Source organism: Camarhynchus parvulus, chromosome 10, assembly GCF_901933205.1.
Source record: "Camarhynchus parvulus chromosome 10, STF_HiC, whole genome shotgun sequence".
Taxonomy (NCBI): Eukaryota; Metazoa; Chordata; class Aves; order Passeriformes; family Thraupidae; genus Camarhynchus; species Camarhynchus parvulus.
This window is the reverse complement of record NC_044580.1, coordinates 18,069,414-18,186,194: the sequence shown is the minus strand read 5'-3', so window position 1 is coordinate 18,186,194 and position 116,781 is coordinate 18,069,414. Positions and strand designations below refer to the sequence as shown.

Below are 116,781 nucleotides of genomic sequence, written 5' to 3'. Positions count from 1 at the left end.
AGTAGAGATCCTTGCTTAGAGATCCCAAAAATCCCTGGGAAGGGAAAGGCTTTGTGTGACTGACACATAGACACATCTCTGTGCACTGAGCCTGGCAGGAGCTGGGCACACAGTAAATCTGTCTCTGCCTGTACAGTAGCACTATTCACTGATGCTGCTCTTTATTCACAAATAAATACAGAACTACAGTCACAATTTTTCATAGCCCCTTTTGCACGTGGCTTTAGAAGAGCCTTAAAGTGGAAAATTGATGATGAGCTATGCAGGAAAGCTTCGCAGTGAGATTTGTTAGGAAAGGTGACTTGATAAAGGTGGTGACAAGCTAATAATGAAATGGAACATTGCAATTAAATGTGCTGGTGGGGAAGAAAGTGTGCCACAGCCAAGAGCATGAGCAGCAGGTAGGTCAGGGAGAGAATGCAGTAGAGGTTTGAAGGATGAGGGTGGGAAGGAGGGGGAGATGTAAGAACAAGAAAGACAGGACAGAGATAAGCACTGTTAGCTGTGACAGCAGTATGGGGCAGAAACTCCTTTGGTGTTTGTATCAGGCCTTGCAAAAAGAGAACCCTGTCCCTGACCACAATTTGTTGACATTGACACAATGTGTAATTAAATGCAGATAGTCCTAGAAGGACAGTAATGGGGGAGGGAAACAAATTAACAGCAAAACAAAGACATCTACACAATGTTTTACTTATGTAAGAGCTGAAAAGTATGTAAACTGACAGAGAATATTTAAGAATTCTATTTCTCCAAAATGAGTTTCCATTAGAAACAGTCCAGTATATTTTAATGGTTATGAACTTAAACCCTGCAAAGTGAGCTATTCATATATCAGTGCAGGAATTTTGCTCAGTATACAGGCAGCTGTAACAATACTCTTAGAAGTAGGAACAGACCCATTAATCTTGCATGTTAATGCTGAAGCCTAAAATTTATGTCTACCTGAAAAATGAGCAAGAGCAGAGAGCACAGAACAGTTTGCATATCAAAAATTACTAACACTAGCCAGAAGATGGAGTTCAGTATTGCTATTTATTCGAAAAGCATTTCCTGGATTAAAATATATCGGAAATTGATTTAGAAAAGTCTCTACCAGCAGACCAGATAATTTAAGGACACACCACTGAACACAGAGCATCTTGCTGTAGTGAATAGTGACATTCTAGGTTCTTGGTGTCTCACCCGACTTTGTACTGTCTGGAGAGACAAGTTCTTTATGGGTGTGGCTAGAAATGCATTTCACGTAGAAACACAAGGAATGGGAACGTTCTCGTAGTCCCTGACACATTCCTTACTCGGTTTACTGCCTGTTGAGAAAAAAACAAGACAGACTTAGCTCCCAAGTATCAACCCTGGCAGCGAAGAGCTGTGCCTGCATGTGCAGGCTTGCACATGGGCGCTCCTGCCCAGGTAGACACCAACTTGTGTCAGCCACCACATTTCCTACATGGGGGGTACGAGGAGCAGCATTTCTACTATAAACAATTTAATTAATAAAAGCATGTGGGGAAAACCAATGTTATTTCATACTTTTTGGCTTTTGTATTCTCCTATTTGGTCAGATTTTCAGAGGGACGAGGTATACCAAGAGAGTAAGTCTGAATATATCTGAGTATTTACAGTTCAGTTTTGGTAAATTGACAATATTTACAAATTCAGAACTTCATATGAATTTTATGTCTTTTATCACGAGCCACATCCAAACCCTTAAGCCAAACATCCAGAACTGAGGTAAGACTGAATTCAAACTCAAAATTGTATGGTTGGAACTTAACGCTAATAGGCACGTCGGTATAAAATTTGGAAACTCAGGGTTGCAACGGACAAGGTGCCAGAAAAGTAGTATTTATTTCTGTGTGGGTACAGGCAGGACTCGTTCTGTTGCGCTCAGCAACATCTTGACACGCTGCACTAATCTTAGCTGCACGCTCTTAAAAGATTATTTTTGTCTCGGGTTCTTTTTCTAGTCTTTGATGCAACAGCCTGCTGCGGGTTACATCAAGCCTGCAGAAAATCCCTCGGTTTTCTCGTCCCTTGTTTTCCAGACAGCCGGCACCTCCTCCGGGTCCAGGCGACGGGCGCCGCAGGTGAGCCAAATCCCGGCCTATCTGGGCCAGAGATTAATTTCGGTTTAAATTAAAGATGCTGTCTAGATTAAAAGGCTGAGGTGGAGGGAGGCACAGTCGAGCCCGTGGTCTGCGCGCTGTGTTCTAGGTGCTTTCGCTTAGGGAGCCCCGCTCCCCCTTTCATGGCTCGGAGCCGCCGGCGCCGCGTTCCGTGAGGGGGAAGGCGGGAGCGGAGGGGCCGCGTTCCGTGAGGGGGAAGGTGGGAGCGGCGGGCCCGTGGTCCGAGGGGGAGCGCTCAGAAGAGGCCCGGTGGGCGGCGGGGCACGGCCGCTCCCCCCTCAGGAGCCGCGGGACCCGGCGGGTGTCGTCCCGCGCCCGCCCCGCCGCGATCACGGGTCGCCGCCCGCCTCCCCCGCCCCGTGACAGCCAAGATGGCGGCGGAGGGGAGGGGGGATCCCGCCTGAGCCGCCCACACGGCGGGAGGCGGCGGGGGCGAGCCGGGCTCCGCTGGGATGAGATAAGGGCGCGGGCACCGAGCGCGCTGCCCCCCGAACCCCTTCGCCACCCGCTCCTCGCCCTGGGGAGCGCGGCACCCGCCTGAGGTGAGCGCTGCGGGGCTGTCACCGCCGCGGGGCGCGGGCCGGGGGATTCTCCGAGGCGATGCCGCGGGTCAGGCGCTGCCGCGTTCCAGGGCTGGCGGGGAAGGGGCGCGGGGCTGTCAGCGGGGGCGGGGAGGCCGGTGCTGGCGGGCCGGGGGCTGAGGCGCGCGGGGGCGGTGGTAACTTTCCGCTGGGCCGCGGTGGGCGGGGGAAAACTTTCTCCTTTCTCCTTGTGCCCGTCGGCTCGAGGCTCCCGCCAACCCCCGCCGGGCCCGAGGGGCTCTCCGGGCAGCGGGGCCGCGGGGCCGGCCGAGCGCTCGCCGCCGACCTGCCATGTTGTACGGGCTGCACGCCGGCGGGCCGGGATGTGTGCGTGTCCCCAAATCCGCGGGTGTGTGCGCTTTCCCCAAACCCCCGTGTGTGCGTGTCCCCGAATCCGCGGGTGTGTGCGCTTTCCCCAAACCCCCGTGTGTGCGTGTCCCCGAATCTGCGGGTGTCTGTGCAGTCCCCTAGTCCCCGTGTGTGCGTGTCCCCAAATCCGCGGCTGTGTGCGCCTTCCCCAAACCCCCGTGTGTGCGTGTCCCCGAATCCGCGGGTGTCTGTGCGCTCCCCACAGCCCGGGTCTGTGCGGTCCCAAAGCCCCTGTGTGCGCGTTCCCCCGATCCGCGTGTGTGTGCGTGTCCCCAGAGCCATGTGCGGGTTTTCCGCGCAGCCCCGCTGCGTCAGCCGGAATTGCCCGGCGGTGCTCAGCCCCACGGTGCGTGTTTCTGTCCCGGCTTTCCCTTCGGCAGCCTGGGTTACCCTATACCTGGGTTGATGCAACGCGCTGGAAGCGGCTGTAGAAATCAGCCCTGGCATTTTTCTCGTCGTTCTGTCATGAGGTCTGCGTGTGGCACAAGTTGCTGGCCAGGGGATGATGGTATTCAATAACTTGCCAGTGATGGTTGCTATTCCGAAGTTATTCCAAACAGGCTGCGTTTAAATATGTGCCGCTTCTACTTTGCTAAAAATGAGGTCTTGACTTTCTGCCTAGTACTGAAACTTAATTTTTTGAATTAACTTGAGTGGAAGTATGGTGTTCTGGGCAGCTTTTTACTTCATTTCACAATTTTTTCTGGAACTGTTGCTCAACTGGAGGTTTCCGTAAAAAGTGTTACATTACAGTACATAATATTTCACTTTTTGAATGATTAAACACAAATATGTTATCTTGGCAAGTGTCTGGTCGTTTAGGGGTACTAATTGAGTTAGTCTAGCCAAGAAAGGTCAAGGGGGAATAAATGGATTATTTCTGGTTTGTGTGTCTAGCATGCAAGTCTTTGTAAGAGTCTCTTGCTTTTCTCATTGTCTTTTAAAAAGTCTTATATTTAGAGTAGTGGAGAAACTTCATCTAGCTTTTTAGAGTATTGAGGAGTCTATAAGTTTATTTAAAGTGAGCATTAAAGTGGAACTCTGGTAAAGGGAGCTATTTTTTAGGGGCTATCATGACTTGGCATTGAAGTAGTTTAATTATCAAAAATAGAGCATTAGAGTTTCTGTGGTTAGCTTGAGGAAGGGGAAAATTGCATGGAACCTTAAAGACAGAACAAAAAAGATTAAGCTTCTCTACAGCCTTAAGAGCTTCTGTGATGTACGTGTTTTACTTCTGGAAATGTTGGGCTCCAGCTGGATGAGTACTTTCCTCAAGTTTGAGTGGTCTCTGCTCCTTTGGAACAGGCTTTACCCAATGGCCTCTTCTAAAAAGTGAATTTATTAGAAAGCAGCACAAAATAGAAGATCTACTCCTGCAAGCAGTAATACAAAAAGCATCAGGACTATTTTCTTTAAACAGGGACTTATTTAAAAATACTTTCCCAGTATTTGAGATTTTCATACCTCTGAGTATTGATATTTTTTGTAGCCATATGGTTGCAGGTTTGTGTTTCAGCTCATTCTGTATGACATGACCCCACTATGGTGCTTAATGGAATTACTATACGTGTTAATGGCAATATTAGCAGTTATCTAGTTAATATAGCCAGAGTTAATTATTAGTTAGAAAAAGCACAAATATTGACATAGCCTGGCACACACTGTAGGGCTCAGGTGCACGCAGCTGATGCAGGTCAAGCTTAAAAACAATGTCAATAATCTGCTTCTATTTCAAATATATGCTTGAAAGGGAGAGAGTAAAGCCAACTGGTCCCTAAGGGGCGTGAGGTTGTAACTAATACAGCTGTTCTGTGTGACTCTGAAAAAAGGGCTGTGGGCACCACCACTGCCAGAAGCCAGTCTGTCAGTTTTTAATCTGCAGGATTTTGCATTGAGGGTTTACTAATTTCTAGGTTAATTCCTGCTGTAGTGTGTGATAGCTGGAGAAAACTGTCTTGTGACTCTTCAGAGAGGAAGACAATTCCTAGACCAAGCTGAATGATAATGGGGTTTGGTAACCTTGAGGTCTTAATACAAGAAGAAGAAATTTGCAGCGTCACTTAAATATTCAACATCCTTTTTTATTTCCATCATGCTCCCTAGCAGCTGAGTTGCTGTTAGTTTTGCAAGTCATAGTAGGTTGTATGCTTTTTATAACTCTGGCTGCAGAAACATTTGTGCTTCCTGGCCAAACACAGGCAGGTTGGAATGGGAATAGCACAATAGGTACTTAGTCAAAAGCTTTCTTGGGCTGAAATTTATCTCCTGAAATGAAGACTTGCAGGAAGCCTTTGTTCCGTTTTTTGTCCTTTCCTCAACTTTGACTTGAGTCTTTAAATATGGTGTTGGTATGACCAGAAATTTGGAGGCCAAATGTTGCCCAGTTTGTTGTACATTGTTGTAATGTTGTTCAGATTTATGTTTGGTGATTTCCAACTATGTCGCTGTGTGACAGGGTTCCAGTGGTAAAGGTTTTGATACACGTGTTGCTGTAAAACTGAGGTATTTTTTCAGAAGTTTCCTGGAAAGAACTGTAATATTGAATAATATTAATAATGAAAGAACAAAAAAAGAAAAATACACTAATAATTTCTATATGACTGCCTTAACAAAGCATGATAAAATTTGTGATGATTGGTGTATTTCCAGTATGTTTGTCTTGCTTGTTGCAGTGTTTTAATCAGGTTTCTCTGGGATGTATTTAAACTTCAAACTTTTGTTAAGCTGACTCATAACAAATCCAAACAAAAAAAGCCTAAAATCTAAGTCAGGCTGTTCCCTCCCTGCTTTGCAATCCCCCTCCAGAACCAAACCTGTAAAAATGTAGGATCTTTGGAGAAAGTTGAGGTTGAGCTTGCCCTCATGCAAGGGTGCAGGTGTGGTGTGGTGGGCTCAGGTTACCTGTCCCTTGTCCTTCTGCTGTAGCTTCCCTGGGTGGTGACAAGAGCACAGAAAATGCCCTTGGTCTCCTCACTTCTATATCAATTCTGTATGGGAATAATATCTGCTACTGCAGACACAATTTGTGGTAGAGTTTTTTGCCATACTAAGAGCAGCAAATCCTGTGGAAGCTAAAGCCAGCTATGCCGTATTGTAATTGATGGCAGCCAACAGGTAGGGGATGAGTATGTGTAAGCTGTGAAAGCATCACTACTGTTCAACTGTTGTTAACAATCAGCTGTTTCTAGCACTGCTACTGACCAATTAATTACTTGGAGGTAATTAAAAAAGAAGAAGAAAGAACCTTGAATGAGGTTCTTTGCTGTATGGCATAATAATCCTTGGATTATTATTATTAATCCTTTTCTGCTGTCCTTCAGTTCAGGTTTAGTCTGTGCCTGCTCTGAAAGTTTGGTCTGTGGCTGCTCTGGAAATAGGCTGCTGATGCTTAAGTGCTCCCACAGACTCCAGAGTCAAAATTAAACCATGCAGGCCAGTGATGCCCAGAGGTTTGATCTATAACACTCATTTCAGTAGCAGTGTGTGGTGCAGAACTAGTCACTGGTAGTTCCCTAAAGAGCTCAGAAACAGTACCAGGAGGAAATTGAGAAGTGGAAATGAAAGACTTCAGAAAGTGTTGGCTGGCCCGACTATTTTAAATGGCATATTTTAACTCGTCACTATACTAGATGTAAAATATATTGCATTATCTAATGTATATATGAAAAATGTGCATGTGTCTAATGGGTATATTAGATAATGGTTACTGTGGAGGCTGATACAGAGTGAACTAAGTAATAATGGGAGGAGAGTGAAAGAAGGAGGAACTGTGGTCTAAAAATGGGATGAGAAGAATGAGTGTGTTAGAAGTTAGCCAGTTATATCCTCCCTGTTTAATATTTACCATAAATCTTGACTTTAAAAAATCTGGGTCAGGAAAATCATTAATACTAATTAATAAAGTTATTTCAGTTTGTCCATCTGAAATGAAAGTGAACAGGCAATAAGTGTGATGTATAAATACATGTTTGTAAATAAAGTCCCAAGAGATAGCCTCCACCTTGTGTGCAAGCTTTATGCAAACACAGAGAAGGGTTTTGTGGGCTGGACTCTTGAATTTTGCTTTTGACTTGAGCTTCAGGAGAAACCTGTGGGCCTAAGGAATTATTCTCAAAATTCCCAACTTCAAGATCAGGATCAGCAGTAGTTACCTTGGCATGTCATTGCTCTTCAGCTAATTTATGGTGATTTTCTGGAGGAGACCCTAGTGTTGTTTTTTATTGCTTAGCTGGCTGGGAAGCTGTCCCAGCAATACGTGGTAATTGATGTATTTGCAGCTGAGCTGGTGGTGGTACTTCCACACTCATTTTTCTGTGGAATAGATGCTGAACATTTTGGTAAGTGGATGTAGAGATTTGCTGTATGAGAGAGGTATTAGTGAGTGTTATCCCTCCATTAAACCTTTCCAGTGGGCTGTAGATGATCTGCAGGCAGCAGTTGCAGCCCTGCAGATGCAGTCTGTGCATGGCTGTCCCTGCCTGTAATTTGCAGTGTGGTTGGCTCCCATTTTCTCATGTTACAGAACGTTTCTGCTGGCCAAAGGAAAAAAAAATCATAAAAAACATTCTAAGTCTCTAAGTTGTTTTTAAATGTTGCAAAAAGTGTTAGAAACAATCCCCACCTGTCTTTTCTTCTATCACATCATGAATTCAAAATTTAATTTGGATAGAGAATGGTTTCAAAACAAAACTGAGGTCAGCATGTATGTCCAAATGTGGCAGGGTGAAAGCAGTTCACTTCTGTCACTCTTGGTTGATGGACTTTGACCTTTTCAGTGACAGGTTTTGGGTTTGAAGCTCAATATTGGAAGACTTTCTATTTTCATTTGCCTTTATCTACTGTGTCAAGAAAAATAGAACATTTTGTTTGGGGAACTTCTCCTTTTAAAAAGTTGTTGTATAGTAAATAGTTATACAAAACCATGAACAAGCTGCTCTGCTGAACTGTGCTTTGGATGAAGTAATATTTACATTTTATAGTGCTTATTTTGGCTGTCTTCCCCCTGATTTTCTACAATTTGTTTTCTGCATCCCTCCCTACAAACACAGTTGTATTTCAGAAATCCTTTTCAGTCTTTGGTGGTGCCTTTTGGCCATAAATACTGTAATCTAGAAAGAAAAGTGGGAGTTCTCAAACTGGCCCTACTGAGATTTGTCTCTGTCATGTGGGATACTGGAACATCCCTTTCCTGAATTTTTGTAGGCAGGATTGAATTTCACAGGATTTTTCGGTGGCACAGCTGGAATGATCACCAGAGCAGCCTTGTTAGACCCTCTTAGTAAATGCTTTGATTTGATTGAGGCTACAAACAGCACTGAAAAACAAACAAATAGAGTGTTTGGTGAGTGAGCGAGAAATGTGTAGATGTGGGATATTCCAGATCTTGCCCTCAGGGTGAAGTCTATTCCTTCCGGCCTTCTCCCTGCCATTTACTCTGCTTCCTCCTCTGAGCTTTGGTGCTGTAGATGTCCAGTTCCTGCTCACTTAGATTCATCCTGCTGAATCTAGATTAGCCTCTGAATTTAGGCCTAATCTTTCTTTCTTCCTCAGCACTGATGAGTAAGTCTGCTTGTCCCTCAGTTCTTGGCCACATTCCTGTTTTCTTCTCCCAAATTCATGGTCTTTTGTCCCTGTGCTTTTATCCAGCACTTTTCTGTTTCCCAGTACCTCTTAGAGATCCTTTGTTGCCAAGTTTTCTGAGCTCTCTTGATTATCTCCTCAGCTGTTTGGATCAGAGATGTAAACCATCACTTGGTACAGATGGTTGTGAATGGGCCTGCAAAACACTTGGTAGCATTTCCAGTCCAGTGATGCAGAGCAGAAAAATCTTAGGTTTTCTCTTGGGTTATTGTCAATTTCCTTCTTTTCTAATAAAAATAGATGCAGTGTCAAAGGGAGTTTAGTGGAGGCTGGTGGCTTCCTGAGAATTATTGTATTGTCTAACATCACTGAGTGCAGATGTGTGCAGTAGGGTCTAAAAAGTAATGCCATTTATCACTTTAGCCCTGTTTTCTCTGTTGCTGTTTTTTGTGTAACTGTAGTAGGAAATGGGAAGAAGAAGTACAGACATTGTCCTAGTAAAAATGAAAATGCTGTGAGAAGTTCTGTTTGTATTTGGGTAATGATGTAAGTCCTTTGCATTCTTGTTTCTTGAAGAAGTAGATCCTTTACTTGACATGTAGAGGGCAAGAAACTAGTTGTAAATAAGTTCTGCAAGTAATACAAAATAGACCTGCAAGTACACTGGCAGCAGTTCTGGCTGTGTTCCTTGTGATGCCTAAATCTATATTTTTTGCTTTCATTTAAGTCTCTGCACTGGTTTTCCAGAGAGCTGACTAGAAAAGAAGTTTTTTGAAGTGTCCATGGGGAAATTTATCATGTGTTAATGCTGCCTACTTCTTGGACTTTTTTCAGCTGTGCTTGAGGTCTGCAGGTGATCCCAAAATTTGTAATTTCTGGCACTCCTGGAAGCTTGATATTGACGATTGTATAGTTGGAGAAAATTATGTTGCACTACTCCTGCATTCTCTCTCTGTAGTCTTGAGTGAAAATGTTCAAAGTCAGATACTGGAAAGTGCCTGGCTGTGACTGGGGCAGGTCCATGGTGCTGTGTGGGTTTGAGATCACTGGGGCTGGATTCACTCTGGGCTGTCAGAGCAATGAACGAACTGTGCTGATTGCTCCTGTGAGATCTCGAAGAACTGGCCTTGTAGATTGGTGTTACAAACACAACCTTGAACTTTGTGATCCCAAAAATACAATTCTGATACAAATACAAATCTAATTCCCCAGATTCTTCCACTTCAGGAATGGAAGCAAATCTTTCATGGTTTGTGTCAACCCTCCTGAGATGTGTTTGTTCCCAGCCTCTCTTACGTTACACTTTGTTTGCTGCAGTCTTCTCACCATACTCTTCTGAGAGTGTTCTGCGAGTCTTGGGGGAATAGAAGCTTCCTTGAAAGAAAGTTCACTTTTGACTACAGCCTTGCTGATGTTAATGACTTGTTGTGGGAGCCCAGAGTCTGAGTGCCTCCAGTGAGGTGCTATCCTCAGTCCTGTGGATTTTGAAGCAGCAAAACTGCTGCTTCAAAATGCTCAAGGTAGCACTGGGCTTGCAAGTTCCTCAGTGCAAAACACAAGTTCAAGCTGTCTGTGGTGATACCAATGTTGAAGAGTGGCCATGCTGGTGTTCACCACATTTGAAGAAAAAATCTGAATTGTGGCAGTAAAGGGCAAGAAGACTGTATCACCCACCGCAAGAGGAATTGGGGTAAGGTGACTAGATGACAGATGCTGATTGTGGAGTAAATATCCAAATCTTGCAAAGAGAAATGGTTTGAAATAGATTTATAAAGGTTCTTGGGCTGAGAGAGCACTTTGATAGCTGGCTAACACCTAGGAATGGACACAGAAGGCATTGATTGTCAGAAAATAATGGAAGAGGTGAAGTAATTCGCAGTGGCTGGCTCATCTCTTCTTTGATTTATTTTGATTTAAAGCATTAAGTGTTGTTTGCATTCTTAAAATATCAACCCAGCATAAAACTTGATCTTTTGTTTCTTGGCTTTAAAGTCTGGTTTAATTTACTTTTTTAGTGAAGTGATATGTAACCTTATCTTAGCAAGGAGTCCTACAGCAACCCACAGTGTTCATTTCATGTGACTGGTGCAGTGAAGTGTGCAGAAAGTAAGTTTCAACAAATGTGTTCATTGTTTGATTCTTATTTTTACTGTTTCTATAGGGAATGAAACTTTAACAAGAAGTCTATGTTAAAGCCTGGCTGACAGGAAGAGAGGAAAAGTGTAGAAGCAATGCCCTGATGAAAAGGTAGGGAACACATTGGTAGAGTGGGCAAAAGGCTTGTGTTCTGCCTTGGGAATTCCTGTGAAATTAGAGGGCTTCTGCTTTGCACCCAGGATTGTTTGCTTGCTGTGAAGAAAATATTGAGGGGGGAAAAAAGGCTTGTCTGACAATTTTGCCAGGCAATTTTGGCAGTACAGAGCTGGGGTGAAGTTTTTTCATTGTGTAACTGCAGTTACTCCCGTGTCTTGAGACATTGAACTCCCATGTAATTTGTGTGGTGTTATGTCTGAGAAGTGGTTCTGAGTAGCCAGAGCAGGACTGACTGATGCAGTTAACTTCACTTTGCTCCTGCCTGCCCAGCTGACACATCTCTCTGGGTTGGTTACTTCAACAGCCTAATGCAGCAATGCACAGATGAGATGCTGGGAGCTGTTGGGACTTTACTGGCAATTTTTAATAATTAGCTTCTGATTTGTGTCTCTCTTCATCTGCTATTCATGTTCCTTCAAAGGAAGTAAGTTCTTGGAGTGTTATTGTATGATGAATATTTAAAATAAATAAATCACCAGCTTTGAACCATTTTAAAAAAGGTTGCCCTGCACTGGATTCCAGCACACTCTAGGAGACATTCATTGCTTGCCTACACATGGAACATCTTTGGAGTCAGGATTACAAAGTGAAATATCACCTGGTTTAGACAGCAAATGGATCTAATAAGGAACTCAAATTAATAAGCAATTTAATACTCTCAAAGAAAAATGCAGGAAGGAATGAGAATGACAACAAGGCAGATCAAAAGATTACAAGGCAGTTGTTGTATTTGTCTGCCAGTGGTGGACTGGCAGACACTCTTTTAATGGAGTCAGAGGGTCCTTACTGCTGCTTGGGGATGTTGGCTCCTGGAAAGAAACTGGTGTGGCTGGAGCAATTCTTCTGGTTTGCAGCCAGTTCTAAGTTATCTCTGCAAAATTCTGTGGGGAGGAGCAGGTTGTAGGGATTAGATCAGTATATTTTTTCCTTGCAAATGTTGTAGTGCATGTGTAGTAAACTGTACTTGGTGAGGCATTGTGCCTGTTTCTGCTGCACAGATGGAATATATGGCTCATCCACATCAGTTCTGGTCATGTGATGGGAAAAAGCTGATGTGTGCTTTCCTCTTATAGTATTTGAATGAGGAATGTGATCTGTTCAAAAAGCTTGGACACTGAATGAATTACAACAGTGGTGACAAGCAGCAAAAATCCTCAATTAGTATTTCCTGAATGTTTATGAAAAAATAGGATGTTAGAAAATTACATTGAATAAACAGTAAAGATGTGTTTACCCTTTGTCTTTCAGCAAAGTAATCAAGCTAATAGTTTGTGGATCTGAGAGATTATCTGATTGTTTCTCCTGTTCTTACATTTTTAGAAGTTACAAAAAGCTCTCTCATCTATATAGTCATGATCTAGAGTGTGTGTGTTTAATAATTTTTTTACACGACTTTGTTGTTTGCAAGGATATTTTGATTCTTTCTGATCTTTGTGGTGTTTAATTTACAGTCGTATTAATTACATGATGTCCATTAAAAATCATTATCATGAGGTGCATTTATTTCCAGGGACTTTTGTAAGAGATTATGGTTATGATCCCATGGCATTGCCTTCAAAGTGCAGCCTTTTGTCCCCCCAAAGATGAGCTGCAATATGGTGAGATGTTGTAGGGAGATGAGTGAGGGTAAAAAGATTACAGTATGGAAGTTGTAGGGGAAAATCCGTTCCTCCCTGGATGGAACATGAGCAGCATTCCTGACCTCTCACACAACACAATCCAAGAGGTGGAGTGAAGACCCCATGGCCAGGCTGTGTTGAAATCTTGCAGAGGAGGGAACTCTGGGGCTTTCTAGCTGATAGAGCCACACAGCAGCTGAAAACTAGGGGAGATAAGGAAAGAAATCTGTCTCCTTGGACTGATGCCTGTCCCCATCCCAGGGTTATCTCAGGTGCTGTCCTGAGATTCACACCAGCAAGGCACAACCACAAATCACCAAGTAAGATATACGAGTAAAATCACTGTGGAATGGCTTCATGGTAGGAGTTTCTGCAGAAATTCTCCATCAGTTTAGGTGCAATTATTTGTCACTGAGTTAGCTCACAGTTTATACCTTCTTTCTGGGGTCTATTAACAGAGTTTGCATAGATCTGCTCTGCCAGTAACCTGATATTGAAAATTTGAGTATCCCAGTTGCTCTAGTAAAGTCTAAGTCAGCCTTAGACTAAAATACCACTGAAGTTTGTCTTTTTAATTCCATTTTTAGCTGTAAGCCTTTGTATTAAAAGACAAAAATCATAAAACCATTGCAGAATCCCTGAACAGTTTAGGTTGGAAGGGACCTTAAAGGTTATCTCATTCCCCCCCTGCCATAGGCAGGGACACCTTCCACTATCCCAGGGTGCTGCAAGCCCTGTCCAACCTGGCCTTGGACACTTGCAGGGATGGGGTAAATATGAAGGGATAATTCATCATCAGCCAGGCCTTTTTTTTTTCCCCTTACTTCAGTAAAATCTGCATTAAATTATGAAAGTCTTGCTGACTTGTGTATTATGTGCTATAACCTAAGGAAGCAAATTTATGTGATAGCAGGTGTTTGTATGTAGGGGATTCTAATTTTAACTATCTAAATGAGGAGAGCTTGTCCCAGTTTTTCTTGAAAGGGCTTTTGGGAATAAAGGAATGTTTGAATTTAGGACTTTTGGTATAAACTTTATATGGAATAATGGTGATGTTTAAATAGTGTAAAGGTATGATTCTTCAATATTATATATATATATATATATACACACATACACATAATTCTGTTTATTTGTAATGCTAAACTGGATTTTAATAATTTGTAATGATTAAACTGGAGTAGTGCTGTTAATACCCTGGAGTTATAGGTCCTGCTTGCAGTTTTAACAGCCATCATTTGTATAATTTTTGATTACTAAAGTGTTTAGTAATCAAAAAATTACACATAATTTCATTCTAAAAGGCATCATGAATCACTCTAGAAATTAGTGTAGTTCTGTGAAATGGTGCTGGTAAGAAAAGGAAAAAAACCTCAGTGTTACAATAGCTATGATGTAGTTTCACAGACCTATGCTAATGTCAAAAAATACCTAGAACTTCTGTCATGTTAGCTGAAAGATGTCAGTGTTTGGTCTTATTCCAGAGCTTAAGGATTCTTTGTTAAACATCTCCTTCTCTGCATGCATTTGTTCCCAGCCTGCTGGGTTTGCTGGAGCCAGATGGACAGAGAGATAATAGGCAGCATATGCAGAGGCTGAGTTTGTGTGTCTTTGAATATATCACTCAGGGAGGAGTTTGAATTTGTAGTTATTACTTTCATATATATGCTAAGTAACATATTCCAGATGTGTTGAAATAACTGGATGTAGGTTAAACTAAGCTCAGTTTTGTAACTGCCTTCTCTCTTCAAACACAAGCTGAAGTTATTATCAGACTGTTACTTTCTCATATATTGGTGATTACTTGCCAGTAATCCTGTTTGCTATAGTGTCCCATAGTGCTTATTAGCCATGTAGAAAAATAAAAGATAATTTGGGGGTTCTGCTTGGCATTTTCTAGAACAATGTAAATAAGCATAAAATAAAAAACCTGTGCTCATTTCCTTGCAACATTAGAAGCTTCTCAAGCCAGTCCAGCAAAACACAACCAACCTACAAAATGGGAGCAGGAAGAGGGAATTGCCTCTCTTGTCCTGGTGGATGAGGTTGGTAGGGGTGACCAGGCACAGCCTGACATTCCTCCTGCTTGAGCAGGGGCTGGTGCTGGAAATCTGAGGCCAGCTTGGAACAATTTGATTAAATGCACATTATCAAATTGGGACATAATTTTCCAAATTACCAGTAAGAAATGTCTGAATTTATAATGTTTTAACAAAAATCTTGGTCAAATCCAAGAATCATGATGGCATGAAGTTTGATAAGTCTTAATACTTGCTATCTAGAGCAAGAAATAAAGGGACATAAAGCAATGGGAATAAAAGTTACATAAAAACTGAAGTCCTCTGTCAACCATTCAGACTGTTTTAAATTCTGATTGTTCAGTTTCAGAATGTCAGTAAGCTCTTGAAACTCCTGTGTGGTAACAGTTTCTCTTGCAATAAAATTTTGCACCCAAACAAAATTAATTCAACAAAAGGGAGTCTTAAATAGCTTGTCTGGTTTTAAAAGTCTGGAACTTGATGACAGTAAACTTCCTGAAGCTACTCTAGCAAAATTCCAGTGCACATGGGTGTCTTGGAAAAACATTTTTAGCCTATTTCTCAATGTTCATGTGAGAGCAGAAAGCATTTTCTTTATTTGCAAGCTTTGCAATTTTCTGGTTTTAAAAATAACCATAACTTTATCATTTCTGACCTGTATTTCTTTCTTAGAAGCTGTAACACCTTGTGATGGAAGATGGAAGACAAAGGGGCCCGAGTTGCTGATTACTTTGTTGTCGCAGGACTAACGGATATCTCAAAGCCACTGGAGGAGGAGATCCACTTCAATGATGCCTGCCATAAAATCGCCAAGCCAAAAGAGCCCATCACAGACGTGACAGTCCTCAATAAATCCCTGGGGGAGGAGGTTCCTCAGGGCTATAAATGCATAGAGGTCACTCCCTCAGGCCTGTCTGCAGATCTCAATAACGGCAGCCTCGTAGGACCACAGATATACCTTTGCTATCGCCGAGGCAGGGATAAGCCTCCACTCACTGATTTGGGGTGGGTGCTTTCCCTGTTCCAGTGGGTGATTTTCACTGTTTTATTTAACTAAGGAGGAGATAAGGCAGCTTTACGGAAATGCCATACTTTTTAAATACAAGGCAGAACTCTAAACAGGAAGATATTTGTTGACTTGAGAATACTGTAACCCAGTATGGAAGGGAAAATGCATGCTGAGTGGATTTTAATGACAAGTTTAATCCTTCCCATTTTGGAAATTTCAAAGCCATTTATAATTTTTAATGTATATGTTTGGATTGGGATAAGGTGCTTAACCTATTTAACACAGAAAGAGATAAGTTATATGACATTCTTAGGATCAGGCAATGAATCTTTAGTAGAACTGGAAATAACACTATTTTGCAGTAAACAAAACGCTTAAAAGCAATTATACATGAGGAAAAACAGTAGAGTTTCATCATGAAGCTTTTCTGTTAGAGTACAGTTGGAGATAATGTGACCTTGTCAGTAAAAATGTTTTGCTCAGCAATGAGACAAGAGCTGTGATTAAAACTCAAAGTGTTTTTAAAATGTGACTTTTCCCTTCCCCTTTAACTAGGGTTTTATATGATGGCAAAGAAAGAGTCAAGCAAGGCTGTGAAATCATTCAGAGCACCCCGTATGGGCGGCCTGCCAACATCAGCGGCAGCGCCTCATCCCAGCGGGTGTACATCACCTACCGCAGGGCTGCTGAGAACATGACCCAGAACACCCTGGCTGTCACAGACATCTGCATCATCATCCCCAGCAAAGGAGAGACTCCTCCACACACCTTCTGCAAGGTGGACAAGAATCTGAACAACAGCATGGTAAGGTTCAAAAGCTGGGCTTTGAACGCTTGGTACTCACCGATGTGACGTTTGTGGAGTACTTGTGGCAGCTCTTGGAGTACCTGGTGAAAAATCTTCGTAAGAGGTCTCCAAAGATAAATCAAATATTGGAAGAGTTGGAGGATTGCATTCCTTTGTTCCTGCTTGGAACAAAGGCTTTCTGAAAGCCTTACAGCAAATGTTTGGGTTTTTTTAATGCTGACTCCAGCATCTTTGGATTGGTCCTTTAGAACCTGTTGTGTAGCTGTGTATAACTAGAGGTTTTACAGATGTGGCTGTTTCTGACACTGCTTTTACTGTTGTGGTGAGAATTCCATATCTAGCAACCAGCTTCTGTTTTGTCTTCCAACTCCTCCCTTTACCTACAATGCTATTTTATAAAAATGTTTTTCTCCTCAGTAGTTTCACAAACTTCTTACTTAAAGAAAGTTGTATGTGAGTGATGTTGGAAGCTGTTGACTGTAAGCACATTTAAATGTTTAATATGGTTCCAAAGCCTGACCTGCTAAAATACACAGGTTTCATACAACTTTGATTTGCAGAATGAATATTTAGGTGTTTCCTGGTTAAATCTGCTGCCCAATGTGCTGGCTCTTACAGGGTCCTCAGAAATTGGTGTGCTGAGAAGAATGCTGACTGCTCTGCAAGTGGGATCATGTAAAAAAGATCAAGATCATGGGAATTGATTTGTGCTTGCTTTTAAATAAATGGCTTGTAGGCATTAACCAGTGGATTATTCAGTTCTGATAGTTCCCATATTGACTGGGTTATGGGAGTGCTGTCTTATGGAACTTGTTACACCTGTCTCCCTTCTATAAAAGCTCTGTGTTCCCCCTATGGGTGCTGCTCTTTTTTGTTCCATGACTTTCCTTGTTCTTTATTCTCATGTCCAGAAATTGAGAATTTAAATACTTAGAATTATCAACATTATTATTAGTTATATTCTGTTATGTCCATTTGTTATACTCCATCACTTAATCCAGTAACTTCTTTTATTTTGCAGTGGGGCTCAGCCGTCTATTTATGTTATAAAAAATCTGTGGCAAAAACCAACACCATATCATATAAAGCTGGTATGTAACTACTGTGTAGCCTTTTTAATCTTCAATTCAGAATGTCCAGGCTCATTTGTAATGTAATACACTTTGTACTAAAGAATTGACACAATCTAGCCATTATTCAAAAAAGGAATCTTTCCCTAAAGAATTCTTAAAATCATGTCAGAAAAGAGGCCTTAGAACTGGGTATCATGACCATGCTGTTTTAAAATGTGTGTTTAATTGGGAAGCTCAGCTGTGTTTTGATAGGTTTCTACAAACCTGGGTGTCTCCCATCTCTGTTTGTGTTACTGGTAACTGTCTCTTAAGGATGTGTGTGTATATGCAGAAGAAAATACCACAGAAATTATTTGATGCATTTTCATGATCACTTTAAGAAACATTTTGAAGAATCCTGCAGACTTCCACACTGCCTCGAGCATCATTGGCACTGAGCTCTTTAAGTATTTTTGGATCGTGTGTCATCTTTATTTTATTGTTTTATTTATAAGACAGAATTAGATTTGCTATGACTGATGAAATGTGTTGGCTTTGCATTTGTTGTTGGTTTTTTTTAAACCCTGATTTTGTTTGGCACACAAGTCATGAGCATGATTCACACTTAAGCTTTAATCCACTTACATCCCTTCTAGAGGCTGCTCTCTGTAAACAGCAGTTCAGGACGTACTAAAGGGTGGACAGTACATTTGTAAACAAATAAAAATTTTAAAAGGCCTCACATCTAGTGATAGCTTGCACAAGATTTTGATTCTTGGCATGAAGAGATCCACTGCCTTTTTTGGTTACAAGTTTTTATTACTTATTAATGTTCCCATTTCTGTTAGAAAAGTGTGTAGAGACTGTGCTGTCTAACAGAGAAATCCTAAATCCTTTCATGCAGTATCCATTCTCAGTGTGGAGTCCCCTGGGCTGGCAGTCAGAGAGGATGGATTGCTACAGCCTCCCTTGTAACTGAGGACCTGTGTGCTAAAAGCCTCTGCTTCAGATCTTCATGTTTTACAGCCGTGTTTAAATAAGGCTAAACACACTGGCCTGGCAGCACAAGAGCTGAGTCCTCAGCTGAGGTGGATCAGCATAATTGACTTCATTCTTTTGGTATTAAAAAACTATCTAAGAGCAAACATATATTTTTCAGGGAGCGTTTGTTGGCCAGAATTAATTGGTGTTATAGTTGAAAACATCAGTCTTTTTTCTCAAGTATTCACATTACTTTTATTTAAACTAGATTTTAAATCTTTGCTCATACTAGTGATGAATGTGAACTATTATATAATAACAGGTGAGATACACACAGTCTGAAAATAGGAGAAGATAAATCAGTTATGAATAGTTTCCAGAATGGAAAGTAGGATTGCAGTGTAATTCTTTAGTCAGGTGATTTTCCTTAGGTTATGGGAGCATCTGCCCCTTCCAGCTATTCCCTTTGCCTAATTATTTACACCTTCACTCATCTTCTGAAGTTACTGTGTGCTCATATATGAATTTTCTGGCAATTATTTTATGGAATGAGCTATTCCAAACCTGTTTCTGCTGGCTTTCCTATAACTCCCTCTTTGCTCATTCTATTTATAGGTTTAATATGCAGATATCCTGAAGAAGATTATGAATCATTCCCATTACCAGAATCTGTGCCTCTTTTTTGTCTCCCTATGGGTGCAACGATTGAATGTTGGCCATCTAACAGTAAATACCCTCTCCCAGTTTTTTCTACATTTGTACTAACTGGAGCTTCTGCAGAAAAGGTATTTTGAAACCTTGAAAAAAAAACTTATTAATTTAATTGAAAAAACTCAGTTGTTTATCTGTTCAGGATGATGATAGCGAATGTTTACATAGAGGAGCTTGAATCTCTTCTCTTGGGCTTGATTCCAAGACTGCTTTGAAGAGTGACTTGCAGTAGTTCAGTTGATCATAAACCTGAGTTCCTCTGTTTTCCTGTTAGTCTGTGAAACTGGAGAGCTGTAAAATTGCACTGCATATATGTGCAAGTAATGCTGTTTTTATTGCAAGCATGGAAACGACCTTGCATGTACATACTTGTTCTAAAAAGTAAATTGGATGTCAGGGGATATGGCTTTTAGTTGTGTATAAAGGATTCCTAAAATAGCTTTAAAGGCAATTGGAGGAGCAGTTGACTGCAGTTGTACTCTTTATAATCATTGTTTCTCTCAAATAAATTGTTTTGTAAATTACTCTTTTCTCATATGATATTAAGTGTTTTAATTAAATAACACACAGTCTGGATTTTCACAGCCATTCCAGAATGGGTTGCTTCAAAAGATCACCATCTTTTGCATTGATGTATCTTTTCAAACAGTAATACAATTGATTTTCTGTGTGTTTGGGGTTTCTTAGATCGCTTTGAGGATTGAGGCAGAATTACTGACTTCACATCCACAATGTGTTTGCAGGTATATGGTGCTGCTATTCAGTTTTATGAGCTGTATCCTGAAGAGAACCTCACAGAGAAACAAAAATCTCAGCTGGGATTAGCAGCTGCTGTCGAGGGCAAAGACACGTGCAGAACAGTGCAGACAAATAAATGCATCTGTCTGCTCTCTCACTGGCCTTTCTTTGATGCTTTCAAGAAGTTTCTTACCTTTCTGTATCGTTACTCCATTTCTGGGCCACATGTCCTCCCCATTGAGAAGTAAGTCATTTCCAAAATTCATAACAGTAATTTCAGTTGATAGGAGGGTGGGGGTTTTGTTCTGAATTTCCTGTAATATCCTTTTTACTGTACTCAAACATTAAATATAATGGCTGCACTTTTCTCCTTTTGATTAACATATCTTTACCTATATTCTGGAAAATCTAGATTTTTATTTGTGATTTAAGTGCCTGCAGAGGTCTCTGAAAGCTGTTTTAATTAGCTTTGCACCCTTTAGCCATAGTGGTTAGAAAGAGCAAGATTATAAATCCTTTCTTAATCTTGCACACATCAAGTTAGGAGAATTAAATGAGTAGATTTGCATTTTTTCAAATGCCTATTTGTATATATAGTGTAATGAGAGGTGATAAAGCAGATTGACTATCTTGTATTTGTGATATATAAACCTAATTTCTTTCTCACATGAAGGATTTCACATTATAAAATGCAGAGGAAATCCTTACACCAAGAAATGGTCAATACTTGTAATTGATATGTAATGCCATGTAGCATTTCTAGGATAATGTAATCTTTTAATGCAGCAGATTTCAAATACACTATTTACTTTTCTGTTTTATTACACATCAGTTTTTTTCTGCTTCAACTTAAATATTAACTTTCAGAAGACTTTGACTATGTGGATTAAGTATTTCTTGTGATTGCTTATCCCCTTCATTATTACAGTTCACATCATTGAACTTGTTTGAAAGTTCTGATAGAGTAAACTTCCAATTGTTTTGTTTTTAAGCTCAGGGGTTTGGTGTTTTAACTTTAGAGAATGAATAAAATAAGTAGGTATTAGAAGTGCTTTATAAATTTGGATTTTATGGATTTATTCAAATTTCTCTGATTTGTAAACTGGTCAGTTTACTGTGGATAATTTAAATATAGGATGCTAATGTAGTATCCAGCCTACTTCCTTTGGCTGTTTTAATGATGATGGTTTGTCTGTGACTGAACATTTTCAGTCTGCCCAGCTGCTGCAAAGAGCAGCTTTCCCTTGTTGTGTTCCATACTTTGGCCACCATCTTCATACACTGGTAATAAAATAAAACCCAAATCAATGCTTATTTCTGAGTTTGTCCGAATTTCTTCCAGTTGTAGTTGCCTGTGTCATAATACTGGCAACATTTGTAGAAATCCTGGTAAAGTATGTGCTGTAAGGTGAAGTTTAGGGTGGAATACCTGTTTCTCATGGGTTTTTACCCCATGTAGCTTCTTTTAATGTGAAAGTGTCTATTGTATAGAATTACACTTCTGGAACTTGTGGAAGTTTAATCAATTCATGAAACTGAGAACTTTGTCAAATTCTAAAAACATTTTTCTGTATTTGTAGTATGTAAAAGAACTTTAAAGCTTTTTCACCAGCAATTTTATATAACATTTTGTATTTAGAACTGAAGAAAATGGATGAGCTTAATGATTCTCCTTGATATTCAGCCAGGAATATTTTTTGCAAGTAACCAGTTCTAGTCTCTGAGATTTAGTGCTATTTCAAACTCTGTCAGAAGCAGGATTTTAAAATGGGACTGTGATGTTCAAATATCAATATTTCTACTTTACAAGTGAAAAAAACTTCCTTGTAGTATTTCACAAACAGAGTTTGTATTCTGAAAGAGAATCTGCCCTCCCATTTTCTTGTGACCAGTAGAAAAATAGGTTTTCAAGGTCAGAATATCCCAAAAGGGTTTAGGTGCTGGGATTTTTTGCTCTGGTTTCTGAGTAAGTATGTACCATTTTCATATAATAATTTCTCTTACTGTCAAAAATTTTGTCTTGAGGTGAAGTAGTTTAAGCTTAATTTCTACTAACTAAGTATTTTTCTTTTCCTGTAGACACATTTCCCATTTCATGCATAAAGTACCTTTTCCATCCCCTCAGAGGCCAAGAATTCTAGTTCAGGTAAGTGTAATTTTCTTTAATAACTGTGTCTAAGGTGAAGATAAAGCAGGTTAATAAATGGAAAATGTAATTTTTGTGCCCAAATTATTTTTGTTCAGGATTTCTTTTTTCCTAAATTCACAGACATAATGGGAGAATTCTGTTTCCAGTTTAGTTAATGACTTCAGTGAGTTATTATAAGAAGCTGTTTAGTGAGCTTAGAACTTTAATTTTTTTTCAGAGTATATGGAAATTAGTGAAAAATTATTCCAAGTCAGCATCTGGTCTGACTTTTGCAATAGCTTTAGAACTGTTTTCTTCTCGCTATTGCATGAAGGCTGAATGTAAAATAAATAAATAGAACTAAACCAGATGTGAAATGTACATCCCTGATTGCCCCTCTTCCCGAGGGCTTTGTGCTCTCGGTGAGAGCTGCCAGAGCCACACCCAGTAACAGCCCCTTTATCAAACCTGGCCCTTGCTCTGTCCTCCCTGCAGGGCTCTGTGGGAGTGAAATAATCACAGGAATTGCTACCTGCTCTTTGAAATCTCACCCCTGTCACTGTTGGTAGGAGAGAAAAAATCCTGGTCTCAAGGACTTCTGAAGTGTTATTAAATCTCTTTATTTCCTCCTAAAGAGGCAAAATAGAGAGGTGTTAAAAATTTTATTGCAGAGAAAAGAGAGCTCTCTTGCAGTCATAGTATTCTACCATTTGTGGTTTTGATTAAATAGTTACAAAATGATGCTCTTCTCTGTTATTACTTGTATAACATAAAATATGGAGAGCTCTGTGCAGTTCTGAGCCTTAATTGTGTAGCCCATATGGTATTGAAGTCTTTCAGAGCAAATACAATCCTGGGTTATGTCTTTATAGCATGTACTGAATATTGAAGATCCTCTTTAGTGTATTCTGAAGGGGTGATATTTATTACTCTTACTGGAAAGGGATTAGAGAACAGTTATACTGAAACTGTATCAGGCACTTCTGGCCCTTTTCTTATGATTTTAAAGTTCAATTTAAAACCCAGCATTTTTACTTCTTGTTTTAGATTTGGGTTTTTTTTAAATTCATATTCAATAAAATGTTTGTGCTAGGAAACACTAAACACCTATTTACAGAGATTATAATTGAGTTTAGAGAAAAGCTTTTAATTTTTTTGTCTGAAGTTTAAGGGAATTTTGTCAAAGTATATATGGGTTTATATCCTGGAACAAAGTCTGAAGATCTAGTTATAAGTGATGTGAAAATCATGTCTGTTATACCTTATTTTCAAAATGTTATGTGCATTAAATTAGTACAGCTTTAGGAGCCAATAGTACAGATGGAGAAAACACTGCTTTTACAGTAGGCAGTGGTAATTGAGATCTGTGAATAAATTCTTCCTTCCAGCTGCTTCCAGGGACTTAAGTTGTGGTAGGAACTGCACTGAATAAAATCACAGGTGATTGTACCTTAGACGTTTCCTCAGAATTAGTGTGGGAAATGCCTGCATTGAAAATGGCAAGCTTTCAGGATTGCATTTCTCTCTGAGGCCTGTTAATGGAAAATGTGGTAGTCTTTTGCTAAGCAATTAAACTTTTAAGTCTCAAAGAAATGATAGCCATTAGTAAAACACTCTGGAATGTTCCTATTTGCCAGCTTCCAGCTGCCAGCCTTGGGTTCCTTCTGACCTAAGATCTTTCCTTCTGACCCAAGATCTGCTGGACTCTGCGCTGCATCCCCTCATTGCGCAGAGGTTGCTGTGCTAATGTATCACAACCTGCAGACTTCAAGAGCATGTGGAGTAATGTTTCTCTCTCTGGGGAAGGGGGGTAATAAGTGCCCCTCCTGCCTGAGGGAAATGTGCCCCTTAAATAGGTGCTTCATTGTGTTTGTGTGCTTTTGCTGAAGCATAGAAGTCAGAGACTGTCAGGCTGATGCTTCCTTTCAGAGGGTGGTTTATGAAGGTTTGCCTCAGGCTGGAAAAATGAGTCCTCTGAATTCTTCCACTGCACAAGCTAATGGTGCTGGTGCTCCCAAGGTGACTTACTTGACAAATCCAGCCTGTGGTGTGGCCATCCACATTTGTCAGGGAAGTGGGATGTGAGAGGTGCAGGGAAACAGCATTGCAGACTCTCCTTATTAATTCCCTGTGTTTGGTGGCTCTCCAGGCACAGCATTAGGTGACTTTGAGCTTCTAAGTCATCAGTCTTGTCTTCTGCCTTCTATTACCTGGTCACCTGCAGTGGGTCTAAGGTGAAACACACTCAAACCTGAAATATTACTAAAAATGGTCTGCACTTGCAGCTCAGTTGTACAAGTTGCTGAGGCTGAGTTATTACTGCTTTTAAACAACAGAAAATGCAGGAGGATTAATCCAGCTGGTGTCTTGTTACCCTGGGTTTACCATGGCTGGAAACATCAGCTGGGCTTTGATAAATTGATTGTCTATTGCTCTTCTTGTACTTACCTGAGTTTTCCTATTCATGCTGAATATGTGAATGATTTGCTTGATGCCATGTCACTGTAAGAAAGAAATGTGATTTAGTAGGATCTTCTGCATCTTCAAGTAATGCACATTTTAAAGATTCTATCAGAGCTGAGCAGTTTCTACCAGCCAAGAGCCTAATTCTCATATGCCTTCTGAAGAAAATATAGCTTACATTAGGAGCTGCCATCTCTCCTCTTTATGAATTTTTATCCCTCTCTTTACCCCTAAATCCAGAAAGAATTCCCCCCAGCTCCTGAAAGCTGTGTATGAAATATGAGTTCTCACAGCCCTTAAAGTACAGAAGGCTTCATTTTTCAGCAGTTAATATATTCAAATTTTTGCAGCATTAGCTAGTTTAAAGTCTTCTTTATGAATATGCAATGTATTCAGTTCTGGCCAAGAAAGGAAGAACATGCTTTGCCCAGTTTTTACTAAAAGATCCTGATGCATATCATTGCACAGCGCTTCCTAGAGTGATAGACAACTGGGGTATACAAGATTCAGCTTAATTTGGATTATTTTAAAGTGTTCTTTGTTATAGTTGTGTTATTTCTGATAAATACTTCCAAAGTTCAGAATAGAAATAATGTATTTTAAAATCTTTTCCCAGCTATCTCCACATGATAACTTGATTCTTAGCCAGCCTGTGTCATCACCACTCCCACTAAGGCAAGTAGCAGTATCTTGTTAATTGTGAGAGGTATTCTGATTTGTGTTACAGAAAAGATTTGCTATTTTGAGTTGCAGTTGTGTAAATTAACTCACCTTGTCTGGTGCCTTTGGAAGCTGGTGGATCTGAAGTTTATTCGTGTGATTAGACCTGCACCCTGACAAGGATACACAATTATTAATGTGTTTGGGGGGTTTAAAGTAATTTTAGTGGTTCTTGAGGAAGAATATATATTATTAGATCCCCTTTCTAGGAGTTCATCCCTGGGCTCCCAAGATAGTTCAGTTTTGTTTTGGAAGGGAGTTGAAGGAGTTCTATTACTGTCTTGACTTCCACATCTCAGTGCAGGAGACTGATTAAAGAAACACGTGTTGTCTCCCTGTAAATTGCTTCTCAGAAAGAAAAATTGTCATGCCTGTGTTCTGAAAATAGTCTAGACTGAGTCAAGTCTCAAGGAATCATGGTTACTGTTGGGAAATAACCATTCCTCACTGGTCAGTGAAGTGTGCCAAGTATTCTACCAAGTAATCTTCTCTAAAAGAAAAATTTGCAGATTTCTATTTATTTTATTATCAAACGTTTCTTTTTTTTACTGTCCCTTGTAACTCACCAGTGTGTTTATGTCCTGTAACAGTGGTGGCAAGTTTTCTACACTACTTCAGAATTTAGGACCTGAAAATGCAGTAACTCTGTTGGTGTTTGCTGTGACAGAACATAAAATCCTCATCCACTCATTGCGACCTTCTGTCCTCACGAGTGTGACAGAGGCATTGGTCTCTGTAAGTACCAGCTTTTAGTCATACACCTGTAAAAGGACAGAAAGAATGCTTCTGAGATAAAATCTAGATTTTGTGTTAGTGCTATTAAACTTAAAGGTTGCTTAAAAATAAGAATTAAAAAAAAGATCACTAGAGAGAAAAATTATTGTTGTAACGATATCCTATGAAGGTAGAAGATAAATTGTTGTTGATTTTTGTGTAAATATTGTAAATAAGAGTTTGATCATCACAGTGCATTAGAGTTCCTGATTTTCCCAACTAGCACTGTATCTATTCCTATGAAATTTTAAATGCACTATTTTCCCTGCCTGTCATCAGTAAGCGTTGTTTGCTGCTTCTGTGTGCAGTCTGTGATTCTGAAGAGTTTTTTCCTACAAACTGAATTTTAGAGAAATTAGTGCAGTTTCAAACTAATAATCTACATCTAGATTCTCAGTAATAGCAATCTGTCATGGTAAATAATTTTGAAGTCAGTGAAGTGTGGTTTATTCCTGCATAGGCTGTATTGTACATGTTTAACCTGTGGTTTTGTCTCTGCATGTTTTCCAAGATGATATTTCCCTTCCACTGGCCTTGCCCGTATATTCCTCTGTGTCCCTTGGCCCTGGCAGATGTGCTGAGTGCGCCGTGCCCATTCATAGTGGGGATTGATTCCAGATACTTTGATCTCTATGACCCCCCACCCGATGTCAGCTGTGTTGACCTGGATACCAACACAATTTCTCAGTAAGGTTTCATCAACAGTTTTTCTTCTCTGTTAATTTTTTTCTGCTTCCTCTTTTCAAAAGCAAAAACTGGTTTTTTTGGCGAAACTTGAAGGGGTGTTTTAGTTTTTCTTTCTTTTCCTTCTGTCCATGCCAGTTTAAGTAATTAGAGCTCAGAACATGGCATGAGTGGTGTTTGCTAGTGCAATAACAGGTGCTTAATACCATTAATCCATCTCTGGTGAGTTGTAACTGGATTGATTTCAGTGCTGAAGAGTGTGGCAGGGTAATCATCACCCTGAAATATGGGACACTGGTTGGATGGCTCTGATCAGATCTCCACACAGTAAATCAAATTTGACTTTGTTAGTTGGTTTGCAATCATTCTTAGTCCAGTTTTAATGGAGTGAAACCTCCTCTGGTGTGATGGAACAACCTCTGAACACATTCCAGTGAATGGTTTGTTTTTTTTTTTCCAGAACTGGAGACAAGAAAACTATTGCATGGAAGATCCTACCAAAGAAACCTTGTAAAAATCTCATGAACACTTTGAACACTTTATATCAGCAACTGGCAGAATGTGAGTAGGAAAGTACATAGTAAGCTTTACACTGGGCACAGTGTGCCACAAAAACAGATAAATGTAGCTAATTAAATATGTTCCAAAGTTATCAGTTCCACTAAACATTTATTTTTACAGAATGGGAAAATCTAAATCTAGAGATTAGAAACTATATGGGGAATTCTGGGATAGAAGAGACTTCACATATGTAACTGTACTGAGGACAGTACTTAATAGATATCCCTTCCTATTAATGTTAGTTTCATAAAAAAAAAAAAAAAAGAGCTGGATAGGGGTGGTGTTATTGAAATTCATTAAAAGAAAGCACTTTTTTGTAAAGGCTGTTTACACAGTCCTGGCTGTTGAGCTCACAAGAATTTGTGTCCTGATTAGAGCATACAGAAACAGAAGTTTATTGGGATATGCTGCACAAAGAAGTGTATAGCTTATGGGTGGTGAAAATTATCTGATGCTTCAGAATTTTGATACATTTTTCTGCAAGGGCTTTTTAGAAAAAATTCTAAACCTTATATTCTGTATGTAAAAATAGAGTGGTAGTGAATTTAAATCTTATTACAGAGTAGGTTGCTTAAAAATGATATTGAGGTAAGGTTGGCTATAATTATATGATGTGAAAAGACAGTGACAAAACCATCCTTTCACTTTCCTGAGGCATTATTAGAATGTTGCCAAACTCTGTGTGTGTAGCAGTGAAGTCTCAGCTAAAGTTCTGAAGGCTTTAAAATGTTGATGGCTGTACTTAATTAAAGAATACAGGTTTTGCTAGAGCCACATTTTGTCTGTAGCAGCATTTTGCAGCACTGTGTTTCAATGGCTCCACTTTGCCTCTAAGTGGTGATTTTCTGTGTATATCAGTATTTAACATGCATTATCTGCTTTTTGAAATGAAGGGCACAATCAAAAAAAATACATTTCATCCATGTGTTTGTACTGAAAATAGGCTTCTTTAATTTTATGCTCCTGTCTAAATTTTCTCATGGTTTTACAAACAGTTTTCTTTGAGGGCTTTTTAAAGCTCTGTCCACACTGGTTCTCTAGTACTGTAGTAACCCCTGTGCTGACCAGGCCAGTGCATCCTGCTTTTGGTGTTATCCACAGATACATGAGGTACAGAAGGTCAAGCTGAATCCACTGTCTCATGTCCTGAGTGAATTTGGGTGTATTTTAACCTATTTCAAATGTAATGGAGTTCAGTAATCACTAAACCTAGTAAGTTAGAGAGAATATTTTTGGCCAATATTGAAGGGGGGAAAAAAAAGTAAAACACGTAATGTTGTTCTGTTCACAGTGCAACAGCGACCAAGAGAAGATGCATTAATGGAATTGGCAATGAATGATTATGATTTTAATTCTGGGAAGAAATTGCATCTGTTAGATTTGGAGATCCAGGAAGCATTTCTCTGTTTCATGGCTTCAATCCTAAAAGGTTACAGGTCTTACCTCAGGCCAATAACGGAGGCACCCTCTGAAACAGCCACAGATGCAAGTTCTCTCTTTGAACTACAAGGTGAAAAGTTATAAACTCGTTTTGTGTATATTAGTTTATTATTTTTTATTCTCTTTTATCTACAGAATAAAACATTGGCATGTTAGTGTTGTAAGTGGTGGGGGAAATGTAAGTGCAGACAAAATTGCACAGTAGTGGCAAAGATTGCAGGAAGCTTTTTGCACATAAGTAGAACCAATGGAGAGTTCTGATGAGGGCTTTCCCCTCTGGGCATTCTGACAACGCTGCTGATTGCACTTTGCAGGGTTCCTGAAGAGCAGAGACCGTTCCCATCAGAAGTTCTACACCTTGATGACCAAAACCCAGATGTTCATTCGCTTCATTGAGGAATGTTCTTTTGTCAGTGACAAGGATGCCAGCCTTGCCTTCTTTGATGACTGTGTGGATAAAGTAAGCAGGTCTTGGTGTGCATACAGTGTTTAACTTCTGCTGTTGTCTACCTATCTACCAGAATGCATTTGAACTGCAAGTTTGTTTTTGCTTTTATTTTCCTATTTTCTCATTATTGTAGCCTCCCATTTTCCTTTTTTGTTGGGCTTCATTTCCTTTTTTTGCTTCAAATTCTTGAATGTAAATAAAACACCATCATAACAAATTAGAGGTGCTAATAATAACAATTTAGAGGTGCATTTTCTCTGTTATGTAAACTTCTGAAATACTGGCTTGTTGTAAGAAGTGAAGAAGGAGGACTGAACTGAACTGAAACCCAGAATCTTACATCCCTATTTTGGTGGATGTTACAAGAAATTCCCCACCTTGTTGGCTACCTGTACCACTCTGTTCTGGGACACTGCTGCTTAAGCAGGGTGCAGTTGTCTGGGATTTCCTGCAAAGTAGGTCACCTACTGTTTGTTCCATGGGAATTAATACTGAAGACTGATAAATGCTGTTTACAGTTCCTGTTTATGACTGGTTTTCCATGGAAGTGCAGAAGAGCTAAAAGAAGCTGTTTTGAAAATAAGCCTGAAAACAGTGAACTTTAAGAGAAATGTAAAAGCATGGAAAAATGATATTTAAGGCTCTTTCTGGCTTTTGCTAGTCTCAATATTTTAGTAGTAACAGTTTTCAAAACTCTGCTTCCCAGTTCTATAGTGTGACTTGCAGGTATTTATGGCTTGTAAATGGAATTAATTACAAACATTTCTGTAATGTTGAGTCAATCCCATAACTCTGTTAGAAACCCTTCAACACATAGTGCTTGCTTTGCCATGTGCCAATTTGTGCATGAAACAGGAGCTCTCCTGGACAGAAATAGACCCCAGTGACTGAACTGCTGAGCAGCACTTGGTTTCCTCTGTGCTGCAGTTCAGTTCTCTGGCTGATGTTAAGGATGTTTATTCAGAATGCAACGACTGTGTAAGTGTAAAATTCTATCTGATGCATTTCATCTTATAGAACAGTTTGTGAGGCTGCTGGAGTTGATGCCCTAAACTAAAGTTATCTTGTCTGGGAACTCAGACATCTCTTTCCAAAAAGTCATACTTAGGTTGCTGATGTCACTGTGAGACTGCACGTAATCTGTGGAGCTGTTGGAGCATTCACCTTTTAGAAAAGGTTAAGGAGCCATTTGTACAGCTGAAACAGAGACTTGTCTGTCCTAGTGCCAGGTATTTTGCTACTTGATGCCCTGGACAGCTTCTTTCCACTCCACTATAAAAATGCTCATGACAGTTCAGTGAGAGCAAATTTTCCAGAATGCACGTACACTTCTCCAACTTCCATTACTGGCAGTGAGGATTTTATTCAGGTTTATTAATGGGATGGCTGCTTCTGTGCCAGGGATAAGGGTGGGGAAACTGAGGCACTGGCATTGCAATGATTTTAGGATTTGCTATTGCTTTAGAATTGCTTGTGAAACTGGATATTCACTGACTGAGGGAGCAGGTTCCCACGTAGGATCTCTTTGAACAGTGATATATTTGCCTCATCTCTTTCCTGCTTCTCCTCCCTGATTCCCCCAAATTTCTGACATTGTTCTTACCAGTAGCATACAGAGTCAAAATGTGGAAGTATAGCAAGGACTGCTGTACCAACTCGAGCTGTAGGCAAGACCATATATCAAAATTGAATTGTTCCAGTAAAGCCAATATTTATATTTAGTCTTTTATTAGGTGAACCAGTAGCTGACGGGGTTTTGGATGAGAGAGTGATGTCATGAGTTGAAAGGTGATACAGTGCTTTCTTCTGGGTAGTTACAGACTAGTGCCTTGAGACAAATTTTATGTACTGTGAAATTAGTTATCTATAAAATATCAACTAAGCCCTGTCTTAAATAATTTGTGAGAATAGTTTAAGATGAAGAGTAATTTCTTCTATGTTATTTGGTCCTAGACAGCAGCAGCAGATTGTAATTGATTACCCATTTTGTCAACTGAAAGATACAGTGTAATTGTCTCACAAGTTTTCATTTTTCCAGGAATTCAAAAATTACCTCAATTCGACACACATTTAAGCTACTGGCTTTATTGTATTTCACTGGTAAAACTTGTAGCTGTGGGATTTTTACATCCTTAGAAGTATTTAAATTGCAAGTAAGGTTTCGTTTACTGCTGCTTCTCAGGAGCCATATGTTCTTGCTACTTGGCTGGTTCAATTTGCTAATGCTTTCCATCTGTCTCATGCAGCAAAATGTGTAATTAAGGACACCTCTTTGTATGTTTATCAAACTTTAAATATTCAAGAATTTTACTGAAACTACTTGATATATTTGCACCTCACTGGAGGGAGAGAACTGTGGAATATGCTTCTTTCTATACATTAACTCTCTGTTGCCAAATTCTTAAGGCATAAAAAACATGCATTCTTGGGTTCCACAGGTTGCTTATTCATTTCTTTGAAGTATTCTACCATTTGGCTGTCATTTGGTTGCCATTTAAACCATTTAAGTAATTTAAATTAGAAAAACAAAGCTGTGCCTGTCTCCCTTAAACTTCAGTAAGGTCACATGTTTATATTCCATTATCTTGCAGTGCATGTGTATTTCTGCAGTCTCTGCAAACTGTCAAGACATTAAGTGCTGTGTAGGTGACTGCACCTACAGTTGTGCATGGTGCTAATAGTGCCTTCTGTATGCATCAGACAATTTGTTAAAACTTGGTATTGTTTTCAGTGGTTAAAAGAGGGGAAAATATTTTTATATTTAAAAATAAATTTCAAGTTACTGCTGTTGTTGGAAGCATAGTTCTAGAAATGGTTGTGTTCAGAAGGATTAATCTTTATATCCTCCTTAAAATATTTACCTGAAAACAGGCGATTCAGACTGTACCATTAAACACTCATTACTGGGTTGGGGTGAAGTTCACAAAACCAATGCAACACTTATTATTGTCATTATAAGTTTGCAAGATGTCCTTTCATATGAAGTGCTGTTCTTTGAAGCTAATGCAGACTCTGTCCTGTTGATCATACAGCTGTTAACAGCAGAAAATACAATGCCCCTGGTAACTACTTTTTCTTTTACCTTCCTCCTCCAGGTAGATATGGACAAAACTGGGGAGACACGACTTATAGAGCTGGATGAGTCCTACAAGAGTGAGCACACAGTTTTCATAACACCCCCTGAGATCCCTCATCTGCCAAATGGGGAAGAGCACCCTCTGCAATACAGGTAGCCTAAGGACACAGCAGGATGCCAGCCAATCCTAGCAGCTGCCCTTGTAGAGTTTAATTTCTAGGGCCTTGTGAGAGTCAGGAAGTGCAGACTTTTCCTGTCCCTTTGTGTTGCTCAAGTGAAAGGTGTGTGTGAAATGGCTGTTGTTGCAGTTCTTTAGAAGTTTTAATTTTGTGTGTGTACACACAGAAACAATAATAATTAATAAAGCTGGTAGTGATCACATTACATTGTGCTGGCTGTTGACACCTTTTAAGCTTAAAGTTAAGATTAGTGGACCCAGTCTTCCTTATTTGTCCTTCTGCTATTAATGATAATGATACAAACTGCAGATACTCTTTGGAAGGAAAGGGTACATGTCAAAGAATTGCTGAAAACCAGTGTTACTAATTTAGTAATTATGTCAGATGAGTTTGTTGGTTTCTTCATTAATTCTGAGAAATATTTCCATATCTAATCTGATTTAATCTTTTAGATAGTTTGATATTGTTCCCATTGATTTTCATAAGCCTCAGTCATGTGATCCTCACTGGGGACTAAGCCACACAGATTATTTTATTTTATTAACTAGAATCAATACTAATGCATTTGCCACATTAATTAAAGAAAATGTTATGACAGTAAATACATTTGTCAGTTTAAGTTGCTAACCTGAATAACAGGTTGAGTCTGTTTGTGCAAGCATATGAACCTGTGCTGAGGGATTAGTGAACCACTTTTGTCAGTGATGTCATTGAAGGTTTACTTTTGTGTTTATTTCCTGGGAAGTCTCTGGTGCAAGTGTGTAGTTGATTTCCTTTGCTATTATGTGATATTGACACATTTCTCTTACAGCTATAATGGATTTCCAGTATTAAAGCTAGAATTGTTTGAACGACCTGAAGGATTTCTCAGAGCACCAAATAACAAACTGTCCTCAAAAGCCAGTAGCCCCAACAGCCCATCACCAATGTTCAGAAGAACTAAACAGGTACTTGCTGGTGTTCTTGGCGTGTGAGGTGCTCTGGAAGGGGACAGCTTGAGTTTGGCTGTAAAGCCTGACTGGCTGTGCCTGCAGCCTGATGGTTCTTCAGTTCTTCACTGATCTGGTGACTCTAAGGTCACTGTGTAAATTGTTCTTTGGATGCGCTTCTTGCCTACACCATACAAGGGCCTCTGTACAGGTTGCTGCTTGCTGTGCTGTCCCTGTCCCTTCCCCTTTCTTCACACTGTTCTGTGAATTTTCCACATCCACTTCTTGATTGCTTTTCACTGCCCAGGACCTTGAGGGACTCTAACTTTCAAAGTAATAGAGATTTAAAGAAATGCAAGGGTTTAGCACTGGAATATTGCACAGTGACTGTTTTTGGTATCACTCTCACTGCTTTCATATTCCTTCCCACTTTATTCTATTGTTAATATTACTGTTAGAGTTCCATAGATATAATGGTGCATGTTCAGGTTTTAACGTGTAGCTTCGTGTGATGTAGATATAAACACACACAAATAATCTGTTTTTCTTTCCAGGAAATTAAATCTGCCCACAAAATTGCAAAGAAGTACTCCTCCATCCCCCAGATGTGGTCCAGGTGTTTGCTCCGACACTGCTACGGCCTTTGGTTCATCTGCCTCCCTGCCTATGTGAAAGTCTGCCACTCCAAAGTCAGGGCTCTGAGAACTGCCTATGACGTGCTACAGAAAATGCACACCAAGAAAATAGATCCACCTGACGAGGTAAAGCAGCCCCCAGCTCCAGAAGGAGCTCCTGGGGTTGAGGGTGAGCAGTGTGGGGGCCCAGGGCTCACAGGTGTGTGTTTGCAGGTGTGCTACCGGGTGCTGATGCAGCTGTGCGGGCAGTACGGGCAGCCCGTGCTGGCGGTGCGCGTGCTCTTCGAGATGCAGAAGGCTGGCATCGACCCCAATGCCATCACCTATGGCTACTACAACAAGGTGTGCTTGAAAGGATGGGGGGGACAAAAATGCATTTTGATCCAGGCAAATAGAAGGGAGAAAAATTACAGAGCAGTTCAGGTGTGATTCTGTCATTTCTTGTAAGTTGAAGAAACACAAGACAGAATCATTTTGTGGGTTTTGGTTTTGTAGGTTTAGAAATCTGCTGTATTGCTGCCAATTTAACTCAGTCTGAAATTTAAGCTACTGTTTTCATACCTCACTGTTCCTGAAGATGACTGCTTGATTTTGATATTTCCAAAATAGGCTGTTTTGGAAAGCACCTGGCCTTCAAGCAATCGAGGTGGCTATTTCCTCTGGATGAAAATACGAAATGTTGTCTTAGGAATAGCACAGTTTAAAAAAGCATTGAAAAAGCTACCAGCAAGCACTGCACATACATCTGTTCCTGGTAAAGTATTCACATCCTTCTGTTTTTTTATTTTCATGCTGATTAGGAAGTTTATTTCACAAATCTTTCTTTTGTGAGCTTGATAAAACTGTTTCAGAAGAAAAAAAAAAGCAATAGTTCCTGCAGAATTTTTAAAAAGCAGTCTCCTTTGCCTTTGAATCTGAAATAGCCTGCTATTCACTTACTATATCAGCTGTTTACGAGACAAATAGAGACAAAATACGAAACTGAAATTTGTTATAATTATCCTAGTCCATCTAATAACTAGTCTTATAATTGGCAGAAAATTTTGTCCAGCCTTGCTTTTTTTATTTTCCCCTTTCTTTATGTTGGCTGAGAGGCAACTAGAACTAGTCCTTGAGTTTGCAGTACTGGTTGCAGGATCTGCATACCACCTGCAATGATCATGTTTGTTTTTATCTAGAATATAAGTAAAATATGTGAGGCTGTAAATTTTGGGGGTTCTTTCCTTTTCTTTCCAGTGAAAACTTAAATAATGTGAGCATCAAATGGTCATATGGCAATGCCTGTAATTGATATTTTTTAAAGGTACTACTTTCCATGGTATTTATAACTTCCTGGTAGTAAAGCACAATAATAGTACATTGTAAAGTAGCAGCAATGCAGTTTAGTTTAGGGCAGGCTGACCTTGGAAGACCTTTACAACATACTTTTATAAATGTATGTGGGTCATCTGACTCAGCTTTCAAAGTCCTTCCATCCAGGGCTGTTCTGTAATTCCAAATGTGTACAAATAAATCTTTGCCCTGACAAACATATATGATGGCCTTATGGCTAGATTATTTCTCTGGACCCCAGAGACTCCGCTCCTATTTCTGGCTCTATCGTTAACCTCATGAATGGCCTTGAACAATTTTGCTTTATTTTTGCCTATTCTTCATGGAGCTGAGCTTCCTGATAAACCACTTCATTGAAATCCAGCCATGCAAAGCACTGTACAAGAGCTTAGCAATGTTGGTTGCAACTCAGACTGTGTAAACCGAGGAAGTGTAAATAATCCTTAATGAAATAACTGTCACTTATATAATTAATAGTATTTGCTTTTGACATCACCTGACTTTTCAAGATTACTTTGCATGAAACCTCACAGCTGGAATGTGTGCTGACTCTTCAAGAAATCCAAAATCTCTCCCATGAATTCCAGAATATTTTCTTATCTTTACCATAGCAACAAGGTTTTTACCCTGTCTGTAGCCATTCAGTGCAGCCTCTTTAGGGAAAGGAGGGAAAGAAACTTTTAATTATGTTGGACCCTCTTGATCCTGGAGAGAGACCATATTAATTACACCTGGGCAGTGTTTTGGCTTGAGAATGGGTTTTCATTTTAATCTATTTTTGCAGGCAAACTTATGTGTGCCCCTGCATTGTTTAAATCTTTTTACTTTCTAGAGTAAGATCATGTATTTCTAGAGTAAGATCATGCATTAACTTTCTAGAGTAAGATCATGTATTTCTAGAGTAAGATCATGCATTAACATCTCTGTTAACATTAATGTTTCTGAGAAACCTTGTACACTAAAATGAAACCATGTTTAGATGCCTCTTGGAGTCTTGAAAAGACATGACCTTTTGATCAAATAAACCAGGCAACAGAATTAAACAGTGCTTTAGTTCAGTATTTAAAAAGAAATGTTGCCCATTACCCCTTGAATTTCATCCTCTAAAGCATCACTTCAATGTTTATACTATAATAAGCCAATCCTTTTTCTCTCTTCTTTTTTTTTAATTTAGTGGTAAAATGTTCACTGTTAATTGGAATGTTCTTGATAAGAGGCCTTTGAATTACTGCTGGTATTCAATTTATTCCCCTGAGCAATGTCACACTATTAAATGCCATAACTGTCTTTATTCTGATGTTGCCCTGCACTGATAGGGGGACTTGCAGACACTGCCAATAACACATCACTCAAGGAAGAAGCCAAGCAAGGGAAAACTTGTCTTCAAGACATCCAAGAACAAAAGGAGGACAAGAGGGAGAGTGACTCCAGTTCTTGTACGTATCTTGTGAATACAGATATCTGGTTCATTGGGGATAAATAAGAATTCCAGCAAAAGCTAAGTGGGACAGCTGATTCCTCACAGTGAGTGAGTGTGATAATGCCAGTTTATGCTACTGCCTGAAGTTCTTTCTCTAAGTGTAATTTTCTGGATGTCTAATGGTTTCACTTGGAAAATTGCAGTTCTTTTTTCTCTCCTGTTTCAAATAAGTGATAATGGGAGCATAAAGGCTTAATGATAATTATAGCCTAATGTTTTTGTCTTTTAAAAAATGAAATTGCCTCATAGGCATAATCTACAGAAAAGCATTTTCTACCAGTCTGGTTTCTTTATAAATCCTGTAATAGGAGAGCAGCTGAAATTTTGCAAGTCTGAGAAGTCTAAATTACCCAGCTTCTTGGAATTCTCAAAGTTTGGGAGATGTATCAGAATTTCTTCAGGTTTTGCATCTGCTGCTCTTGTTTCCTTCAACTGCAGTTGAGCAGCATCAACTTCATGCAAGTACATAGAAGATCAGATTGTGTAGTGAAATGGTATGAGCACTGCAGATTCCCATGTATATTCATGGACAATACCCTTGTTAGTAAATGTTCCCCTAATAATATAATTGTTTAAATTTTTCAGTGGGCTTTCTTCTACTCTTTGGGTTAACTATCCCATTATCAAGTGATATAAAAGTCTGAGGAAATACAGAATTAGATAAGTTCAATGTTTTTTTACCAAAATCTTCCTTCCAGCACTAGTATTTTTTCTTCAATTTTCTTGAAAAGTTGTCTTGCCCATGATCATGAGAACATATATGTAAGATTACAGAAGTTATTTAGGTTTAATAAAGCTTTTGAGGATGCAGAAAATGAGTTCTCTCCAATTTATTACTTTTGGCCATAATTAAGACAAATGTCACCCTCTATAATGATACAATGTGCTAAAACATTTAGCAGGTTTGAAAACAGCTTGATAATATTAAAGTTGTCAGAAATCCTTTAGAGAAGTAATTCTTTATTTTGGGTAGCCACCTGCAATAAAATTTTTGTTTCTTATGTAAAAGAGTTGAATATAAATAATTCACATTTACTTCATTTCTCCTGTGTAGTCCTGGGGGAAATGAGATCTGTGTGAAGCTGAGCTCTTGCAAAGGCAGGAGAAAAATACTCTTACACCTCTTCTATGCAAGGGTGGTCTTAATCTTTACAACCACAAGATATTTTGGAATGATTTCTGGGCTCTGTGTAGCAAAGCTTATGGAACTTCTAGCTTTTGGAGCATTCCAGAAGTAATGGTGGGAGTTAAATTTCCATGGTGAAAACCTCTGCCCAGGCAGAGATCAGCCTGTGCCTCCTGGGATGGATGCAACAGTGTCACTCAGTCCTCTGTGAGGTGTCCAGTAGGTAATGGGGACTTGAGGTTTGAGGGATGTTCATTGGATTCTACAAAACTGTCCTTTTCTGTCTGCAGCGTCTGAAGTGGAGAGCACAAAAGGGAGTGGGGACTGCCTGCCCAAACTGAATTACCAGAACTCTGGGAATGACAAAGCCACTTCCAGCATCGTGCGGCTCAACGGCACCATTGACAGCACCGTGGCAGAGGGGAGCCGGGGTGAGTGCAGGGAAAACACACATCTATCCAATCTGTTACTCACGAGTTCTGAGGAGTGCTCCTAAGTTCTGTTGTCCACTAAACTTGCAGTATTTTATTGCTGTAATAGCAGTGGCTGATGAAAAGTGGGGGAGGGAGTTTAGGTTGGAGTCAGCATATGCTGTGTCAGGAGAATGCATGGCAATATTCTGCACTTCCAGATTTTCTTCTTGTTTGTTCTGTTCTTTGCTGTAGTTAACATCTGCTTACAAAACACCAAAATCTTGGGATTTTTTTCTTAGAATCTCCAGCAAGTAATTAATTCCTTCAGGATGGACAAGGGGTTTCTGTGCAGTAAAATTAAAAAGACACTTTCAGACGCTTTCATGAGTCTTTAGTAATGTCAGTTCTGGTTGTTATAATACTGTCAGCTATGGTTGAAATATTGTAATGTACTTTAAAGTCAGCATCTTTGTGCTCTGGCAAAACAATGGAGATTTCTCTGACAATAATTCCTTTTGTTGGCTCTGTTTCTAAATCATTAAATTAGAAATTGATGCTTTTTTTTACAATTTCCTTGATACTTGTGCTATCCTTAGCTTTCAAACCTTGTAGCAATGTCCCTGAAAGAGAGAAATAAATACAGTTGAGACCTGATGATGTCTCTCAAAATGCTCTTTAGGTTGTATGATTTTATTCCCTTTTAAGTGTTTTATTGTCTGTCCCTTCCTAAAAGTTATGACCATGGTCAGCTCAATATTTCAACCTCTAGCACAGCATAGTGAATTCCATCTCTGTGTTGTGCTGGAAAGATGAGACAAATTTGCATTCTTCTGTACTTCATTCAGTTTTCTTGTACAGCAACAAATAAAGCACCTCGTTCCATTTGTTTTTCAGAGAGTTCTGTAGGATTGCTGTTTACATCATCTTTTGAGGATGCCAATGAAGCAGAAGTTATAAAAAGCAAATCCTTAAGAAAGAGACATAAAAGTGCAGTGGAAGCTGACTTAAGGGAGATGCCGTGGGAAAGCAGGAACCGGAACCTGAGTGGAGATGGCTTAGTGGGACTCATGATGAACAGGATCAACCAGGAAGCAAACCCTGGAGAAATCGTTGAAAAACTGGGAGCTGATGCCAAAATTCTATCTAGTGCATTACAGAAAAGCATAAGGCCAAAAACTCTTAATATCAGATCTTCTTCTTTAGAGTCTAAGAGAGAAAGCCTGGAGAAAGAATCCAGTGATGAAGATGCAGCCTTTGATTGCAGTTTTACAGATAAAACAGAGTCTCCTGTTATCTTTGATCTGGAAGACCTGGATGGAGAACCTGAAACACCTACAGCAGTGAAAACTGCCAGTGAAAAATCTAAAAAATTGCAAAGAAAGAGCAGCTTTCCAGTAAAGCCAGTTGAAAAAACAGATGTTGAAACTGGATTCGATCCATTGTCTCTGCTGGTTGCTGAGACAGAGCAGCAGAAAGAGGAGGAGGAAGACGATGATGACAGAAGTGTCTCTACTCCATCTGCAAGAAGAGATTTAGCTGAAGAAATAGTCATGTACATGAACAACATGAGCAGCCCTTTGTCCAGTCGTGCCCCAAGCATTGAGCTGCAAAAACCCTTTGATGACAGAAATGCCAATAAAAGGAGCCCAACCATTATCCAGCCTTGTAGGAGGTCCAGCCTGCCCCCAAACTCCCCAAGGCCACCCAGCCTTACCAAATCCAAGAGCTACCATGCAAAACATGAAGAAAGGCCAAGGGACAGGCTTTGGTCTTCCCCAGCTTACTCCCCAAACAGCCCAGCCAAAGAGCAGGACACAGCCAGTGCACTGACACTTGTGTCATCACCGTCGTTCAACCTGGACACGCTGCTGACTCCCAAGTTTGATGTTCTGAAAAGCAGCATGTTCTCTGCTGGGAAAGGGGTTGCAGAGAAAGCAAGCAAGTGGTACTCCAAATTTGCAATGTATGCTGCATCTGCAAAGGTAAATGTTTATTAATAACTTCAGGAAAAAACTCTGTAAAGGTTTAATTACTGACTCACATGTGATGAATCCCTTGCATGACGTGTCATTGTAGACTGTGTACATTAAGTTGTTTTAATCATGTTTGGTATACCAGAATCCTGATTTGAATATCCTGAATAAAATTTTAGTTTAGCTTGGGTTCTGAATATATTTAATGGGAGAACATAAGTGTGTTGACAGAACAAAGACTGCTCTGGCTTCCCTTTTAACCTAAAGAAGAAACAATTAAATAAATGCTGGTTTGAAGTCTTTATTGCTGTTATGAGTAAGGGGAAATCTGGTTGTATTGGTTGCCAAAATAATTTAAAGCTAGTTTTGTTCTTGAGTCATTTGTTAGAATGTTGTTTGCTGCTACCAATTCAAACCAAAACTACTTTTGTTCCCAGTCTTTGGGAATGGAGAGAGACACTTGCCTTGTACATCCTAATGTATTCCTACAGATGCTGATAATTCTTATAGCAATGGGGTGAAAAAATTATAAGATTAAAATGGTTATGATTTCACTTAATTATTTTTGCTAGGAGAATCTTTAAAAAAGAATCCTGGTGTAGCTGTTTAACCTAGAGTGGGACTTGCCTTGTTTTGCATCAGTTCTGAATACAGTTCTGTGATCCTCCAAGGAGGGAAGGTCATGCCTGGAATTTACTGGGACAAAGAAGTCTGCCACTTTTTTTGGGAAAAATTTTTTGCTTTCCTTTCATTTTCTCACTGGAACTTCTTTTCTCAGGATCAAAATTCAGACCGAGCAAGTGTTTCATCACTTGGAGCTCTGGACTCAGAATCTACTTCTCTCACTGATGAAGATGTCTGCAATGATTTTGAAAGTGCTTCTCCTCAGGAGAACACCACATCAGAAATTAAGGGAATTAGCATCAGCAAGACAAGCCTGGAAAGCTCAGCTTCCCATGATAGCTCAGCTAAGCAGTTTGACCAGTGTGGTAAGAGACAGCTTTTCCATGGCATTCATCAATCTGAGCAAAAGCATTCCAGTTTTAAAAGTTGTTCTTTCATAATTCTCAGTTTAGGATCACCCTAGTCATTAGTCCTTTTTGTGGAAGAAGTAAATTTCTCTTTTACTACCTGAAAACTCTTCCTCAAATGGGAAATCCTTTGAGTCCTTGAGTATTCATGTAAACACCTTAACTGTGTAAGTTGTACAGCTCTAGAAAACATCCATAAAAACATTGTAATGGTAACTTCATTGGTCTGGTTCTATTTTCTAAAAGTAGTAAAAATACTTTTTAAAAATCTGTTACAATTTTCTAGAAACCACTTTTTAAGCTGATTATCAGAGAGACTAGATTTTTTTTCTAATCTGTGCCGGGTAATTGATCATGACTGTTGTATCACTTTCTGATGTAATTTGGGGTACAAACAGCACCTCTTGCCCTTCCCTAGTTTTTGTCCACACAGAAGGTGTGGCTACAAATTACTTAAATTTTGTTTCCAAGCTACCAACTGTTGTTAACAAAGAAAAGTGAACATATGGAAATAGTTTGTTGGTAGCTTTTATTTTTGCCTTGGTTGGTGCTGGGCAGATGGCAGCCTCACACTCCCCAGTTCTGTACCAGTGTATCTCATTTGTTGCATCTTCCATCACACATTTTATTATAACTGTAGTATTGTTTGAGCAGAAAAACAAGGTGCTAAAAAAGCATTTTCTGAATAACTGGTACTTTGGGTTTCTTCTGTTAACAGGTTCTCTTTCCAAGTTCCCTTTACCAGACAAGTCAGAGCTGGTGTCTTCCTGCAGCACCAGCAGTACCAGCGTGTTCCAGAACTATGCCATGGAGGTACAGGATGATTTACTGTTTTAATTGATGGACTTGGAGCATGTGTCTTTAAATATGAATGTTATCTGTATCTCTGGTGAAGTTCAAAGCTCCAAACTAAAGCACTGAAAGACAGATGGATATTTCTGTCACAAAGTAGATTTAATTTCAAATCCTGCTCTAGAAAGGGCTTTATTTCAGTCACATCTTTTGGTCCTTTAAGCTTGAGTCCTCAAGAGTTTGCTATTGGATGCAATTGAATTCAGGTATCTAAATCCCCTGTGGAGATAAATTTGTTCAAAGTGAAAATAGCAAGTCTGAAGTAGCACTGGATGTTTAAAAATACAGAAGAGAGAAGTGGCTATTTCTTGGTGTAACTTCTAGTAAGATCACTTTTCTTTTCACTGTTAGGCTGTTTTGGGTGGCTCTTCCTTACCTTCTTTGGTCACCCTCTCCTCCACTAGATTTAGGTTAATGCCTGTTCATTTGCATTTTTTCCCCGTTTTTATAATACTGACAGTCACTACAAAAGCATATTCAAATTATAATCATAATTTATATAGCTGCATAAATATTCCTTTACTTTTATGCTTGCAGATTACAGATAGCATGTTATTGTTAATATTATTAAACAGCTGGTTGATTTTAATCTTGGAAACAATTAAAGCATGAACTTGTATGCAGGTGGGAGGAATATTCATCAAAGGGCAAAGATTTTGGCTGTAGTTTTAAGTGCCTTGTGACACAAAAGTAGCTTTGGGAACATGTTCTAGTGGGTTCTGTTGCTGCCCTGTGCAGGTCCTCATCTCGAGCTGTTCTCGGTGTCGGACTTGTGACTGTTTGGTTCACGATGAAGAAATCATGGCAGGCTGGACAGCAGATGATTCAAATCTCAATACCACGTGTCCCTTCTGTGGCAATTTATTTCTGCCTTTTTTAAGCATAGAAATCCGAGATCTCCGGCGGCCTGGACGGTAATAACAATATTGGAATTTTCCTCAATTTTAATTGCTCATGTTGGGAAGTGCTTTTTGTTTGGGATTTAGGTTTCTTGGGGGCCTTTTTTGGATGATTTTAAGCTTTTGCTTTCCCTGCAGGTATTTTCTGAAATCCAGCCCTTCTACAGAAAATATGCAGTTCCCATCCCTTTTCTCCAATCAGAGTGGGAAGTCCTGTAACACCACAGCCACTGTTGGCCTCACTACATCCCTGATGTCTGTCCAAGAGGATATCAATTCAAATAGGTATACATGCAATTCCTGCCTAGGAATCCCTCAGCTTCTCTGTGCCACATGCGTGTATTTTAATCAACTGAAATAAATTTGTTATATTCTTTGAAGAGGAGAGATTTATTTGAGAGAGGATCTCTCTGCTGCCTGTCCCTTATCTCTCATCTGCCCACATCATGCTTTTCTGCCTGATATGCACCATTTCATCCCTAATAGAAAAATTCATGTTGGTATTTGTAATTCTGCAAGTTTTATGAACTCTTTAGAGGATGTTTGTGTTCTTCATCAGTGCAAGGGGGAATAAAACTTGCACTGTAACACAAATGAGTGTGGTGACTGACAAGGCAGATTTCAAACTGTCACATCCATTATTTCCAGTTTATTTTTGTCTGTCTGTGTACATGTTGGAGCACTCAGAATAAAACAAAAAACTGAGATTCTTTTTTCTTCTTTTTTTTCTCTTTTCTAGCAAATCTAAGCAACATGACAATGTTTATGCCAGAAGTATCCAGATCCCCTCAGGAAGAAGACAAAATGCCTCTGGGTCAGAATGTACAAGTCACCCTGTGGCAAGGAGCATCAGTACTTTTGGTCCTTTGGAAGAAGATGAGAAGGAAAACCAGAAGATCAGCCATATCATTCCTACTGGTAGCCTGCCTGCTTCTTTGCAAGGACCAACAGTGTGTAGTTTTTCTACCTTAAAAGTCATTTTTTCACGTTTGCCGTAGATTAGAGATATGTGTAACAGCATTAACCTTCCTCAATTGCAGTAAATGCTAGGTTGTATTATTTAAACTAATGCTAGTTGTAGCTTTTAGATGTTGGTGTGTGTTATAGAGAGCACAAGCATTTAGAAGACCTTGTAAGACAGCTGCATTCATTACATTAGTTACAATTAATGGCATTTTTTCTCTGTTCCTGCAGGATCCCTTGGGCCTGGAATGGCGCTTGCCTAGTCCTGATCCTATAACGGTTCCTTACCTCAGTCCTCTCGTGGTATGGAAAGAGCTTGAAAGCTTACTTGAAAATGAAGGGGATCATGCAATAACAGTGGCAGACTTTGTAGATCATCACCCCATCGTGTTCTGGAATTTGGTGTGGTATTTCAGGCGCTTGGACTTGCCCAGCAACTTACCAGGATTAATACTTTCTTCTGAGCACTGCAATAAGAACTCCAAGGTATGGGATCTGATAGGAAACACTGACACGTGAGAAATGGCTGCTTTCCCATGTAGGAAATCATTACACGATTCAGTAACTCTTGGAAATGTGTCATGCACTATGCTGAACCCAGTCCTGAATTGGTAAAGAATGTGTCAGCTGAGGGAAGATACTCAGAACTCTGGAACATGTGCTCAGCAGTCCTTGTGGGGGGCCAGTGTTCAGCTCTTACTCATCCTGCTGCAGTTTGTGATCCTCGGTTTCAAGGAGGATAAGTTGCTAGTCAGTTTTGTTGCTATTTGAGTAGCTAAGCAGTAGAAGGAGGAAGTTTAGAAACTGTAGAAAATAGGCAAAACACTCATTTGCCATGTCATTGATGATCTCATTCAGATTTAGCTTTCTGTGTGTAGTTTTAATAGCAAAGCTTTTTATCATGAGACCTAGAGACATGAAGATACATGTTAAATACAGAGCTCCTCTGTCATGACTTTGTAATAAAATGTTTTTGTGCATTCTCCTGTTCAGATTCCACGGAACTGTATGTCAGAGGACAGTAAATATGTTCTTATTCAGATGCTATGGGACAATATGAAATTGCATCAGGATCCAAGGCAGCCTCTGTATATTCTGTGGAATGCTCAGAGTAAGTTGTGTTCTGTGTGGATTTTGGTGCTATTTTTTAAGAACAGTTTGTCATTTTGAGCAACTGAAGCCATGTGTGTTGAGAAAAGATGTCTTTGTGGATAGTTCACGCAAGCTACAATACTGATTTTTTGATCATACTGCTTTTTGTCTTGCAGGTCAAAATCGCACTCTTTTGTTTGAGAGTGAGTGTTAAGCTTGGTGTTGCTATTCTCAGTTTGGGTGACTTGTTTTGGGAGGGAGGCTGGTTCTGTGCTTAGCAGTAAACTGCTTGAACTAGTTTTAGTTTTCCAGCATTTTTGTTTCAGATCATTGACTGGTATTGCCAGTGGCTTTTTCTTCACTGGGATGGGAGGAATGAGAGGGAATACATTTCATTGATGCAGATCATCCATTTAGCTCATGTTCTTATTTTTAGAATTTGCTTACTCAGTTTTGTTGCTGATATTGGATCACACACCTGAAAATAGCTCATGGCCCATTGCATCCATTGAGTTTTTTTATGTGCTTTTTGTGTTTTACATTGATAATTTTTGACTTGATGTTTTATTCACTGCATACATGTCAATATTTTCACAGATTTTTTAGCCTTTTTTTAACAGCTCTGTACTTGCTACACAAAGAATCTGTTTATTCTTACAGCCTTTCTCATGTTTTTCAGCCCAGAAGTACCCAATGGTCCAGTTATTGCAAAAAGATGATGACTCCTTTAACCAGGAGCTCTTGAGGAGTATGGTGAAAAGCATTAAGATGAATGATGTGTATGGACCAATGAGTCAGATACTGGAGAGGCTCAACAAGTGGCCACATGTTAAAAGACAGAGGTAAGACAAACCAATGTGCCTAGCTGGAGCAGCGTTGGGCAATAATCAGCTTATTAATGTGAATTATATTTTCCTAGTGTGTTTTTTAAAGAAAAAAGCCCAGTGTTTTTCCACCAGTGTTTTCAAAATTTATCACCCTGGTAAATTTTTTTATGGTAACTTCCACAAACTTAGTTTTTCCATTTTTTACTTTTTCTTCTTCCCTCCCCTTTACAGCCACCTCTTTTACTTACCTCTGAAAAATAGGAACTAGGGATCGTGTATATATCTGTACATTTTGTTATTGAATGTTATTTATAAATTAGTAGGTGTCTTAAAATAAAAACTCTACACTTGTTTCTAGGGTGTACAGAAAAGGAGCTAAGAGAAGTTTTGTTTCATATTTAGGCAGGGATATTTTTCTATTGGCAGTGGAATTGGTGAACATGAATTTCTGTGAATTTTCATTTCTTGCCTGGATTTACTGATTTATTCTAGGATATACAACAGGCTTGTCAACAGCTGGAGCATTGACAAGGTGTTTGCTTGTCCGCCTGCTTTTTCGAGCTAATGTGAAAATGCAGAAAAGCAAATTCCTTGCTGGGTTAAATTTTGTGGAATTTGGTTGGGTGTTTAAGTGCATGTGTCTCTCTGCATGCACTTGGTGCACCTTCCAGGGGACCTACCATGGTTGATGTCCATGTGTGAGGCATCCAGGGCATTCCCCAGAGCTCAGAAATAACAATATTTTGGAGGCATAATCAGGAGTTATATTCAAAATGCTGGTTTTTTTAATAAGTTGTCTTTAAATGCTTCAATCTGTTTTTAATAGAGATTATTTTGTGCTGTATCAGTGCAGTATATAAATTGGGGGTTTTTTACCATTTCAGGAGCCTTTACAGAGAAATACTGTTTCTTTCACTTGTTGCCCTGGGAAGAGATAACATTGATATAGGTGAGTTCTGCCAACTATTCAAATGAGCACAGATGATGAATTTATGCAAACTTAGTTGCACAGCTTCCAGAAAAAAATAATCTGTAGATTAGATGTGTGCCACTGTGTGGGAAGTGCCAAATAAAAAGGACTTTACAGATATTTTGTGCTGATAAATGCAGCTGTTGTGGCACTTGGGTGGTGGTTTTGAGCTTGCTGTCTGAAGTTGTTTTTCCCCTGCTGCAGATGCTTTTGACAGAGAGTACAAAATGGCCTATGATCGTCTTACCGCTAATCAGGTGAAGAACACTCATAACTGCGACAGACCACCGAGCACTGGAGTGATGGAATGCAGAAAGATTTTTGGAGAACCATATCTTTAAAATGTACCTGGCTAAAGAGGTGATATCTATGACGTATCCCTGTGTAAAATAACCACTTCAGTCACAAGGAACATCTCAGTCTTCAGTGTTCAGGAATGCGCGTGCGATGGACTGTGGCACGAGGCCTCGGGAAATTCGGCCTGGCTGCGGTTGTGGAGATGGACAGAGAGCAAAATGGGCCAAATATTATTTCCCTGTCCCTTGTCCTTTCTGCAAATCGGTGTGTGGAGAGGCAGGTTTAAAACAAAATCAGTTCTCTGACTTGGGACAACATATTACAGTTCCCTTAAAAAAAAAAAAAAAAGTTTAAGTAACAGGTGGACAGAAACAATGCACTGAAACTAATGTGAGCGAAGGAAATTCTTCAGAATCTATTGTTTACATAGAATATTCATGATGTTATGAAGAGCATACAAAGTTGTATTATACATATTTTAAATTGTGTATAGTAAGTTGATATTTTTTTAATTTTTTTAAATTACTGGAGTGAATTTTAAATGGACTTGCTGCAGAAGCAATACAGTGCTTATTTTTTTTGCAGTACACTGCTATTTATAGTAACTTGTCCAGTTACTTTTTGAAGAGTGATTTGTTTTTAAAGCAGAATAGAAAATGTTAGCCTTCACCTAGACAGTACTGGAGATCCAGGATTTCTCTCATGCACACTTGGAAAACGTGTTACCACAGCAATCAGAAGGAAGGTATGGTAAATTTTGCAAACCTCTAACAAATACACTGATGTCTCTGTGAAACACTTCTGTAGAAATCTCCTCTTCCTCTCCTGTTCCCTTCCCTCCCCGCTCCCTAGGAAAGGGAAACCACATTGAAGAGTCCTATGGATTTTTTTGTGGAATCCGCCCATCTCAGCTGTTGGCATTTGTTAGTGTGGCTCATTCCAGATGTGACCTGGAACAAATGCCAGCCTGCAGTGAGTTCTCCATGAACACGCAGCGCTCGGAGTCTCAGAGGTTGTGTTTGAAGCACTCAGTACAGCACCACATAATGCCCATCCAAAGCTGCTAACTCAAGTACATCCAGCAAACTTGCTACAGGGAATTATAGGGAATGTAACTTACTGGGGCATATTGGGCTTAGTTAAACATACTTGGAATGTTCTGTGTCTATTTCACAGGCAAAACAAGTTTTTGTTTTCTCTGAAGAAAATTGCTATATCAGTCCTTGTGGTAGAGTCATGGCTTTTGCCTCATGTTTTCTTGTTCTAGACATTTAAAAAATGTTCTGTGCTCTCAGTCACATAGCAACTCCTCACCAGAAGGTAGGCTACAGGGAAATATCAGAAGTCTTGCATGGAGGTGGGAAAACAGACATAGAACTGTATAAAACACCCTAAACAAATTTAAATCGTGCTTTAACAAACAGCTTTATTTTAAGTAATCTTAATTACTTTCCACTCCTAATTTTAGTTGTTGCTGTTATAATACTTCCAAATATTCAACTGTTACATTAGATTTCATATTGCAGTCTGCCTACCAGTAGGTGTTTTTAAAAACATCTTTAGTTTGCAAGTATAATAAACCAGCAATACTTAGGCAGAAAGGTGATAAACTTTAAAGCTCACATTTACTTTATTAAGTGAAATAGAGCAAGCCTTAGAGGCTTAAATGAAAAGTAATGCTGCTATGAAGCTCTGTAACCTACTCCCAGACCTCTGTAAAGCTGTAAGAAGAAGCTGCCCTAAGAAGAAAGGATTTCAAACCTGTAGAGCTGCAGGTATGTGCTGATGATAATTGCAGAGTGTAGTCTTGGATACAGCTTCCATCCGGTAATGCCTCTTCTCTAACGTGCTGCTAATTATGTAGCTGACCTTCTTGAACGTATCCCCCCAGCTGAGGTGGAGCTAGCAATGCTACACTTACAACATCTTTCACGTTTAATTTATTTTAACAATTTATTATGCTCTTTTTGTACTGCCACGCTTGTACAGTATCCTTGTGCATGAAATGAAGCTCCTTTTTTTCATCCAGGTACAAGGTAGAGATATCCTCTTCATTCCTCTGAACTATTGTGAAATAAACAGGCTATTTTTGAACACATTCCCTGTAAGTACCCCTTAGTGTGCATGGCTGCTCTGTACAGTAGGAATGCTACATTACCATGGAAATCTTGCCTCCGGTAGTTGCTGTACTTAAGCTCATAGCTGGGTGTGCTGTGGGAAGGTCGTGTTCCCAGCTCCCTGCAGTTCTGTTTCCCATTTGCCACTGGGGCAGCCACTGTTCTATAGGACCTTCAAGCCATGAAAGGAGAGAGAGCAAGTGCTTTTTCCAGAGCTGCCATGGGGTGTTAGAGGGGCTGAGCTATGACCCAGCTTCCCACTCCAGTTCTGGGGTGGCTGAAGAGCCGAGCCCGGTCCCCATCCCCAGGACATGGCACAGGACAGCACTGTCACACGTGGCCCTTCCTCCATCCTCGTCCCAGCCTCCTTGTAAGGACTCCAACTGCCTTCAGACTTATAACCCAACCAGTTTGACTTCTTTCCAGCATCCCCCAGCACTGTCAGGGAGTGGATGCTGCCCTGGGAGCAGGGCTGTCCGTGCAACCTTTACACAATCCCTGTGTCCTGCATCCCCGGCACGGCTCTCCTGAAGTGTTGCCAATGTTAATTTGGGTGTGCTTTTAAATTATGCTATCATGTAGTAGCTCATCAAGTGAAATCATTATACTTAATGAATTGTTTTATAAAGTCTGTTGCAAGTCAGTCCACTGTAGAAATATATAAAAACAGAGTCAGAATAACAACATACTATAAGCGGGAAATTTTCCTCGTTCGAGTCACAATGTTCCAAACATATCCTGAGGTCGATAATTTTTAGAGCATCATACAATTCAGTGTTGAAACAGTTTTCAAATCTCATTTTCCTTTATTAGAAAAGCAATTTGACTATATTTTCCAATACCACAAAGATTAATAAATAAAATATTTGAGACATATTTTCAATTTAAAATTTTGTATGAACTGAATTTTCTCCTTTTGTGTACTAAATAAGGCTTATGTCCAAAACCTGAAACAAAGGTTTTACATTTGCAGTGCAATATATATTTTGCTTTACTTATGGTTCCACTGGAATGATCATTGGAGATGAAATACTGAAATGTGAACAGAAATTGTGCTGTTTCTCTGACACTGCTGTGTCCCATATGAGAAGTCTTGCTGTTGGTACAGTTACAGCCTGATGAATTTGACTTCCACAAATTAAATGATTTGTATCCCAAGAAAGAGAAAATTCCTGCATGTAAAATCTTAGTGTAACAAATGGGAGATGCAAATAGTAATAATAGAGAAGGGTATTTCTGGATATTATCTCACTGGGATTTAAAAATGGTACTTTGTTAGTCTGCAAGCAGCACTTTTTAAATGAATGGTTGTAGATTTGTAAATATGTAATGTTTAAATTTTATTTACCAAAAACCAGTATGTGGGATGTTTGCTTTGGTTTGTAGGTTCCTTTAAAATATGCAAAGTCAATGTTCACAATGTTAAGGTTTTTTTCTGTCTCATCCCAAAAAAAGACGTTTTACAGTGAGTCAATAAAAAGCTTAAAATCTTTCTGGTTATTTTCATTAACATTTTATTAGATTGATTAGAGTGACAGAAATGTCTGCAACTCTTAACATGTGTGCTCCCATCAGCTGTTAACAATAAACCTCTCAGGTTTGGTGATGGCAGTGGCATTTTTTCATCTTGTCTATATAGAAGTCAGTGTTAACAAGAGGAATTAGTGCTGGTTAAATAATCCGTAACTGTCAGAGATTAGTGTCAGGATGAAAACAAACCCCCAGCATTCAGCTCCTTGTTGTATTTGATTCCTGGCTTTAGTTTAGATTAGAGGCAATGTGCTGTTCTAACCCCTTTTTGCAGTGAGATGTAAACCCAGGTGACATCACGCCTGTACCAGTGGCACTTCACAGGAGTTTTAGGCACTGCATTGCAAGATCAGGTACAGATCTGAAAGGAGCTCAGTGCAGTTTGAGAGAGTTCTCTGCTGAGCTTAAAATCCACACAGGGATTTTAAGCAGAGCGGTTCCATAAAGGCCCAGCCACATCAGTCTGATTCTCTTCCCATTGAAGTAAAATTCATTGATTTCAGAGAGTTTGAGCAGTTCACTGACTAATTTAGAGCATGTTCCTGAAAATTTCCTATCATGAGTAAATATTACGTGGTGAAAATCAGCTCCTTTAACTTGAGAGGATCAGCCATAGTGAAAATTTGATGCATCTAAATTGTTTCAGCCTTTCCACAAGTGCCTAAGTCTGTGTTATTTAATATTGTTCATTTAATACTGTTCTGATCCTAAAGAAAAACAGTAGAGGCTGACACACCAGTTAAGATTTGATTTATTTTTTAGCATGTTAAAGGAATCTTATTTTCAGTAAGTTTGTTACAATTCTGTTTGCCTTTTTTCAGTAGAACAACTGCTACCTCAACCCCCTTTTGATGTTGCTGGATCCTCACAGACATCTTGCAGTGTCCACATGTCATACAGACACCGGGCAGGATATTATCTTGTCCTCTAACATCACACTGATGATCAGAAACACAAAGTATAGAGCAAACATGGTGAGCCCCAGTAATTTGTTCATTTTCCATTTACAGACAGCAATAGAGATAATCACAAACAGGAGCATGAGGAAAAGGAGAACAATTGCACAAAACAAACCATTGCTGCTGACTGCCACAGGGCTGAGGCCATTGAAGATAGAAAAAAGGAACCAGGGAACTGGTAGGCTGCAAGGAAGGGAAAAGTAATTGAAATAAATGTTTTAAGGCAGTTCATTATCTGCATCATAACTAAGCAATTTTTCCAAACTCTTACAGGGGGAAAAAAGTGCATTATTGTATTCAATATAGCTCAGCATAAATCTAAACTGGATGTTTTTCCTGTCAAAACTACATTTGGATAATGCTTGCACTATCATAATGCAATCCAAGAGTAAAATGGTTTGAAAGTAATACCTGAGAATTAAGTGCCTTGGTGAGCTATAATAAAGAAATGTCCTGATGGTTGAGGATGGGAGATCCAGGCACTGATACTGACCTTCCCCAGGAGCTGAATGTCTGAGTGACCAGATAAGGCTCCTGTATAGCTTGGACATTAGCCGAAGATGTCTTGCATTTTTGTCTTGAAAAAATGGTAATTTTGTGTTGATTGGTGATTTTTGGGTGAAGATAGTGGGATGAGTTATAACAGTTTGTGTTTCCTGGCTGGGTTTGGATTTGGGTTGGGTTTCTTCAAAAGGAACTGGTTTGCTCAGCTGCCCTTCACTTAAGTACAGCTAAAATAAAATTAACTGAGGCATGTTTGGTTTCAAACCAGGTAACTTTGTGTTTCAGAAGAAATGCAGCTCTTAGCATGGCCCTGGTACTCACCCAACAGTGATGTCAAAGATGTTGCTGCCCACAGAGCTGGACACAGCCATGTCCCCCAGGCCCTTCCGGGCCACGATGACACTGGTGATGAGGTCAGGGATGGATGTGCCTGCTGCCAGTATGGTTAACCCCATAATTTCCTCTGAGATCCCAATGGTTTCACCAACCTAATCAACACAACGTTGGGTAGGGCTGTTAGCAGTGGAACATGGAGTGCAATTGCTCTGTGCAGTGTTAGGGTTTGTGCCATATTTGAGTTAAAATATTCCAAGTCCCATAAATGTGGCAGCATTTTCCTGCTTTATAGGATTAATAAGTTCCATTTTACTGTGTCTGTTGATTCTGGATTTGCTCTTTAGTGTAGGAAATCTGACCACATTAATGCCAGCACCGAGCCAAGGTCAAGTCAGCTACAGCACAGTTTTCCTGTCCTCAGTCCTCCTCTTCTGGATGTTGTCTACCTTTGCAAATTTAACATCAGCTGTGCAAGATGTGAGGGCCTTTGGAGATGACAGTCCTTGGATTTAAGGCATGATCAGATCTACTGTGCATGTGCAATATATCACTCAATACAGACTGGGGGGCTGTTCCTATAAGATGGAAGTGTTATTTCCCAGAATACAAGGTGAATATTAAGATGGGGGAGGGAAGGACATTTAGCATCTTCCAGAATCAGAACCTATATTTTCCTAGAATTTTAATTAGGTAATGGATAATTATGTTCTGCACAGAAACATTCATTAATGAAAAGTCAGACTTAAGATAAATCTTGATGGTGCTTTTCCTTTTACTGATGCACAAACTCCCTTAGAAGCTCTCAGAAATGAATGAATCTTTGTCAAATAAAAAAAAAAGGAAATCAAAAATTCCCTTTTGGGTTCTAACAAAAGAAAGTTTCTGCTGTTGTGATGGATGACTGCAGCTGTAATTCATCAGATAAAATGCCACAGTAACGTTGTCCCCTCTCTCCATCTACTTGTTCTGAAATGGGGATTTGCAGAAAGAACAAAACCTCTCACCTGGTGAGCCCACCACACCATGAGATAAGAGAATGCAGCAATCCAGAGGATGGATCCAAAAAATGTGATGACAAAGAATTTTTTTGATTCCTGTTGAAATCAAGTTTGAAAAGAAAAAAGAGAAGTTTCAGGGAAGTTAATAGTCCCCATTGAAAACTATTCACCTGAAACACTTCACTGCAATTGATTGCTTTAACTTGGACCCTGGTCTCTATTTGCTGTTTTTCAGCTTGATTAGGTGACCTGTAGTTGCTAGAATTTGTGGTTTATTTAATTAAGTCTTTGGAATGACATTGCACTGCAGCTGGGGTTCCTGTCCCACTCCCTGCAGCAGTAACAGCCCTTCAACTATGCAGAGACTCCAGACATGGAAAAATGGACCCAGGGACTCTGGCCCAGAGGAAATCTATAGCTCAGTTCATGACTCCAGGAGCAGAAGGAAGGTGGATTCTTACCGAGTTTCTGACATCAGGCAGAGTGCTCCAGAGAGGAAAGACAATGGGAAAGAGAAAGAGGTAAATCGCTTGTTTTGTCCTTGATTCTGGCCATTCCAGAGATAAGGGCTCATCGTTGTCATCACTCTCTGTGCTGTCACTATCACTGTCCTCCTGGCTCTCAGAGCTGCTGTCGTCTGAGGTGTCACTGCTTGATGGGGGGGGCTGTACACAGAATAAAAAATCAAAAAGCCAATATATTTTCACACAAGGAGCAGAACAAGGAGCTGCAGTTACTCACTGTGGCCTCACCTGAGCAGAGCTCACATTTGTAACCTGCTGAGGGCAGCCACAGCTCTTGTGGGACAGGACTCAGGCACACCCCAACCCAGCACCTGTGTATTGTTAACTGGTGGGCATCCATTAACTAGAACCACCTTTTAGAAACAAATTAAATATTTCATGTCCTCGAAAACCTTTTTTTCATTGGAACTGCCAAATCAACCAAAAGGGATTTGGGAAGCAAAACAGAACAATCTGCTGGCAAGCACAAGACAGGCAGGTGCTCTTATCTCCCCTTACCCTGGAGTACCCTCAGAAGAGTCACTTGAGGGGTCAATACTATCCAGTATCACTTGGTGTCATCATTTGGACCCAATTTGTGTTTGTAAGCCAAAGTGTTTCAGCCAGCATCTTAGATTACTACACACAGAGCCTATTTATAGATGGCAGTGACATGGGTTGGGTCCTGTCCCAGCAGCTCTGGAGAGGGAAGAAGGAAAGTACGTGTGAAGGTCAGCCTGGGTGGGCACTTGGTGCCTGTGCTCCTGATTTGGGTACCTGTCCATCCTGTGGCACATCTGCCTTCTGTGTGTCTTTGCTGGGCTCAGAGTCACTGGCAGGAGTTACCTGGACGTTGCTTGGTGCTTTCTTTCCCTCTTCTGCAAAAGCAATAAGAAGGAATGCTGGTTTCAGTCATCATGGGTGGGTGGCCACCTTACCAGGGCATCCCCTTCCCTGTGACCAGCAGAGGGTCTGAGCTCCCTCCCACAGTGGTGGCATTTCAGGTTAAATACCCTCAGATTGCTTTGGTTTGTTGTGTGTCCTCCCTGACTGCTGTGATTGTGTTTGGTAAATCTGGGCAGAATTTGGCCCACCTGGAATAGAATGAGACCTTGGTGCTCCTCTGACCTTCATGCAGAACCGCTGTAAGGGGTGGGGAAATGCTAATTACCTCATCTACAGCTGATGGGCATTTCTTGGTTTCTTTCTGGATTCTGAAGATTGTATTAAAACCATCCTTAAAACCCAGAAAGAATGTAAAGCTCTGCTCCTCAGGTTTCCCCCCCAGCTCCCCCCTCTCTCCGTAGAGCAGAGAGCATTCTCCAGGGACCTGATACTCTTCAAGGCTTCTGAGAAATGACCAGGATGTGCTGCCAGACTTTAATCCCTGATCTTTTGGTGGGTATTCAAAAGCAAATAGGAAAGTGCTGACACATACAAGGAAATAACTGCAATGTCCTGCTGTTCCTGCATTACCTGCATAGCCAAGAGGAACACGGAAACCTCTGTGGGAACAGCAGAAATATGGATAACAGAGCAGGGATGAGGGAGTGAAGGCAGTGTGGTATTTATAGCACACATCAAGAATTTACTTGGGTTTTAAACAGTGTTTTTCTCAAGTTTGGGCTCATTCACCTCCATGAGGTGCTCAGGGGCCTGGGTTGTATGGAGCTGGCACTTTCCACACCAAAGTTTCTTGGTGTTCAAAATCTTCAGCCTTGCTGGCAGCACAAATCTGTGTTGTAGCACAAGTCAGCTCTGGCTCCAAGGCAGCCTTTGTGTCAGGAGTGACTGACAGAGGGCAGGTTAAATGTTGGATTAGAAATGCTTCCCTGTGAGGGTGGTTGCCCAGAGAAGCTGTGGCTGCTCCATCCCTGGGAGTGTCCAAGGCCAGGTTGGATGGGGCTTGGAGCACCCTGGGATGGTGGAAGGTGTCCCTGCCCATGGCAGGAGGTGGAATGGGATGGTCTCTAAGGTTCCTTCCAACCCAAAGCATTGTATGATTCTGTGATTCTATTAAAGGAAGGGTGCATAGGTCCTTGGAATTGATACAGACACAGTGTAGATTATTCCCTCTGGAGGAACCTTCTGTGCCCTTCTGCAAGCATGTGAAGGTGCTTGGTTTAACAAACACCTCATTTGCAGGGTCTGCCAAAGACCAGCAGCACCCAAGTGCTGTCTGCAGTGCCCTGCTTCCCCTCCTGCACTGTTCCATGGCCATTTGCAGTCCACCCTTGCAGCTCTCCCTGCCCTGCCTCACTAACAGCTCCTCTGGGGATGGCTGTGTGCATCGATTGATTCCTGCTGCACTGTTACAGCAGCCATCTGTGCCCAGAAACAGCACAAAATTTGTGTTACACCCCAGAGTTTCCTTGCCTGCCCTTGGGCTTTGTGTGCTGGGAAGGTGAGGGCTTGCAGTGCAAAGCAAGGCAACCAGTGCTGGCTCTTCCTGCACTCACCTGGCTGGGAGCCTTGTCCTTCCAGGGTCTCAGCCTTGGCCTTGGCCAATTTGCTCAGGGTGTCAACCCTGTCTTTAAATTTTGCTGTGGGTGAGAAGGACACGATCATCAGGGGCTGTCACTGCAAAGCCCCCCTGGCCCTGCCTCCCCCAACACACACGTGCTCTTGTCCCCTTCCTCCTGCAGGTGCTGCAGCCAGTGCTGCCCCAGGGGTTGTTCTAGCTGGGACCTCAGGTTTTCACTGCTGCTAGGTGGTCATAGCTGTTGTATTTAACTGCTTGGTGCTACAGCAATTACACCAGCAATGTGACAGAACTATTTAAAGAGAATCTAGAGTGATGCTTAAAGTTTTAGCTTTTATATTTTCCAGAATTTGTACTGCATTAGTACATAACTCTGAACTTCATATAAGGTGTTATCAAGTTATTTTTACAGTTCAGACAAAACTCCTTTTCCAGCCCCAGAACCAAGGACACTATTGCAGCTTCAGGCCCAAAAAAGTGCAAACAACAGCAAACTGAGGAGAGCAATCTGGGAGGATGGGACTGCATCACCTGGAGCTGTAATTGGATAATTAACCCCAGTATGGAAATGGACCAAAACTTATACAAGTGTGAAAATGTGTGACCTCCTGTCCATCTTGGGTGTAGCCTCAGCCAGGCTCTTGTACTGCCCAAGGTGTATCCAGTGAAGGCCTTTTAATAAATCCCTCCTTTATATCTGTAACACAGTCTAGCCTCTGTTCTAGCCAGCCTCTCAAGGCATCAAGAGGAATGAGAAATCCTTTTCAGGTCAGTAATACAAAGGATATCTGTACTTTATAGGAATAAAATGCAGAAAGAACAGAGGGGGGGTTTCAGTGCAATATCATCATGTTCACAATGGACTATTGATTTTTTTCCTAGGCTAGATTATGAACAAACTAAAAATCACACCTTCCTCCTGCCATGTGGCTGTTGAAGAGGCTTTAGGGTGCTGCTTACAGCCTGGGGACCTGATGGGAATGAAAAATAAACACCTTTTATGTTCCAGTTCCCAGGAAAATGATTGATTTTTCTAAGTACACATAAGTGTCTCCTGCTGGAGCTGTTTTGAATTCCTGGTATCCAGGTTCAGCATGGTTCAGGCTGTCTGAGAGATGTTCTTCACCAGCACAGGTCTGGTGCTCTATTTCTGGGACTGCTGAGAGCTTCTACTACTGTGAACCAAGCTCTGCCTTACTCAGCTGAGCTGCTTTTTTTACTGATTTACAGTGAACTGTGGAACTGTGTGTCTCTATAGTTGTTTTTTACTCAAATATCTTACTGCTGACTCTCAGTGAAAGTGAACAAGAATGGGCTCAAAGAAAAGCCCCATTTTGCTCCAATCTCTGTCCTCTGTTGAGCTGCACACCCAGTGACTGAGGGTCACTGGGTTTGCACATGGGCAGTAGCCACAAGAATTGGCCAATGCTGTATTTGCCTTGTGTGCAGGGCTGTAAAATAATTTTCTCTGAAAGTTTTATCACACTGATTTAATCTACTGTGTTGTTGACTATGCACCCAGAAGGTGCAGTTGTCATATTGCCTCAAGGGCAGGGCCCTGCCATTTTATTAATCACTGTGACACTGAGATAATAGAAATAGCATGTCCAGCCATGTGGGCAGAACGATTGTTCTGAGCTGAACCTGGTAAAAATCAGTAAATTCTGCTGTATGTCCAATAACTGGGCCCAGCCCAGACAGGAAGACCTCAGGGGACAAGTCCTACTGTGGTGAGATTCCTGCTGCTGTCTGACAGAAACATCTTTCACCAGCTGGGATTTCCACTGAGCACTGGAATGGCTGGACTGAGATGAAACCATCATGGAGTACCAGAATGGTTTGGTTTGGAAGGGACCTTAAAGGCCATCCAGTCCCACCCCTCTGCCATGAGCAGGGACACCTTCCACGATCCCAGGCTGCTCCAAGCCCCATCCATCCTGGCCTTGGACACTTCCAGGGATCCAAGAGCAGTCACAGCTTCTCTGGGCATCCTGTTCCAGGACCTCACCACCCTTGCAGGTAAGAATTTCCAATCTAAATTATCATTTCTTCTCCTTGGAAAGGCTGGCTGGGACTCAAGAGCCTGACTCTTCCATGCTCCTCGCCAGTACTGAAGGTGTCACTGGAGGGGATGTGGAATGTTGGCTTCCTTCCCCCTGTGCTCGTGCACAAGCACAACCCTCAGTGCAGGGGTGACCTTTTGCTTCCAGTCTCCTCTAAGCACTGGGCAATGCATCCTTCTGTTTGGCTTTTCCCTGAAGCTGCTGCAGAAGCTCCTGTCAGCAGGGTCAGCAGGGTCAGGCTCAGCCTGAGATTATGGAAATTCCAGCTCCTGGCTCGCTGCCCTCAGCCAGGCCCCAGGCTGGGAGGAGCCTGGGAGCATCTCTGTCAGGATAAACAGATTAGGCCCAGGCCACTGGCCAGTTCTTATGAGATCAGCCTCGTTTAAAAGGGTGGTAATTCCTCTGGCACACAATTCCTGCAGGAGGGACTGAGACTGGAGGCAGAGCTGGCTCTAAGCTGGCCAGATCTGCAGGTCAGCAAGGGGAGGAAGGATGTCCATGGGCTCACACTGGGCTGTGCTGGATCAGCTGTGCAGGGCAGTGTCCCTCTCAGTCTCCTGAGCCATTCACTGCTGGCAACTCAGTCCCCAGGGCTGAGAGCACATCACACAGCACATGTCTGTGTCCAGTGGCCCTTAGATGCTCTCCAGGAAAAGTCTTGTCCTCTGAACTGACAGCATCCAGGACAGACTTCAGGTGGCAGCTGAACTTCTACCTTGAATTTGGCTCTTACATTTAATTCACTCTTTGGCTCTAATATTCACTCGAACAGGATTGACAACACAATCAGCAGGGAGGATTTTTTCTTTACAGTTTGGCATGAACCTGAAGGATTTGGAGATTCTGCTGTATAAAAGTGGAAGTATAAAAAAAGTCTTGTGATTCCTTTTTCCTCTCTGGATCTGGAATGCTAATAAGGCAAGGAGAAGCTGTAGCTGCCTTCAGCCTTCTCCAGCCTGCAACAGTGCCCACTGCTCTGGTCTAATTTTCAAAATCATTACCTTGTTAACTGGGGCATAGTGAGGGCAGGCAGCTCTGACAACCTCTCTGCTGGAGCCTTTTGCTTCATTCAAAAAGAAATGTAGGCTTCTGCTTTGTTCCCTGTGTGACTAGAGTTTAAAGAGTCTGGTGGTAAGGCTAGAGGTTCAGAAATGAGAGGGCTCCTGAGCATTTCCAAAATCCTCACTGCCTTTACTTCCCCAACAGTCCCCTCTGGTGTCTAATGGGATGATCTGGAAAAGATCTCACGCTCTTCTTCTACTCATTTTCACAGGAACTGGGGAAAAGGACAAAAGAACAAACTTGCTAGAAATTCCTAATTTAAAAAGGGCACATCGAAAGTAAAAAGTTCTATCAAAAATATAATTCAGGATGCCATGTAAATATTAGAACCTCTAAAGTAAAGATGTAGCCTCTCTGAGACAAAGACTTAAGTAATGATACCTTCCAATACAAAAAGAAACAACCCCACACTCTGAACTCAATCCACTCTTCAAAAGAGAAATTTTGTTTCACACAAGGGATGTTGCAGCTTTGTGTTTCACACTCCTGCATTTTCAAGACCTCTGCCTCTGAAATTTGGGCTTGGAGGCCCAGAGCTGGCAGCTTTTCTATGTTTTGGGCCTTGCTGCCCTGAAACCACTTCTGTGCTGCCCAAATAAAAAGCAAGGGCAGCTGAAAGAAGGAACCTCTAGAGAATCCTGATTGTAGCAGGTTCAGTGAGGAACTGCTGAGCAACTGTTGGCAACCTTTTCCTTCTGTTGAGTGTTCATTTCCACAGCCTGTAAGTGCTGATGCCACAGGCCTTGGCAAGAAGGAACAGGGGCCCTTGAGGAAAGATATATGGCTTTGGGATCATCTTTTATGTTGCAGCCTAATTACAGAAATGTGCCCACTACAGAAAGAGCTGCACACCCAGCAAAGGGAGGGACAGTGTTGGTGATCCATGGGAAGCAGGCACAGCCGTCCCCAGGGTCCCACAGGGCTGCAGGGCTGTTAACACAGGACTAGGAGCTATTAACATATCAGAACACAAGTCCTCATATGCCTTGCAGGTTCAAATCCTTTTCCAGATCCTTCCTTGGGATGTCATTCTATCTCTTTGCCCAAGCTCCTCAAGGCACTCAATCTATGCATAAATTCCTTTTCTCCAAACTCTCTTTTCTTTAGGTAGGAAGTTATCAGATTAAGGAGTATCTCCTACAAGACACACAGGATTTGGCACATTGGCTCCTTGATTTTTGAGTGCTGAGCTGTTGTAATATCAGTAATTCTATTGTTATATTTTATAAGGTGGTATCTCTTTTCTCACAGCTTTGAGTGGAGCAGGCACGTACCTGGGGCAGAGATTTTGCCATTACCTCAGTGGCGTTATTAAAGTAAAGGCTGTGGTTTATAAAACCCTTCTGGAGAGGCTGTTGCAGCCCATCCCCGCACGGTCCCTGCGGTATCAGATGCAGATACACACGGTCACACTCCCATCTAGTGGCTGCCGCACGCACACGGGAACTCATCCTGCCGGGCCGCCGGCACAGGCTGGATATCAGGAAAAATTCCTGCACCCGAAGGGTTCTCAAGCCCTGGCACAGGGAGTCACCATCCCCGAAGGGATTTAAAGGATGTAGATGGGGCACCTGGGGATACGTGGCCTTGGCAGTGCTGGGGGAACAGTCGGACTTGATGATCTTAAAGGTGTTTTTCAAACTAAATGATTCTGTGATTCTATGTAATGAGTAGGCAAGTTCTCTTTGAGAGAAAATCCAAACTGGTCCCCGGGTCCTGTTTATTCCATATTCACAAGGCCTGGGAGCAGCAGTCTCTTTAGCAAGGCCAGTGGAAAGCTCCCTGTTCTGGGCTGAACTGGCTGGGGCTCTCCTTGGCCCTTGGCTGCCAACCTCAGCCCCCCACAGCTCTCCTGCTGAGGGGTCCCAGAGCTTCACCAGGGCACCAGCCTGGATCAGAAAGCCAAATTCGTGGTGGCCTTGTGTGGGCAGATACTGCACAGAGACATTTAGAGGTGTGGGAAGGATGAGAAGGTGCTGAAGGTCTCTGAGTGGCAGCAGCCCCTCAGTTCTGGCACTTTCTGATGCTCAAGGCAATGGCACATCCTCTTGGAAGGTTTTGGGTCTATCCTGGTGCTGTTGATACAACCTTTTGGGGACACAGGAGGCAAGGAACAAACCCTGATGAGTCTGGCTCTTGTTAGGCTACTGTTGATAACACATTGGGTGCCTTCACTAGAATCTGTCAAAGCAGACACTGATCTGCCTTGCTGTCCTTCTCCAGCCTCCTTGTTCCCTTGATCAGTTTGTGCAGCTGGAATTCTGATCTGGAGAGTCCTCTTTGTAACCTCTGCGAGGGACATGAGAGGTGTTGATCTGCTTAGCTTCAATCTCTCTTTGAATGAGCAGCAGATAATCTCTTTAGAACAAGTAGGGCAGTGGAGGGGTGGGGCATGTTCTGGCTAGGAAAGAAAATCTTAAAGATGTTTTTTATTAATGTGCTTCACTCTTTCTTTGAAAATAAACCTCCACAGTGTGATCGGATTAAAGTTAATATAAAGCAACACATTAAAAGGCTGTGTACAAACACCCTGGTCTGTCTGGAGATGAGGCTTCTCTGCACCCTGGGCAGTTTAAAAGAGATCTTGGACCTGAGCTAGTCATCCTCTGGCCCTGGGGAGCTGCCCATTGCCTGCACAGGGCTGTGGGCACACTTTGCCATGGCAGTGATGACTGGTGAGCTTTCAGAGGTGTCAGCCTGAGTCACACAGAATTGGCCTCACCATCATGATTAGAATCTCAGCTGGGATTTTAACCACTGTCAAAAAGAGAATTTCTCAAGGGTTTTAACCTCTTTTTGTGCTGCTCTTTCAGGGCTGGGATGAGGTCTGAGCTAAGAAGAGGAATATGGGATGTGCTATGGGACAGGGGGAGCCTGTAACTCACTTTAACTGCCACTGCAGTCAGAGAGACAGCAGAGATGGGGATGTCACCACTTCCAGGGACCCCAGCAGCAGCTGCCACCACAGCAGTAACCAGTTGGGCACAGGAAAAGTAGACATGGCAGGACCAAAACATGAGGTGCTTGTCCTTGCCAGCCACATGATCAGAGGGGGCACATCCCCCCCTGTCACCGAGCTCCCTGCACCTGACACCATCTGTGATACTCAGCTGCACCCCAAGGGTGAGTTACTGACCCCAAAATACTGATTGTATTGCCAGTGAAACCACTCAGGGCTGTGAAGCCAAGGCCCTCTGGTGTGGAGCATGCACTCACCTTCTGCCAGGGGGTCCAGGGTGTGGATCATGAGCTGGACGATGGTGCCGCGCATCTGAGAGTTGTGCAGGGAGGCCGAGCTGCTGCCCCGCTGCAGGGCTGGCCCAGGCTGTGGGAAGGCACAAAACCACTCAGTTCCAGCTTCCTTGTCCTCTACATCAGACAAGGCCTCTCCAGGCCATGGGGCAGCAATTCAACAGCAGCAGAGGAATCAGTGCTCAGTGTTTGCTATGGGAAAGGACAGACCCCGCCAGCCGCTGCTATGACAGCCCAGGAAGAAATTTGGCCATGAAACCAGGTAAGAAGAGTCACTGTCTGAATTTCTATATGACTGTTTTATAGCAGAGAATGAGCAGCACTCTTCTAGTTAAATCTACCTGGGAAGCCTGAGCTGTCTCTTAAATTTTATAAAAATTCCTTAAAGGACAGGACTCAGCCAGGTGTCCCCTTAAGCAAACTGTGGCCATTGTGCCTGATATGATACAGGCTTTGGTCCAGGTTTCTTGACACAGGAGTTGACACTTTTGTTTATGATCTGACATGGGGAGATTCAAAATACCATGACTTCAGATCCCTGTAAAGTTGCTTAGACCTACCTGCAGCTTCCTCACATCTGGTGGCTTCGTTGTTCCATCATCTACAACTGCCCTGCTTGTCTGCAAGCAATGAAGAACAGAAATGACCAATCACCTCTGCTGCTTCAGGATCTAATGATCCTCCAGGCTGCTGCCTGTGGGGAAGTGGCACAGCTGACACAAATGTCCATGGATGCTACTGAAAAAGCCAAAGCCATGAGCCTCCTTAAACCCATTGGCTTCTGAGAAAAACAGGATTCTACCAAAAGCCTCCCAGCAAGGAATCAGGCACCTGGGGGCAGACTCACAGCTGATTCCTGCAGCTACAGACAGACCCAGACTGCATCCCCAAACATGTGTATCCTTACTCATTTTCCAGCAGAGAGAAGGTTCAAAGACAGATTTTTTTACAGTGATTAGCATTACTTTCCATCATTTATAATTTCTGTGATTAATTTTTCCCAAGTGTTAGGTTCAGCAGCTCTCTGTCATGCTACTAAACATTAGTGAGAGCTCTCTGTAAACTTCAAGTGCAGGGCTGGAGTCAATCTGTGATGCTTGGTGATGTCCACAGTGATGTGTGTGTGTCACTGCAGTTTCTTGCATGTGTATCCCACTGGAATGTAACCCAGGAGCTTTCAGGACTCCCAGCTGTGAGCACTGGCTGAACAACAAACCAGGAGTAGGAAAGAGGAGTTTCTTAATTCTACCCTGACTTTCCTTATCTACTTCCTTCCTTTCCTTAAATGATGTGGAGTGCCAGGATCAGAAGGCAAAGCATGCTTGAGGGCCAGGGACACATCTAACTAGCAGAGCATGCAGTACCAGGGGACAGTTTGAAATCTGCTGGCATGGAATTGGGTTTGGGCACTTCAATCTGTGAATGCTGCCCAGGAGAGCAGGCAGTGATTGCTAAAGCTGCCAGATGCTTTTCTGTGCTGCTGATCAGGTAAGGAGTGATACCACCAGCATCCCAGCAACACATCTGGCTTCAGAGAGGGAAAAGAGAATTTCCTCAAGCATCTCTTAGCTGCAAGAGGCTGGGACAGAAGCCTTTTCTACCCTGTGTACCAGAATTGTCCAATCTTATTCCCAGACCAAAAATGTGTTCCTGCAAGTGTTCTTTCTGAAACTTCTTTTGAACAACGAAGTAAGCAAAATCCCACACATCTTTGCAAGCAGCTAAGAGATATTTAGTAATTGCACAGGCAGAATTCCGTTAGTGATGGTCTCCACTTTCTTAGAATCTCTCTAGTTTGCATTTCCCCCATTTTAAAACCATAATTATTGACCAGTACCTGTATTCTGAGGTTCGAATATGTGCTTTGTGAAGGAGATGCAGTTTTTCTTTGTGGTTTACACTAAAAGTTATTTCCAACTTGCCCTCTGAACTCTAAGGACACCAACCTTCCGCATGTGCTCTGCTGATGCTGCCTGCACAGCATTTAGCTTCTTTTTCAGCTCCTGCTTCACCCATTGCTCCAGGAACATGTTATGTTTCATGGTGAACACGTATGTGGCATAGGCAGTCAGTAAAAGGAGGCTTTCCCACCAATCAATGACACTGTCTAGGAAAAACAGGATGAGCATCAGTAAGTCTACAATGTAGAATGTGATGTCTCTAAATAAGGGCCACCATGTCAGGTGGAGTATCTGCCTCGAGAAGAGGGCACAGGTGCCAATGACAAAGAGGATATTAAACACTGCTGAGCCCACAATGGTACCGATGCCGACATTGCTGTGTGAGATGAAGACACCTATGAGGGACGTGAAGAGTTCTGGTGCTGATCCACCTGCTGCCATGAAGGTGGCTCCAGCCACATCTTCAGAGATCTCCAGCTTCTCAGTGATCACTCCCAAAGCAGGGACAAAATACTCATCACACACTATGGCCAAGGCCACAAATACATACATCATGCCAAAGATGTGAAGTACAACCCACCCTTGCCTGCGTTCTTCCACACTAAACAGGTCCTGGGGATATTCTCCTTTGGACTCATAGGGTGGTTTTGCATCTGGGGAGCTTTCACTGGCATTTTCTTGCTGTGGTGTTGTGCCCACTGACGTGGTGACGGGCACAGCTGGCTCAGGATCCACATAGATGCAGTGCCTTATTTTGGGTGCTGTGCCATTGCCTCTTACAGCAGTCTTGTTGCTGGGGAGGTCCCTGGAGGTCACTTTGGCAGGGTCCGTGGGTTGAGGGGCTCTGTGTGATGCTGGAAGGGGAGAGGGGCTGGACTGGAGCTGGTAGAAAGAGAGGACCAACACTATGGCAAGCAAAAAAAAGATTCGGTTCCTCCGTAGCCGCCTCCTCCGTGGTAAATGCATTTCCTAAAGGTTCCAAACTCAGAGCCGTGTCCAGAAGCCACTGAAGACTTCACTTGGCCAGCAGTTTGCTGATCTGGAGCATCAGGATTGGAACTGCCCAGCACAATTTCTAGCTGATCTGGAGCATCAGGAATGGAACTGCACAGCACAAAATGGGGAATCCTGCAAAAGAAAATCTGGTGTGAAAAACAAAGTACTGCAACTTTCCACCATTTGGGCAGCAACACTTCAATGACTGCTTGTCTATTTTTGTATAAAAAGAAATTGATTTAAATGAGTAAAGAGAGATCTAGATCCAGGTTTCAGTCTATTTTTTAATATGACTGTAGGCTATGCTGATTAATAATGAAAGGTTTGGCTTAAGAGAGTGGAATTGGATGAGGCAGTCCAATCCAAGCTGAATTCTGGTTCCACCGAATGCCCATATCCAGGAGCTGTTATGGACTGCATTGACCAGAGTCCAGTTGTTATTCTGTAATATTATCATTTGGGTCAGTGTTGTGCAGGAGGAGTGGATACAGCTTCTGTCAAGAAACCAACTTTAAATTGCTAAAAATTTAATCTTCTGAAGACAAGACCAAGCTGCTCAAACCTCCCTCCTAAACCAGTTATTCACCAAAATAACCTCAGGGGGATGGAAACTGGTTTAGATGTGATGCTGCTCCATGGCTTTCCAGACTTTCATTCCCCAGGAAACCATCCAAGGAAGGGTGAGGTTTTTTCCTTCAATTTGAGCAGAGGGTGAGGAGAATGTGGTTCTAGTAAAACTGGGGGTGCTGAGCAGCCATTTGTTTCTATGACTACATCTTTGCAGGGCTTTCTGTAGAAATCAGAACTGGCAAAGTGGAATTGTAATCATACCTTTTATTAGGGGGTAATTAGCATATCTTGCATAATTATGTGAACAGCATTTAGAAAGGGGAAGAAATTGTAAATGCCAGAGTGACAGTGCTTGCAACTGTGACAGCACAGGGACAGGGATTTGGGGCTGGACAGAATTCACTCTTCAGCACTGCTTGAATGTTTTACCTTAGAATGACACTCTTCATGGATTATTTTTTCCCCCAGAGTGGGCATGTTACATTATTCTTTAGCTGTGAATCATAGTTTTCTAAACCATAAGCTCTTCATGCAAGTTATTACACATTCACCCTCTTGCATAACACCCAGGGAAGTTATCAGCCTAAATTTCTTGCAAAACAGGCAATGTTAATTTAAATAGTTGGGAGGATCACTAAGGCAACAGTAATAGAGGGTCATGGGAATACCTAGATAAATAGATGATACAAGCCTTGCTTTTCATACATAAAAAGAAAATAAACATACATGTGGCAGAACAGCACAAGAGGTATAACAAATTGCACATTAAGAGAAAATAACTTCCCCTAACAAAGACAGGAGAGTTAAAAGGATGGCAGAGAGAAGATACAGTTATGCACACACTCCTATTTAAATACGGATTTTACTTCTCTCCAAAACAAGCTGCTTGAAAGACGTTTTGCAAGCAGAAAGAAATCCAAAGCTAGGATCAGTTCTAAGAGCTCTGCAGCCTTCCACAACTCCTGACCAGAAGAATTCAGAATTGTTTCTCTAGTCTCGTAAGTTTAGGTCAATTCCTGATAAACTCCTTTTCTCACTTCTGTCTCAGTAACACGAAATCCAAGCAATCACACAAACCTCCCCAGCCTACCTTCCAAAGGTCTGTCCAGGAGGAAGGCGAGTTCCAGGGGCTGGGTGTAGTGCTGGAAGCTTCTTTGGTACTTAACAGCCAGGTGGGAGATGCTGTTGCAGAGAGAGGCAGGTGAAAATGATCCCATTTTCAGGATGTCTCCTCTGCTGGCAGAGTCCTAAAACAAGAGCGGGTCAGGTGTGAAGGACATGTTAGTGGAGGAGTTCCCAATCCAGTTTAATACCCACAGCCCCTAAGAAGATTAAATAGTATTGTATAGATTTGGGTCTATCTCTGAACCTTTGTCTGCTCCCACAGGTTATTCTCAGTGTGAGGACAGGTGATTATCCCCTTCACAAACTCCTGCACGGAAGCACCAGCCATGGACACGGATCACCCTCACGCCCTGGCAGCGGGTAAATCACATTTATAAACACTTTTAAACGTGGAACACTTTGAGGCATCTCCTGTGGCTGACAGGCCAGATGCCAGACAAGCAGCTCTGCTGGTCTTTGCCACAGTATGTGACCACTCTGTAATGCCAGAGGGAGGTTTAAAACTCATTGACTCCTAGAAAATCCCTCAGGGCCTGTGCCAGGAGCACTGAGGCAGAGGGAGGGAGCAGGACCTGGGACTCTTCTGTGGCACTGATATGGTGCAGCTCCACAGGGGAAGAAATAATAACATCCCTGGCCAAGGATTTAACAGCCACAGCAATCTAATCATCAGATTTATTGCAGGGGAATTAGAAATGTGTGATTTGATTTTGGGTCCTTCATGGCGAGAAGGACATTGAGGTGCTGGAGCATGTCCAGGGAAGGGAATGGAGCTGGGGAAGGGTCTGGAGTGGCTGAGGGAGCTGAGAGAGCTCAGGCTGGAGCAAAGGAGGCTCAGGAGGGCCCTTGTGGCTCTGCACAGCTCCTGACAGGAGGGGACAGCCGGGGGTCGGGCTGTGCTCCAGGGAACAGGGACAGGAGGAGAGGGAATGGCCTCAAGTTGCACCAGGGGAGGTTTAGGTTGGATATTGGGAAAATGTCTCTTCTGAAAGGCTTGTCCAGCATTGGAGCAGGCTGCCCAGGGCAGTGCTGGAGTCCCCATCCCTGGAGGGATTTAAAGCCGGGTGGATGTGGCACATGGGGACATGGCTTATGGTGGCCTTGGCAGTGCTGGGGCAACAGTGGGACTTGACGATCTTAGGGGGCTTTTCCAGCTAAACTGTTCTGTGCCTCTCTGATAATTTTAAAGCAAACTGTTGTCTGAACACACAATTTCAGGAGTACATCCCAGTTTTGCACTGGAGTTTATTGCCACAGGTACAGAAGCGGGAGAGGGAGGCGCACTTCCCAGTGCATAAACCCTTCTCCACACATAGCGGTCATTTGTGGTGCTATTTTACGTGGGCACCACGTTCCCCCAGCACGGCCATCCCACATTCCCGCTTCCCGCGCGGGGTCAGCCCTCACGGGCGGGCTGCGTGAGCCGCGGCCCTTCCCGCCCGGGCCGCGCCTTCCGGCCGGACGCTTTCCGGGCCGGACGCATGGCGGCGCGGCGGGCCGGGGTGTGCAGCAGCGTTTCCCTTCCGCCGCCCCGCTCCGTGCCCGCCGCCGCCGCTCGGTCCGGGAGCGCTCCCGGGACAGCCCCGCTGAGGGCGAAGGCTCGTAGGGAGGGCTGGATCCCTGCCCGACCGCCCTCGGAGCGGCAGGGCTGCGCCTTTTCCCCAGCGAGGCTCAGCTCCTGCCGTCTCCAGGCCTTGCGCTGCGCCCGGCTGGAAATGCCGTGTGGGGTTCAGCGTGTATTCACCTCATCTGTGCTCAGCCCCTCGTTCTGAGGGGGACAAGGGTAATTGTCGCTTCTCCCCGGGGCCAGCGTGAGGGGGCGAGACGCGCGGCTCCCCGGGTGCAGCTTTGCTGGTGATTTGTGCCTTCCCTCCCCTGCAGGCAGCTGATCCCGGCCGAGCCCGTCCGTGAGGGCGGCCCAGGAGCAGCTCGCCATGCCCACGGTGGTGGTGATGGACGTGTCGCTGTCCATGACGCGGCCCGTGTCGGTGGAGGGCTCCGAGGAGTACCAGCGCAAGCACCTGGCTGCCCACGGGCTCACCATGCTCTTCGAGCACATGGCCACCAACTACAAGCTGGAGTTCACGGCCTTGGTGGTGTTTTCATCCCTCTGGGAGCTCATGGTGCCCTTCACAAGAGACTACAACACACTCCAGGTAGGGGGTGTGAACGCTAAAGCAGTAAACCGTCGACATTTTTAAAAATCAGCCAATTGTGCCACTAAAGCAGGGTGAAATTCTGTGATTTGGTGTCATCCTGTGCACAACGTTTTGAATTGAGTGAATTTGTCCTCATTTTAAGGGCAGATGAAATGAGTGTGCTTGAAACATTGAACTTTGCCAGTTGCACCTTTGCAGGTGAGCACTGGGGTGTGGCTCATTGAGTCGAAAATGGGATGGAGTTAAAAATGGGATGGGGGGAAGGGCTGCCTGATGAAGCTCCCCAAGTGGGTCTGTGCTGTCCCTGTTTTTATGTGTAATTGTTGGTTTGCTGTTGATAAACAATGCAGCTGACAGGACCATTTAGAAAGACTTTGGTAGAGAGAAGCTGCTGTTGAGAGTGTGTAGAGGTCAAAACAGTGCAAGAGTGAGAATGAGTGATTTTAGGCCTCACAGATGTGGTGGGAAGTTGGGAGGAGGAAATGGGAAGGAGAAAGTCCAAGAGGGAAGTTTCACATGAGTGCAATAAGGCACTGGAGCCTGTGAATCCAGTAAAATTTGTACATTTATATCTGACCCTCACATGGGGGGGAAATGACACATTGCTCTCACAGGGCACCGTGGTTTAGGTTTGTCCATTGGGCAAAGAGATTTTTAAAGCTGTTCTCTGTTGTGTTTGCAGTTTAGCAAGTGGGTGCCAGTGCATCCTCTCTAATCTTCACTTCCCTAAGAGTTCATTTGAGGAATTTTGCTAGCCAGGAGCCCAACCAGGCTCCTTTAGCAAGTGCATCTCACAGCTGCACCCTGTGTTAAGTGTGAGGTTTTTACTTCTAGGAGAGAAGCTGCTTTATGGATGCAGATGTGAGTTTTGGGTTTGTTACTCTCTCTCTCTGCCAAAGAGTTTTTATGAAACAAACTCCTCGTGGTCTCTGCTCTGACACCTGTGAGGATTTTCTCAGCTAAATGTTTCCCATTGGATGTTGCCTCAGGTTTTTACTTTTTTAAGACATGCAAAGGTGTTTTTTCACTCTTAAAGAGCTATGTTGATAATATTACAGTTCCTTGAAAGCCAGGAGTGCCTGCTGGGTGTGTCCTGGCAGGGATGCTCCCCCAGCAGTGACTGTGGTGTTTGTCTTTGCAGGAAGCCCTCAGTAACATGGATGATTATGACAAAACCTGTTTGGAGTCAGCGCTGCTGGGGGTTTGCAATATTGTCCAGCAGGAGTGGGGGGCAGCAATTCCTTGCCAGGTATGGCTGATTGCTCTGGTTCAAGTTTACTTCACTGCATGTTTAGTTATCCCTGGCAGGGAGATTGGAACTTGGTGCTGTTTAAGACCCCTTCCAACCCGAACCATCCTGTGATTCTGTGATTGATTCTGTTCCTGTGAGTTGCACATAGAAATGTAAATGTAATTTGAAAGTTTGGAATGCTCTCAGGCATGCTTTGTGCAAAAACACAAAGAATTCATATTTTGGCTAAACCTGCAATATGAACAGAAGGTGATCTTTATAAAAATATTCAGCAGCAAAAAAAATGAGACTGTTTCCTGCCCCGTGTGTTCTTGTAGTGCAGTGGATTGTAAAACGTGGCTCAGGAGCACTGCTGTGCAGGCCTGGTGTTTGATGTGGGTGCAGTCTGCTGTCCCAGGAGCCTCAGTCCATTTGGAAAGGGTGTAGTCCCACATCAGGAGCCTCTCCCCTCCACTCCTTGATGGTTTCCAGGGCTTGTAACAATCCCAGCTGTCAACCAACAGTGTGGGGCTGCTGCTGAGCGTGTTTTGATCTGACTTCTCTCCCAAATGAGTCATTTGCCACGCAGCTGCTCACATACCCCATTCAGCCCTGCAAGCTCTCAGCCTTCCAAATCTGCTGCCTTTTATGGCAGAGTTTGCTTTAACCCTTGGTTTTCTGAGACACTCGATTTAAGTTCAGCAATTTTGCAACTCAGTGAAGTGGGAAGATGCCTGAAGCAATATTTCTTAAAGGGAAAAAGGACAGAGGTTTATTGGTTAGGCAGTGCTTCATCATCCAGCATGGACAAAAGGCACCTTGGGACAGCAAAAAACAAGAAAGCAAACAACAAGAAAGCTGTGAAAACCAAGCAGAGATTAGACCTCAATTATTTTGTCTCTCATTTGTGCCATAGCTGATTTTACTGGCACTTCAGGTGCTGGGGTGGTGGAGGGCACTGAGGAATGTACTGTGCAGCCTTGGAGTGGTGGAAAACATCATTGGTGAGCACCAGTTCTGAGGAGACTGTGAGAGAGACTGGGGATGCAGGGGGAATACAAATCTGGATGTAGCAATTACACATGGAGTTTCAGCTGGATTTGATTTTCCTTACCTAACAGCCAGAAATCATGCCTGCCGTTGCCATGCAGCACTGAAGGAGCAGCTCTTTTACTCCTCTGGAAGCTGGGTCACAGCTGAGTGTAAATAATCCCATTATTCACTATAATTAGTGCAGGTTTCCACAGGGATTGACTCTGGATGTGCAATTGAATGAAAAAGTGTGTGGTTTTGATATAGTAGTTCTGCTGCAAAATGTGAGCATAATGCAGCTGTATTTGCAAAGCATTAAGATCACTAATACTACCCTTTTCTGAGGTTTCTGTGGTTTGTAGTGGAAGTTGAGTTGCTCTCCAGATTCTGCAGAAGAAATGGCCTTTATCACCCATCTGAAAATAAACCTGGAATCCTTGAGTCCAGCAGCAAGAGGCTGGTTTTTGGCTGTGTAGTCACTGTGCTTCTAGTGTACACTTAAAAATTAAATATATGAGATTCAAATGTTGGTGCAATTACCTAATGCCAAGAAAACATTTCTTTACCATTCACACCGTGTAAACCATGAGGGTTCAATCTTCAATTTCTCCTTGATGTGGGGTTCCTTCTGGAAATTTTGCCCAGCTGGGTGGGAGCAGGGAGTTTGGGTGGGAGCAGGTAGGTGCTGCAGGAAGGCTCCTGCAGTGTGCGGGTGCTCAGGTGCGCGGTGCAGCTGGAAGTGTCTCACTGTCCCCGGTCCCCGCAGGTTGTCCTGGTCACCGACGGCTGCCTGGGCATCGGCCGGGGCTCCCTGCGCCACTCCCTGGCCACCCACAGCCAGCGCAGCGACAGCAACAGGTTCCCACTGCCCTTCCCGTTCCCGTCCAAGCTCTACGTCATGTGCATGGCCAACCTGGAAGAGGTGATGGCTTATTCTTTGTTGCCTTGGGTAATTGTTGGGCTTGTCTGAACTAACGGCCACTTGTGTTGATGTTCTTGTGCTTAAGGTTTAGTTGACATTCTGGTGCTTAGTTATTGGGTGAAAGAATTTAAGGTTTATTGTTGCACTGTTATTATCTACTGCTATTGCATTATTACCATAGTCTTTATAAATCATGTCAGTTTGTCCCTGGGGAATATTATGGAATTTTAATGTCTCTGTTAATATTTCTACTGCATTAATTATGTTGAATGCTTTTGGGGCTCTTCTTAATCTGCAGTTAAGTTCTTGAATAAATTACTTGTGTTGCAAAGATGCTTAACACTTAAGACACAGTAGCTGTGTGTAGAAATGTTAGAGGGGAAGACTGGAGTCTCCAAGCCAGTGTTTAAAACACCTTCCCTTAGTTGTGAAGGAAAGGTGTCAATTTTCTTCCTCCTTTCTCTTTCTCTTGCAAATTTCAATCCCAGCTTTAAAAATCTTCACAGGAGTTAGAATTCTGCTGCATAAACATTTGTTTAAAAAGAAGCCTATTTGACTAATATTCATTAGATTAAGTTTTATTAATAGCATTGCTTTTGATTTGACACCTGTATTCTTGTGGCCTTCACAGAAGGGTTTTCTGCTTAGGCATCAATTAGATATCTCAGCTTCATGGTCTCTGTCAAGGATGACCCTTTTGATTAAGCTGGTGGATTGAAGCACTGTTAACATCTCAAATTAACTGGGAAAATATTTAAAATAAATATTTAAAATAAATCATCTATTTCTGATAAGTAATAAGAGAACATCGCCTGGGAGACAAAGAATGTTCGTTTATTTGGAAAGGAGAGAGAGAACAAAAAATCATGGGAACATCCAATCAGATGCTTTTTGCTGTGTTGTGTATATTTTCTTTAAAAATACTGGTTAGTACAAAAGAGAATAAAAAGAACACTCAACAAAAATATTTCCCTTTCTTTTTCTGCAGCTTCAAAGCACAGATTCCTTAGACTGCCTGGAACGGCTCATTGATTTAAACAATGGGGAAGGGCAGATTTTCACCATTGATGGCCCCCTGTGCCTGAAGAATGTGCAGTCCATGTTTGGGTGAGCACATTTGTAGATAACAGACCTTTGGGAAGGTCCCCAGTTGATATCTCAAAAGAAAAACAAATACAATAAGAAATCTGGTGATATGAGATGTTCTAATTAAATTCTTCATTTTTTAATCTTGTTAACTGTAATTTCATCTTGGCCTTCACTGGTTATGGTCAATATTTATTTAGTCATTGTAACCAAACTGTAGCATCTGTTTATGCTTGGCAGATAGAAGACAGTAATTTCCATAATTACTGTTCATTTTCCATGAGTGGGATAATGCTGCTTTGTTTCATAATTTAGCAACACTAGAACTATTGAATTAACTGTAGTTAAAAAAGATTTGGGAGCTAAATTAGTGTGCCTTAGACAAACTATTTTCATATAATATGTATTATGTTTTCCTTAATAACTGTGTTCTAGAAAGCTAATAGACCTGGCTTATACACCATTCCATGCTGTCCTCAAGTGTGGCCACTTAACATCTGATGTGCAAGTATTTCCCAGACCAGAGCCTTTCATTATAGATGAGGAAATAGACCCCATTCCTAAAGCAATTAATACAGGTAACAAATATTTGATTGCTTTTTTACTAAAATCCATTTGATTTCTGCCCTTTCACTACCATCTGTCATCCTCTGGAATTATTGCCTCATCCACTTTGTCTCTGCAAGGATCAGTCTCCGATTGTGTAATTTTTTTGGTGTATGTGTGACACCAGGGAACAAAAATATCATCCTGCTTCATCCATGTGTACCTGGCTAAAGGGCTGCAGTAGGGTAGAGGCACTTTTAGAGCTCAGGGTGACAATTTCTAGGGGTAGAGACTGGGAAACAGCCACAGGCTGCTTTCCATGAACACCCTCATAAGCTAATAAGAAATTATTTTTAAAAATAACTATGCAAAGAAAAACCTTTCCAGCTCTCCCGTTAGTGGACACAGCTCCCATGAGCAGCAGCTGTTTGCTTTTTCTCTTTTGGAATTTAAAAGACAGCAATGGATTGTGTGCAGTGTAAATATCAAGGTGCTCAGTTCTGTAACTGTCCAGCAGCACAGCTCATGGGCAGCAGTCTGTGTGTGCTGGAAGTCATCCTCAAAAGTTGTGTGTTTTATGTATTTCTTACTTATTAACACCTCTGGACTCCAGTTCAGTTTGGGTTCTCTTGTGCTGTCTTTAGTCATTGCTTCAGAATGACAAAATCTGGTGGTGGTAGTGATGTTAAATAGCCTCTGAATACATTTCAGTTATTTCCAAATATGATTTAAACTGTCTTAAATCTGATTTAAATCTGTTGTCTCCCTGCAGATCTAGAAATTGTTGGGTTTGTAGATATTGCAGACATTTCCAGCCCTCCTGTCTTATCCAGACACTTGGTACTGCCCATTGCACTTAACAGAGGTGAGCAAGTTGGGTTTATTTCAGCAAAAACTACTTTAAGCTTCCCTTGTAATGAGGTTTGGACTGGAAGCACAGGTTTTTTTGCTTTATCAAAATATCAGATGTCATATTTGTGTGATTGCATTAGAATTAAAACTTTGACCACAAGCTCTCTTATTTTGCATACTGTGTTCTTTGTGAAGTTCATAGAGGGGCCAGGGTCCTTACAACATCATTATTAATAGAACATGCTAAACATACAGTTCAGAATAATAAGGAGCCATGAAATATGTGGTGCAAGATGAATATTTAATGCCCTTGAGTACAATGCAGTGGAACATTTATGTATCATTATTGTGCCACTTTGCCCAAGCAGTTCATTCTGCAGCTGTTTGTTCTACAAAAGTATTAATTAACTCTTGCAGGCAGACAGTAAAGGGTGGTGTCATGGAAACAGATCTCTTGTGTTTGAATTTATTCTTATGTTTTCTCTTTGTTTGCTTTGATTCTTCCCTAGAGGGGGATGAGGTGGGACCTGGGATCACAGATGACACTGAAGATGAGAATTCAGCTAATCAGATTGCTGGGAAAATCCCCAACTTCTGTGTTTTATTACATGGCAGCCTGAAAGTGGAAGGCATGGTGGCTCTCGTCCAGTTGGGGTATGGAGCTGGATGTCTGCCTGAAAAATCTCTTACTTTGCTCATTTAGGCTTTATTTATAAATTATGCTTATTTATATCTGTATTCTGTGCAGAACTCTGCACTGCTAGACTAAGCTGTGGATTTTTAATTGCAGATTTGTTTCTGTCAGTACAAGTTGCAAACATTGAGCCTCCACACAGTGAGAGGGAGGCACATTCTATGGAGAGGGGTGGAAGATTTTCAGCCTTTGAGAGTTTGCTTTTTTCCACAGGCCAGAGTGGTATGGTATGCTTTATTCACAAGCTGATAGCAAGAAGAAATCAAACCTCATGATGTCACTCTTTGAACCTGGTCCTGAGCCCCTCCCATGGCTGGGGAAGATGGCACAGCTTGGCCCCATTTCAGGTACTGGTCACACTCCTCTGAGTAACTCTTAACCATTCAGTGCTGTGTGAATGATCTTGGCAATTCTTGGTTGCTAAGTCTATAATTTATTTTTTCTCCCAGATGCAAAAGAAAATCCTTATGGAGAGGATGACAACAAGAGCCCTTTCCCTTTGCAGCCCAAGAACAAACGCAGCTACGCTCAGAATGTCACTGTCTGGATCAAACCCAGTGGCCTCCAGGTAATGAGCCAGGTTGTGCTGCTTTACCTGGAGCAGCAGGAGCCATCTCAGCAGGAGCTGCAGTCTGTGCATGTCTTGCCCATTTAGTGCAATTGCTTTATTGCTTTTCTTTCATTTTTATAAACACTGCCTCTTTACAATGTCATGATTAAAATGCAATCAGAAAGCATAGCTTGTTTAATGAGAGTTGTGTCTCCAGTGGAGCATCTGGCTTGGTTTATTTGATTTAGTATAATTACCAGTTATGTTTCAGCCTTTGTGAGCTGCAGTTTTGTCAATGGTCAGGATAATTTATCCATAAAGAGTTGGGGGTTGTTCTGCAGATTCCCCCAGAAGCTGCCAAGATTATTGGATTTTTTTTTCTCTTTTCTGCAGACAGATGTACAGAAGATCTTGAGAAATGCAAGGAAACTCCCTGAAAAAACACAAACCTTCTATAAAGTGAGTAACGTTCCAGGCTGGCCAAGTTTGATCTGTAGTGATGATGGTACGTTTGACAGAAGAACCACAGTGTGTTCTGTTCAGGCTTGCAGTGCTCTGCAAAAACTTACAGGCTGGTTAGGTGAGACAAGGGGGTCTCATTTCAATGGTCTGGCACTACATTTTCTGGCACAGATGTGTCATGTCTACAAGTGCCGCTCATGACCTCTGCTACTTCCATGGTGAACTTCTATGCTGTTGTCCAGGCAGAAATGAACAGGGATCAGAGAGGAATAGGAACACAGATGTCATTCTGAGTCTTGAAAATGTCTCCTCCATTTTATCTGCAACTGAATCAGAGAAAGACAAAGTTCCAGGCACATTTGGCCACACCATAATGATCCATAACCAGACTGTAGCTGGAGGTAATTATTCCTCTTGCAAGCTTAGTGCTGAAACAGTTTGGTATTGCAGCCTCCAGAGACCTGAAGAAAGAATACCCTGCCTAAGTGCACATAAGCACTGTTCAGTTTATAGGGAAGAAAAATCAATGTATCTACATTTTACTGGACGCTGTGGTCAAAGGCAGCAGTCAGTCAGTGAAGCCTAAGCTGGAGCCCTGCTGGGACACAGACAAAGCAGGCAGGTACAATAGCTGAATGCACAAAAGGAAGAAGTGGAGGTTTATAGAAAAGGATCAAGGGAAGACAACTGTCATCTTCAGGCCTGATTTTTTATCATCCATGAGCAGCTGGGCACTTTCCAGCAGCTGCACTGTGAGTAACATCACCTTTAAAAACAGATGCAGGAAACCCACGTTTGATGTGGAGGCTTGGAGTGGCTTTAAAATGGGTTTTGTGTCTTTGCAGGAGCTGAATCGTTTGCGAAAGGCAGCTCTGGCCTTTGGCTTCCTGGAGCTGCTGAAGGGCGTGGCAGACATGCTGGAGCGGGAGTGCACGCTGCTCCCCGACACCGCCCACCCCGACGCCGCCTTCCAGCTCACACACGCGGCCCAGCAGCTCAAGGTGGCAAGTACTGGGGCCTCGGAATACGCTGCCTATGATCACAACATTGCTCCTCTGCAGACAGACTTTTCCAGCAGCAGCACTGAGAGAATGTGAAGTCTCCATTTTGGGAGCTTCTCTAGATTAAGGCTCAAGATTTTCTTCTGGCCTGTTCAATCGCTGTTTGAAGAACTTCCTGTCCAAATGGGGAAGTTTTGCATCAGTGCTCTAAACAAACGTAGCTCGTTTGTGGTGGCTGTTAGTCAGACCTGGAAACTGTGGAAAGCGTCCCAAACCCAGTGGTGGTGTTGGATGATGGGTGGAAGTTATTTAGTACATGTGAGGAAAGAAAAAATGCCATTGGCAGCTCTTGGATTTTGGCCTCCCCAAAATGCAGTTACTACACAACTGAACTCGCTGGTGAAAGTATCCTAAAAGGCAGCTACTACACTTTCAAGATCAACTTGATTAGTCCAAAGAAAGGTGTGAGAAGCACCCTGCAAGATCAGATAAAAACTGATTTTGGGGTGTTGGCCCTGACTTTATGCCCAACTTGACAGTTTGTACTAGGCATTATCACTTGCATTTGCAGTGCTTATGCTTCTGAAAGTAACTTGATCTTGGGACACATTTTTTTTTATTTGCATAATACAAATAAAGAGTAATTCTTCATGAAAATTTAAGTTGGATTTGTTCCATTTTCATAGCAGGCTGTGTGGCCCAAAAGACTGACCTGGTGAAGGCTCAGGTCCCAGCTGTTTATCTCAAGTTAAATATCAAATTGTACAACTTCTCAGGAAGTAGTATAATTTGAAAGAACAAACAACTGAACTAAAACAAAATTTGGTTGTAAATCTTTATTAATAGAAACACATTCTTTCTGAAGGACTAAAATTCAGTAGTGTAAGGTCCATGACAGCTTGCACTAGGTACCACAATTTCACTGATGAATACATACGGATTTCATAACAGAGGTTTAAATGCCCAGAGAAGAAATCAAATTATGAAAGTGATCCTTGCTGTTCTGTTACTCAGCTAATTCAACCCTTTCACATACTTCAAACATAGGTACAGTGTGTGCTAAGTGAAATTTTGTGTAAATAGTGCTCAACTCTCCTGAGTAAAGTAGGCTGTGCTTCTCCCAAAGAGAAGTTGTATCACGCCTCTTGTTGACAGAACACAATTTGTGAAATGCAGCGTGGAGCTTGTACTGCTTCTGTGTTAGTCTCCTCATAACACTATTTCATTTACAGTAACAAGCACTGGGTCCATATCACAAACCTTCTGTTTGTTACTTTTAATATATATAAAATAATTTTCTGGAGGGTTCATATTGTTTTACAATAGAAAAAGATAAATAGTAACATGGCACTAAGCTAATCTCAGCTTGTGTCTGTTCTGGATTGCTGGCATTGCTCTGCAGTGCCTGGGGCAGTGGCAGTTGGGAAACAACCTGTTGATAACCACAGTGCAGTATGAACTAAACTTGCTGTACCTTTCTAAGCTGGGTTAAGGAGGCCAGAGGAATCTGGGATCAGCTACAGGAGGCTCAGTGTGAAGGAGGACATGCTGAAATAAAGTCAACAGAGCCAGAGGTTTCCAGGTGAGACAGCAGATGACCTGAAATGTGGGGGGAGCTTCTCTTTGGTAGTGGTGGTGGTTAAAGCAAGCAAATAGAAAAGGGTTCTTCAAACCGTGTGTGGGACCTCCCTTACTAAGATTTGATATGTGCTATCTAAATAATACAGTTTATTTGACCCCCCTGTTCCATCCCCCCAGGAGCCCCACACCAGCTTCTCTGCTGCACCACTAAATGCAGGTAGGAGAGTGACTTTGCTGCCTTGCTGAAAGCTGTAAATACAGGAGCCACAGCCCTGGCAGGATGGATCAGAGGGGCCCCATCTCCCATCAGAATTCCACATTCTTTCTTTGCATGGGTTGGATGGAGTTCTGTTGGGGTTCACGTGCCAGGGGAAAGCTGGTACCTATGTTCCCTTGTTTTGTTACATTTCAATGCTTGCTCTACCAACCAGGAAAGCATTTCTGCCCTCAGTGGCAGCTTCCTTTCCCTAATGACTGGACAGGATGTGTTGCTACAGGAATACACATTGCTATCATTGCTATGGTCCACACAGAGCTCCTATTCTGTTAAGGCTCAACTAGAAACAGACTAAGTTGGTAGCATTTAAATCAGCATTAGCTACTTCCAGTTTTAATTCTGCACCATCAATAATTCTGCAGAAGAAAAGGGGGGGTATATACTGAGCAGGTTTATCCCAGTGGTTGATAAACACCCAAACACTGCACAGTGGCCTCAGACTGTGCCTCCTCCTGCCATCAGGATGCCTCCCAGGAACAGCACAGGCCAGCAAAGAGCATATCCCACATCAGAAGCCCTGTCTGCATGCAATATTGAAAGAGCAAATCTCCAATTAAAAGATAAACACTATTTCTAGTTAGTGCTGCTCCACTGATTATAAGCATATCATATGCAGATAATAGGATTTCTTTCTAATATGCTGGTTGACAGGATACACGTTTAAATGTTCAATGGTAAATGCCATGCATAGATGATGGAAAGGGAACAAAATCCAATATAAGGGAATGTTACCTGAATTCACTATGAAATCATGAAATCTAGCGTGGTCATTTCATTTTACAAAATTCTTGCATTACAGTGGGTAAAACCGTAAGAATTAGAGGCTTATCTTGTCCCCAAGTGAGATAAGAAATCATTGCACTCCTGCTTCACTTCATCTTTCTCTTCTTTGGTCCAAGGTGCTGTTTCCTTTGCTTGTAGAGGTAACGGAAGTTTACAAATACCCCTGGAAAAGAATGAAGTGTTTAGGTAGGACATCACTGCGTCTTTTTATGGTAAATAGCTGTACCAAATCTAAAGGAAAAACAACAGAACCCAATTAACCCAACCACCACACAACAAAATAAATTATTTAGGGGTGTGTATAGCAGTGAAAGCTAATGCAAGTGTTTTCTTGCTGGCTGAGGCAGGAGTTGCTGCACGGGCTGTTTGGCAAAGAGCTGCTTAGAAGGTTTGTTTGTCACCTTTAAGAAGTTGTGACACCAGCTGTGCAGAGCTAAGGAGGATGAACCAGGTATTTCAGAGTAAAACTCAACTGGAGGGTGGCTTTAAGCAATGTCTGTGAGCAGGAGAAATCTAGTGAAAGTTCAGTTTCAAATTCTCGGTTAGATTGTGGTGAGTTGTGGATACCCAGCGTGGGTGTGGGTACAAGGAATTTAAATTGTGTTTACAAATGTAACACCAGAAACCAACTATGTCTCAAGCAGGTTTCCTTCTTTAAATATATTATTTATATTGTTTCCTGGAAAAACAAGATTTCATGTTGCATTTGTGATAATATTGCAACATTTAACTAAATTAATTTGAAATCATGTTTAGATTGCCATTGCATCATTCTAAAGCTCAAATATCCCCTAAAAGGTGAAACTAAGTATACTATGGTTATAAATATATGTAAAAAATTTTCAAGTTTATGGTGCTAATTTGTTACCAATACACCTTTTTGGAGGGCTAATCAGAGCTCATTGGAGGTGTGTTCCTCTCCATCACTGACAAATTTACATAAACAATCCATAAGGATAACAGTTAACCTCGAGCAATTTTATGTTGCCATGGTCCCCAAGATGCAGGAATTTCATTTTCTTTGAAAAATCAAGTTATTCAGGGGAAACTTTTTATTTCAATACTGAGAAATAGAATTAAATACTTACCTAAAAACAAGGCTATAAGATATATTTGAAGCACAAATGGAAACTGGATTGTGACATTCAGTGGATTTGGCAATCCCAGGCTAAATTTCCCTGTTTCACTGAAGATTGGAATGGATTGAACAATACAGACAGCTGAAAGCAGAAGGCCACCATCATTACCAAGTACAGATAAAATATGTAATTACCCAGCCTACACCAACTATTTCAGCATAGTCCCTTCTAATTTGCCAGTGCTGATTAATGACAGCAATTTTGAAGGTGTTGAACATGCAGGAGGGTGGGAAGCACCTGCCTGAGGGGGTGCAGCAGGGAACCTTCCTGGTGAGACTCTGTTCTCAGGCACGGCTGCAGCCCCAGGGCCTGTGCCAGCAGGATTTGCCATCCAGAAATACCCCCAGCAATGAAACAGGCACACTCCTCCCCCTGCTTGGTGTTGGGCAATGCTCAGAGCACCTCCTGGCTCACAGACATGAGTGTGCAACACAGGAATAAGCCCCTGCCTGTCCTCTGCAGTCATTTACAAGATAATATCAAGACCTGGGAGCTGGTGTGAACCCAGGCCCGGCTGAGCAAGTCAGGCCCAGCAGACAAAGCTTTGGTTCAGCAGAGGGAAGTGAGCACTGGCCTCCTGTGCAGCTTGTTCTTGTTCCATTGGTTCATGCAACCCATCATTGCCTTTACTTCACCCTCCAGAAAGGGAGTCTTTCCTCCAAAAGGAAGACTTTACATCAAATTGAAAATAATATTTGATTCAGTATGAAAGACAGAATGGTTATATTTGGTTCACCTCAAAGCAAATCTATTTATCTGTTGTTCTATTTTACTATTTTAAGTCCAGCTGCCAAAAAAAGAAATTGAGTTATTTTCCCAGCCTTGAATTCATTATTTAGTAAACTGTTTTAAGGAGATACCTTCTGCCAAGCCCCCTAAGGGGTAGAGAGGGATCCAGGCAGTGTAACGGAGCCAGGTGAGTGGTTTCCATTCAATTCCAATGCAGGAAAGCATGTAATAGGGATACCTACAGTGTGAGGGGAAACAAACACTTTAAAATGGAAACTACTACTAGAATTGGTCTTGTGTATATACACTGTGTGCTCAACACAATTCCCAAATGACACAAGAATATTCAAGGCATTGTCCCTGTGGATGATGATGGACACGTGGTTATTGGGCAGTTTACAGAGCTCAGGCCATTCTGAACACAGGCATGAAGGCAACTGCCTGGCTGCCTAATAAACCCTTCAAAATAACTTTGTTTCAAAGATAAAGGCCTCATTTAACAATGGAAATTCAAAGCACCAAAGAAATAAAGCAACAGGGCAGTATCACTTTCAGACTCCAGCCTGCCTTAGCTTTTGGCAGATGAAGGAAGGCTGTGAACAGTCAATGACTCAAGGACCCTCTGGGGACAACTCTTCCAAAAAATACAAAGATCAAAATCTTCTTTCTTGGGAACAACCACTTTGTTCTGTGCACACTTGGTAGGAGGAAAATCCCACCAACCTGAACAGCTCAATGATACTCCAGAAATAAAATATGAAGAACACCACAGGTTTGCTCTGCATTTCCTCCAAGGTTCCAAGGATAACAAACAAAATGAAGTTTCTTCCAAATATCTATTAAAGAAAAACATATTAAGGAACATTTCATCAGAAGGAAGGGCAAGTCCTTGCTGTCAGAAACACAAGATATCTACTCCTCACACATCTGAGCACACAACTAACTCACAGCTGAGCTGTGACCTGCTTCTTACAAGTAGGCATCTTGCCCTGTATTTAGGTACAATCCAAGGGATCCAGTCTCAAATCAGCCATCCTCATTTTTATGCACAACAACCACAACCAGGATAAAAAGGGCACTGGCACCAAATCAAAATCATGTACTTTTATCAGCTTCTTGCTTTTACTGTCCTGCACTCCCTTACCAGGTGATGAAGGAGACAGACAGCCTGTCACAGCCAAGACATGGGTTCCTGCCTTGTGAATTAGAAATCCTCTAGTCCAGTGGCAGTGAGCTTGCATCACTTATTTTAGGAGTGTCTCAACACTTGTGTAAAATAAACATTTACTTTAAACATAAGAGCAAGGAGAAGAATTTAGAAATACAACCTGCACTACAGAAGGGATCAGTGGTGACTTGACCAGTCCTATTAGTGAATTCATGATCTCCATTAATGCCAGGGTCTGACAGAAATACATCATATCAGAAATAGTGTGAAATGTGTCATAGAAGGAATCTGTAAGACACAGAAAACCAACTGTTTTAGAGAACAAATGAATTTCCATGCTCAGGAAGTTGGTGCAGCAGCACAGCTTGTGATAACAGGATTCTAGCTGTATTTGAGAAAAACATGATGCATAATTACATAAGTTCTTTATAGGCCTTATCTTGAACTCACAGCAGCTGGGGCAGAAACACTGCTCCATTTCACACACAGAAGGATCAAGAGCTATTTCAGTAATTGCTTTACAAAAATGGCAGTAGTGCTGTACCTCAAGAGAATGGATTGTTCTTGCTTCAAAAACAAAATACTCTGTCCAGATCATTTTCAAAAACATTAACATTGCAGTCAGCGAGACATTTTGCTTCGGCTGATTTTGTTAGAAGTGATTCTGGCAGAGCACAAGTATCATTCACAGAGTACACAGCTGTGACTTACAAGGGGACAGTATTTTCCTGCCCTTGACACTTTGATGACCTTTGAAAGGCTTTCATTGTGCTCTTTGGCACTGCATTCGTGGTTCAGTTCCTAAATATATCTCCCTTTAGATTTTGCTATTTAAAAGGTCTTAAAAACAACACTGAAAATCAACTCAAGCCCTCCAATATAAATAAAATAGTGCTCATTACTTGCCTTTTCCTAAGATGAATAGTCGAACTGTCATGTTCACAAAAATCCAAGAGAATCCCAAAAACTGTACAAGATTATACATTATTAGGTATCCCTTCTTCAGGTGTTTGAAAGCTAAAATCAATAATAAACACATCAGGTGAGCAGAGTACAATGGTAATAAGAGCTGCAAACCAGGCTTTCTGAGAATAAAGCTTATAAGGAAAAGGGAAGTTATTGATTGTGATAAAAGCACTGTTGGGTGCACTGGGGGTTCTGCTTTTGCCATTATCTGCCAGAACTCCAGAACTTGCTAGTCAGATTTTTGATGTTCCTTGGAAACTTCAGTCCATTTTTATTAAATTTCTAATAGCTCACAAAACAAAGATCTCCTCCAAGACACCCCAAGCCACTCAAAATTCCTTAAGAGTCAAGGTTCACAAAGTGTGAACAAACTTCCTAAATCCCACTTTACCCACTAAAAAGATGCAGTTACTTACGGTCTTTTGGGACTCTGGATTCTATTTTCATTTTGTTAATCTTTTCTTCTTCCTTAAGATGAAGGATAAGGTTTTAAAGACTTACTGTAATTAGCAAGTGATTTGTTAACTATACTACTGCAAAGCTGGTGGATTTAAAACTCAGCCAAGCAGACAGTAGCTAGAAGGTTTAAATTTTCACCAGCATAAAACAGAACATGCATCATCCAGAAATTATAGTACAGTAAAAGCCAGAGGGTGTTAACCAGTTATCCTGCCCTCACCGTGTGGTTTGTTCTAGTAATTAGATGCTTTTGCTGAAAAAGCCTCTGCTTTCTGTGTTAATTTTCAGTTATGACTGTGCTGTTTCTTACATGATCCACCAGCAACCTGAGGAGAACAGAGAACATCCAGCCCAGGTTCTCTGCCTGCCTTTCCCAATGCTCCTGGGCCTTGGCACTGCAGTGCCCCTCTCTGCTCCCTGCCAAGCTCACGGCTGCAGAGGGGAACAGGGCACAGTGTTTGTTGTAAAAGGGATTTGCAGGAATGTGGTCTGTTCAAGCCTTTTCCAAGTCCATCTTGCACCTCCCCACTCAGTAAGCTGCTCAAGCTCACCAGATGGTGGGAATGCACCAGCAGGGCCAGCCAGGGCTCGGGAAAGCCTCAGCAATCCCTGCTTCCCAGACAGACAATGTCCAGGACTCACTCCTTTGGGCTCCACATGGCAGAGTGACATGATCCTCTGTGGATCAGCACACCAGGCAAGGAGCGCATGCAAGGAGCCAGCAGACAGCCTCCAGTTCCAGTTCTAACCAGAAATGTGCCTATTTCAAATCCCCACTTACAATTTGAACTACTTAACTAAAAATGCGGGTGTTGAATGGTGGGTGCTGCTGCCTACTATCTGTTCCCAACAAACCTCTCCTGTAGGAAAGCACGTTGGGTTAACATTCAGGCAGTGCAGTCAGATCCCCACACAACACTCACCACAGCTGGCTCAGCGAGAGAGGCAAGAAAGGCTCCTTTTTGCAAGGGTTTATTCCAGCAGAGTATATCACATGTGGCTGAAGGAAACTCGGCGAGAAAGAAGGCAACCACTAGTGGTTGCAACCACTAGGTGGCTTAAGAAGGGGAAGGGGTGGGAGGCGGAGATAAGGGCAGGGCAAAGGGGGTTGGTCTCCTTAGCCACCAGGGGTACCAAGCCAGTGAGGGGACAGGGAAAGGGGAAACCAGGGGAAGCCCATGTGGGAGTCTGTCTTTTCCCCCCAGGAGGACTACTCTATGGTAAGAGGAGAGAGTTCATGGGATGTGACAGTTAACCAACTTTATACAGAACAGCAATAACAATCAGCATGCCAGGAACTCCTAGTAAATGAAGAGTGCAGGTTCAGGCACAGGAGAACAGCTGTCCTTGCTTTGTAGGTGGCAGCACAAGCTCCAGGTGGCCACAGGACTCACCTGTTCCTTCAGCTCCATCTCAGCATCCGACTCATCCAACCAGCGGTCGAAATCGGGTGCCAGGAAGAGTGGGCGCTTCTCCTGCTTGGTCAGTCTCTCCCACCAGTTACTCTCTTTCTTCTGCACAGTGATGTTCAGCTGCCTTTGGGTCATCCTGCACACAGGCTGGGGGCAGACATATCAGCAAAAGTCTGATGAAACAAGCTCTGAGGCTGAGAAACAAACTCCTCTTATCAAGGAGGCAGGGATGACACAACTGCTGCAGCACAAACCTCTCTCTGCCACCCAAGGCATGGAAGCAAAGGGCAGTCCAGTTGAAGATGGCAGCTGTGATGGGTGCACGACTTGATGAGCAGCCTGCCCATATCACAGCACCACTGCATCCCACCACAGAGCCAGCAGAGACCCCACTGCCAGCCTTCTTAGACAGAACCCCTGATCTTGGCTTTACACTTCTTGCACTTAGTACTGTGAGCCACCCACCTCCTGTAGCCAGCAGTAAAAATAACACTGCCAGCAGCCACAGGTACTTGTCTAAACAGGGGACCCCATGTGACCCCTGCTGCACCGAGGGAAGGAGCTAAGAGCCTTAGGGAATGCCTGGACACAAGGTGAGCTAACAGAGCAAGCAGTGTGCTCACTGCCACCCCACAAGGCCTCTCCATCTGCACAGTGGCAGCCCAGAACCTCTCCATCCTTACAGTCCACAGCATTGTCACCTTGGAGCCCATGGCATTGTCACCTTGGAGCCCTTCTGACCACCGAGGCTGCTCCACGTGGCACTGCCCGTCAGACCAGCTGAAACTGCTGCACAAGCTGCACTCCTAACTGAGCACGTTACAGCAGCTCTGCTCTGTCAAGGCTGGCTGGATGCTCCTCTGACATCTGAAGGCAGCTGCTGTAATTTACAGCTACTACACCTCATCCTTGCCTGCCACAGGCTCCATTTCTCACTGCTGGCACCAGCAAGGGGAACTCATGCTGCACATCAAAACTAAAGGAGAAAAATCTGGACTGTGATGCTGCCTGGTCCTGACCATCTGTAGTTACACAGAGTTCAGTCTGTTCTCCAGTCCTTCCACAGTGACTCAGAGTGACAACTTTTGGAAGGAGGCTGCTCTGCAGAGGCAGGGACTTGCCTTCCAGGCCTGGCTCACAGCAGAGCCTGTGTCTGCCAGCACAGGAGACAGGCACAGGCAGAGACAGGCACCTCTCCCACTCTGTGGGCCAGGCAGATGATAAGGCAGTGACCAGACCCTGGAACCAAGAGCTGTTCACTGTCTGCCACTCCATACCTGGCAGGAGCCACACCAGAAACATGCCTGCTGACAGAGCCTGGAAATTCCCCCTCCAATGGTCTCCTTCTCCTTCCCTGCTGAGGAACAGAGGTGAACGGTGGTTCCCAGCCTGACTGGAGTTATCCCAAACTTAGCCAGGAATAAACAGCACAAATCCTGCCCCAGGAGCAAAGCCCAAGTTCTCCTGTGCCCCAGGCTCTGAGAGTGGGGACAGACCTCACAGCCACCTGTGAGTAACACAGAGGGACATCTCTTCCCACTCAGACTGCAACAGGGATTAAGGAAAGACTTCTCCAGCAGGAGCCACAACATATCACAGCCTAAGAAATCTGCTCAAGCCAGAAACACAAATTCTCCTGACTCTATTTTGTCCAACTCAAAAGAAGCCATGAAACATCACACTAACTGCACAATGTTCCCCTGACCACCAGTCAAGGTTGCATCAGACAACACACTGCCAGATTCTCCTGTTATTTTGCTGCTTTAAATCCTTTAAAAAACTTTAAAACTGCTGTGTAACAAGTGACAAGCAAGTGCTTACTCAAGCTGGTCCATGCAAGCACCAGCTCCAGTGAGGTGATTTGCATTAAAACAAGACAATGGCACACAGGACTGCCACAGAGCTGGCTGTTACAGAGTTACCAGAAAAATTTAAACAGTATATTGGGAACTTTGTGCACAGCCATTTCCCTTTCAAGTTCTTCAAAATTTACTTTTTCTTTGCAAGAATTAGAGAAGTAAAAATACCTACTTTAGGCTCAACTGCCTCGAGGAATTCAATCTCAAATTCATATATGTTGTCTCCTTTGGCACCGTGACCCTGGGCTAAAAGACAAGAATTCACAGTCAGTGTGAGGTTCACCTGCAAAGGATGCTTTGTACACAGCAATGTTCAGCACTTATTCACAGCACTTTCTTCCTCCCTTCCTCAGAGGCAAGAGGAAACCACACAATTACAGGGAAGACACCAAAACCTTGCTTGGAGGGGCAGATGCAGGAGTCAGCAGCTAAAGCTGCTGCAAGTCTGCACCATGCTGGAAAAGGGTTCCTGCTGCAGGAAGCCAGCACGTCAAATTCCCAAAAGAGGGGATCAAAAGGCTGCTCACAGATAACTCAAATCCAGCAGGAAATCTCCTGCTGGGGGATCCAGCCTCTGCATAACGCAGCACCCAGGGAGATGGGTGCTGCTGGGTGAGTAGGAGGGTGATGTGGGGAGTCCCTCCCAGTAGCAGAAGGGCACTTATCAGGGTTTGTTATCTCCCATATTGATCCTGTCCCCGGAAGGGCTCCAAAACTGCACACTGTGTATAATTCCCACCCTTCCACACCGTAAACTGATCCCAAAGAGAACACGATGTGCAACACCCTCCTATCAAATGGCCTGGCTGTGGCTCACCAAGGAGGCAGCAGCTCCTAATGAGACATCTTAAAAAATTCCGTGGTGCTGAAATATGCAGCTGTCCAGCTGCAAAAAACCCATCTTTCAGGGCAAGATCTGCTTTAGTTTCCAAGTGGTGCACTAGTTCCTGATGTGGAGGCTTGATAAGAATTGCACACAAGGTCTTTGTGAAAGGAAAAATTGCTGTGAGTTATCTCCAGGGTTTGGCCAGCCCAGGATGGGAAGGATATATGGAAATTCCACTGGTATTTAAATATGGAGAGGTTGGGGTTTTCTTGTTAGATAAGATAGGGCCTGTTGTGGTTACCAGGGCTGGAACACAGAGGGCTGTGGGTGGGAATGTGGCGGATCTGAACATGCCCAGCACAGCGGCTCTTGCCACCGATGGGAACCAGGCACCCGCGATGGGGACAAGTGGGACAGCCCCGGGGTGGGGGCCAGGCTGAGACCCCCCCGATGGAGCCCCTACCTCTGAAGTGCAGGACATTATCAGTGATGGTGATGTCCGGGTTCTGCGGAGGGAGAACACGCATTAGGTGACAGCTCACGGGGTCAGTGCACCCACCCGGGGGTCCCGCACGGCCCTCCCCGGAGCGCCGAGCCCACAGCCGCTGTCCCCGCGGGGATCCGCAGGTGAGCCACCCTGGGGGTCCCGCAGGTGCTCCCCCCGCGCAGGTGATTTCCCCCGCAGGTGAGTCCTTCCAGGTGTCCTGCAGGTGATTTCCCCCGCAGGTGAGTCCTTCCAGGTGTCCTGCAGGTGATTTCCTCCCAGGGTCCCCCAGGTGAGTCTCTCCCCACACCCAATTCCCCACAGGTGTCCCCGCCCGGCGCTCCCCAGGTGTCACCCCCGGGCTGTCCGCAGATGCCCCTCCCGGGTGTCCCCAGGTCAGTGTGCCCCCCGCAGGAGAGTCCCCCAGGTGTCCCCGGGTGTCGCGGCCGTACCCGGACGTCGCTGAGGTCCACTCGCAGGAAGAGCTCGCGGTGCCGCTGTGCCCAGTGCACGTGCGGCCGCAGGCTGGGCCCCGCCATCGTCCCGGCCCGCACCGGCCCGCGGCGCCCCCGCGCCTGCGCACTCCGACCCCCGCCGGGCGGGCCCCGCGCCTGCGCGCGCCGCGGGGGGCGGGCGGGGCCGCCATGGCCGGGCGCCCTCAGGGGTTCCGAGCCCTCATCGGTGCGAGTCATTGAGCCGCAGCGTCTGCTGGGCTGGGAAAGCCCTCCCGGATCCCTTCTGACCATTCCCCAGCACTGCCGAGCCCACCGCTGAGCCATGCCTTTGAAATCCCTCCTGGATGGGGACTCCGCCGCTGTCCCGGGCAGCCTGTGCCAATGTTCAACAGCGCTTTCTGTGAAGAAAATGTCACTGATATCCAAACTAAACCTCTCCTGGCACAACTTAAGCCTGTTTCCCTTGTCCTGTAGCATGTTACCTGGTAGAAGAGACTGACTCCATCTCAGCCATGACAGGAGAGGCTGATAAGAATTTAGCAAATAGCAATTCTGCAGCCGTGCAACGTGTTTCAGCTCTTACACTGTCGTTATTATGTGCCCCAGGACCTTCTGCTGGCCCAGCAGTGGCACAGGCTGTCGAAAGAAGCTGTGGCTGCCTCATCCCTGGAAGTGTTAAAGGCCAGGTTAGATGAGGCTTGGAGCAATCTGATTTTGGTTGCCTTGCTTATGTTGGAACTGGCTGAGCTTTACGGTCACTTCTGACCCACACGATTCCATGATTCTATCATAATAAGGCTAAAAAAGGACAGCATTGACTTGTTCTTTCCAAAAAACCCACCCCTCACTCCTCAGCAGCTCACACAAAGGCCCCTCGCCCACAGCCATCCTCATTCCAAGAGCAAATCCATCCTCCCTCAGCCCCATCCTGCCATGGCCTCTCCCTGCCTCAGGGTTTCCATGTGAATCTCTGCTGTGGAAAAAGCAGGTCCCTGCCCCAGCCTGGCCCTGCATGGAGCATTCCACCCTCTGCCAGCCCCTGGTGTTGTGAAGCTACCACAGAAGGTGGGGTGAGCTGTAGCAATAGCCCCAGAGGCTTTATTTGGGAACACAAACCCCACAGACCCTTTGGGGCAGCATGTGGGGAAAACCAGCCCTCAGCTCCCCGTATGACCCAGAGCTTCCACCTGCATGTGCATTTAGGAGGGACCACCTGCAGAAAGTTATTTTTTCTGGTTTATGGGGGTTCAAAAAACCATTTTCCTTTGAAAAAAAAAGGGATTGTGCTTTGCAAAGGGAAATTCGGGGGTAGAACCATTGGGTGGGGGCTCACAGCTCTGGATCCTGGGGTTGTTTTGGGGGGCTCACATTGCTGGAACCTGAGTGTGTTTTGGGACTTCACTGCACTGGAGCCTGGGTGTGCCCGGTGTTTAACACTCCTTATTACAGCTGGGAATTTCTTTCCCCTGTGGGAAGCATATCAGTGTGGAGGTGACAGCATTTTTTGGGCAGGACAAAACCGCGATTTTTGAAACTGCAGGGTCCCTGTGCACTGGGGGGGTTGCATGACCTGCCTCTCGTGCATGGTGTAGTGTGTGTGTTTGTCCCAGTCCCTGTGCAAATGTCCCTGTGTCCTGTGTCCCGGTCCCCGCGCCCGAGGGGATGTCGCATCCCCGCGCTTGATCCTCCCGGCCGGCAGGCGGCGCCCTGTCCCCCTGCCCGCTGCGGCGCGGTGCCCGTGGCCGCTCCTGGAAGCGGAAGCGGAAGCGGAAGCAGCGGCCCGGCGGGGCGGCTCGGCAGCAGCGCCGCCGCGGAGCTCCGTGAGTACCGGGGGGAACCTCGGGGGCCGGGCAGGGGGCTCCGCTCCGGGGAGGACCCCTGGAGGCCTTGGGACTCCTGAGGTGGGCGAGAGGAGGGGGCTTGACCTGGGGTGGCCCCCCTTCCGCCCCCGGCCGGGCCTGGCCGCCGCCCCGGCCGTGGAGGGATCCCCGGGTTCTGCCCGCCTCCACCCCGGGATCTGTCCCCGGCCTTGGGGGCGCTCCGGGATCTGCCCCTGGCCGGGCAGGCTCCCCCGGGATGTGCTCCTGGCGGGGGAGGGCCCACCGGGATCTGCCCCTGGCCGTGGAGGGACGCCCCGAGGTCCTCCCCGGGCTGTGCAGGGTCCCCCCGGATCTGTCCCCTGCCGTGGAGGGACCCCCGCCGTCTGCCCTCCGCCCCTCCGGGATCTGCCCCCGGCCGTGGAGGAATCCCCGGGAGCATCCCCCGGACTGACATTCCCGTGTCGGGTGGCCGTTCCCACTGCTATTGGCTCGTTAACGTCTCCTGCTCTTCGGTTTCTATCCCTTCTCCTGCGAGAAGTAGGTCGGGTTAAGAAATAGCAGCATCTGGGGGTAGGTGGGGAAAGGAGGATTTTTCTTTGTTGGAATTCTTCAGATGAAACGAGATTTGCAATTCAGGTTTGAAGGTTCATTGTCAGTTCCTGACGCTGTCTCCAGCATAGCACTGCTCAGTGCATGCCTTGGATCCTTCTTCCATTTGGACAGAGCTCTTCTGTTCTGGATTTTTGTGCTGTGATTAGTGGGAGCAGAAGAAAGACCAGTGTTTGTTTTGTTAGCGTTGCCAGAGGTGAAGTTAAGCTATTTGTGTTAAGATGGGTTTGTGTCAAGGTGCAGACCACATCTTTTTCACTCCTTTGGGGAGATGTCTCAGCTGCTCTGGAGAGCCATGGCAGAGCCAGTCCACCAGAGAGCTCTGCCAGCTGCCCAAGCCTGTGCCTTGAGCTCCAGCGATCCTCAGTGCCTGTTTGCTCGAGGGAAATGCTTTATTTAGGCTGTGGTAGTGTTTTGTCAGGCCAACATGCTCTGCCCCAGCAGCGTACACAACACTTGTGCAGTCTTTCCAGGCTATATATAGACACCCCCTCCCTGCCTTTGAGGATTGACAACCCTACACCTTGGGCTCTCCAGGAATGAACTATGTGACAGGAGTTCATAGCTTGGATCCTTTTGGAGCTGCCCTCAGCTCTGGGATTTACAGTGGGAGGACTTGGTTTCCTCTTGCCAGACGTCTGGGCTGACAATTTCAGCTCAGATACACTTTGTAAAGCCCTGCAGGAAGAGATATCTGCTGAACTAACAGGCTGTTGGGCAGATAAGGCTTGTGTTGCAGATAAATCCGTTTGGGAAATGCTTTTTTCTCTGTGTCCCCTTCTGGTATTTGTAATTGGGACATTGTAATAGTGGTGATCACTGCTAGACCCTTCTGAACTTAGTTTGAAAGGAGATACAAACAAACCCAAGAAGTTATGGGAGAATAATGGGAATAAGGACAAGCTGCCTAAGCCTGTTGTGTGGCCTGATGGTTCCAGATCAGCCACCAGTGTTTCTTCTGAGCAGTTGTGTGTCCCAGCTCTTGCTCCTCTCCTGATCATCCCCTGTTCTGGTGTCAGTGCCATGAGGTGATTTGTGGAGGTCTCGGAGGGAAAGAAGCAGGTGGGAGCTTCTCTTCCTTGTGCTGTGGGTTTTATTCCCCATGTGAAAGGATGGTTTTCTTAAAGCATTTTTGCCGTGGGGTGTGTTGGGAGTGTGCAGTGAGGGTTTGCTGGAGCTCAAGCTCTGCTGCTCTGTTTTTTCCAGCAACATGCAACATGGCAGCAGCCATGGAAACTGAACAGCCGGGCCTGGAAATCTTTGAGACTGCGGGTCGTGAGGAGCAGGTCCCGAGGGAGGAGCAGCCAAAACTGGAACCTTTCTATGTAGAGAGGCATTCCTGGAGCCAGCTTCGGAAACTGCTCACAGACACGCGGAAGTATCATGGATACATGATGGCAAAAGCCCCTCATGACTTCACCTTTGTGAAGAAAAATGACCCCGAAGGACCGCATTCCGATAGGATCTACTATCTGGGTGAGCTGGCTGTGGCAGTGCCACTGCAGAGCTCTCTGGGATTGACTGTTCCTGACAGCTGGGTGTTCCTGGCAGATAAATCTAAAGGGATTCCAGGCCGCACTTGCTGGTCAAAAGTCATGATTGTGATTGTAATAGCTCATTAAAACTTGTGAGTTAATCTCCTGTGGGAGTGGCATGATTGGAGGTGACCCATTAGGCCTGGAAAAGAGCTGGGAAATGTCCTTTGGGGCATGTTCCCAGGCTGGAAGTCTGTTCAGTCCCTTTTTTGTCACTCCAAGTAATACTCTCTCCAAAAGCTGTGCAGGAGCTTTATCTCCTTTCAGAGATAAAGAAACCTTTGCAGAAAGGTTTATCTCCTTTCTCTCTTTGCAGCTGTTGGGTGGAGCCTTGTTCTCCTTCAAAGTTTCCTTCCAAAGCAGAGATTTTAAGTGTAGTTTTGAAAGTGCTTTGTGCCTTAGCTACCGATGGAGCAGGTTTTCCAGGAATCCTGTGGGGAATAAATAGCAGCATAGGTCAGGGGCAGCTTAAAGAGTAAATACTTTTCTCAACATTTTTGGTCTTAATAATAAAAAACTTCATGTAGTTTGTTGTTCTTGGATTCAGTGCCTCACTTGTGCATTGTTTCACTAATTAATGTTCACTTGATAGAAGTGATTTGGCACCATAAGTGGTACTATGAGCAACTCTGTGAGTGGTTTTTTGGATAAGGCCTTGTGGTGGAGGAATGCTTTTGTCAGGAGCTGCAGTAGCTGAACATAAATCCATGAAAACCTGGATTAGAGAGAGAAGCAATGGCTGAAGCAGAGGCCTAGGAGTCAAAGCCATGTTCTAGCCCCACTGCTTGCCACTTAGGATGCTTGCTTAAGCTCAGCTTTTTGATTCATAGAGTCTTTGCATGTGCTGTGCAGTGACATAATCAGAAAATTGCTGCTCTTTTTTTTCTTTTCACAAGATGGTGGTCATAATCCTTGGATGATGCTGAGTTCAAGCACAACACGGTTGGGTTGAGGTTGATTCCCCTAGGATGAGCTCTGCTTTCCCAAGTGCCACTTCTTGAGCTGTAATCTGGCTTGGCCTTCCCTTGGAGCACACCTGGCTCTCTCTGGGCTGATCCCCATGTGTCTGGGCAGGAGCCTTCAGAAATCTGAATAGCACTGAGAGAGAGGAGCAGGACAGGGATGTTCAAACCTCCCTGAAGGTCACAGGCTGTGCATCCCAGACAGAGGGATTGGCACAAAAGTCCTCCTTCATTTATAAAGCTTATGGAATAAAAAGGCAGTAAGAAAGCACAGAGTGCTTTGAGCAGCATGGGTGTCATTGTTCTCTGCCTTCTCTGCTCTGTGACTTGGACTTCTGTGAAGCAGGGAATTCTCAGTGAGGCTGCAGTGCAGAGACCATCAGTACCTCTGCTGGTAGGGCCTGGGAAACTGTTCCTGGGCATTCTTTGAGAGTGTTTGGATTATTAACAGAAAGCTAATATACTTTTTTTTCACCTCACTTTCACAACAGCAATGTCTGGGGAGAACAGGGAGAACACGCTCTTCTACTCTGAAATTCCCAAAACCATAAACAAAGCTGCCGTCCTGCTGCTTTCCTGGAAGCCTCTTCTGGATCTTTTTCCGGTGGGTCCTGATTTCTTTCTTGCTTCAACCATGTGGGATTTGGGGTTTTCGTCGTGAAAATTTGAAGTTTATTGTCTTAAAAATGTAAAGATTCTTCTTCTACATGCCAGGCCTGCAGCCATCCCAAAATGAAGCACAGCTTTCTCCTCAGTGTTTAGAGTTCCATCCTCTCTGTGTGCTGGATGATTCCTTTGCTGGCAGAGATGACAGGTGCTAATTTGCATCAAGTTCTGTGCTGTGAGATCCTGGGGATTGCTGAAGGAGCCTGGACTCTCCAATCACTTCCCTGCTGTCTTGCAGGGGAAGTGATGATTCCCCCAAGGATCAGGCAGTGGCTCCGTGACTCATGCTGGAGAAGAGGATCCCTTTCCCACTCACTGGGATGTGGATTCCCTTTTCCCTGCTGCACATAGCAAGCCTGCACCATCCCATCCCATGCACCATGGCAGGCTGGAGGAGGTGGGACCAACCCCACATGGAATGAGGTGGATTTTTCCCCGTGTTATTTCCCACGGCTGTCAGCCAGACGTGAAACTCCGGCTGTGCTCTCCTCCCACCAGACCAGTCACTGCATGTCTGTGAAAGTGAACAGAGCCTCTCCTGCTCATTCTAGAAATAACAGACCCTCAGTCTGAGCTTTCTTACACCAGGGAGTATTGGGAATAATGCTGGCCTTGCTATGGTAGGAGTGGCTGTCAGTTTACAGTTGTGTGGGATCTGATTGTGGCCTACAGCTACGAGTGCTGATGGCAGAGGCAAAGCAGGAGTGGGCTCCCAGCCGGCAGCAGGATTCTGGAGGAGGAGGATGTCTGCTCAGCCATCTGCTCCTGGAAGCAGGGCAAGGCTTGCAGAGCAGAGGTGTTGATTGGGCTTCTCTGCCTGTTTTCAGGCCATCCTGGACTATGGGATGTACTCCCGGGAAGAGGAGTTGCTGCGGGAGAGGAAGCGGATCGGCACCGTTGGGATTGCCTCCTATGATTACCACAGAGAGAGCGGCACCTTCCTGTTCCAGGCAGGGAGTGGGATTTATCATGTCAAAGATGGAGGCCCCCACGGATTCACCGTGAGTTTACTCATCTGTCTCACTGCAGGACTTTGCTCTGGCAAGGACCTCCTTTGGCTTGGAGTGAGAACAAAGAGCAGATCATCAGCAGTTACTGCACTGGCACAGGAAGTGACCTTGATCACCCTGGAAACAGGGTTATCCACAGGGGTGTGTGTCCATGATTGTAGAAACTCAGATGCAGGGCTATAAGAAGTGGTGAAATTGTGGCAGCAGGGCAGGACACCAGATTGTTTGATTTTTCATGACTAGCAGTGTCCATAAAAAGCAACAAAAGGTTCCATGCTCTTTCATGGAGTCAGATGTCACGCCAAATGGTATTACACCATTTTTACGCCATTTGACTGTACAACTTGCAGAGCAAGCAGCCCTCACTCTGCTGAATCTGGCCTTCAAAGCTGAAATAATTTTTATTATTATTATTATTTTTATTGTTATAGTAGAAGCCTGGTGTTTCCATAACCCTGTTGTCAGGCGTAATTTACTGTATCTTGAGTTGCTTTTGGAGGGCAAGGTTGCATGTTCTGCCAGCCTCTCTTAGGGTGCTGTTTTTAGGAGAGTGCCAGGTTTCTCTACACAAGCTGCCCTCTGATTTGGGGCTGATGCTCTGCTCTGGGGAAAGAGGCCGAGTGGGACCATGGCAGAGGCACAACTTTCCCTATATAATATCTGCATGGTATTTTTCAGTGTGTAAAGTGGGTAGATTCCTCTCTAAACATGTATCTGAAGTCAGTGTCCACACTACCGTGGTCTTCTGAAATCCAGGTTACTCAGTGGATGTGTTCCTGTGTTATCATATCTCACTGTGTTTCTTTTTATTTTTAATTACAAACAGCAACAGCCTTTAAGACCCATTCTGGTAGAGACCAGTTGTCCAAATATCCGGATGGATCCCAAGCTTTGTCCAGCTGATCCAAATTGGATTGCATTTATCCATTGCAATGACATCTGGATATCTAATATTGAATCCAGGGAAGAAAGGAGGCTGACGTTTGTGCACAATGGTAATGCATCCTCAATTAAATTCCTCTACCTCCTCTGCACTTGTTCTTGCTAGACTGCATTGAGCAATGGTACTAAAGGTTCTTCTGAAATGGGGGTAATGGCCACTGTTTTCCACCTTGTTTGTCACATTTATAGACTTCCTGTAGTGCAGATAGTGTGGGATGATTCTTTTCCCTGCACTGTGCAATGTGGCAGAATGAGTTGTTTGTTGGATGCATATGGAAGGGCTCTTCTCCTGAAACACAGCACATTGCTTTTCACTGGAACAGCCTTTTTTGTGTGGAGGAGCTGTGGGTGGAATAGAGCTGAAGGAAAGTTTCTGTCAGTGAAATCAGGCTGCAGAGACTTTTAGGAACAATTTAGGCTGTTTCTGAATAGCACTGGGGCTTCTGCTTGCCCCTCATACTCAGTAACTTAGGTTCTCACTTCTTACCCTCTTCAACTCTGTTTTAGGCATTTATCCTGGAAGAAAGAAAATGGGAAATTGTGGATAAAACACTTTTAAAATCAATTTCATTTTGTATTTAAACTATATAATTTAAATTTTAGTTAATTGTATTTTCCGACACTTCATAATAATGCTTTAGATGATTTAAATTCTTAATATTAAAATATTATGTAAGTACAGTAAAAATAAACTGTAGCACTGACTCCTTCTCAGATGATAATTATTTATGGAGTGCTGCTAAGTTACCTCCAGGGTAACAGGAAAAATATTGAAGCCCTATGGATATGTCATCATGTTGAGATGTTATGTAAGTCTGTTACTTTTGGTTCATACAGTGAATGAAATACTGATGCTTTCATTTTTCTGAATGTTCGTGTCTTCAGTTTCAGTCCTTCAGAAAGGTTTGGGATTTTGATTTCTTAAGTTGTAGTTCCAATTCACTGAACTCAGGTAGAGAGAACATTTTCTTTCCTTGACTAATTGAGAGCCTGATTAGGTAGAAGTAAGAAGAGAGAATGTCTTTCCTTTCCTAAAAGAAGCTGCCATGTCAGGGAGGATTAAATCCTCCCTAAATACATGAACAGAGAAGGCTGCAAGCAGAGAACAAATCTGCTGAGAAGTCAGATTTATTATCGTGTACTTGTTCTCTGGGGGTGAACTTGGGCTGTGTTTGGGATAATGCAGAACCGGTTTGTTTCTGCAGCACATCATGAACTAATTCTTTGGTGTCTTTTTTTAGAACTGGCCAATGTTGAGGAGGATCCAAAATCTGCTGGCGTGGCTACTTTTGTGCTGCAGGAGGAGTTTGACAGATACACTGGCTACTGGTGGTGCCCAAAGGCACAGCCCAGTAAGTGTGGGGGTCCAGGGTGTCTGACAGGCCCTGTCCAGTGCAGAGCTCTCTCTTGCTCTTACTTACCTTTATGCAATTTGGAAATTGTCTCCTTTGGAGCTGTCTGCATCAGGGCAGGTTACAGGGGCCTTGTGAGCACTGTGGGGAGAGACTTTCCTTCTCACAACAGTGGTGGGAGTTGTAGGAGTCTCAGTGTTTTGCTTAATGAAACACGAGTCACAGGCTTTATTGGATTTTTCTTCATCCTTCCAATCAGCTCAGGCTCCTGAGAGAGTATTGATGCCTGCAATAACTGATAATTCTGTAATGTTAATTCATTTACAGCACTCGATGGGGGTAAAGTTCTTCAAATTCTTTATGAAGAAAACGATGAGTCAGAGGTAGAAATTATCCATGTCACATCACCCATGCTGGAGACAAGAAGAACAGATTCCTTCCGGTACCCCAAAACTGGTGAGACCCTGAACTTTCACCCCTGTTTTAGTCCATGTGCCTGACAGCAGTGACTCTACAAGCCTAGAGCAGAGAGGTGTTGAGTAGTCTTTGAACTGGTGTCCAGGTGGTGCAAATGTGTTTGGGGGAGCTGCTCTGGAGGCTGGGTGAGTCACTGGTGACTGTGCTGATACTGAGGGCTCTGGGTGTCAGGAGTTGGCAGGAACCCTCTCTCATTGTTGCTGTTTGAGCCACTCTCTGGGATCCTGGAAGACCTGAGTTGTTGAATAGTTGATTCTCATTACAGCCCTGTGTTTCTGAGGGAACAGCTCCATAATTACAGCCTTTTGGGGTTTTGGGAGGGTTTCTGTTTAGCTGCTGGCAGTGTTCTGGCAATTCAAGTTCTGGAGGACTCTGATCTCCAGGACTGCTCTTGGACTTTGAACAGCAAACCCATCCTGCTGCAGCCTGCCAGGAAAACCACCTGTGGTCACATTTGCACACAGGTGGGTGGTCTGGAGGCTTCAGCAGTGAAAGGCTGAGGGCAGGCTTGAAGTGGAGTGCCACTGGAAGCAGGGAAGTGGGATTTAAGCAGACCTGCTGAGGGCTGATTCACTGTCAGGTGTGGGGCATGTTTGAGCAATTCAACCCTTTTGAGATGTCCCTGCTGTCACAGCAGGACACATTGCTCAGGTAACGGTGGTTTGCTCTCTTTCCTCACTCCTGAAATCTTCATTTTTTGGAGAAATATCTTCTGTTTGGCTGACCTTCTCAAGCTGCAGAATTCATTCAGATCTTGTCAATTCCTCAGTTCACTGGAAAAGCTTTTCCTGATTTACTGCTTGTATCAAGGATAGAGGAAGGCTCAGTGTGAGGCTGGGAAACAAGAGGGGATACCTTGTGGTTTTTTGGTGTTTGTGAACACTCAGATTTCTGAGAGTATTTTGCCATGGCTCTATTCAATGCAAAGAAAACAAGCTAACAAAAGCCCAAATCCCTTAAACAACATGTAGCTTTATTATCATAATGGCACTAGTGATGGCAGTAGGTTTTTAGGTGTTTAATTTTCACAGGCACTCTTTAGCACTGGATCAGTTTGTATGTACTACCTTGGAATAGCAGCCAAACAGTGAACCAAAGTCACTCCTGAGCATTTACATCCATCCTGGAAATGCATCCACTGACTGTGGGAGAGAACACTGACTGGGACAGTAGCGTGACTCTTGAGCTGTTTGCAGGATTACATCCTCTAAATCTCCCCACATTTGCAGTTTCTTTTTTCCCTGCCTGGTTCTGTGCTGTCTCTCAGACATGCAGGGAGGATATTTGATCAAAGAGCATTCTGCTGTTTGCCTTTTCCAGTCCTGTATGAATAACACCACAATAATACACAGCAAACAATTGATGCCTGACTGTTAACATCTGTTTTTATAGGTACAGCAAATCCAAAGGTCACTTTCAAGATCTCTGAAGTGACAATCAATGCAGAAGGCAGAGTAAGTCTATGTTCTGGTTTTTTTTTTGCCAAATACATTTAATTGCTGTGATTTTTTTTTTTTTAGTAAAATTCATTTTCCAGTTCAGTACAGAGAAACTTTCCTGGTTGTGATGGCTTCCTGGCTTCTCTGGGGGCAGTGCCCTTGGCTCATTCCTGTGCAGATACTCAGTGTGCAGCAGTATTTCTCAAGGCTGTGCTTTTCTTTGCTACCACTGGTGTGTGAGCTCAGCTGCAGAGCAGAGTATTTCAGGTCTGGGTGGTTAGACCTTCTTATGTGACTGATCTCTTGGTTGGCTGCAGGTATTGGGAAAATTGGATTGCAAATACAGTATATCACCTTACAAAAGCATGCACATATGGGAAGAGATGAACTTTGCTTTTGCCCTGGGATGTTTTAAACAGATGCAGAAATTTCCACAGCACAGATCTGTCCAACATCTTTGGACAGATAGGAAATTATTCTTATCAAACAGATACATTAGCAGCCATAAATTACTGGAATTCTCCCAACTCTTGAGCTACTTCAGCCATCAGCAGTCACCTGCTGGGGTAGTGAGGCTGGTGTCAGCCAGTAAAGGCAGGGAAAGCCTTCAGGACCCTTTGGGCACCACTGGGACTTGTTCCCAAGCCCAGCAGGGACAGACTGCAGCACTGCATTTCATGGATTAGAACCACATTGATAACTGGGTGTCATGCAGCATGTTCAGCATCTATCCATGCAAATCCTACAAAAGAGCTTGGTACAAATCACCTCCCCTTTACAGGGGGGATCTGAGAATTCAAATGAGTTGTGAGAGATGAATGATGGGTTTGTGAGCAGCATCCAGATTTCTCTGGTCCCAGCCCTGGCTGTCCTGGCAGTGTGCAGCTCTCCTGCTGTGCTGGGGTCTGGCTCCAGACGGGGTTCAGTCCCCTGTGGTGCAAAGGCTGAACAATCTAAATTGCATGAGCTGCACAGAAAAAGTCTTCTGTGTCCAGGCTCTCGTCGTGCATGAAAAACTGGTTGTGGGGGTTCATCTCAGTGTCACTGAATTGCTGCTTTGTCAACAGATTGCAGATGTTGTGGATAAAGAGCTAGTTCAGCCCTTCGAGATCCTCTTTGAAGGAGTAGAGTACATTGCTAGAGCTGGGTGGACGCCAGAAGGAAAATAGTGCGTATGTTAATCCTGTCTCTGCTCAGAGGGTTTGGGGTCATACAGTCAGAAGCAGATTGTAGTGGTCTCTGTCTTCTTCCAGCTTAAGCCTGCTTTCACTTTTACATTGCTACCAACTTGTTTGTGCAAAGGGGACCATTTTTCCAAAAGCCAAACCAGAGCCCTCCTTGTGTCTTTCTCTGCTCCCTGGCCCTACTGCTTTGGGTTTGGGCACTCGCAGCCTTTGATGTGTGTGTCCTCTCAGCATCCCTGTGAGAGAGAGTGCAGTGCTATTATCCCCATTTTACAGATGGGGAACTGAAGCCCAGAGAGGTTAAGTGCCTTGCCATGGTCACGCAGGAAGTCTGTGGCTGAGGAGAGAAATGAGCCCAGGTCCCCCAGGCCCTAGGCTAGCGCCCTAACCACTGGACCATCCTTGCTGACCAGACTTACTGATCAGAAAACCTGCTGTAAGTGCTACTTACATTTGCATGTCATTTTAACCCTGTAGATGATGTAGTACAGTGTTTCTAACTCACCAGAAGCTTCTCCAAAAGGATATTTCACTGAAAGGGTTGTCCAGCCCTGGCACAGGCTGCCCAGGGCAGTGATGGAATCACCATCCCTGGAGGGACTTTAAAGCTGTGTAGATGTGGCACTTGGGGACGTGGTTAGTGGTGGGCTTGGCAGTGCTGGAGGAATGGTTGGACTCGATGATCTTAAGGGTCTTTTCCAACCCAAATGTTTCCATGGTTTTACAGAAGTGCACTCCTCCAGGTTTTGAATCTAAAGATGGCTTTCACCTTTTTAATTTCTTTCCCGTCCAAATCTGAAAGAAATCCAGGGACACATTTGCTATATTATCCTGATTTTTGCAGAATTATTTTTGGAGCTACGTATAAAGCCATCAGAATATGGCAGGGGCTGCTGCTGGTCCCTTTAGGTGCTGGTGTTATTTTCTGCCAGGTGTAGATCCAACAACAGTATTTTCACAAGCATCCTGAAATTTCAATTGAAATTTTTTCTACTTCATTATTCCCTCTGATTTTTCTTTTCTCTTTCTCCCTTGAAGCACAATTCAAATCGGGGAGAACAGAATGAGTTAAACTTTTGAACTTGCAGTGCTTATGCAATATTAAAATGAAGTGAAATAGGTTCTTGTATTATGGAAGAGATTTGTTTATGTGGGTGAAATTTTGCACGTGACTTAATCTGCAATTGAATATTCTTGACTCCCTCAAAACACCTAGTGCTACTGAGTGTCTGCTGGGATTTTCAGACCTGTGCCATACTCATGGTTGCATGTTATTTTCTCTAATATCTGTGTCCTCAACAGCATCTGGTCCATCCTGCTGGATCGCTCCCAAACTCGGCTTCAGATAGTCCTGATCCCTCCTGCATTATTCATCCCCACAGAAGATGATGCAATGGAAAGACAGAAACTTATTGATGCTGTACCAGATTCTGTTACACCTTTCATTATTTATGAAGAAACGACAGACATCTGGATAAATGTAAGAATTTGAATTTCAGCCTTCTCTGACAGTTTGTAGCACTTGAGTACTGTTGATGTTACTGTGCTGCCAAGGGGAGTGGTCCCATCTTGCAAGTTCTGTGCATATTCAGTGCTTCCTGCTGTAAAAAGCAGGATGCAGAGAACAGATTTGGGAGGTACTCAGACTGGAGCAGAGCCCTGGGCTCTGGGTGTTCCCAGGTAGCCCCTTCCCCAGTGTCACTGGCACTCTCCGGCTTCTTCGTGCCAGTTGTTAGCACCAGCAGTGCCACCAGATGAAATATTCTCCAGGCAACAAACATGGATCAAGATGGCACTGGGTGAACAGTCCTGAGAGTCAGCTAAGAGGCACTGAACCCCTCCTGAACTACATCTGGTCTGGTGAAACAGATTAAGGGTGTGATGTTCTGGGAGGTGAGCTGCAGGGCCTGTGCTGAGAGCAGTCATGGGTGTGCCTGGTCACTGCTGTAAACTGTGCCTCTCCTCACACTGCTGCACAGAAAGATCCTGTCTCTGCGGTGACATCCCGTTGGAGGTGTGCCTGGGAGCATCAATCACTGGCATAGATGCATCTTTCAGCAGAGAGCATTTGCACAAAGCCTTCCAGTGAATGGTCACTGTACTGCTCTCTTAGATACCACATTCTCTCCTTACTGTTTGGTTTCAGGATGGTGCAGTGAGTTTCCCTTTCTCCATTATTTTTACTGTCTGAAGTGGTTCTTCACTGGCAGCTCATACTGTGAAGAAAAATGCTCCCAAGTCCTCCAGAGATTGTCCCTTGAAGCAAGAGCTGGCATATTGATGAGTGGGAAGATGATGTCAGCTCATCATTCTTTGAATAATCCTTCACTTGCAGGCAGCACAGGACAGAGGTCTGCAGAGCTGGACCCACCTCTGTGTCTAAGCTAGAAGGGCAGGTGCAGAAAAACTTAATTAGTTTGGTGTCCAGGATATAGAGTTAGACTGGCAGAAAGCTGGAGCTGCAGGGATGTGGCACTGGCTGCAGACCCCCCTGTCTCCACATGTGACTGGTTCTCCCAGTAAGGGACAGTGCTGCACCCGGTTAGCCTGGACCGTGTGGTCTGTGTTGAGCAGCAGGAGGAACATATTTTGTGTGACTGCAGAGTCTTGCTGATAACAATAACCCACTGCTCTGTCTCCTCAGATCCACGATATCTTCCATGTCTTCCCTCAAAGCCACGAAGATGAGATAGAGTTCATCTTTGCCTCCGAGTGCAAGACGGGCTTCCGGCACCTGTACAAGGTGACGTCGGTTCTGAAGGAGAGCAAGTACAAACGGTCCTGTGGGAGCCTCCCTGCTCCGAGTAAGGGGAATTCTTCTGGTGCTTTAATTGGGCATTTGTTGCTGACCAGTGAGGAGATAAATGTCCTTCCAGCTGGCAGGAATTAGGGTCTTATTGGAAACTTCTGCTATTGTCCAGGAAAGCACTTCAGTGCACAGTCATTCCTCTGGAAATTGTACAAGGGTTATTCTGTTTTCAGCATGCCTTAGTTTTAACCCTAATCCTTCCTTATGGACTAGAAGGAAAAGTTTCCAAAAAAACAGATGGGAAACAAGCTCCCTGTGATACTGTAAGACATAGTTGGCTTTTCCTCTTCACTGCTGGAACTTGGTCTTGCTCAGATGCAGGAAATTGCTGTGTGCAAAGCTCCCAGAGTGGTTTTTTCCACAGCATGTGTTCTTAAATTCACAGTTTCATGCTGTGATACTTGATTTACTTAGTATGTGTTGAAGGCACCTACTGACCTCTGTATGCACAAAAATACACTTAATTTTACTAGAGGTCCCAGTTTCATGCAACTGTTGTGGGTCTTTTTCCTACATAGCATTATATCTTGGGCTGATTCAATTTCTCTGAGTGCATCTGACTTCTTTTCCTTGCTAAATCTCCCTCATTCTAAGGGAAATAAAATCATCTCATAAAAGCAGGGTTATTGCAAAATTTTCAATTTTTAACAACTCATATTTCCTTTGCCTGCCTATTGTTCATTATATTTCTATGCAAGTGACAAAATATTTTTAGGACTAAAAATCTCTGTACGTTGGCTATTTGCAGGTGACTTCAAGTGCCTCATCAAAGAGGAGATAGCAATTACCAGTGGAGAATGGGAAGTGCTTGGCAGACATGGATCCAACGTAAGTCTTGCTCTTGCTTCATGGATATCCTGCCACACACACTGCAGGGAGATGGTTCCTTGGAGGCATCAGCATAAATCTATTAATCCAATGTGGTTTTAGCCAAAATACAGAGTATTTCTGTTCTGTGTAACTTGTGAACTTGCACAAGGAGGGAGGGAATGGTTCCCAAACCACTGCTCTTCTAGCTCTGAGCTGGATGAATTCTTTGATCATTTGAATCAAACTGACAGAGTTGTAGACAGTGAGAACAGTTTGGTTTCTGCCTTGCAGATTGCTGGGCTCCAACTCAGCATTACGGAAGTGGGGCAGGAGGGACTGGGGGAGACTTTGGGGTGGTAGAGCTGGATATTGAGGGATGTGCTGCTTGTTTTGTTCCTGACAGATCTATGTGGATGAAGCCAAAAAACTGGTGTACTTTCAAGGCACAAAAGATTCACCTCTGGAGCATCACCTGTACGTTGTTAACTACGAGAACCCCGGGGAGGTGAAGCGCCTGACGGAGCGCGGATACTCACACGCCTGCTGTGTCAGCCAGGTACCTGTGCCTGCCTGGGCTCAGCAGACAGGACAGTGGTGATACATAACAAAAGCAGATTTTAGGCTGTGTTGTGCCCTTCTGTATGTTGTACAGTCAGTGTGTAAAACTACCCTGGAAACCAGACCTGACCTCCCGGTTCCGTTGCTCTCCAGCTCACTTCAGGCTGAAGGAGTTGGGATGAATTGTTTGAAACTCTTTGAGCCTGACTCCCTGCCTGCAGTGGACTAGAGAGCAATCACCAGAGGAGATGAGCCTGAGCAGCGTTGGGTGGGGTTGCAGGAATCCAGCTGGGGATTCATGGCCCAGAAGAAGGTATGTGACAAGCTCCTCATGCCACTCTTTGATTTTCAGGTGTATCTTTGGGTCTGGAGTGTTAAGGACTGTAGTGTTTCAGAGGCAGAAGTGCTCAGATTTCTGGTTTAATTCAGTCCTTAAGCATCTTCTGAAAGATCTAAATGCAAAATAAATGATCACTTGCTTGTGGCTGTACGCTGAGGAGTTCAGGTGTGTTCTTTTTCTCCCCAGGACTGTGACATGTTCATCAGCAAGTACAGTAATCAGAAGAACCCCCACTGTGTGTCACTGTACCGGCTGACAGGATCAGAAGATGATGCAGCTCATAGAACTAAGGAATTCTGGGCTACCATTTTAGATTCAGCAGGTAATGGCATGGATGAGGAACAGGAAGCAGGATCACAGGATAAAAGATATCCCAGTGTATGCTTGCTTGAGATTTGCTGTTGTGGCTGACCAGCCTTGTCTCTGAAACTCAGGCTTTTATGAGGAGTTCTGTGAAGTACAGGAGGGACATTTTCAGCTCAGCAACAAATGGATATAAACAGACCATGAAGGAATTTAGACTGGAAATTACCAATTTTCTCCTGCCAGTTTTAGTTCAGGGAGGGATTTAAGTGCACTCACTTGCTCTGTGTGATGTGCCTGCTAAAGAGTGTGTTCCTGGGGAGGGAGGTGCACTTCTTAAATAGTGTGTGCTGCTGCCTACTCGTGTCTTCATGAGACAGCTCTTGGGCTGTAATCTTCCACTGAATCTCTGTTGCCTTTCATTTCTCCTTACCTGAGGCCTATTCCATTTCCTGTGCTTTCCATTTGTTAATGTAGGGAGTTCTAAGTGGGATTAGGAGGAGATAGGACATCTGTAATATCTGTGTCAGGGGAGAAGAGTTACTGTCATTCACAGGAGAGAAGGAATGGGAATGTGATAGGGCTCAGAAAGCTCACCTGGGGCTGGGGCATTGCCAGTCCCTGCCTGGATCCAGCTACACCCTCTGGAAAGTGTGGGAGAGCTCCACTGGGATTGCAGTGAGACTGGTGAGAGGACAGTGGTGCAGCAGAGCTGTGTTACTCATCCATTCCTGTTAAAACCAGGCTCTCTGTTCCCTCCCATGGCAGGTCCTCTTCCCGATTACATTCCCCCTGAAGTGTTCTCCTTTGAGAGCTCCACAGGGTTCACACTGTATGGAATGATGTACAAACCCCACAACCTGCAGCCTGGGAAGAAGTACCCTACAGTGCTCTTCATCTATGGAGGCCCTCAGGTGAGTTGGTGAGCAGTGGGATGGGCTGGCAGGGATCACTCCACTGTTCTCCTGCGGGAACACTTCCTGCTCTGTGCTGAGGGCAGCAGGTGACATTTTGCCTGTTTGGTGAGTAGGTACTTGGCCAAAGGTGCTGTAAGGATTCATTGTGCCCAGGTCATGGATCCAGGCACTGCCCCTTGTCTGAGGACAGGTATGGAGTAGCAGAGCTGGAACTGGGAGAAAAGGGATTTAGGTAGTCCTTGTTCCCAATTCTGTCTCACTGGACCTCCGCTGAGCTCTTCATACCTGTGACACAGAATGGCTTGTTTTACTGGAGAGGAGTTTATTGCATAGCAGGGAGAGGGAATCCTGCAGTAGGGAGTAGGAATCTTGAAAACTTCGCATTATAAAATTGTTTAAAGCATTTAAAGGAAGGTAAATATAAATAAAACCTGAAATTGGATTAAGAGGTGACCTCTGGATTCTCTGCTGCTCTTGTATTCCAGGTACAGCTGGTGAACAACCGGTTTAAAGGAATCAAGTACTTCCGACTGAACACCTTGGCCTCTTTAGGCTATGTTGTCGTTGTCATTGACAACAGGGGCTCCTGCCACCGAGGGCTGAAGTTTGAAGGAGCCTTTAAGTACAAAATGGTAAGTGGGCTCTGAGTCTAGCTCTGTTCTCAGCCAGAGATGGGTTTGAGTGCCTGTGTTACCAGTGCTGAAGGAGCCCAGCACTGCCTGTGTGACACTCCTGGGGTTTGGGGACAGGAAGTGTGTATAGGTGAGAGTTGAGGGAGGAAAGATGCTTGATGTGGGAAAGATAAAATGTCATGGTTTGAGGTCGTGAACCAGCTGCAGCCTAACCCAAGGTGGTTCATAATGAGGCTGTGACTCCTCACAGATACAATTTGCAGCTCATATGAAGGAGGACAGTTGCATTCTGAGCATGGATCACTCCTGAGTACCAAAGCTCTGAAGGTGGTTACCTTGGGCAATCCTGAGAGTGTAACTTTTGCCTGTAACTAGCAGAACTTTGTCTCTGCCCTGCCAGGGACAGATAGAAATCGATGACCAGGTGGAAGGGCTGCAGTATTTGGCATCACAGTACGACTTCATCGACTTGGAGCGTGTGGGCATCCACGGCTGGTCCTACGGAGGCTACCTCTCCCTAATGGCTTTAACACAGAGGTCAGATATCTTCAGGGTATGTTCATGCATTGAGTACTTACTCTGGTGGTGCAGACAGAATTTTTCCTTTAATAGTGTGACTTCCATGGGTGGTGACAACACAAAAACCTTGGAGTTTGCTCTAGACAAGCTTGGACACAGTGCAATGACTGTTTCCTTCAACGCTCTTCTGTTTGGGTGACTTCAGAGAGAAGTTGCTTTTCTAGCAACTGTTGGACTGCTGAGCTTGCAATGACTTAGCTGTGCTCCTGTACCTCTACCTATCTCAGCTTATCTGTGCTGAAGGTACCTTAGGTAATGTCAACTGCTGCCCACTTTGTGCCAGCTGAGCTCTTTGTGCTGTGAACCAGGTAAGGGAAATGATCCTGGTGAAAAACAACACCTTCTTCTCATCCTTTGTTTGGCCCTGAGTAGTTCCTTTGCAGACTGATCTATTCCCAGATCAAATTGCCCATGCTGCTGTGTAGCAGTGTGTTCTGAAGCAGCCAGGAGGACAGCCTGGGCATGGGGAGAGGTACTGGAGAGAGGTTCTTGTGCCTGCCTGACTTTAGACAACTATAACAGCCAGACTGCCTTTTGGGTAGAGGTGTGGGAAGAGCTGGTATTGCCCTTGAGATGTGTTTTATTCTTTGTGGCTACTCTTGCTTTCTTTAAGTCCAACCTTAATATTTCTGGGACATTTAATAATTATTTGTCTCAATGCTTTAACAATTGTTGTATTTTTACCTTTACACCTGCCTTGCAAAGGGGTTTTAGGTGGTTTTGTGGTGGTTTTTTTTTCTGGGGATTTTTTTCCACAAGCCTCTCTGCAAGCTGGTGGTAGCCATGCAGGGTAGTTTGTGGAGTCCTAGGGAGCTGTTTCTGTTAGACATGCAAATGGACCCAAACCCACAAAACCTCACAGAATGCACCTCCCTCAGCATCCCTTGCAGGGGGTATGTTTAGAGTTGCTTCCAATTTACCTGTGGGCTCTTCCTGGTTTCCAGCACACGTGGATTGTAGCTGAGCTGTGCTGTGTGTGAGCTGGGGCAGGGACAGCAGGATTGCTTTGCTCCTTCCACAGTTACAGTGGGATGGAGCTGTGGGAGGGAAGGATGTGGCCAGGTCAGGGGGCAGTGCTGACATGCCCAGGTCAGGGGGCAGTGCTGACATTCCTGGGTCAGGGGGCAGTGCTGTCATTCCCCTCTCTGTGGCACTGGCAGGTGGCCATAGCTGGAGCCCCCGTCACGCTGTGGATTTTCTACGACACGGGGTACACGGAGCGCTACATGGGCCACCCGGAGCACAACGAGCAGGGCTACTACCTGGGATCCGTGGCCATGCAGGCTGAGAAGTTTCCTTCTGAGTGAGTTTCTTTCTGGCTCTTGTCTTGTTTTTCCTACCAGGAAAGTTCAAGCCCCATAGACAAGTTTTTATCTCCCTGTTCTTGGTATTTCTCTAATCACAAATGCTCACATTAAATAATATTAAAAAAAAACAACAATACCCAACACTAACAAACTTAATACTCAAATGAACATTTGCATAATTACAGACCATTTGCTGTAAGTCTTTTTATACTATATTTTATGTCTAAAGAAGTGACAAACATATCTTCAATTTGATTAGCACTTTAGAGCTACGTTAAGCTAAGGAAAAATTAGTTAGTTGGGATGTTTTTGTATGTTCTGAGACTGTCTCAGCAGAGCAAGATGGGGCCATGGGCTTTCTTGCCAAAGAGTTGAAATCAGCAAGGTTTAAGGCCTTATATTGTCCAAGCTAGGAAGCATTGCTGAAAAATAAATAAGATATTCAGATAAAATATCTGTCTGTAATATGCATGTGCAGGAAGAACTTTCAGAGGAGGAAGGAGCAGGTTTGAGAAATGTGTCTATCCAGAGCAGTTTACAACTGTGAAATTACTGCTTTCAATGCAAATACTATTTTCTGGGGAGTGTTTTTGTAGGGGTGTGTGTGGACTGTGAAATGAGTGGGATGCTGTCTAGAACTGTTTGTCTCTTGCTTTTCCCAGACCAAACCGTTTGCTGCTGCTGCACGGATTCTTGGATGAGAACGTTCACTTTGCACACACCAGTATTTTGCTCAGCTTTTTGGTGAGAGCTGGGAAACCCTATGACCTACAGGTAAGGTCAGAACCAGGGTGTAAAGGTAATAATGTGTGTATCTTGGAGGAGTCCAGAATTGGAACTTGTATCATGGTTGTGCTGGACACCTTGGAATTCTAGGAACAAAATTGTAGCGTTTGAGCCAAGTATTTTTTTTATGTTAATATTTTATGAATCCTGAGGAGATCTGCAGCTGGAAGGCAGAGCAGCAGTGTTCATGAAGGGTTCTGCATTTAATTAAACCCTGCTGGCTCAGTGCAGGTGGAGCCCAGGGATCCCACACCACACTCTAGGAGTGAGAATGTGCTCTGACCAGGAGCTGCCTCTGCTCAGCCAGGCTGATCCCCTCCAGCACAGCTGGATCCCAGTGGGTTCTCCTGAGTTCAGGCAGTGGAGGATGAGGTGTGTCAGTTCAGGTGCAGAGTTAATGCAGGGACGTTCCATGGATATGTGCAATGTGGCTCTGATTTAGATATTGGCGCCTTCAACTCGTGTGGATATTCACAAGTTTATTTTCCATTTCAGATCTACCCTCAGGAGAGACACAGCATCAGGGTGCCTGAGTCGGGCGAGCACTACGAGCTGCACCTGCTCTATTACCTGCAGGAGAACCTGGGCTCTCGCATTGCTGCCATGAAGGCCATGTGACTGACCTCAGAGCTCTGCTCCACAGCTGCTCTCCGGCCAGGGAGGTGTAGGAATCTAGAGAGAGTAGAATGGAACGTTGCTTTCTGGTGCCTGCCACACGTACACACCCTCACAGACACTTTTTTAAAAGTCAATTTGGTGCCATACGGGAAATTAAAGTACGGTGATCTAATAACTTTAGTTATTAAACTTTAAGTTTAAGCTGTAAATAAAATCCAATGTCTGTGGTATAATACAGTACCATGGGTGTTCTCTTGGGGGACGAGCTGAAACTGAAAAGAACGTACTTCTACAGCACCAGATCTTCACTTTTTAGAAGAATTATGGCATAATTGATGTATTTTTACAGTGTGTTCCTTGGTATCTTATTACATTATACTGGATGATTTACTCACTACACAGCAAGAATTTACCTGAATGGTTACAACTTTTATTAATTTTAAATGCTATCATATAGCTTTTATGCTTTGTGAAAGGGATGTGTCTCACTCCTTAGAAGGTGGTCACAAGTTGGACACATCCCCTGTCTGGTTGTTAATTGTTTTTTAAGAAGAAAGACTTTTAAGCTGCCTCTTAACATATTTAAAGTTTGGATTCAGATCAGTTGATGCCAGGTTCTTTGATTCCTTCTCCCATAGGATAAATCATTCTCTTTTCTTCCAGCAGCTTGAGAACCTATCCTGATTGTACTTGATTTCAGTGGAGAAGTGAATTGATACTTTACTGTGATATGGGCATAACAATCTTTTATTCTGAGGTGCAAACTAACTTAAGTTAAAAATCAGAAACTGTAAACTTTCAAACAAGTTTCAAAGTGCATCCTGTTGAGATTCTTCCCTGATGTTCACTCTGGAGCTGGGTTTGCAATACTTCTTCCTCACCCTCACATCAGCATGATATGTATGCATCCTGTTACAATGTAGAAATTCAATACTCTAATTCCAAGGTCTGCAGAGTATGTGTGGGGAGACCTTACATGTGAGGCAATATGAGCTGTTCTGTTGAACTTCCTCATGTATGAGGGGCTATTTCCCAGGCTCATGCCCTGTCCAGTCCCCTGTTCCTGGGTCCTTTCTAGCACTACTGTGCATGATGATGGTGATGATGCTGTCTTTGAGAACCCCTTTCTGTACACCTTCAGGAACCCTCAAGGAATTGCAGTCGCAGTTGTGTTTTTGCTACTGAGATTTTAACTAAGCAGCAGGCTTGGCTAAAAAGCATAAGTGTGTGAAGGCACTTTTAACTGGCAACAGGTAATTTAGGATAGAAATCCATAGAAAATTGTTCTCTTTAATCCAGAAAATTCTCCCTTTGGGACTTGCTTCTGAGACTCTGATAAGTTTTAATAGTTTTCTTAGAAACCCAAGAACTTCCATTTCTTTCTGTTTTGGTCCTAGAGAGAAGCAGAGCGTGATTTTCTTTTCATCTGCTGAAAATCTGGAATCAGTCTTTACGCTCTTAGAACGCCACATGTTGTAACTTTGTACTTTCCTTGATTTTGTACTGTTCAGCATGATCCCAGAACTCTGGGATTTAGCAGAGTCTGGCTGTATCGGGTCAAACTGCATCGTTTGTCAGTTAAACCGAGGGGAGCTGGGGCGGTTGCACGGTTGTAAAAGCCGTGTGTGAGAACAGGATCTGGTTTTTGGGATACACAAAGGAGCCAAAGCCAACAGGTTGCAGGGAGTTTCCTCCTTGGTTTGGGCTGTTTGCTGGTTTTCAGGTCGCAGTGGTTGCAAGTGGATCAGTTAAAACACCATTAGCAGGTCAATAACGGGTTGATTTTGGGAGAGGCAGGCAGAGAAGGAGCCCAGCTCCAGGAATGTCTTCTCTTAATGTCTTCTCTTAGTGGTTAATTGTGGCTGAAGCACAGGCAGCATCCCTTCGGAGTGTTACAGTCAGCACCGAGAGAGGAGCACAGGTGCAACACAACAGTGGGTAGAGACAAAAATAAGCTGTTCCTCTGGAATTCCATTGTGTTCCCAACGTGTTTATGCTGTATTATATATACATATATCTATATCTGTTCATATATACATATATGTATAAAATTACCCATGGATAGTATTCACTTTTTCCAAGGTTGTTTATATTTTGTTCAATATTAAATTAACTTGCTTTTTTGGGGTGTTTTTGTTCTTTTTCTAGAGGTGATTACCCTTGAATGTAAATGTATATTACTTTTAAGATGAAATTGATCCTTTTGTTTAAAAAAACAACAAAAATGGCCTTCATCAAACAGTGCTTTTTTTGGGGACTGAAGAACTAAACATTGTGTGAGTAAACTGGGCTGGGTTTGGATTTGAGGCAGGATGTGATTATAAGTGCTGACATAGAATTTTTAATAATGCATCCTTCCACTGTTTAAAATATATACATCAAAAAGCTATTAAAGTACAATATACTGTAACTGCTCTGTTTTGCAACATAAATTATGGATTCTCTCTTTCCTACCATTTTCTTTTCTTTTTACTGTAGTTAAGCACTTTAAGACCCCGTGCTCTCTTATCCTGTGGAAATGCTGGAAGGATTTATCACCAGAGTTTTGTAGTTCTTGCAAAAGAGATGCCTTAGATGAAGCCTGATTCCAACTAATTTCCCAGTGGAGAAAGGCCCCATTGTATCAAGACTGCAGAGGTAGGAAGGTGTTAGTGCTGAAGGACTTTGCATCCTTATTTTTGGGGGGAGTGGTATTCCTGCACCTCATATGGTGAAGTGTTGGCCTGGCCTAGGAGCAGGACAAGGCTGTACCTTACAGTCCTGGAGATGGGAATGTCACTGAGGTTTCCAGTCTGTTTGATATTTGGGATTGTACTTCATCACTTCCTGCATGTTAAAAAATCTCTTGGTTAACGTGAGTTTTAAGCAGAACTGGTGAGATCCTGGGGGAGAGCACATGCAAGGGAGGTTGTGGAGCAAAAAGGTGTGAGGAGGAGCCTTCGCTGTGGCTCCCAAACCAGAGATTGGTATGTCCCTGTGGAGGCCCCTGTGCCTTCCAGAGGCTCTGTGTCTGCCCTGCTCTGAGCAGAAGCAGGACTGAGCCTTCCTTGCATGGTGGATATTTAGTGGCACAGGTGTCTTTGAGATGAATGTTTTCATATGTTTAAGAACATATATGAAATGTGGGGATCTGAGTGCTGAGATACTGAAGCTGTAGGGTGTTGGTGCAGGCAGTTTCCTGTCTTTTGAGGTGCTTGGGTTTGGTTGTGTCTGTTCCTGGTGAAAGCACGTTCTTTCACCCCATTTTAGTGCAGCTTCCAGTGATGCCTTGTCAGTGTGGGATGTGCAAAGCTGTTGGGTTTCACCCCCACCTCCTTTTGTTCGCAATGATCTCTTTTTATTCAGAACACAGTAAAATTAGCATCTACCCAGAACTGCTTAATTTTTACAAATTCAATGGAAAAATGAGCTCAAAGCACCAAGCAAAGCTTTCAGAATCACTAACTTCATTGTATTAGAACGGAAAATGCATTCCCTACTTACTAGTGGCATTTGGAAATAGGCTATGGAAAAACTTTCTGAGTGGGATACTGTAGTAGTGCTTTAAGCCTGGAGAACCTGTGCCTGAACCTGGGTAGGAAATTATGGAGAATTCTCATACTCCAAGTTCCAACCCATATTCCCTGCCAGGAGAGGTGGGTTGTGCTCCTGCTCTGTGTGTCTGTGTGTCCGGCTGTCCTGCTGCTGCCGTGACACCCCACCCCTGCCCAGGCAATAACAGAGTTTGAGTAAGGGAAACATTGGCCAGATGAGGGCCTTGCCTTGGGCTGCCTGTTTCCTTGAGTGCCAGAACCCCACAGAGACTTTCCATGTGCCCCTGTGGAAGGGGCAGAGAGCTCTTCCTGCGGATTTTCTTTGGCTGTTCTGCGCAGTAGAAGTTCAGGTGTTTAATTTGAGAACATGAAGTGCCTGCTGTTTGCGTTAACAGAATTGCATGTCTCACTCCAGTGGGTTTATTGGGCTCCCTCCCTCCCCTCCCGAGCTCCATGGCTTTTAATCATGTAAAGTGGAGACATTAGTTTTGCTGCGTTTTATTACAAAACCTTTGTTGCAATAAAGATGCTGCTAAATAAATTGAATTAAATGTTGGTTTTTTTCCACCCTTTTTCAGCTGTCTCTCTCCTTGATTTAGGAGAGCTTGTGTGTAATTAAATCTGTGCCCTCGTTGCGCTGTGGAAAGCAGCAGTGATGTGTGTTTGATGCACATCGGGTGTTCCACAAAAGCGTCTGCCATGGTTCCTGTCCCTTGTGGTTCGGGAGATGGATACCATCAGAAGGATCGGGCATTTCCTTGGCACAGCCGTGTTCCCTCTCCTGAGTGTTTCCATGTGAATGTTGGTCACAGCCCTCGGCAGCCACCAGCCGGAGCTGTCGCACCGGGGACTGCAGGACGCAGCCTGGCCGAGGTGGGACAAGTGCCACGGGGGAGGAGGTGGCCCTGGTGCCCCGGCAGAGGAACCTGTGTGAATGGAATGAGCAGTGCAAGAGAAGAGATGTCCCTTTGTGCAGTCACCTTGTGCTCAGCCTCCTGTTTGTCTCTCTGAGCAGAATGGGCTTTGCAGGCACCCCAGTTCCATGTAGTGCTATCCCAGAAGGTCAGGGGGTGGCTCAAGGCAGATAAAATTCATGTTTTTATTCGTTCCTGCTTTTTCACCCACAGAGAAGCACCCCCTGTTCAGGAGTGGGGGAAGCACTGGCCTGTGCTCTGCCCCATTCCTATACAAGGTTCCCAGTTTGCAATCCTCAGTGTGCATCCATGGAGGCTTCTGAAGTGTGAGGGGAAGGAGTGAAGATTTAGCAAAGTCCTTTCAGGCTAAAGGCATGGTATATTTTT

General features: G+C 43.5%; 5 protein-coding genes across 9 annotated transcripts; 3 read left to right on the top strand and 2 right to left on the bottom strand.

The window, feature by feature from the left end:
* Positions 1-2,388: 2,388 nt before the first annotated feature.
* On the top strand, positions 2,389-50,830 carry DENND4A (DENN domain containing 4A). Of its 5 annotated transcripts, XR_004061037.1 has the most exons (33): positions 2,390-2,671; positions 10,821-10,906; positions 15,303-15,635; positions 16,195-16,444; positions 17,469-17,538; positions 19,096-19,265; positions 19,935-20,173; positions 22,009-22,075; positions 25,137-25,195; positions 25,831-25,975; positions 26,526-26,701; positions 27,159-27,259; positions 28,551-28,769; positions 29,014-29,159; positions 32,243-32,376; positions 33,214-33,349; positions 33,886-34,092; positions 34,180-34,308; positions 34,576-34,720; positions 36,615-36,734; positions 38,195-38,335; positions 39,212-40,299; positions 41,069-41,279; positions 42,040-42,134; positions 42,912-43,087; positions 43,211-43,357; positions 43,812-44,022; positions 44,267-44,521; positions 45,029-45,146; positions 45,807-45,969; positions 46,839-46,903; positions 47,129-47,966; positions 48,074-50,830. XR_004061037.1 is itself a non-coding variant. In XM_030955075.1 (32 exons), exons 3-32 carry the CDS (start codon positions 15,328-15,330, stop codon positions 47,263-47,265), a joined length of 5,628 nt encoding a protein of 1,875 aa, XP_030810935.1. In that variant the 5' UTR covers positions 2,389-2,671; positions 10,821-10,906; positions 15,306-15,327; the 3' UTR covers positions 47,266-50,830. The 5 variants fall into 5 exon arrangements, 4 of the variants coding, with proteins under 4 accessions (XP_030810935.1, XP_030810933.1, XP_030810936.1 ...); XM_030955075.1 differs by having other exon boundaries at positions 2,389-2,671; positions 15,306-15,635; positions 47,129-50,830; XM_030955073.1 differs by having other exon boundaries at positions 47,129-50,830.
* Positions 50,831-51,760: 930 nt separating this feature from the next.
* SLC24A1 (solute carrier family 24 member 1) lies at positions 51,761-65,894 on the bottom strand. Its single transcript, XM_030955462.1, has 9 exons — positions 64,974-65,894; positions 62,992-63,100; positions 56,628-56,711; positions 54,946-55,046; positions 54,540-54,542; positions 54,127-54,330; positions 53,672-53,761; positions 52,653-52,819; positions 51,761-52,010 (listed from the first exon to the last, which is right to left on the bottom strand). Exons 1-9 carry the CDS (start codon positions 65,892-65,894, stop codon positions 51,761-51,763), a joined length of 1,929 nt encoding a protein of 642 aa, XP_030811322.1.
* Positions 65,895-69,093: 3,199 nt separating this feature from the next.
* INTS14 (integrator complex subunit 14) lies at positions 69,094-78,811 on the top strand. Its single transcript, XM_030955264.1, has 12 exons — positions 69,094-69,402; positions 69,501-69,775; positions 70,920-71,027; positions 72,808-72,963; positions 73,952-74,070; positions 74,485-74,627; positions 75,368-75,460; positions 75,957-76,101; positions 76,355-76,488; positions 76,591-76,709; positions 77,085-77,150; positions 77,999-78,811. The coding sequence occupies exons 2-12, from the start codon at positions 69,554-69,556 to the stop codon at positions 78,248-78,250; spliced, it is 1,557 nt and encodes a 518-aa protein (XP_030811124.1). The 5' UTR covers positions 69,094-69,402; positions 69,501-69,553; the 3' UTR covers positions 78,251-78,811.
* Positions 78,812-78,975: 164 nt separating this feature from the next.
* On the bottom strand, positions 78,976-90,417 carry HACD3 (3-hydroxyacyl-CoA dehydratase 3). Its single transcript, XM_030955265.1, has 11 exons — positions 90,290-90,417; positions 89,817-89,859; positions 88,700-88,773; positions 86,651-86,815; positions 85,214-85,265; positions 84,738-84,848; positions 83,992-84,119; positions 83,387-83,499; positions 82,795-82,901; positions 81,884-82,015; positions 78,976-80,958 (listed from the first exon to the last, which is right to left on the bottom strand). Exons 1-11 carry the CDS (start codon positions 90,374-90,376, stop codon positions 80,882-80,884), a joined length of 1,089 nt encoding a protein of 362 aa, XP_030811125.1. The 5' UTR covers positions 90,377-90,417; the 3' UTR covers positions 78,976-80,881.
* Positions 90,418-92,055: 1,638 nt separating this feature from the next.
* DPP8 (dipeptidyl peptidase 8) lies at positions 92,056-116,026 on the top strand. Its single transcript, XM_030955489.1, has 20 exons — positions 92,056-92,112; positions 93,928-94,197; positions 95,710-95,822; positions 96,712-96,885; positions 97,721-97,889; positions 99,078-99,188; positions 99,516-99,644; positions 101,058-101,119; positions 102,172-102,272; positions 103,591-103,768; positions 104,933-105,092; positions 105,846-105,925; positions 106,311-106,463; positions 106,992-107,127; positions 107,877-108,022; positions 108,511-108,657; positions 109,058-109,210; positions 110,397-110,539; positions 111,206-111,317; positions 111,825-116,026. Exons 2-20 carry the CDS (start codon positions 93,939-93,941, stop codon positions 111,945-111,947), a joined length of 2,649 nt encoding a protein of 882 aa, XP_030811349.1. The 5' UTR covers positions 92,056-92,112; positions 93,928-93,938; the 3' UTR covers positions 111,948-116,026.
* Positions 116,027-116,781: the final 755 nt, after the last annotated feature.

Coding starts and splice junctions, on each gene's coding strand:
- DENND4A (XM_030955075.1), top strand. CDS start 15,328: ATGGAAGACAAAGGGGCCCGAGTTGCTGATTACTTTGTTGTCGCAGGA. Junction 16,445..17,468: donor AGAATCTGAACAACAGCATG/GTAAGGTTCAAA, acceptor TTTATTTTGCAG/TGGGGCTCAGCCGTCTATTT. Junction 44,522..45,028: donor ACTGCAATAAGAACTCCAAG/GTATGGGATCTG, acceptor TCTCCTGTTCAG/ATTCCACGGAACTGTATGTC.
- SLC24A1 (XM_030955462.1), bottom strand. CDS start 65,894: ATGCATTTACCACGGAGGAGGCGGCTACGGAGGAACCGAATCTTTTTT. Junction 55,047..56,627: donor AGGACAAGGCTCCCAGCCAG/GTGAGTGCAGGA, acceptor TTGCTTTTGCAG/AAGAGGGAAAGAAAGCACCA. Junction 52,011..52,652: donor ATCTTTGACATCACTGTTGG/GTGAGTACCAGG, acceptor CCTTCCTTGCAG/CCTACCAGTTCCCTGGTTCC.
- INTS14 (XM_030955264.1), top strand. CDS start 69,554: ATGCCCACGGTGGTGGTGATGGACGTGTCGCTGTCCATGACGCGGCCC. Junction 71,028..72,807: donor GGGCAGCAATTCCTTGCCAG/GTATGGCTGATT, acceptor CGGTCCCCGCAG/GTTGTCCTGGTCACCGACGG. Junction 76,489..76,590: donor ACAGCTTGGCCCCATTTCAG/GTACTGGTCACA, acceptor TTTTTCTCCCAG/ATGCAAAAGAAAATCCTTAT.
- HACD3 (XM_030955265.1), bottom strand. CDS start 90,376: ATGGCGGGGCCCAGCCTGCGGCCGCACGTGCACTGGGCACAGCGGCAC. Junction 82,902..83,386: donor AGTATCATTGAGCTGTTCAG/GTTGGTGGGATT, acceptor CTCACACTGTAG/GTATCCCTATTACATGCTTT. Junction 82,016..82,794: donor CTTAGGGGGCTTGGCAGAAG/GTATCTCCTTAA, acceptor TTCTGCTTTCAG/CTGTCTGTATTGTTCAATCC.
- DPP8 (XM_030955489.1), top strand. CDS start 93,939: ATGGCAGCAGCCATGGAAACTGAACAGCCGGGCCTGGAAATCTTTGAG. Junction 107,128..107,876: donor TACCATTTTAGATTCAGCAG/GTAATGGCATGG, acceptor CTCCCATGGCAG/GTCCTCTTCCCGATTACATT. Junction 108,658..109,057: donor GAGCCTTTAAGTACAAAATG/GTAAGTGGGCTC, acceptor CTGCCCTGCCAG/GGACAGATAGAAATCGATGA.